The 144,179-nt window shown below is 39.5% G+C and overlaps 2 protein-coding genes across 2 annotated transcripts; both read right to left on the reverse strand.

Annotated features, from left to right (window-relative positions):
* Positions 1–19,732: 19,732 nt before the first annotated feature.
* TNIP3 (TNFAIP3 interacting protein 3) lies at positions 19,733–77,287 on the reverse strand. The gene is made up of 13 exons (XM_061993823.1): positions 77,283–77,287; positions 67,454–67,539; positions 58,671–58,788; positions 51,664–51,750; positions 50,020–50,106; positions 48,918–48,983; positions 47,886–48,017; positions 43,707–43,835; positions 38,126–38,242; positions 35,073–35,198; positions 32,925–33,083; positions 29,513–29,573; positions 19,733–19,983 (listed from the first exon to the last, which is right to left on the reverse strand). Exons 2-13 carry the CDS (start codon positions 67,459–67,461, stop codon positions 19,952–19,954), a joined length of 1,122 nt encoding a protein of 373 aa, XP_061849807.1. The 5' UTR covers positions 67,462–67,539; positions 77,283–77,287; the 3' UTR covers positions 19,733–19,951.
* Positions 77,288–104,594: 27,307 nt separating this feature from the next.
* Positions 104,595–127,314, reverse strand: QRFPR (pyroglutamylated RFamide peptide receptor). The gene is made up of 6 exons (XM_061993822.1): positions 126,975–127,314; positions 110,671–110,829; positions 109,381–109,442; positions 108,408–108,643; positions 106,870–106,967; positions 104,595–104,998 (listed from the first exon to the last, which is right to left on the reverse strand). Exons 1-6 carry the CDS (start codon positions 127,312–127,314, stop codon positions 104,595–104,597), a joined length of 1,299 nt encoding a protein of 432 aa, XP_061849806.1.
* Positions 127,315–144,179: the final 16,865 nt, after the last annotated feature.

The raw sequence follows: 144,179 nt of genomic DNA on the forward strand, positions 1-144,179 counted from the left end.
TTTTTTCCCACCCAGTGGTGTGGCTCTCATTAGAATGCAGATCTGAAGATCTGTTATCAGTAATCCAACAATTAACATTTGTTTTTAGGGAAAGGGTATCGTTAGTTATTAACCCAAGAAATTGAGATGATAAACTGGATTTATCAATCAATTATGCCTCATAGGCCATGACTGCTTTTAGTTATGCAGCATCACACAGAGCTCACTCGCTCAGAAGAGGAATGGGCTGGGCAGTAAGGCCCTCGAGAGGCATCTAGGAAGCATCTGGCTCAGTAGCTCACTGCCTTCCCCAGTGGAGCAACACACGAATGCCCAGGTGGAGTCTGAGCAGCAGCAGTGTGCAGGTAAGCGATAAAGCTCTAACAATTTGCTGTAAACATAGAAATAATGCTCCTACTTTCTGTAGAAGTGCTGGTATTACTGAGTTTTGTTTGCCTCAGGCTACAGCTGAGTGAGGGATCAAGTTTTACTTCTGCCCGCTGGGCAGCAAGTGGATGCTGCCTGAAACAGTGGCCTACGTGAGAGGTGATGGCCTTTCAGGGCTGGGCAAAGCACGAGTCTGTGAGAACATCTTCCATCTGTGCACTGCTGCTTCACCAAGCACAGCTCGGGAGAGCAGGCAAGGAGCAGCAATCCTGCCCAGCACACTTCCACCAAAAACCTGGAGCTACGGAGCTGTTGTGGCCAGTGGCAGGGAGGTGTGAGCATCCTGCAGTGGCTCCCTTCTCGCCTCAGTTGGGGATTCTTGTTTCAATAAGAGACATTTTCTTTACCCTATCTTGAGAAAAATCAAAAGCACGTGAAGCAGTTGGTGTGCAGCTTGCGATTTAACTCCATGTTTCTCCTTCATCACTTCAAAGCACTGGTGGGAGAGGGATAAATCGAGACACCTCAACAGCAGAGTGTGGCTGATACAATTTCTGGACACCCTGTTCCATGCCCTCCGGGCTTTGCCCAGCTGCAGTGTAAACCCAGTGCGTTGCCGCTGACCCCAAGAAATTACACATTTGGGCTGCCCTTAACTCATTACTTGCCTATTTTATCCAATTATGTTTTATTTATTAAACTAATCTTTAAAATGTCTTGGTGTTGACTGTTTTACACCTGCAGCACATTCTTTTTAATCCTACTGTTTTATGAACTGATTAACAAGATTTTTTGCTCTGGCGGCGCAAAAATAAAGCACAAAACTAAAATATAGTTCCTAGTAGCTGGTGTTGGTGCTTCCCATATTGTCACTGGAAAACACCTGCTATTAGGCACCGCTGTAGCACTTGTTTTATTTTGTCAAATTGGGTATAATATTACAAAATCAGATTAATGATGAGCGGTTTCACTGCAAAACCCCAAATCTGCACATAAAAAATAATGACAAGTAGAGTTCTCACGCTCCAAGCCTGATTTCTTAATCTTTGTTCTACTGAGAAAAGAAAAATTATGCTATTTTGCATAATTTAAATAATCTAATTCACTTTCCAGATAAAATTGTTACCATATCATTGATTTAATCTCAAGTACCCAATAGGCCCCTTAAAATCTGATACAAAGTATCTCTTCCTCTAATTAAAACAAATGAATGTAATAAATGGTATGATAATTAGGCATAGTGTAAAGTATAGGCTACTTTGATCCCGAACATGCACCCTTTATTTCTTATGTGACTAGGTGTTCCCACAAACACAGCCCAGGCCCAAGTTCTTGTTATATTCCTGTCTTCAAAGAATAATTGTTCTAGACATGTCACCACAAAGTATTTAATTCAAGTCGCTCTTTTTGACCACAGTATTAAACACTCACACGATGGAGCAACAAATTCTTTCCTTGGCAACAAGAATCAGATGTTAAAAAATGATGCTTAAAACTAAACACTAACTAAATAATTATTATTATTTACTCTTTTGTGTGCCCCACCAGTTCAGCTGAACATGTGGCTTCTGCACAGATGTGGACAAATGAGACTACTCCTTGTAAAAGCTCAGTGCAAAAGTAATAATTGCAATTTTTAAGGCCAGTTTGTCACTGTAAGTACTTACCTGCACGATATAGAAGATTGCAACTTACACAGTAGAAAGCTAGAACCCATTCGAAGAAAGGATTTTGTGTTTATCTGATAACAACGACTTAGTGAGAAGGATTTGCCTTCACACAGGACAGACAAGGGAAGTCTGTAGTGTCCTAATTCCTTTCAGGTCACTGAAAAATCCATGGCATCCACCTCCTCCTCCTTCCTTTCTCAAGGTGAAGACCAGCCTTCGATATCCTCAGCTCCCATTTCAAGTCTGAGACTTCTTCCCTCCTGGTTAACCAAGGACAAGAAACACTCAAAATGCTCTCGTGACAACATTTTTCCCCTTTGGACTTCCTCAGAAGATCCCAAGCTGACTGTAATATGAAGGTGCTCAGAATTCTTAGCATGTTTGTACATCTATGGTATATAACATGGTTGTGTGCAGTAGTTACAGCTCTCTCTTGATCAAATAGCCCTGAATAAACATTAATTCATGTCACTGGGTATATTTAATCACCAGACACCATGATTCCTAGGAAATCAGAACATGCAAGTTACTTCCTAGGCAGAAAACACTGAGAAAGAAGGATCAAAAGGGAAACTGTCAGTCATTGACCAAATGACACCATTGCTGGGAGAATCTGAAATATATCAGAGCTAAGATTTGCTTCTCTGTAATCACTGGTAAGGACCAATGAGGAAATTAACTCTTACCCTTTCTTCTCTGGGGACCCCCAGGTTTTAACTTGATCCATTTTCAAAGTCTGTGCTATGGGCTGTAACAACACAAAAAGAGGTTTAGTTAAGTATGGTGCAATGTCTGGCTACAGTAAAACTACAGCTGTGCCACCACACAGCACTTAAAGTGTACATCCAGATATGTTAAATCAAGCAGGTTCCTTTTTTCTTATCCAAGTGTACCCAGTAGCCCCTAGCAATTAGCAGTGATGTTCTATGTGCTGCCACTCACTTATGCAGAGCAGAGAACTCCAGGCAATGACAGAGTGGGAAGGAAAGCTGTAAAATGGTTCCTCTAAAGGCATTATTGCAGGGAAGAATATCCTACACAATTTAGAACAAAAGGTCATCTGACTGCTTTTTGTCTCACAAACCCAGAAATCCTGTGGTACAAAGCAGTACACCTGCTTCATGTTGTCTGAAACTCAAAGCTATGGACACATTTTTTGGTTGGTTGGCAGAGCTTAAAATAAATCCAATACCAAGTGAGTTAAATTCAGCTTTACGTTACGCCCAGGCAGTCCCCAGCATCATCAGGATGGCTGTCTTGCATATGGAGAGCAGAGGTGGGCTACAGTGACTTGACTATCTCATTAGAAGGTAAAATCAGTGATATCCATTCATTCTGCTTTCCTCAAAGAGCATGGCTTATTACTACCTCATACTGCATGGAACAAGCGAAAAAATCTCATCAGTGCACATACCATCCGTGTTGAGGATAAGCATAATGTCCTCATAGCTGGAATGTTTACTTTGCCCTCTGATGTACTAGTGTAGTAGTTTGCTTATGTAACAAACGTGTTTCTAAAAGTGTGTTTTTAAAAGCTTTTGAAGCACAAATCTGAGCAGTGACGTTCATACCAAACTACCATGGTCCTGATGGCAAGCTGGACCTCTGAATTCATAGATTCCAACTTTTCAAAAACTTTGCAGCATAAGTCATGCTTGATTTTCTTTCCTTTTACCATCCTCCAAAGTTTTAATTGCTGTCTTTTAGGTAACTAAGTGTAAAATGGAATACTTTTCCTTCTCACACCACGATCATACAGTGTTCTGTCACTAAACCATTAAGCAAGTTTTCCGGTGCTTTGATTTTATATGAGTTTTGTAGCTAAGGGGTGTAATTATCGTAATTAAATGTGGGAAGCATGTTAAGGGACAGAAAGATTTGAGGGAATGAGTGCTAAAACAGCTCTGCAAAACAAGTTGGCGAAGAGAAAATGAAAACATCAGTGAAAACTTCAAACTCTTTTAGCCGCAAAAAATTACATTTCCTTTTTCCGCATCTTTAGCGTCTAATGTTTCCCGTTAAAAGCCGGGGCTCGTGCAGGCAGCCAGGCTCGCCGGGTCCAAGCCCGCGGCAGCGAGCTCCGTGTGCCGCGCGCCGCTCCCGCCGCTGCCCGCCGCAGCTCCATCCCCCGGCCAAGCGCGCCATCTGCTGGGCTTGCCCCAAACCTCCGCGCGCCCCGACACTCCTCCCGGGGACCCGGGCAGCTGCCCCAACCACACACGGCAATCTCCGTCATTACTTCCTTCAGGGCATCGAAGTTGGTCCTCAAGGTCAATCCCAGAGTTACAATCCACCCCCCCCCGAATTGAAACTTGACAGGACCTTCACCCCAGCGCCAGATCTTTGCCACAGAGTTGGTCTTGCTTACTCTGATAGCGTATTTGAAAGGACACGAACCAAAAGCTCACCGTGCCTGGCTGTGCAGCTCTCACAGAGGAAAGTCATAATCAGATTTGTGTCAGAGCGAGCCTCGGACTTCCTACCTTCTGAAAATAACCTATGGAGTTGTCTTAAATGCATTTTCTGAACTCAAGCCTTACAACATCCCTGTGCAATCTGTATCACAGTCTTTGCTGACAGAGGAAACAAGACACAGAGAAACTAAAGGTACTTTAGTTTCCTGACAAGAGGCATCTAACATCTTCTGAGACCTCTCTGGGGATCTTATTTGGCCACAGCTACCGATACTGAAAGGCATAAGCCTCCAATTGCCCAGTACCATGTCTGCAGATGTTTCAGATACTCACTGGCATCTGGTAACATGGGACTGTCTTCAGACATCCAACTGAGACAGCAAATCACTGACAGAAGCCCTGATCTCTCACAGCACCTTCCTCTGACACCTGGCCACGTCAGAAGGAGATGGCACAGCTCAGGAACTACAAAGTTCCCAAGTCTGCACTTCAGGATGTTACCATAGTTCTTAATCCTCTCTTATTAAACAATGGATCCTGTTATCTGTCAGATATTTTGCTGAGTCTAAGTAGGACATCTATCTCAAAGATCTATAATTGCTTTCTGTCTCAAGTGAATAGATGATAAAGACCAATGCAGAAGATTAGAAGTTAATTGTCATAAACTCCATTGGCCAGGAATAAAACATGCAAGATCAAAATGATTTAGAACACAATTATGGGAAACTTAAAAACCAACATCTTATATAATAGAAGAAATTTGTCTCTGTCTAAAGAATACACCATGTGGGAACACACATAACTACTTCGCCTTCAGAAGCACTCACTGTGCTGTCTCTGGTAGGAGCCTCCACAAATTAGCCAGGGTAGCAGGATCCATATGGCTATGTGAATGGCTTGCACAGAGCCTCAGATGTGCGTGTGTTGTCAACAAGCCCAACTGGTTTGTCTGTTTATTCATAGCATTCAAACGCTGTGAGGAGCAAAAGGCACAACAGAGAAGCTTTCTATTTACAATTCCCTTGTACCTAAGCACATCACAGCTATTCAGAAAAAGTTCTTTTTGACTCCTGATAAACTGCAAGGCCTGCTTTTTAGAAGGTGGGCAATTAACAGGAAAATGCATGTCTGTGTGTGGTCCTCACAAAAGCCCATGAGAGAGCTTGCTTCAAGACATTAAGAAATCTTTGCAGATGAGCTGACTACCCAATAGCCAAGGAGGAATTGACAGGATATATTTATTTACTCTTTCATTTTTAGAACACCAGCTGGAGGAACATGGGGAGTCAACTAAATCAGAGAGAGTGGAAAGAGCATCCCTGAACTAAGTGGCTTAAGAGTATTACTATTCCAAAAGGAAATATTTGCTTAAACATAATTATTTTTCTCAGCACCAGCTTTAAGATTTTTTTGTACAAGCTAATGATATATTTCCAAACTCTGTTTCTTCTCCCATCCCTCCACACAAAACTGGCATTTATGGTCTGTAAACACCATAGCCTGCTGTGCTGGAAGGCTCTGAGGAATGTTACTAAGTTCACTGCTTAAAAATCTCTTACACTGAACATAGGCAGAATGAGCAAAGTCAAGCAATGCTTTCACATATGACTGACAGCTGATGCTCCCAGTTGTCCCAGGGACGAGTCCCAAAAGGTAAGAACACTCCCTTCCCATCAATATTCCCAGTGTTGCTAAAGAGAAAGGAAACCACATTGTAAAATCAAGCAAAAGCCAAATAGGAAACATACAGCTTAGAAGTCACTCATTTTCCCATCACCATCACAAGCTTTGAAAGTGGGATAAGATTCGGAATATTTGTTTGCAAATGATATTTTACTTCTGTGAAGAAAGAAGTGGGTTATGCAGAACTAAAGAGGGAGACAGCAGTGGCAGCAGCTATAGTTTAGCCAAAGGAACACAATGTTGCTTCAGCAAAGGTCTGACACTATGCAGACAAGGCAGCATCTTTTGGTGCTGCTTATTACATCTCATTTTTCCAGAGAAGATACTGTCATTTCTTGGTAAAAACCATCAAGATGATGACCATCATGTCCACAAAAATCCCATTGCCTAATCAAGGGAAGACCATCATGAAAGGGAAGACCATCATGAAAGCATTTCAACTGCACTAACTTCAGTCTGGCATCAATAACAACATTTAAATTCATTGTCTAGATAAGATGTCAGGCCATCAACTCATTTATCATGCATTCATTTATAAAGTTCTTCTGCTTTATTGATAATGTTATAGATTTCCTCTGAATTGGCCTGAATCTGGATTACAAATGTTCTACGTTCTGTGTGCTCATTGTCTCTAGAGTCAATAAAGCTCCTTCTCAATATAGTCACATATGCAGTTGTGTGAAGAATTTTGTGACCTCCAAAGCAGAGATGAATTTGTACAGTGGTGGCTATATTTTATTCAGAAAAAGTTCCCACTGATAGAAGCAGACAGGTTAGACTCCATCTTCCTAACACGTCCTTGAATTTTATGTAGACGTACATGAACGTGCACATGTACTTCTGATATTTTGTGTTCTTATTTAACTGTTCTGCTAACACACAATTTCATTAACAAATGACTACCAAAAATACAAAATACAAAAGTCTCAGTTCCCTAAATGAGGAATGTACCAGGCTTCATTGTACATACAAGGTTACGCTATTTAAGTGTGCACTCCTCTTGTGATACATCTTCAGAGGCCTGAATAGAGATCACAGAACCACGGAATCACAGGGGCTGGAAGGGACTTTAAGATATTATCTAGGTCGACGCCCCTGCCAGAGCAGGACCACCTACAGTAGGTCACACAGGAACTCGTCCAGGTGGTTCTTGAATGTCTCCAGAGAAGGAGACTCAAAAACCCATCTGGGCAGCCTGTGCCAGTGCTCCATCACCCTCACAGTGAAATAGTTTCTCCTTATGTTTTTTTGGAACCTCTTATGTTCAAGCTTGTACCCGTTGCCCCTTGTCCTATCATTGGACATCACTGAGAACAGCCTGGCTCCATCCTCCTGACACTCATCCTTTACATATTTGTAAACATTAATGAGGTCACCCCTCAGTCTCCTCGAAGCTAAAGAGCTCCAGCTCTCTCAGCCTTTCACTAGAAGGGAGGTGCTCCACTCTCTTCATCATCTTTGTGGCCCTGCACTGAACTCTTTCCAGCAGCTCCCCGTCCTTCTTGAACTGAGGGACCCAGAACTGGACACAAGATTCCAGATGTGATCTCACGAGGGCAGAGTAGAGGAGGAGGAGAACCTCTCTTGACCTACTGCCCACACCCCTTCTAATAAACCCCAGGATGCCATTGGCCTTCTTAGCCACAAGGGCATATTGCTGGCTCATGCTCTTCTTGCTGCCGACCAAGACCCCCAGGTCCCTTTCCCCTACACTACTCTCTTAGGGTTCATTCCCCAACCTGTACTGGTACATGGGGTTATTCTTTCCCAGATGCAAGACTCTACGCTTGCCCTTGTTCAATTTTATTAGATGTCTCCCTGTCCAACTCTCCAGCCTGTCCAGGTCTCGTTGAATGGCAGTACAGCCTTCTGGTGTGTCAGTCAACCCTGCCCCCCCCCCCCCCCCCCCACCCCCAGTTTAGTATCGTCAGCAAACTTGCTGGCAGTGCCCTCTGTTCCTTCAAAAGGTCATTAATGAATACATTGAACAGTACCAGTCCAAGCATCGATCCCTGAGGGACACCACTATATATAGGGCTCCAACTAGACCCTGCCCCATTGATCACAACTCTCTGCCTTCTGCCCTTCAACCAGTTAACAAGCCACCTCACTACCTCATCATCCAGCCCGCACTTTCTCAGTTTTGTCACAAGAATGCTGTGGGAAATGGTGTCAAATCTTTACTGAAATCGAGAGAAACCACATCCACTGCACTACCACTATCTATCTACCTGGTTACATCTTCATAAAAGGCTCTCAGGTTAGTCCAACACGACTTACCTTTGGTAAAACCATGTTGACTGCTCCTAAGGTCTGTCCCTCTTGTCATTTAAATGCCTGGAGACAGTACCCAGTTGTTCCATCACCTTTCCAGGGATGGAGGTGAGGCTGACTGGTCTGTAGTTACCTAGCTCCTCTTTCGTGCCCTTTTTGAAGGCTGGAGTGTCATTTGCTCTCCTCCAGTCCTCAGGCACCTCTCCTGTTCTCCATGACTTACTGAAGATGATGGAGAGTGGTTTACCAATGACTTCCTCCAGCTCCCTCAGCACCAGCGGGTGCATCCCATCAGGGCCCATGGATTTATGTACATCCAGGTTGCTCAACCAATTCTTAACCCAGTCCTCATCAACCAAAGAAAATTCCTCCTTTAAGCTGACTTCCTCTGGAGTCTGGGGCTCCTGAGGACAGTCTCCAGCAGCATAGACAGAGGCAAAGAAGGCATTCAGTAACTCTCCCTTCTCTGTATCCTCTGTCACCAGGGCACCTGCCTCATTCAACACTGAACCTACATTGTCTCTAGGGTTAGTTTTATCTGCAATGAATTTGAAGAAGCCCTCTTGTTGTCTTTGACCTCTCTTACAAGTTACAACTCCAATGAGGCTTTAGCCTTCCTAGTTGCCTCCCTGTATCCTCTGACAACAGCCTTCTATTCATCCCAAGTGGTCATCCCTTCCTTCCATGACTCTCTTCTTCCACTTGAATTTACCCAACAGTTTTCTATTTAACCATGTGGGTCTTCCGTCTCCCTTTCTTGATTTCTTACCTGCTGGGATGCTCTGATTCTGAGCCTGGAAAATGTGACCTTTGAATATAGACCAACTATCTTGAGCCTCTTTACCTTCTAGTGCTCTGTCCCATGGTTGTCCCCTAGTAATTTCTTGAAAAAGCCAAAGTTGGCCCTGCTGAAGTCCAGGGTTGTGATCTTGCTTGATATTCTGTTCCTACCACAGAAGATACTGAACTCCACCATCTTGTGGTTGCTGCAACCAAGTCTGCCCTCAATCTTAACTGTTTCAACCAGACCCTCCTCACACATGAGTACAGAATCTAGTAGTGCTCCTCTCCTAGTTGGCACATCCACCATTTGCATCAAGAAGTTATCATTGATGAACTGAAGGAACCTCCTGGACTCTGTGTAGGCCTTCCAGCAGATGTCTGGGTAGTTAAAATCGCGTATGAATGGCCTGTAACAGACACCCGCAGCAATGTCACACATGCTAGCCTGCCCCTTAATTCTAACCCACAAACTCTCAACTTGCCTCTCATCCTCACCTGGACAGAATTCAGTACGTTGCAATTACTCTTTCACATAAACTCCACCACCACGCTTTATTGGCCTATCTTTCCTAAAAAAAATTCAAGAAGGAAGCTGATCATGTAGGATTCACCTCTGACAGTGGCTTGCCACTCTTAGGCTCAACTCTAGTGGGCCTGGCTTTATCCCCTTCCCCCTTCAAAACTAGTTTAAGGCCTTTCTATGAGCCCTGCTAACTTGTTTGCAAGGATCCTTCTCCCCCTTTGAACTCCCCCTGTCACCAGACCTGGCATCATGAACATTTCACCATGTTCAAAAAGCCCAAAGTTGTGTTGGTGGCACCGGTTGCTGAGCCACCTGCTAATCAGATGAGTTTTCCTTATTTGTTCAGTAATTCTCCCTGCCATGAGAGAAATGGAGGAGAACACTACTTGTGCTCCCAAGCCATCTAGCGTTCTCCCCAGTGTCCTGAAATCCTTTTTAATAGCTTTTGAACTTCTCTCATCGGTATCAACCTGCATTACTAACAGTGGGTAGTAGTCAGTTGGCTGCACCAGACCAGGAAGGTTCCTGGGCACATCTCTAACCTGGGCCCCAGGGAGGCAGCAGACCTCTCTGTGGGATGGGTCTGGTCAACATATGAAGCCTTCAACTCCCTTCAGAAGGGAATCGCCTACTACTATAACCCTCCTTTTCTTTTTAATTGAGGCAGTCCCAAGGCATGACAGTGACTGACTCACTGTGAGTGCCTTCTCAAGTGGCCCCACATCTTCATATTCCCCAGCCTGGCCCTCAACTTCCAAAGCCCCATACCTCTTGTGCAAGGGCAACCGGGGAGGCAGGGGTGGCCAGGAAGGGAATCACTGGCCTCTCTGAGAAGGGATCTATATCAAAGATGGTAGGGGTGCTGTACTTCCTGTGAAGTCTCAACTTGTTGCTTACACCTCAGGGATCATAGATGCTTGGTCCACCAATCTATCTCTCTCTCGCTCTCCCTGACATTCCCGAGTCTTTCTTTCCCTGAAATACTCATCAACTGAGAATACTAAAAACCAATCTGTCGTGTTACAAGTATAACCTCATGTAACCCTGCTTGCTGTTAAATAAGCATAATGGAAACATAGACTGATCACTCTTACCCACCTTTTATGGCTTTATCAGATATTCTTTGGAAAGACATTTTGCCTTGTTTCTGTACAAAATGAAGAGCATGAAACAAAATATTCAATAAATATATCAGAAAAATACCTGTATGGTCTGTAGAAGCACTCAGCCAGAAGTTGACAACATGCCTAACTCTCAGACCATGCAGACTGTAATATCAAGAAATGTATCAACTAATGCCATTATTATCGAAGTGTTCATAGTGCATAACATACACATTCCACGTTTATTCTTTATGGCCTGACTCTCTCACTCAGAAAAATCTCTAGCACTGCAACCTGTGGGACCAGGGATGGAGCTGAAACAGGCAGCATAGCCCTGGGTAGCTGAAGCTGTGTCTCCTAGGGACAGGTCTCACCTGGCTTAGGTCCTGTGTGGATTCTCTGATGCTTAATAAGCCCAGAATCCATGCTGAGATTTCCTTGAGCTAAGAGGTTCTCCTGTTTTCTAACCTACCCACTTACAGGAAGCTGACATCCTTGAGACCTGTTGGCCTTGTATCAAATTTGACTGAAGCTGGCAAATATGACATTTTATAGACATTACGAAAGAAAGGTGTTTAAATTGCCAGGAGTGGTTTTTCAGGCTTGTATGAAACTGTAATTTCCAAACAAATCCAGTCTTCCCGTTGGCTGTGAGCCTGGCTCTGCTCACCAACCTTCTCCCTGCTGCTGAAACAGTTCACACTGCTGGGTGAAAGAGGCTAAGGAGAGGGCAAGGTGTTTGCTGCCCATTACCACTCCAGCAGTGCTCATGGAGGTGCACCATGAGCCTTTCCACAGCCTGTGGACAGAGAAGAGACAGTAGAGCTTTGGCTCTGGGGGCCTCTCATTCCAAAAGGGAAAACAGAAGTAGAACAACAGTACACTTCTGTTGGAGTCCAGTTAAACTATTCTGGTAAACTCAAAGTATGCTTATAATAAAAGAGTAAATAAAAATCAATGGAAATGAACTTTTCCCTCAGCAGTGTATAAACAGAAACCTGGCATTGAGAAAACAAGCATGGTGGCAGGGAGTGGACTTAGCTAGCCCTAAATACAGTATGTTGTCAACACAGGCAAAGCTTCTCATCCTGAGAAGACTTAGAGTCTGGTGAAGGCTGAACTCCAGGTTAAAAAGAAATCTTAATTTTCTCTTACTACAATGCTCTCCCCTGGGGACACAGCATACCGATCCTTCTTATATGGACAGGTTAAAAGTTTTAGCAACCCTGCTAGATTTTTTTCTGCAGAAAAGGACATTTATATTTATATATTTAGCTCTTACACTCAAACCTTCATAACTGAACACTTATTTTCTATGTGCATAATATAAACATGCAAGTACACGCATGAGCTCAAACCAGGATGTGTTCAAGTGTTTGTGAACATCACCATCTGCATGGAGTCTTTACACCATCTGGAAGAATCTGAGTCATCTACATGTATTTTTCTTACATAGCAAAGAAAATCCATGCAGTTTAGCAAAGCCAGAATCAGCTTGGCTCTGCAGAGCCCCACCGGGTTTTTGCAGATGGATTTGAGAGGCAGAAAATCTGCAGAATTTTAGAGATTAATTCATAGAAGTTTAAAGTAGTCTGAAGAATTTAATGGAGATTTAGATATCTGGAACAGAAATATAATGTTTTTTACAATTGACCCAGATGGATGGCATCTGCTTAGTACTCATGAAGCACTGCATCAATGTTACACCCTACTAGCATACCTAAGTCAGGGTGCAATGCCTATATCACTTTCTTCTCAAAGAAAAGCTTACAGTCTTTGTAAGATGAAGCTGTTCTAAAACAAAATGAAGAATTGCTTGTAAATAGCAGTGATATTTACATATAGAAACCAAAAAAAAATGGGTGGAATAGGCTGAATGAATCAGAACAAGAAACTCATATAGGATGTTCCTTCCTTATTAACATTCTCCCCCTTCCTGGTTCTAGTCAGAGATTTCTTTTATTTGACTTTCCCACATCTCTTATCTGTGCCTTCAGATACAGAGAAGCCTCACAACATGCTAGAGCTTGAGTGTTTGCATTCAAACTGAAAACTTCTAATAATAAGAATTCAATTATTCAGAAAAGTTTCCTGGCAGTACAGGACCACTTTTCCAAGTTTACTTCCAGTGGGAATTTTACTTTCCATAAAACTCATTAGACTCATAAAATACAACTAGATGGTTTGTCATGCCTCCAAAGTAAAGGACTTCAGAGGAACGAGCATGAAAAGTAGAGCCTGTCACAAGCATCTGTGGAACAGTAGGAAGTTATGGCAAGCTTGTGAATAGTAGCACTGTCTAAGGCTCCCCATGGGAATACTAATAAATTAACAGCACATTCAGAATAATTGCTTTTTTTTCTTCTTCTTTTTTTTTTCATTCTGGGGATATTTTTTGCAGTTGCCCAACAGGTATCTTGTGATGCAGAATTGTAGTTCACAGAGGTCACCCTCTAACGCAGGGGGTTTGATTTGGCGGTGAGGTTTTCTGGTTTTGCAGCTTTTTCTTAGCTGTTTCAAAGTCCTGAGTTATTAATTTATCAGATAGAAATAGAAAAGTAGCTACAGCACTTTGAGCCAACCACACCCAGGTCCTCAGGGAGGTCAGATGTCCCTTCAGAAGTCATGAACATAACAACATCACACACACGCTTTGAATTTTAATTGCCACTATTCAGTCTTAGGAACAATTCCTGTGAGCAACCAATTTAGTTGGCATTACTAAGCTAGACTTATGCCTGCTTTTAGCTGACTGCAATGAAATGTTCATGCCTCAAACTTGATTTTAGCGAGTTCCCTTCCCTTCTTGAGCAAGCTATCACTGGAGGCCTTGAGTTCCCTGTTTGGTATCCCCACATTTACTAACTCTTGACCGCAGATCAATTTTAATAGGGAATAAACTAATTCCTCCCTTGCTACTGTCAATGTAAGAAAACATTGTTATATCAGTTCGTGTGTGATCAGCTTTGCTCCTGTATGGTCATAATGATCTTTCCTAAAAGAAAGATGAAAATATGAGGACACTGGTTGCCCCTCCAAAGCTGCTTTGGTGTCTGAACAGGTCATTTATGTAGAAAAGCTTTCGTTTGAAATATCCTACTCTTTGGTGTCAATGATCATGTTTTTGTGGTACTATTACTAGTGCTTCCATTCAGTACATCTTTTGACATTTTATTTCTACACATTCTATACTGGATCACGACTAGAAAGGACAGGGTGCAAATTTGGCATTACACAGAAAGAGGGAAAAATAATTGAATTGCAAGAAGTTCAGTTCCTATTTCAGTCTTCAGAAAAATGCATCTCTTTCCCGAATTTTAGTGTAGAGAAATATTCTGGCTGGTGCTTTATGCCTAGCCTCTAGTAATGGTTTTAAGTGACTGCTATATTTAGTCAAAGAGATAGCTAGTTTTGTGAATAACTTGCTAAGGAACCACCTGTGTGCCAGCCCTGCAGGGTAATGCCACTGACTTAAATGGATTAACTTAGAATTTACAGAACTAAGAACTGAGACATAGGATGCCTGAACACAGAGAAGCACAAAATGAAAACTTCCTCCAAGAAAACTAAAACATCTCCCTCTCGCTTCTCAACTAAACTAAATAATTGAGTGGAAGAAACCAACCTGATGATGAAAATGTCAACAAAGGAGCTTTACCCTTCATGAAAGCCATCACCTTTCTCTTAAGCAGGTCATGCAATACAAAACAAACATTATCAGCACACATCCTGCATTTGCTCCATGAGAACTCCCTTCTCCAAATCCCTTCCCCTGGCCGTAGGAAGAGTCCCAGACCCCCCTTGGTTTGATACCTCCCGTTAGACAAAAAAAGTTGCAATCTATGGTCTCAGTCTTGCAAGATCTTGACTCCTACAGTGATCAACACATTGTATGAGGAGTTGTACCCTATCATGTACCCTACCTGCCTGCCCTCAGCCCTGCTCTCACCACTGCCAGCCCACTTCACGGTTGGTGGCCAGTGTGGACCCTTTGCTCTTCCATAAGCAGCCCTTGCACAGGAAGCACCTGGGTGTTCCCTGTTTATAGGGCAGGTGGAAGCAAGGCTGTTGCTGCTGTAAGTGAAAACACAGCATTAGCCAGCATCCTGGCTCCTGGTGGGAAGGCGTTCTATTAATCAAAAAAATACTTTCCACCCCATGGTGTCTTGCAGACCTTTAAACTGGAATCTGCAAAACCCAGATAAATTCTTTTGTCATTCTTACAACAAAGTTAAAATACAGAAATCATTTTTAAAATGTCAAGATTTATGCTTTTAAATGAGAGAACCTCAACTTGACTAGAAATATCCTCTAAACACAGCACAGGGTGGTATGGACAAGGCTGAATTTCCAGCTCATTAAAGTAAGGCTGTGTCCCCAGTCTGTTATAGGGAGAAAAAGGAGAGCTGGAGCAGATGAGTTTACTTGACCAAAAGTTATCATCACAGAACACCAGCTTTTTCCCATTCTATTCTTGACTGCAGAAAAGGACAGGGGGATGAAAATCAGAAACGTTAGACATCTCATCATCCTATTTCACCCAAAACATGGAAAGTGAAATGCTGGTGGAGCAATGACTGGCAGGAAGCTGGAAGTATGAGGTGGAGCTAAAGGGCAATTCTCTGGGTGTGGGGAACCAGAGCCAGTGTGTTCTTTCATCCACAACATTCACCATGCATTTCTAGTTCTACTATTTATATCATTCATTTCATCTCAGAAGAAAATATATTTGTTGATGATGTGTTCTTACTATAACTCACAAGTCTATTTATAACAATACTTTGCATTGCAGTGGATAACTCATTAATCTCCCTTGCTGGACTGTAGAATGGCAGTCCTTGACAGCAGATCTAGAAAACAAAGCCCTGACCTTCCCGTAGACATTAATAAAGACAAGAATGGTATACCAGAATTTGAAAGGCCATTGCAAATAAAAAAAGTTTAGAAACCAGTTATACAGAGTTGAACTTGGAAATTGTAGTTACAGGAGAGATTTAAAGACAGTCAGAAGCTGAAGACTGCAATAGCAACATCATCTCATTTAGGATGCAGAAAGCAATGCTAGAAAGCAAGAGGAAAGACAGGAAAAACTGGAAGAGCCTGAAAGAGTGAAATATTATGTGGGAGGTTATTATTTGGCTTATTATTTGGACAAGAAATCTAATAGTCATGATTTGAAAGATAAAAAAAATAGTGAATGGATTCAAGGAAAAAAGTAAGGTTATCCAGGATTTTGCTTGTAATCTATGAAATCATCCACACCTGTGATGTTGAATTTTCCTATTATAGGATAGTGTAGGTGTGTATTTGGGGCATCCCATGTGCTTTCCCTAAGCATTATCATGAATCCACTTCCTCTTGTATCCAGAGTTTCTGAGGTAATTAAAACAGCTCCCAGATTTTACCAGCAATTTCAAAGCAGCAATTTCTCCTTCTTAAAACAAATGACAGCCTGAGACTAAGGAAGGATGCTATTTAGTGACATCTTACTTGTCACTCATGAAATCTTCATGTCATGCCACAAGTTAGCTGTATGTAAGAGCAGAAAGAACTATCTCTACAAATAGAATCAAATAAACACTGGCACAACTGTCACCAATAGCACTTCAGGCCATCAGAAGAAAAAGGCAACTTTAAACCATAAAGTTTTGACTCGGCACAGAGCTTAAAACACTTGTGAACTAAAATATTGGTGAATCAAAACAAAAAAGTTCAAGTTAGCTAAATGCTAGCGTCACATCTGCTAGCTCCACAACTGAAAGCAAAAGAGAAACAAAAAGGATGGGACAAAATTCCCTGAGGACCCTAAGCTTGTAAGTATCTCGTTTGCATCAATGACTCCATGAGTTTAAACGTGCTTCTAATTTTTATGTTGGATTATGACTGTTATGGTAATCAAAATATCATTTAGCTAATAAAGCATATAATGCCAAAAATAATGTAAAATAATGTTGTAGACAGATAACTTGACATACAAAGACTTGCTGTCATTCATAGAAATGAAAATTTCTCCATGACATCTTTAGTATATAACACTGCAAACAAACACATGCACTCCTACCAGATGCAACAAGGCTTTCCATGGGCTGATCACAAACCAGTTCTGGACAACCATCTCTCCTCTCCCCATTCATCATTTTAACAGGCTGAGTTAGCTTCATTATAGGTCACTTCCTTACAATATTTCTAGAAGTTCATTACCTTGTAAGCATTTTTAATATGGCAGTCAAGTCCTTATACCACAGCTGCACAGGGGTACGAGTCAAGTGTTCTCAATATATCTCCTCTGATGGTCAGACTGGCCAGCATTGATGCAGGATACACATGCCTTTCTGTTAGACAAGTGAAAACAGTCCCTTAAACTGCTGAAAAGTTGTGACAGAAAATGGCTTGATGCTTACCTTGTTTCCCTAAGCCACCATGACAGAGAAAATCGGTGGGCAAAATCCATGGGTTGTAGCTCATTACTGTTGTTACAGCTTTGGGTATTCAGTAACTGCCTGATCCAGTGTGAGAAGTTACTCTGTATGTGAATTGCTCCTCTTGCTACGTGCACAGTAATTCCAATAATTTCAAAATCCTGAGCAGCTCCTATAAGAAAAGGAAAGAAAAAAGAAAAGGCCTTCCACAAACATATTTGCAGCCCTTATCATGAAACTGGTCCACTCACCACTGATACAAAAAAATATCAGACAATGCTAATTAGGAAGAATCAGATGGCAAATTTGTGTCAGGCGTCTGCTAAATAAAATATGTAACAAAGTCTGGGAAGTGACAGAAGGTTTTTTAAAAAGCCAAGAGGTAGATCTGCAAATGCTGATATCTAGTTTCAGCCAAGCCTGAGGAAGGCAAAATGCCTGTTACGAGTACTGTGGTTGACTTTAACTAAAATAACTCACTCCCTCAAACTTTTCTGGGTCACTGCAGGAAGCATATCCATTAGGGGCAGCTGAGTCTGATAATTCAAAACTATGACAGCACCTGCATTTGGGAAAAATACATAATTACAAGAAAATTAAGAGAAAAATCAACTGTACAGGCATTTTACATGCATTTTAAAAGATACAAATTCTGTATCATAAGGAACACCCCACACTTATCACGATTAGGATTTGTGTGAGTCAAAGTTTCTGGTCTTGTGCCCAAGCCAGACAAACATTAAGAGCCTGTGTCTAAACAGAGAAAAAAAATAAATAAAGATAGCCCTGCAAACTCTGTTCTTTTAGTGTGAATGGCCCACGTTGAATCAGCCTGGGCTGGATAATGCTTGCACAAGTTGTCAGATAATGAGTTAAGCACTGCAAATGGAAGGCACAAACCTTCACAGTTAGTTAGGGAAAACAGTGGCAATGTATGAAGTGGGGGCTTGTTTCCTCCCCCATCAAGCACACAGAAGCTTGTCTGTTTTGAGAATTCACTGACATCTTTGAGTGTGGGATGCTCTGCCCACAGCACTGGTCACCTGCTGAGATCTCGCATTCAATTAGGTTAGATTATAATTGGATTTTCCAATGGCACTGCATTAGCATTTTCCATGATCTCACCCTTATTAGCCAAATCTCTAATCAGGAGGAGCGTGGTTATGCTGTTTGCTGGTTAAACTATCTCCTGCTATAGCATCTGTAAGCCAGCTTCAAATTCATGCAGACATAAAATCTCCTATCTCTCTGTCAGCGACTCGGGAGTTTGTTCCGAAGCTAACGTTGCAGTCAAACTCTAAGTTCCAATAGTTGATGAAAAAGCAGTTTCTGTGCAGTGGCTGGTTCACTTGGTGCTTTGCTCATGTTCTTCCAGAGTCTGTATTATAAATTCGGAGTGTTGTTTCTTTGATCAATGTAGGAAAAAGCAGTGTCGCTGTAAACTGCAACAGCAGAAAAATTCTTTCCCATGGGCTGTTCCCTATTGTGTCCAAAATCAAATGCTGAACATGTCTAGTCCTGTGAGGTTATTATTTTAATGCATAGGCCTTTGTATATCCATGGGAATGGAAATACTTGTTCTAAAAGCAGAAATGACACATGCAGGTGATCTTGTAACTGATGACTCTGCCTTTGCATAGCTCAAAAGATGTTTGTCTGGGAACTTGAATTCATACTAACTGCTTCTGAGCTATAAGGAAAGCACACAGAATATCTTGTGGCACTATGGTGCAAAAATCTCTCTTTTTTTTCTTTCAGGTGGGATCCCAGCAGGTTCAGGTACCTGTCTCCCAACCACTGCCCTCAGAAAAGCCTAAAGGGAAGAGACAATGTCGAAAGTAGATTATATAGTAATGTTTGCTGAACATATATTCACCACAACTTTCCAAGAAAATTTCATGATCCAGATACAATTTCATTGAAAAAGCCAGATTTTATTCTCAGGTTTGATGTTACACAATGTTGTTCCAATTCAGTACAAGAATCATTAGGAAATTGAAAGGCATTTTCACTGTGAAGTTAAACCCATTCAATATTTCTACTAAAATTATTCTGATACAAGTAAGTATACACAGAAAAGAAACCCCCTGTGATCACAGTTTTCATATCATTCTGGAGCCAAAACAAAAGGGAGCTGGCCTTGGCTCAAGAAGGGGAGTAGGCACCTTCTACGTGGCCTGGCATTGGTGGTACCCTGCTTGCAATCACACAAATATGTTAAAATGGTGAAGCAGATTTCCTTTTTACTAAACAATCTAGAAAAAGAGTACAGAATTCAAGATGTTATATCAACAAATTATTCCCTGGAATCAAATAAAAAAGACTATAATTCTCAAACAACAAAAAAAATATCACAAGGCTATTGGCCTTATAAGCTCTTGAATTCAAACCAGATGTGACTCTCTCTGAAACCCCAGCAATAGCTGCATCTTTTCTCCTAAGGCTTTTTAACAGATTCTCATAGGCAGCACAAACAGCATCTTCAGAACAAAGGGCAATAATGCTTCCCAGCAGAGCCTAACTGGATTTTGAGGATCACTAGCCTGTATGATCTGCTTTTCTATTGTCCTCACAGGAATTTCACCAGGCACAAATAACATGCATTGAAGAGATAAGGAGCTAGGGGCAAAAAATCCAAACCCAGAACAAAACAGAATAATGAAGTTGCAAGACTAGCTTGCAGCCTTTGGTCTACACTTCTCCAGGTCATAGGCTGTCAGCGATGCGCTCTCTTCTCCAAGGATGAATCTGCAAAAGTATATCAATATAAATTATTTTGACATTGGGAAATATAACTTACTTATGATTAATTTCTCTATTTTGTAACACATACACACACACCTCCCGAGCCAATTCTTGACATCATTACAAACCTGAAAGCAATTCGACACAAATGACAGTAAGTGTGAAGAAGCAAAAGAGGGTAGGGATATCATCCAGTGCACTTGTAAGCACTCACTCTCTCAACATTCACCTCATCCTGATTGTTGATACAAGGCAAACAATACTGTCGAGTAACCTAAAGCCTGCACATAAAATCTCTCTAGACCTCTAAAAAGAACAGCTGACATTGAGCAGGGCTCATAGGTGTACACTAGCATTAGATGTACCCGAGAGAGTAGATTAGTATGACAGATGGAAGAATTAGGTAGTAATACCTACTGCTAAGTAAGTGTCTGTGGTTCAAAGACATGTTTGATAGTAACTCAATTGAGCTAGGAAAACAAAATCAAATCAAAGTAGGGAAATACATGATTGCTGGTCTAACAAATACTTCCTTCCTGAAGTTTCAAAATATTATGGAAATGCTGTAACACATCTCTAGTAGCACACAAGCAAGTGCACATGGTATTTAGCTTACAAGGGAAACATTTGAGTGAAATATTTTCAGCAGGGTTTTGAATTTGCCTAGGAAAATTGCACAGTAATCCCATCATTCACTTCTGTGATGGGTTTGTGTGGAGCCACTTGTGCTTGGTAACAAGGGGAAGGGGATGTAGTGCTGTGCCTTGGTAAACAGCTCTTGAAACTTCACCTGGCTCCGAGGTGGGTCCACCTCCAGTCTGGCCAGGCCAGACTGGCACCTCTGCCATCACTATTTTAAGAATGGAAATTTGTAGTATGTGGGAGGAGGTGGAAGGATGTGACAAGGTGGAGTTAACTACATGGACCCCACAGTCAGCAAGGGAAGAAGGGAGGAGATATGCTGGATTTGAGACCCCTCTGCAACCCATGGCAAGAACGCAGGCTGTGTGTTTGCAACCCATGGAGGGCAATGGCAGGACTGAGAGCCACAAGCAGCTCCAGGTGAGTGAGCCCAGACGAGCGAGAGACTGTATGAGGAGGTGCCCATGGCGCAGATCGTGCTGGAGAGCCTGTGGGCCACAGAGCAGACCCACACGAGAGGTGGAGAGGACCTGAACCCTCCGGATGAACGCACATCAGAGTGGCCTGTGCAGGGCTGCCCAGACTGTGAGGGACCCTGTGCTGGAGCAGGAAGGACCAGTGAGGAGCCCACCTGCCCTAAGGAGAGACAAGAGGCAGGAGCCATTGGAACAGGACTGACTTCACTCCTCCCTCCCTTCCCATCTGTGCTGTTCAGAGGGGGAAGATACCAGGATGAAGTGCCTGAGCCTGGGAAGAGGGAAGGGGTGGGGGGAAGGGGACTTCAAGGGCTGGTCATACCCTTCTTCATTGTCCTGCTCTGTATTGTTTTCAGCTGGGTAAGTCTTCTGTTTGTAATGTTTCTGGTTGGTGGCGGATTAAATTAAGTTTCCACAGTGCCGATGTTATCCAAATGTACGTGAAAGAAAACTTAATCCAAAAGATCTACATTTGCAGCATGCGGCAGTACCATGAATCATCTAGTTTCAGAGACACTGTGGTCACACTCTTGGTGACATAATTTTGGTAATACTCCTTGCAGGTAATAGCAGAGATAAAGTTATTTGTTCACAAAGGCCAGGAAGAGCAACAATTAGCAGACTAGTTCTTTGCGCAAAAACGATAAATTTGTGTGTTCATTTAATGTAAATAGTGTCCTAAAACAACCAAGAGGGTGAAACAAAACTTTTCTAACAAGAATTGTGCTTTCCAGCTTCACATCAAATGTTGGTGTTCATATGACAATATCATTCAGAGAAAAAAAAAAACCAAAAAACACATAGAGGACTTGGCTGTTCAGACACCTCAGGCAGCTATGCTGTGGCAATGCCCTTCAATTATTTTTATTCTTTCCCAGTCTTGAGTCCTGCTCGGACACACTGAGGTCATCCTGCTTATGACAAAATGCTTTTGGCATTTAAAAGTTCTTGCCCACCTGGTGCAAACCCGAGATACCATGGCATTCCAGGCACAGTTTGCCAGAGAAGAAAGCCAAATATGATATAACATGTGGATCCCAAAAAAAGAGAGTCTCTTTCTCTCCCCTAGGACAGCATTAACTATTCAGAAAACCTCCTGGATACTCTGCAGTACTTCAGAGCCCAGCACACAGTAATTTTACATTTAAAACACATGCAACAGGCAAAGGAAGGCGGATTCCATATAATAAAGGTTGGTAGGTAGCACGTGGCTGCTACTTTAACAAGCAAATGTCACGTAATGCGTCTGTACATCACTCTTAGATGATCAACAGGGAACTAAGGGTATTTCCACATAGCAGATGGATGCTCCATCAAGTCACCAGGAAAGAGGATGATTTAATCAAAACAGCCATCACATCACCTATCACCAGACCACGACTGGCATTCCTTTTCAGGTAAGTTCCCTTAAATGCTTCGATTCTTCCTATGTTTCATTCTCAAAAGAAAAACAAGTCAGTATATGTGAAGCCATTTAAAATCTAAACAAGTACTTAATGATAAATCCTGATAGACTGTTTCATAGGAATAAATGATCAAATCATGCAGCTTACATATACTATTCCTCTTCACATGGGACTTTTCTGCCTGGCACTCAGAAAAAAAAAAATACAACATGTTCTGTGATCTTTATCTCAAGTTGACTTTTAAAAGCAATACCTTTCTAAAAAAGCAACTTCTTATGTTCTGGAGTTAGAAATTAAAAACGTGCTAATGGCCCTTTTGTTACATTGCAGTAGCAGAAATCAAGTTATATCAGTAAAAGTCCCGAAAATAATCACATTTTCATTCCCATTGGGGATGGCGAGAGCTGCTAATTAAATCTGCCTTGACTAGTTGGGAGCACTGAAAATTTCTAACACAATGTATGCACTGAGGACAGGCTGATACCAAAAAACATTTGGGGGCTGGGATTTTTTCCAGGAAAATTAAGATATTAATTAATTGGCTTTTTTTTCCCTATCTGGTTTCCATTGAACATCTCCAGAAAACCATTTTTCAGTTTTTCCTTTTTCCCCCCTCTCCCTACAGATGTCATTGCTTTCAGTGGAAACCCCCACACTTCTCCCTCCTCTTCCAATTAGCTGTAATTATAACAACATTAGCAGCAAAGTAGGTACCTTGAGGGCAAGAATCTGGAAAGCAGCAATGTGGAAGGGAGCAAGAGATGATATTATAATGAAAGTACGCAGACACATCATGCTTCTTAATATGTTCAATCTGGACATCTTTAAAGCTTTGAAGGTTGATTTCTGTTTTCCCTAGGCATGCCAAGGTGGTGACCAGCTGCTCTTGCCTCTCCCACAAGCCTCCAGAACTACCCCTTGAACTGAGAGGTAAGTGAAGGACTATGTTTTGGTTTCTCCCTGTGCTGGGCATAACTGTACGCAAAATAAATAAAAATGTACACTTTAGGTCAAAGAAATCCAATAGTTTGACCTGATATTCTGGGGACATAACTGTGGTTCTTAAATATATGTACTTCTGCTAAGTAAACAAAGTAAGATGAATCTTGGAAGTGAAAAAATAAATACATGCCAGCAGTTGTGACATGCAAAAGGGTTCTTGCTTTGAGTAGGCTTTGAGCAATAAACCTCTTTTCCAGATATTTTTTCATTAAAAAACTGGGTTCAGGGAAAACCTCCGAAATTAAACCTTTTTTCCACCTGTCTTTTCAATTTTGAACAGTTGGATAAACAAGGAATTCAACACTGCTTGCTACATAAGGTGACATTAAGTACACTTGCTGGAAATCTTTCTGCCATGCTTCTTAAAAAGAAAGAAAAAAAACAAGCAAAAAACCAAAACAACAAAACAACAAAAACCCAAACCCAAACAACAACATCCCCAAAACACCACAGTCAAGAATGAAAAGATCTGAAACCAGTTCCAGGAGCGCTGAGTGATAGAGCACAAAGAGACTTAGAAGCTAATGCCCCTCCGAAGGCAGTGTTGCTAGTCAAACAAGGCTAAGCTGGAAGAATTTAAGCTCAAGACCAAGCTTTCTGCACAGCAAAGTACCTGGGGAGGAACCAGTCCAGAAGCAGATGGGAAATTATTCTCTTGGAAATACACTGCCAGTGCAGTGAGACATCATCTCATTATCTTCCTTCACCTCTACCGGCCTCCCATCGCTTACCTTTCGACATTGCCCTGCTCTCTTTATTGTGACCTTCAATGAAGCATCTTTGCATTTCCACATATCCTGCTTTGCAAACAGGGAGTTGCCCTATAAGGACCACCAGAGTGATGTTCCTATCTATCTCTTTGTCCCTCCTGCTTTCAGCTAGAGTATTTCATGTTTGTGAAGATCTGGAAAAGAAATACTTACATTCATAGACAAGTTGTGCCCTGGCTGAGTTATCCAAGTTTTTAAGCAATTTAACAAGGGGTGCAACATGAAACTTTCTAACTACAAATTGAGAAGAAAATGCTAATAAAATCAGACCAATAAACCTGGATACAGCTCACACCCTCCTGTTTGCAAACCTCTTGTTGAATATTACTGAATTCAGTTTGGATCCCAGTGGTAGTGGAAAAAAGTTGTATCCATGCTTACCAAAGGAGAGGCCGTGTTTTTTAACCTATGAAGCCTACTAAAACCATTTCTAGTGTCCCAAAACCAAAGGGCCTGAATGGTTCTTTATTAACTTTTAAGTTAACTCCCTAAAGCCAGAGACATGTTTTTAGAAACAAATTGAGTGGCTTTAGGCCATCAGGTGGGATCATCAACTTCTGGTTAAAGAAGGTAATTCAACAAGAACTGTGGGCAACTGGACCAAAAAAAAAACCCCTCAAATTATAAAATAATTTAAATCTTCGTTTCTGAATATAAAGAAAGGTCAAATCTTATTCACAGAACAGCTTTGTGGATGCCATAAAGCCAGTAGTTTTTATTTTACTTATTTAGGCATAGAGAGAAGCAAAAATGTTAAATAAATGTAACCAGACATACTGGGATTGCTGGTTGTGTTTAATCACCTCCAAACGCTCCTATTATCATATTTCCATGTCCCACATGAACCAAGACAGGGATAAGGCACTTGAGTATCCAGTTATGTCACGCTCTGAACTCTGTGTTCTAAGGCACACTGATGTGATTTTAAAGCTGAGGACTGCTCCCTCATGCTTCAGTCAGCCTGTGGCAACTCTGGGAATAACTAACTCTAGAGAGCAACTTCAATCCTATGTACCACAAGGGCTAACAAGACCCTTCTCTTCATCCACATTCTTAACTGGTCTATAGATACTTAGCTGTAAAACAGAGAGGTGGATCATTAAAACCAACTCTGTATGCTTTTTTTCCAGTAGGATTAAATCCTTAAATGGTCCCTAGATACTCTAGTTGCAAAATGTAGAAACACACAGATTACCAACAAGAGGCGTAGGGTAGCTTTGAGGTGATTTAGTAAAAGATCTAAGGACTGTTCAGCATACCACTGAACCTCACTTAACTGACAAATTATTTGGGAGAGAACTGATGTAGTCCTGATTGTGTAGCAACTGGTGTTCACTACTTCAAACTCTGGACAGTTTTTTTACAGAAAGACATATTTCATGGCTACAGTCTCAGCAGTTCCCTTTAGATTCACTCTCTTCATAAAAATAAATTGGATTTCACTTAGATAATTGCCATTGTCTTTGGAACATCTCTTGTTTATTCTCATTTTGTAAAGAAAGGCATAATGTAAAAAAGAACAAGGAGGGATGTTATTTTTTTTTCTCCTCATTTCCCCCCTCTATTCCTCTCTGTATTCTGATGAAGTTATTTCCAGCCTAATCAGACAGAGCTCAGACCAAAAAGTGTCAGATCCAAAACATCCCACTATCATAAATGTTCAGTGCTGGAGGCAACATTGCTCCTCAGACTTGTGCATAAGCAATCCTCTGCCAACGACCAAAACATAGAACATTCATGGGAAGAATAACAGAATGGAGTAGAAACTGTGAAAAACAAGATCCAGTGGGATTGGTCAAATTTCTGTAGCCGACTTTAAAGAAAAAAAAAAGGTATTTATTACCCTATTTCCAAAGATACAGGCAAAGTAGTATTTCTTACAGGAAACAGAAAGACAAACCATGCTTCATAGAAGCAGTTGTCCTTTAAGTTAGACACTTTGAAGACAGGTGCAGCTCAGAAAAGTGGTGCCAGTCAGAAAAAAAAGTACAAATACGGTTACACAAGAAGCAGAAAACATGATTATAGCTGGCTACAAAAGGACCTAGAGAAACCAAATGCCAGAGCACCTGGGTGCAAATAACTTCCTCCCTCACAAAGGAGAGAATAGGGAAGAAAATCCAGTCTAGGTACATCTATACAAAACTCCAGAAAAAAAAAGTAATTCCTCCTACAAGACTGTATGTCCTTGCAATTCCAATGACATTGTAGCAAAGTAGTCAGAACCGATGCGGAGATTCTCATAGATTTCTTCAAGCTTCTAGCTTTTTTTGTGATTTATCAGAAAAATAAAGTCAGTTTCCCAATTCGTTTCACTTGTGTTCAGCTCTAAAGTTACAACCTATCATAAACATCTTGCTGTTATTCCTTAAGAAAAAAAATGTCCAGTGTCAAAGGAAAATTTGTTCAGTTAAGGAAAACTTACAGATTTTCCCTAGAAACATCAATCTACTGAAATAGCATTCCTAAAGGAAACTGCCTCATGCCTAAAAGTTGTTACACTGCTAGTTTCAGGTTTTTTTAATAATGAGGCCCTATCTCAGAAGAGGTAAGATTTGTTGGTCAGTTTATAATCTAATGAGGAAATGAAAGATGAGAAATGAGAGTCGGAATGCTGTTGCATATACTAGGTCATTTAAACTTATCATTGTAATTCACACTCGTATAAAACACAACAAGGCAATTGGAACATCAAGAATGCTTTCATCATGTATTCTTGAGATTTTTATCTTTGAAACCTTTCACAAAACACTTAAATGCAGACTTAATATAGGTGACTACATATAATATATAGATCCAGGTTAGTGTCTTTCAGTTGACAGATGTAATTTGACTTCTCTCATCAATGGCTAATAAAATAATCTGTTTTATCAGTAAAGACAAAAAGAATGAGTCCTGAGAATCTTAAATCAGACATTCTATACAGTGCTATTATGGGACTTGTTGAGAATTCCTATTTGGGCAGAGAGGAACCTCATTAGTTTCAACAAAGACAAGTGCAAACTCCTCCACTTCAGCAGGAACAACCTCATGCACCAGTACAGGCCTGGGATTGACCTGCTGGAGAGCAGCTCTGCAGAGAGAGACCTGGGAGTCTGGGCTGATAATAAACTAAACACGAGGGCAATGTGCTCTCATGTCCAAAAAGGCCAATTGCGTCCTGGGGTGCATCAAGAAGAGTATGGCCAGCAGGTTGAGAGAGGTTCTGTTCTCCCTCTACTCTTCCCTGATGAGGCCTCATCTGGAGTCCTGTGTCCAGTTCTGGGCTCCCCAGCTCAAGAGAACTTCTAGAGTCCAGCACAGGGACACCAAGGTGATCAGGGGACTGGAGCATCTTACTTACAAGGAAAGGCTGCAGTAACTGGGACTGTTCAGCCTGGAGAAGGGGAGATTGAGGGTAGATCTCATTAATATTTACAAGTATATAAATGGTGTATGTCCAGAGGATGGGGCAATACTTTTTTCTGTAGTGTTCAGTGATTGGACTAGGGGTAATGGGATGAAGCTGAAACACAAAAAACTTCCACTAGAACTTAAGGAAAAGCTTCTTTACTGTGAGGGTGAGGGAGTCCTGGCACAGGCTGCCCAGGGAGGGTATGGAGTCTCCTTCTCTGGAGGTTTTCAAAACCCACCTGGATGCATTCCTGAGTGACCTGATCTAGGTGGAGCTCCTTGAGCAGGGGATTGGACTAAATGATCTCTAAGAGGTCCCTCCCAACCCCTACCATTCTGTGATTCTGTGATTTATGAGTACTGAAGAAAAAGAGGGAAGGGAAAAGTCTCCAAGTGTCTAACTCACTGTCCAGTTGAGAAGGAGGTATCTAGCTGTTCTGGACAAGGAACACTAATAGAAAGACAGAACATGGATTTTTAATCAAACAGGGTAAAAGAAGAACTCTCTTTCTTCAGATCCTCTAAGTGTACTGCCCTAGACCACAGCTGCAGTTGGTGGCCAAACTTGTTTTATTCACTGTTACAAACATCCTCTCTGTATTCTCTGGGTGCAGTAAATCACTTTGAATTTAAGTGGGAGGAACTACAAAATTAATCTCCTATCCTCTCTTGCAGTCACAGCACTACTCTCCTTACAACCACATCAGAACCCTTCAAACAGTCACCATGTAATTATGGTAAGCTCATCCTCCACTTCAGCAAGCTACATTCCCACCCTACCCTCTATTCTGTGCAAATGTGGACAACAATAAATAAGCAAATAGTTCCTCTGTAGCCATCTTCTCCTTCTAGATGTCACAAAACATCTTTTGGTGATGAGCCCCTGTCACTCCATATGGTATCCACTCACATAATGAAATGGCAGACACATGAAGCGCATACACTGCTGCAGTGCACATCAGCAAACTTTGCTGGTTCTCCTGCAGCACAGGATGATTTATCTGAGATGGCACTTCTACAGAAGGGCCGAGACATGAGAACACAGCAAACCACAAAATTTTAGGTGCCATAACTCTCAGCTACTTTTGAGAGAAAAGGCGTGGGTTAGGAGAGTTTCTGAAGATCTGGAGGGGCGGATCCCCACTCAGAACAACATCCCCTCTTCATTGTGCTCTCTGACATGCATCTTTTGAGTCATCTGAAATAAGTACTTCAAAACACCCAGGAACTTGGTCTCATTTCAAATCCAGGTACCAATCTTAAATATTCCTCCTGATTTCCAAAAGATAGTTCACACCAACAACTCAGCAACTACTTAACTTTATCCATTTGAATGGTTTTATTTTCATACCTGGCAGTTTGAACTATCAGAGCAGATCAACAATAGCAATGAGCATTTTGTCTTGAAGGTGAAACAACACCCTAAAGCCTGTACTTTGTTGCCAAGGGCTTCTAAAATCTCCCCAATCCTGGCCCCCAGGTTTGGCACATCATTAAATTTAGTCCTAGCTGGAGCAACAGAAGCTCTAAGGACAACTCTGAGCATATCTTTTTGTTAGGACTATTCCTAGGTGTTTAATGAGGCAAATATGTGATCTCACAACACATAATAGAGAAATTTTACAAATTGCAACGAAGCTGAAAGCCATAATGTAGATGGTATTACATTAGAAACCTCACCTGTGCTGCACATAAACCAACCTCAGCCCTCTGAGGCAAAGCTGTCACTTAAGCACTCAAGAGATATATAAGAAAGTTTACTCTACATCCCTCAAAGGCCCTCATTTGAAAAAAAAAAAAAAACACAACGTCTAAAATGTGCTCTGTACAGCTGTTGTCTTACCATTTGCCTTGTGCTGCACATCTGGCGGAAACTGGTCAGGAACATACCACTGATAGTCTGGCTGCACAGAACAATAAAACATTATTACAGCAATATGGGCTTCATAGACACTTCAAACAAAAGAATAGTGACATGATAAAAATATAATTGCGCCGTTAAGTTTTTTATTAGTCATACAAAAGTAGTTTACAAAAAAATCTTACATTTAGCTTTATATTGTCACTGGTCGAGTCTTTCAACTTGCGTCCTTTTCTATGGCATGTGGTTTAGATGCTTCATTCATTAGAAACATTGGTGTTAACCTTTCTAGATCCCACAAATCAAAAGAAACATTAGCAGAAACAAAACAGATTTTCAAAGGGCTAAGGAACAAAGTGCTCCAAAAGATATCAGCAGGCATCACACTCTCTGTACTAAAGAACCCCAGATAAACCTGGTACACATCGACCTGACAGGTGAAGCTGTTCCAGTTTGAATACATGTAACATCTGTAATGTGTTTTGATGTGACAGGAATTATGCATTTAATAAAGTTCCCTTCTCTCATCTTTTCCCCACAGTTTAGCTGTAGTGTTACTATTGTATTAGCTGTTATCAAATAAATTCTAGAAAATACTGTGGGATGAGAAAAATTCCCATCTTTCTTAAAAGAGGAAGTATTAGGATAGTTACGGCCATGCAAACATAGTTTTGTCCAGGGAAACCCTGGAAGAAAGAAACCCCGCATTATAGTTTATACCACACACTGTGGTAAATGAGTAGCAAATAACCACTAGACAAAGCAATTTTAGGACCACGCATTTCGGTTGAAGCTGTCTATCTGGTTTAAGTAGTACATGCAGGATTGTCAAATTCCAGGTAGTCACTGCTTCAAATGAGTTACATTGGAAAAATAATTCTTGTGTTGCAGAAATTACTCTGAGAAAATCCTGAGTATTCCCAAGGATATTCTTACAGATTTCAACTTGTAGGGAAGAAATTTCACAGCCTTCTAAAGAAGTATTGCCTAAATTAAGATGGCAGGATGAAGCTTTCAGTACAGAAAACAGATTTAACTTCTGTGTATGCTGTCATTCATAACTACATAGCAGTAATCACGCTCATACACTGTCAGGAAAAAAGGAACTATCCTATTTTCACTTATGTTACACCATCCACAGCAACAATTAAGTACTTCTGTACTTGTGCACAAACAAAATAGGCTTTGATACAAAGCAAGACTCTGCTTTGCTCTAAGCACAGGTGTTTTTTCAAACCTATAGCTCAAATATACTTATTTGCACTGCTTGTTTGAATGAATTTTCTGTTCTCTCATCTACTTTTCTCTTGTACATGTACTTACACTATGTAAACTTGAATGAATTTCAGAAACAAGAGGTGTATTTCATGTCAGACTAAACAAAATGTTTCTAATAATGTAAAAAGAAACTAAAAGGTGCAAGATACAAAAAGAATGAAAAAGCAAAAGCACAGACTAAACACACAGGATTATATACTTTAACTCAGGACACATTCTATTCTAACACCTTTCTTCATAGCTAAACAAATTGCTCAGGGAGGTATCAAAAGCTCAGAGCAACAATGCTGCACTCACACAGACAAAGCATTTCAAAGAAACTCAGAATGAAAGTGGGAGTTACAATGCAACCAGTTAAACTGACCCCAGCACTCCAGCAGGAACAGCAAAGTTGTAAACCCAGCAATCCCTCACAGAATTAGAAACCCAGATGATGAAAATTTAGGGAGAAAAGCCAAAATAACCTGGGACAGTGTCCAAATTGCAGTGAAAAACATTCTGCAATACTTCCAACTCTGATAAATGGGCAGATAAGCATGTTCCTGAAGCTTAGAAATTACTTGTTTTACCATAGATTTTCCATTAGATTTCTACAGTCCGAAAGCCTTAGATGCTTCTTGAAAAAACTCAGCTATAATTTCTCAAATAATGAGCATCTTTCCTTATGCCATAGCTTTATAGCCAGAAACAGATATTATGTATTTAAAATTACATTCACCATATTTAAATGTGTTCTCACTGCACTGGAACAAGCACAGTCCACTAAGATAACCCAAAGCACTTCAAAAAGATCATTCTTTCAAGTAGTTTTTCCCTTGAAATAGGTAACTCCTTCTCCCAGAACCTGCAAAGCTATTCTTCATGATGAGGAAGACAAGACCCTGCTGTGTGTAAAAGGCAACTTTGCCATTGTGTTAGCCATGCTTAGATACAACTTTCACTTCTGGTGATTTTTTATGTTTTTTGCAATACACATGCTTGCCTGGGAAAATTACATTCCTAAAACATTCACAGCCAACATGCCTCATCCCCAGTAGAAACCTGCTCCTCATGTAAAGCCATTTCACAGCAGTGTACCAGAGAGAAGATACTACTGCACACAAGCAACAGCATTTGGGATTTCGCCCTTACAGTTTAATAGTAATGTGAATCCTGCCAATAGCTTGTCTGTCGCCCTCAGAAGGCATACAGGGAACCTGGAATTATGCAATCTGGATACAGTGGCTTTCCCTGATGTCATGACAACTACATTACCTATGCATATAGAACCCATGAGTGAAGAAGGAAAGTCATTTCCCAAAGACAGGATCACAGAAAGAAAAACTCAGTGTAAGACGTGGAAATCAGACATATTAGTTGACAAGCTTTCTTAGACTGAATAGAGACAAGAATAATGCTGACGACAGTTACATTCTCATTTTTGTCACTATCATTTATATTGAAGGCCCCAGATAGGACTCCACAGAGCAAATCCAAGTTTATAATTTTAAGTAACTAGAGATCTAGAAAGAGCTCTAAATGTGGGTCATCTAAGTAAATTAATCTAAGAAATCAGCAAGAGTTCAATCAAGCAACCTTATTTTTTCAATTAAGGAATGACCACCAGTATCATTGAAAACAAATGTATAATCATCTCCTTTTTCCCCTCTTAGTGGTATAATAGACAAATAGTATTTGCCAAAGTAAATTTAAAACATATAAGAATATGTACTTCAAGTATAACTCATCAACCATAGATTTAAATTACTGCAAATTTTCCTGTCAGTGCACAGATTTCTGTTGGCTATGCTTTGATTTTCACATGGTAGCACTCTGTTCAATTCAGTACTGAAGACACTGGAACAGCAAGGAAGAAAAGAACACAACTACAAAGAGAAAAATCAGCATTTTCAGGCAGATAGTAAGGAAAAAGAGAATGTACAGAGACTATTGAGGCGATCCAGACCTACAGCTAATTTTCAAATCAATACAAAATCTTGATCTGTGACCAAAAACAAACTAGGAAACAAAAGATTTGGTTACTGCTGAGGATGGCATTGTGATCTGTTTCTCCTGTGATCACCATGCCACGAGAAAATCTGTGCTCTTGTGAAATGAGAGACAGTGAGAAACTTACTGAGTGGTGTTGCTGCTCACATGCCCTGCGAGTCGCTGGAGGTATTCGGGGATCTTGATAGTGAAGAACCAATCCACAGCCCCCATAATTAACACATGGTGAGAGCAAGAGTGGAGGTGGGTAGCTGGGCCTCTCAGACTGTACTGGGATCTCTTTTGTCTATCAAAAAATAAGAAAAGCAAGACAAAATGCATTAGCAGCAGGATACAATGACCAACAGAATATTCCTATACAAACTCTTCAGTAAAACACAACAGAGAAGAAACTTTCCTCTCTCAGCATGAGTTGCAATGTTGCTCATTTAGCCCCTTCAGATTGTTCATGATTTTTAAGATTATTGAAGAAAAGTGACTTGTGTCACGCCAGAGTCTTGGCACTTTTTATGTGAGAAAATACTGGTTTCAAGATATAACACATTTGAGTGTTTTCTATATTCAAGAAATATTTCCATTATGCACAGCAGCTTTGAATAGTTTGAAGCAGAACTATGTGGACAGGCACTTGAATAACAAGAAAAATAAATAGTTCTGGTAAAGGACCAAAGATGATGGCCTTGAGATTTGGGTCTGCTTTTTCTTACGCCCTTTGTGTCACAGCAGAGCCAACATGAATTTACCTAAGAACAGAGCAAGAAAGGAAAAATAAATAATTTGACTTAAGGAAAGAAAAAAGTATTTTATGTGGTACCTCTTATGTTTAAAATCCTTCATGAGTTCTATTTAATGAAATCCCAAGGCAGGAAGAGACAAACAAGAACTGTAGTGGAAACCGTTGATGAAATGCAAGGACAGTCAAGCTGTATATACACATTACACAGCACTTGTACAGCCCTTTCAGGTATGTTCTACATGTGCAGTACCGTTGGCATCTTTCTGGGTCCAGAGTGGCTAGGGAGGAGTAAGAAAGGCCTTTTTTGCCCCATTTGTAGTTCCTCTCTTCACTGCCACTGCTGTGAGAGGTTCTCACAGAAGCCATCGAGCAGCAAGGGTTGTGCAAGTAATCACCTTTTACAGTCTCTAGACAATGCAAAAAATATACAGAAAGGTGTCTTTGAGTTTTGTGTATTTTACCAAAAAAATTCCTTTACCTTATTGAACCACTCAGGACCAGGCTGGTGAGTGGGGGAAATATATCTGAGAGTTACCACATGCAATGCTAACAGATTTGTCCAAGGTATTTCTGTATGCCTGGGATACCCTCAGTGGTAAATCATGGCATTCCCACTGGCATTACTATTATTACACTTGTATAAAATGCTTCCTAGTACCCATAAAAGCACTGACAAGTCTGGGACCTTACTGCAGCAGTGCCCAGGATGTCCATTCTGCTGTTCAACCTCACTGAAGCCGATGGGAGTGAGGGGCACTTGACACATCTTGCCTCTGATGATATTTCAAGACCCTACCAGTAATGATGCCTGGGCTGGTTGAGAATAAGCCAATGCTGAAGTTTCTATTTCACAACAATGTTGGAGAGGACAATAAATCATCACAGAACATTTTGGCAATCATCCATCCTTTTAAACATTGCACAATTTTGTCAAGACAGGAAACCTCGGGGTTTCATCATTTTTAAATGGGGATTGAGAAAGCTCAGAATTTTGCATGCCATGATTTTACTATGGCTTCCTGAAATTCTGTGAACAGAATACTGACAGTACTCTGAAGAGATAAAAAGGATGTTGCAACAAAAAAATCATTGCGGCGGCTGCTCAGCTAATTTGAATGGAGACAATTTTTTTCCCCTTCAGTAATATTAACACGAATTTCACTGCAGAGGTCAAGATTTATTACAGAAACTTTTTATTTCAGAAGTTGGTTTGATGTTACAACTCTTATATCAAGTGCCAGTGAAACAATCAACAATCCCTTGGATTTGTTTTTGCCCTCCACTCTGCCCTCCATTTTAAGATATGTTTGAAGAGTTTCGCAATAAATACTCCCTTTATCTAATTAATTTGGAAGTAATCTCTAACCATTTCTCATCTTCTTACTGCATTACTTTAGAATGATTTCATGCCAGGTGGTGACCTCATATAAAATCCAATGTCATTTAATGGAAGCCAGAAAGCCTTGGGTTGTGCAGAAAGTGAGAAAATAAGAATAAAATACACATGTGCTAGCAACATTAATTTATTTTAACTCCTACCTGAGAGTTTAGTTTACTCAGTTGAGACTGTAATCTCTCATTAATTTTCTGCAATGCTTCTTTCTCTTCATTAAGCCTTTCTCTGTCAGATCTCTCCTTTCTGAAGTCTTCTTCATATATTTGTACCTGCAATCATTATGACAAAGCATGTGATGTTGCTTTTTAAACACCAGTCAAGGGGTGGGATGCATTTCAACAGGAACCTTCTTCTTCATAATCCTACAACTAAAAGTTTTCCCCATCTTTTTTTATGGCCAAGTAATGGCTATTCTCCAATGGCACCCATCAGTCAAAACAGTTCATAGCTTCAGCATTCACAGACCCGTGTAAATTTAGAAGGCTGGCTGGCAGATACCAGTTTTGAATATTATAAATAAATAGTAAATACTAAATACATTAATCTTTTCAAGTGAGAAACAATAGCTGGACATTTTACCAACAGTTTTTCTAATTTTGTCTTCAATTTTGAGCACTTTTGATTTCCTCCTGTGTCTCAGATGCAAGCAGCTAGCATCCAGGTAGAGATGGGAGGTGTTGGCACAGCACAAAAAACTGACGCAGTCTGACAGAACATTATCATCTTATCCAAGTTAACCATGAGCTGCTATCATCAAATAACATCCTGCTTTTTTACAGCCCATTGAATACTGTTGGCCTTGAGCTTGCTTTGCTTTATGCCTTTTGTAGTAGTCTGCAGCTTTACCTGACCCACTACACTTGCTGTCTAATCAAGATGTGACCCAAAGGACTAATCTGTGAAGAATAAATTACAATATTTAGAGCCCCTGTCACATATCAATGACCAGAAGACTTGGACTAGTCAGGACTGTCAAGGAATTTAGACCTTGGCTAGAGCACTGGGGATAAAAAAAATGTAAAAGAATATTATGCCCCAGATGTTAGAAACTGTATGTGGAAAAAATAACTGCCCATGTACCTTTTGTCTGCAGTATAGGACTCCTAATTCTCTCAAACTGCAGCCCAAAGAACAGCCACTTCAGTGCAGAAGCAGAGGGGAATGTTATGTCCACAATTCAAAATGTAAATACAGAGGTTAGACCCTGTTCATAGGAGATAAGCTGCCTTTCAGATACTGAAGAATGCAATGACTTAGCTCTTTTTTCTCTCACTAGGAATCATAGCACTTCATTCCACTAAAATATATCTGACCAGTCCAGGCACAAGCAGTGAGTGCACGGATTCAGAAGGAAAATACAAATTCATAAATTACTTGGTGTTAAACTGGATGGCTTAATTCTGCAGCTAAGGGGCAGGTATTCACTTGGTAAGAAGCTGCAGGTTGGTGGCACTGACAAATAACAGCGAAAGCAAGTTGGAGTTGGAACCACCATCAAAACTTTCAGAAGTCGCTTTATGTCCTCTTGGTAGGTCACTAAAGATCACTGACAGTCTGTTCCCAAAGAACTCGCTTGTCATGGCTCATGCCCTGCCTGTCATACAGATCTAGTTTTCTTTTTGCCAGCACCAGCACTATGAGTTCACAAAAGGACTAAAAAAATGTTAATACCTCAGAGGATGTAAAAAAAGTTAACACAGGCCTCCATAAATTATTTTCACATCTCGTCTGTTGCACCTAATTTTGGCAAGGTTTTTTTTGGACCTGATACTCCCCCACTAGATATAACTCCCTCCTCAATAACACTGTGTGAAAGAAACAAAGGCTTTCTATGTGGCCACCTGAGGCCTCAGCCCCGGAGTCTGTGCCTGGAGGAGCCATGCACACCCCTGACCCAACGAAGCAGAAGCAACGCTATAACTTACAGGAATCTAGGTCTCTTATATTCCCGTCAATCTGCACACATCTCTCCCTCAGTATTTCCTTATTTCTTGCCTCCTATTTCCCTCTCTCTTACCTCACCTCCCTGCTGCTCCCCAGCTGTACAGTCTGCTGAAGCTGCACTGGAACCGCTTGGTCACAGTTTTGCTGTGTATTCTGCTGCCCTGAGAGAGGGGGACACCTCCTAAGGAATGAATGCCTTCATCTCTTCTGTCGTGGCCAGGGATGGGCTGATGACAGCCAAGATCTGGTGAGATTGTGTCACGTTGCTGTTTGTCCCAAGAGTCTCTCTATCATACAGTTAGAGTCTTCTGCTCCATTTCATGCAGAAGGAAGTCTAGGCTCACAGTATAAATCCCAGACTAGATTTATACAACTAGAAAAATACATTCATAAAATTGATACCCCAGGAGAATTCTGAAAAAAAAATGGTTTACTCTATTTTATTGTGTAGAATGAAATAACTCATTACTGCACAATCAAGTGCAGGGTTTTATTCTCTAGCATGTGGCAAGCATTATATTGGAGAGCAAAATCTGGCTCTGCTGTCAAACGTGACAGAAACAAGTATTTTATTCCCATTGAATAAAATTCCCATTCTGATCACATCCATTTGTGTGTCAATAATGTTAACCCTAACACTATCCAGGATGACAGAACTGAAATGTAAACTTATCTGAAAAGTATCAAGTTTTTAAAAAGATTCTTTCACATGGAAAGAAAAATAGTGCATCAAGCACTTGACTGCTCAGAACAAAGATTTTACAAAATAAACCTCTTTAGTGGTTGGTATGCAGGTTAGCAATGCAAATATTTTGCCTCACGCTATGAAAAATTGCAGTGCCAACACTTTAGTTTTCTGAGACTAGGATTCTTAAACAAGTCACTAAGATTTCGACGTCTGAGAAAAAAAGGAGAAGACAAAATCAGTAACTCGTGAAGTTTAGCATCCCCTCTGTATAAAATTCAGCCCCTAGCAGAGATCTAGCAGGGCGCCTTCAAGAGTCAGGAAAGCCATTCTGCTGCTTCAAGTCCTACACCAGTCCTTGCCCCAGTCCTTTGCAAGGACTATTTCATTTCATGGACACTGCTGTGATGACAGTATCTTAGGAAACACCATTTGAATGAGCTACGGCTAAACTGGTTCTTCCTTTCAAAAGTTCAACATAGCTTGTCTACCGGGCACAGTCCGTGGGAGAGAGGGCAAAATTATTCTTTATGAAATCCATCCAAGCTTACTTCCAGCTGTTCTCACCTGCTGTCTGAGAACTTCAAGTTGGGTTCTCATATCTTCGAGGTTGTTCCTGTCACACTTCTCCGAAGGATTCTCAAGAACAGGTGAGTGTTGCTTTTTCAACACATCCAGAAGGGCCTGCAATGTCAAACAACAAAATTACTAATCAGAGATTCGTCACATTTAAAAATCCTTTGAAATTCTTGGAATGTTTACTCTCTAAACAAACAGATGAAATGACAGCATCATTTAGGGGACTATGCTTTTTACTTACAACTATAATCAATATTTACTTATGGAAATCACAGCTGAATATTTCATTCAGAAACACCGTTTCCCTGTGCAATTCAGAATTTGAGAAAAAGATGTCTAAACTCAGTTGAGACTAAAAACAGGCTAACAAAAAAATACCCAGAACACAAAAGCAATATTGAAAGATGGCCTAAAAGTGTGACTACAGTAAAGTCTGACTGAAACATTTTTTGTGCTAAGAGTACAAATTTCTTCAACTGGAACCAAAGTAAATTGTGTTTGAGAAGAAGTTATGTAGTCTCCAAAGCTTGTCACTAGAGGGAGTTCCACACTACACTAGTAACACTCTAAGTAAAATTCTACCATAGGTTTTGTTTATTTTTAACAGTATTATATATACAGTTTGTCCTTGGACTGGAATACCTTTTAAAGAATGTTTATCCCTTCAATCTATAAATAGATACCACAGTTAAATGTATATATATTATTATTGCTCTAGCACAAATACTTCCCATTCAGTACTTTTCAATGTCTCTCACATGATATGCACCCAGCTAACTTCATTCATTTTAGAAAGTTCAATTCCTGCCAACAATCCCCAACTCTCTCTGCTGGCCACACTCCACTCATACCATAAGCAGAGAAGGGTAGATAATTTGGAGGCAGAAGAGGCATAGGGAGAAAGCCAGGCAGAAGAACCACAGAATCACAGAATCATTACGATTGGAAAAGACTTTTAAGACCATCAAGTCCAACCACTAACCTCACACTGCCAGGTCCATCACTAAACTAAATCATATCCCTCAGCACCTCATCTATGTGTCTTTCGAATATCTCTAGAGATGGTGACTCCACCACCTCCCTGGGCAGCCTGTTCCAATGTTTAATAACCCTCTCGGTGAAAAAGTTCTTCCTAATGTCCAATCTAAACCTCTCCTGGCACAACTTGAGGCCATTTCCTTGTGTCCTATTATTCATTACTAGAGAGAAGAGATCAATGTCTCACTTCACTACAGCTCCCCTTCAGGTAGTTGAAGAGAGTGATCACACCTCCTCTCAGTCTCCTCTAAGCTAAACATCCTCAGCTGCTCCTCATAAGACTTGTTCTCTAGACCCTTCACCAGCTTTGTTGTCTGTCTCTGGACACGCTCCAGCACCTCAATGTCGTTCTTGTAGTGAGGGGCCCAGAACTGAACACAATATTCAAGGTGTGGTCTTGCCAGTACCGAGTACAGGGGGCACAATCACTTCCTTGGTCCTGATGGTCACACTGTTTCTGATACAAGCCAGGATGCCATTGGCCTTTTTGGCCACCTGGGCACATTGCTGGCTCATATTCAGGTAGCCAACACCTCCAGGCCCTTTTCTGTTGGACAGTTTTCCAGACACTCTGCCACAAGCCTGTTTCGTTGCCTGGGGTTATTGTGGCCCAAGCGCCAGACCCGGCCTTGATGTACCTCATGTGATTGGCCTCAGCCCATCACTCCAGCCTGTCCAAGTCCCTCTGAAGAGTCTTCCTGCCTTCAAGGAAATCTACACATACACCCGGCTTGGTGTAATCAGCAAATTTATTGAGGGTACACTTGATTCCCTCATCCAGGTCATCGATAAAGTTGTTAAACAAAACAGTTCAGAGAACTCCATTCACTATAACTTTCTGGGCTCAACCATCCACCCAGTTTTCCATCCAGCTCAGAGTAGGTCAATCTAAGCCGTAGGCAGCCAGTTTCTCTGGAAGGACGCTATGGGAGACTGTGTCAAAGGCCTTACTAAAGTAACTCAAGGATCGGTATTATCAAAAGGCCAACAAAATAAACAAAAAAACCCCCTCACTTTCTGTGGAAAGCATAGAAGAGAAAAGGTAGGTTTATCTGATGAGCTACTGTCCCTAAGAACTGTGCAGAACTGACGTTAGTATAATAGTGGCAAAGTGCCATGTCAATACATAAGTAAAGTTGAACATAAACATGGGAGGATGAAGATACAGATAGCTTACTGATGAATCCTCATTTCACCCCTTTGAGCCGCTGCTGAGTGCCTTGAACAAATAGTAAAACAAATAATAAAAACCAACTTTGACAGATAAAAAAACAAGTTTAGATTGGGCATAGATTACCAGCAGCAGTAAGAGGCAGTGGAGTCTGACAGTATCGCAGTATATATGATATGTCCTCTGGCTGACTGCAACCCATATATATCCTTTCTCAGGCATGTGGTTGGTTAAGCATACTGCTGAGGACAGAGACAAGGGAAATATTTTCCTTTCAAAATTCCCATCATTATGAACTGACAAAATGTGGGGCTGTTTTAGAGTCATTTATGGAAGAAATTAAGATATTAATGTTGCAATGGTTTAAAAAACTAGTATGAATAAAATGATCACAAGACACTCAAACTTTAAAGTAAATAATCTATTTTAAACGTGAAACTAAGATTTGTAATTTCAAATTAGTAAATCTGAGAAATGACAAAGAATTTCCAGGCACTTTCAGTAATTGATTCTGTATGCAATTTTTTTCAGGTAATTTTTACTTCATTACGAGTCAAAGTGTAAAAAAAAAACCCCAACCAAATCACTCCCCTACCCTCCCAGAAAATCCACTCTCAAGGAAGCTGGGAAAAAACAAACAAACAACACTCCAAGAGATACCTAGATGAATAATTTCAAGAAAAGTTAAAATTCCTTTAGGAACTGGAGAACAGATTTCACTTCAACAAATCATAGAATCATAGAATGGTAGATGTTGGAAGGGACCTTTAGAGATCATCTAGTCGAACCCCCATGCAGAAGCAGGTTCATCTAGATCAAGTCGCATAGGAATACGTCCAGGCAAGTCTTGAAGACCTCCAAAGAAGGAGACTCCGCAACCAATGCTACTACTTTTGGTAGTTTTCAGATTACAGAGTAGGGTAAGAGAGACAGTCATACTAAGTTGTATGTTAGAAAACATACATTTCTTAGAAAAGAAATTAAACTATAAAATACATACATATAATTATATTTCTTTTTCAACAAAAAAATGAGTACAAGGAGAAAGGCATTACACAGATAAGCAAGACTAAAAGACAATATTTCCAATAAGGAGAATAATGTAGGGTATCATGGCAGTATCAGGATGGCTAACAGCAAGAAAGTTGAACCAGTGTGAAGAAGCTCACAGAGTTGAACTGAGCTTTAAGTTACTGTGGTTTTCAATAACATTCATTCATAAATAGTGAGAAATGGAACTTGAATTTGCAAGACAAGCAGCATAGAGGTTTTCTGAATTTTTCAATACCAAAAATGGAACTGAAAAATAACTACCTTGGTTGCCAAAACTATGAAAAGAATAAGTGATCCATGACCTAGAAACCTCTTAACCTAATCTCAACAGTATATTAGGCTTGGGAGGAACTGTTGAAAAGAATTACCTTATAGTAGTGGTGAATGGGATTTAGTAAAACACTCTTTAGTCTAATGTCTTTCATACAAACCAGATTTTATCAGGGGAAAAAACAACAAATATTATTAACCTGTGTTTAAATAACAAATGATTTTTCATAACTTTGCTGTAAATCAGAAATTTGGCTTATACTTGAACTACATGCTGAATAAGGAAACAGCCACAGGAAAGCCAATAATCTTGGGATATAGCATTACAAACCACTATGGCATTGCAGCATTGCTTTCAAGCTGCTGACATCAAAGCAAGATCAGATCAGACTCTATACTTGGGCATGCTGGATGATTGGTTCAAAGCTGAATGAAGCCAAAAGTAAAAAGGTCAATGTACTCAAAGTAAAATGGTAATGTACTTTGAAACAAGCAGTAGTGTCTTTCAGAAACTGAGAACTAAGCAGTTTAAAATGACAGATGAAAAAACATGCTTATTAGTAGGCATAATTTTATTTTAAAGGACCAAAACAGCTGGGTCAGCTTAGCTAAACCGTCCTGTAATGAAAGCAAAAGTGCTTTCTATAGCTATAGGAAAAGAGCAAGTGGCCCTGAAAGCAATTGTATTTTCACTGGAGGACAGTTCTGCTTCAGGAACAGGACAGATCTACTTCACACAAGTAGCAAAGCAGATCTGCTTGACACTTACTATCAGAAGAAAAATGAATATCATGTGGTCAGAATAAACTCAGCCCAATTGAAACAGATGAAAGCATCTAATGAAAAAAGGGTTGTAGTTCCAGAAAAACCTTCCAACAGAAGCACCATAGAAAGAGTTTATACGTTTTTAAGGAAAAAGACATTTTATTTCAGAGAATTTGTAAGAACTTCAAGTCACTGAACCTGCAATAACAAGGAACTAGACTTAAAAGGAAACAGAGCACCCTTCTAGTCTTACATGATTCATGATGTGAGATTTGAAGGAAGCAAATACACAGAAAAATCAGTAAATTACTCGTGGGCAAGTGTGTTATACGAAATTGATGTTTCCTTTAAAAGAATAGTCTACTTACCCATCTTAGTTCTGATTCCATCATAAGACAGTAAAATAAAACATTGATTAAGTTGTTTTACAAACAAGACCTTGAATGAAAGTTACACTGGGGCTTTGAGCAAGTCCTGGCAATGCATTTCAAAAGGAGATAGATATCATATATCGTCTCAGATTTTGTAATATGGAAACATTATTTTTTGCCTTGACTTTCGCATATTGTGGCCTTTTAGTTTGTGTATCACTTATATTTACACAGCAATGGTTATTGCAGAGCACTTCCTCAGGAAATGTTTGTGGTTCACCATGAAATACAAAATTGTTAGAAAACATCCCTTGCTTAATGTGACCTTTTGATTAAATAAAGTTAAATTTATTACTTTCCCACAGTTAGAAAAAATTCAAACCCATTTAGATATTTTACATCAATTTCATCAATGAGACATATATAGACATAATACTTGGATGTACAAATATATATATATATGTATATGTATATAAAAAGTAAGACAAGAGCATGTCTCAAACACAGAATATATGTAAAACCACAGGTTTTAATCTGTCTGAATATGTTTCTCTGGAAGCATAAAAGTTCATCTTTATGCCATTTCTCGTTTGTTCTAAGGAGGGAGAATGAAGAAGGAGCTTAGATATGACATGTAGAGAGGTTTGACAAGAAAAGTCACAGATTCTCTTAACTTTCCTCTTTACAATGCAACTTTACTACCTGCCAAGAACAGAACGTACAAGTATTAGCTACAGTTCTTGTTTCCGCAGTTCCTGAATGGTGATCATGAGTTTGCCACCACAAACAGGTTGTTCACCCAGGAATGAAAAGATAGGCATCTGGTAGCATGACTGCTTGATAACAGAAGACTTAGAATTAAAGGAAGATGTCGTGGTCAGTGGCTCACTCTTGTTCATACCTTATTGAGACGACTTATTTCACACTCATAGTGTTCTTTCTTTCTGATCATTGAGGCATTCTTCTGCTTCAGGAGTTTGTTCTCTTCCTTCATTTCATGGAGAGCTTCACTAAGGACCTTTGCTTCTTTCTGGGATGTAAAAATACAGAAACGCTGCTGAAATGCAGCTGGAATCATTTTCCAGAACAATTTTTAGAATATCTGCTGTCTGGCAGATGTGCTGCATTTTTGTTGTCCCAAACACAGCTGGGAAGGGAGGCAACAGGAAGGCAGATGGTTAGTAAAACCCATATATGATAAAGTCTGTTGGAATTGTTTTGACCACTCACCATATGATGAGACAGAGACAATATACCAGACTAAATCCCAGGTCTCTACAGTCTACAGTTTCACAAAGGCGTGAAAAAGCTGGCAGTCCAAGCAGAGGAGTACAGTACAGATTTCCAAAGCTACGTAACTCTTATACACAGGTATAGCCAGGCCTAAATGCTGGTGAAGTGATAGTTATTCCCAGTGTCATACAACATACAACATTGAAGACAAAGCCAGGTCTTAGTATCACAGTCTGAGGACTTATTCCACTTCATGAGAGACTGAGGCGGGTCTCAGTTTGCTCAAGAATTATGAAGCTACCAACCAAGGCTTAAAAATCTCCGTTCTCTGACTCCATCACAGCTGTTCACTTGAGCTTGACCCTGCCTACTATGTGTGTCTACACTGTTGCCACCCCAGCAAACTACCAGGAAAATGTCTCCACTTGCAGCAGGATTTACACACTAGTCTTTCAAGATGGTATATAGGAATTCTTAGGACAAATTTGTCAAAGTTTAAGTTTGATTCTCTTCTATCACTTTCAGCTTGGCTATTTTCAAGTTACAGTGAGGGGAGCTAAGATCTGAATCAGACTCTGATGCAAATGGTATTGGTTGAGCTTCTCCTGCAGGGCAATAAACCCCTCACTAGCCCGCTTTAGCCAAAGTGTCTTAGACCAAAGCTGTTTAGCCCTATGAAACAGAATGGCCTGTTCTACAGGGAAAAAAAGAAAAAGAAAGTATTTCTGTTTTTCTTCTGAATCTGCTTTATGTGATCAATAATTAGATTCAACAACCACACATACAGGACTCCACTTCTGTTTCTGTGCAACGGTCATATCTCTGTGAACTCAGCTACTAGGCATTTGTGATTTGGGCTCACGAGAAGTGTGTTGCCACCGAAGAACATTCTCGAGAAACAGTTGCTTACACATGCAGTACCTTTATTTTCTTTTGTTCCAAGTTCGTTGGAACATTTTGTTTTCTCAAAACAACTGAGCAAGATTAGCACAGTATCTCTGCATTAAGTATAGAAACTCAACCAGGAGCTAGTCGAAGCTAAGATGTGCAGGTATGTATGTAAGATATTAGAGAGAAGCAAATCACTTAAATCCATATAGACTTTTACTATAGTCTTTTCCTAGCTCCTAGCACACATATCAAAGGCTGATACCTTCAGGAACGTCACCATTTATAACTGAAGATTTCCAGGTTGTTCAGGTATTTGAAACATCTGAATTCTTACATCTTAGTACTTCTTATTGAACATGGAATCTTAGGTGTTATGGCACCTAGACTTTCAAGTGAGTAGGCTGGTCTTTGATTCTTGTCTATGAGTTTGTAGTCATGCCCAGAAAGAAAAACAACAAAAAAATAACTATCTCCCAGTCAGTCAGTTTCCCTCTGTGGGCCAGGGAGGGCATGGGGACAGATAGAGCTCACAGTATTGCTCTGTGAGAACCACACTTCCAGGTTCTTTTAAATAAATAAATAAATAAAATCTCTGTAAAATAGCAGTGGCATGTGATCTGTCTCAGGGTTGTTTGTTGCTGCTGGTTCTGCTAAATAGCTCAGCAGAGCACCTAGAGAACTGCCACTTTGAGTAAACAAATTTAAAAGGTACTGTCAGGCTGCTGGACTAGACAAGCAAGTAGAGAACCAATATCTTATCGCTTTGCTCTGGCAATTGCTTTGTACAAACCATCCCAGCTCTGTGGCTACAGAAGGTAAATAAAAAATATAAAAGAAAGGGTTGTTACTTTGAGGGAAAAAAAAAAAAAAGAAAAAAGACATACACACACATATATATATACATACACATGTAAAATCAAATGCAAGTATGAGGAAGGTTAGTTGCTGCAGGAAATAAAACAAAATAAACAGCATAAAGCCAATATCAGGAGGTTGGGACATCTCTTTTTTCAACAGTAGCTGGCAACAGGACAAGGGGTAATGGGATGAAGCGGAAACACAAAAAGTTCCACTTAAATATAAGAAAAAACTATTTCACTGTGAAGGTGAGGGATTCCTGGCACAGGCTGCCCAGAGGGGTTGTGGAGTCTCCTTCTCTGGAGTCTTCAAGACCCACCTGGACGCATTCCTGTGTGACCTGATCTAGGTAAACCTGCTTCTGCAGGGGGGTTGGACTAGATGACCTCTAAATGTCCCTTCCAATCCCTACCATTCTATGATTTTATGAATCTATGAAAATCTAATCACAACAGATCTGTCAGCTTGGGCCTATACTACATCTTCTCACGTGATTTCAAGCTGAACTCGTCTTTATTCATTTTCTGAATCATTCCCTGGTTTCTTCTTCACCCTGCCCCATGGACAGCATAGGACAATTTTAGTTGGCAGAGCTGTTATGAGTGTCGCAATCCACATTGCTCATTCAAAAATCTCTACTTTAGTAGCTACAACTGAAAAGATATAGATCTCCTGCACCCCTATATGACATCCAAAATTCAGAGTAAATACAGGCACTTATTGGCTGAGTATAACATTTGTAAAGAAATTGATGATCTAAGGCTGAATTTCCATGCAGATTAACCTGCTCCCCTGTAAGAGACTCTTTGATGATACTGTCAATTAGTTCATTACACATGTTTGTAGTAAAAAACCTGTGAGAGTGTACTGCTTAACTTTTCAAAAAGGTAGCTAGGGCTATCACAGCTATCCTATCTTATGGGCAGGTAGTAAAAATGTTAGTAACATGAACAGGAAGATGGACTTCCTCCTACTGAATCCACACTCAGAGCAAACACAGGTAGTGATTCAGATAGTACATAACAACAAAGTTTGCTTTAAAACATTTAAATGATCCTACTGGCTGGAAATTAAGTATGTGCTAAAGACCATACTTTAATTGACAAGTAAGATGAATGTTCTGCTTATGAAGATAAAAGCTTAGGCTTTACATTTCTTTCCCTGCAGCAGCTCCCTTATATCTTACCTGAGCCTGGAAGTGATGTGACTGCCATTTGTTTCCAGGTTTGTTTCATGTTACCAAGAAAATGAAAAAGTCCAACTTCAGGCATCAGAGCAGCATCCAGAAACTCTTACAAGAGATTATGAAGTGTATGATACCAAGAAGCAGAATGAGAATAGAAGTCACCACTCTGTGGTACTTGTAAAATGGGTCACAAAGCTTTGTGTATATGTTGAACATATTTAGGCCAATCACTCAGGTTGGAGATTTTACCATGGTGAGAGTTCAGCTTCGGAATCTAACTTTAGATGAGAATACCTACACATAGCCAGTGCATATGAAGCCCTGAGAGAGATGCCCAGCCACCCACAGGGTGAGGTAAACTTTGCCCTAGAGTGACTGACTAATCAGCTCAGGCACTTTCAGCCCTAATAACAGTACTGATTTCATCACAAAAATTTTTGGGGAGCTGAGATAGCCAGCACATATATGAAAGTCTATATTGTCAATACAAAAATGTGAGTGTCTGGAGATGAATTAATTCCTTCAAGCATTTATTGCCAAGCAGTTTGTGTAACATCTGCAATGATCCTATTCCATTTGAAATCACTATAGCATTTTCAAAGAAATTCACCCTGAAATGAACAACAAGAAATCTCTGCAGTATTCATATCAATCTGCTCTTTACTCCCCCATGCACACTAATACTGAGCTCTCTGACAGTTACTATTGAAATGAGTCTCTCTATATATAGTTTCTGATCAGACAATGATCACCCACTGCCTTGTGTGCAATATTGAAAAGCACCCAAAGCTACAATCTCATCTCACAGCTGTATGACAACCTACACCCTGCCACTTGTAAGCAGAGCAAGAGGAAAGGCAAGACAGAGTTCAACGCTGATCATCAATAGGGTAACAGAGTGCACCCTCCTACCGTTTCCTGCAACAGCCTCTCTCCACCCAGGGCTCGCAACCTCTCATCTTCTGGATGCTGTTGATGTCTTTTCTCCTCCAGCTCACCGAGTCTCCTCTCTGCTACATCCAGTTTTGCTTTCATTTCTGCCAGCTGAAAAGCAAGTAATAGACCATGGTGGGCTGTCTGGGGATCCTGAAAGGCACAGCATCTTGAGGTTGACTTCAAACACTTTCAGCTCTCAGCAGATTGGTGTAAAGGGGTGGATCTGATTGCGTGTGAAGTCTCCAGCCACTGACTCTCCTATCCCCATCTCCAAGCTCTGCTATTCTGTCTGTAGTGAAGACTTTTAACAATCCAGAGAGGATTCTCTGTGTTGACCCAGTTGGGTCTTGGGCTATTTTTCTGCCAAAGGAGAGTTAACACGGGTCTGTCCATCCAAAGGAATTTTCCATTTTAGTGGGGTTTTTTTTATCTTTGGCAATTTGGATTCCCTCAGCAATGCTGCACACCCAAAAGATCCAGTCAGAGGCATAAAACAGTCCCATATTAAATGAGGAAGATCCATTGAAATTCCTCTTCTCTTTGTGTGTGGGGAAATCTAAGAATTTATCCAGATCTCAGTAAATCTTTCAGGAAATATTAGACAGAAAACTTTCCTGATAAACACATGAGGTCATTCCACAACCTTCCTTTTCACAGAGGGAAACAGGAGATGAGATGTGTCAGTCATTGAAATCAACTTGGTTTTTGGAATACCAGGCAAAATTGTAAGCAGTCTGCTTCATTAGGCAGCTGAGTATAATGTCTGCAGCAAAGATGTCAGCCACAAGCAAAGAATGAAAGCTATGCCAATGGGATCTTGGAAAAAAAAATAAATTACAAGTATTTATTTACAATTCTTTTTTTAATGAAGAGTTTGTACAGAGCAGTTTCTCAAAAACAAAAAAGTCTCTCTGCTTATAGAAGTTAGCATTCAAAGAAATTATAAGCACCGGCTTAACTATCACCAGGTGGCACACATATTCCAACAGAAGCAGTCAGTATCGTTACCTGTTTTTCATAAAGCTGTTTCATATTTCTAAAATGATGATCCCATTGTTTGTTCACCTCCAGAAGCTGTAAATAGCAGGAAGTCATGGTAAATAACTCCTATTTCAACACTGCTAATAAATGAAAAATAGACTGTCATTCTAATCCTCCAGCTATGACTGTTCACATCCTCATTATCTTACAGTTCAGTTCAGAATAAAAGCAAGTTTAAGGTTTGACAAGTTCTATAGTCCATCTGCCAGTGCTTTAGTATTTCAGTTAAAGTATATGAACATTCAGGAAACAACATTCAAGAAACATGAAAATATTGAATAAAGTACAGGTGAATCATTTGCAACACTATACAAATCTCAAGCTGCAACTCCTAATGGCCAAAGGACTCTCTTGTTAGTTTCTAGAGGGTCTCTGACTTCCAACAAGGGCAGACTTCTATTGACTGCAATTACTACTGGGTGCAAACCCTATTTGCCCTTCTCGCTACCACACATCTGAAGTCAGTGTGCATGAATTTTTAATGGAGATGGCCAATTATGTGCCTTTGAAGCACTCTGCTTTGTAGGATATAGGATTACTCTTTAGGATGCTCAGCAAAAGAAGGCTTCCAGTTTACTGCTACCTGTGATGAAGACACCACTGGTTACTACTCATGGCAGTTCCCTGACCTTTACATTAGTAATCATTATGAAAATTTGCCATTTGTATCATATAAATCTCCGGTCTCCTAGATTCACAGCCATGTTACCATAAGTCACCACTTGTTTTTAGGAACACTTCTCCAAATATAACTCTGCTTAGCTTGGTAGAGAGAAGTAGTATTATAGGAAGTAGTTTAAACATAATTTTAAGAGCTTGCACACTTTGGGTTGTGAAGAAATGCAAAGCAGTAAGTCTCCACATAGAAACTGTCTCAAAAGAGCACAGGATGAGATTCCAACAGGAAAAATAATGGCCTTGCTGGATTAGTGGGTAAAATCAACTGCACCATAAACAGAGTAACAGTGATAATACATTAAGTGATTTCCTCTCCCAAGCATAATACTGATACTGTGATGCCTAACTTAGAGGTTATATCTGTAAAGGTTAAGGGTAAGCTTAAGATCACCTCTCGTCTCTGTCTTTCCAGTGAGAGGATCTGTTGTTGCAGAGAATTGGCCGATACGGTCTTTTTGGTCAGTAATCCATGCCTTGACTGCAAAAAACACATATTCAAAAATGAATGTTTTCAGTATCCTCTCTTCAAATCAAGATTGTGGTATAAAACTCTCATCTACCTTCTCATGTAAACAAACTGAAACAGTAACATTTTCTTATATTGTGCACTTTTATTTCAGCACCTATACACCAGCTGACAACAGATTTCGAAATGTACATCTGCTTTAACCCTGCTTAGCCTGTGTTTTAATTGAAGCATTATACACATGAAATAAAATTATGTCTATTTGTACCATCTGAGACACAGAACACAAAATGGGATTTTAATTGTCCTGCAGATGGTAGTACAAACAAGTATGACAAGCCACAAAAGTTGAGCACAAGTTGAAGTGGGCATAAGAAAATAATTTACAAGAACTAGAATAATTAGTAGTATTGCCCCTGGTAAGTGCTTGTAGGCCCAAGGTAATAAACTTTAGCACAATGGGTTCAAAATAAGCAATACAGAAAACAAATAGGCCATTTGGAGAAATTAGGAAATTTGTATTCAGCTGTTCCATTTTTTGAAGTGTGGAGTTTTGCCCATGCAGGACAACAGCAGCTAAATCCTCATTGTTATAATGGCAATGTTGTATATCATAATTTCCAAGAAGTTTCTACAGACTGTCATGAAAACAACGTGTGATCTATTAGTGAAATATATATAGTTGTCTCTATATCTCAAGGGAACTGTACTAGAAAAAAAAAATACATGTTCATAAAAATAAAATGTATTATGTTCAGGGATTTTTTTTTTAATTCTCAAGTAATATATGAGAAACCAGAATAAACCTATGAGCACTTCTGAGGGTCTTAAATCTCCTGAAAGAAATTAATATTCTTTAGTTAGAGAATATAATGCCAAATACCAATGAAGAAGATGAAAGAATCAAAATCAAAGAACAGTTTTGTTATGTCCTTTCACAAGCAAAAACCCTGACCACATATTTGCCCCATGGCCAGTCCTGCTGAGCTCTTATGTGGAACAGTTAACTTCCACGCCAGAGAATGATAAATCTCTCTTCTTGTAGAATAGTTCATCTAACAAAGTATCTGAAGCAATTACCAGGCAGTCAATGGATTTACTCACCTGTTGAATGATTTTCAGTATCTGGGTCTTAGGGATGTCTTTCAGTGCGTATTTAAGAGTCTTATCGAAATGAGTAAGACAACTCACAAACCCAACAGCTATATATACACTTGGCACAGATGACCCAAATACTGTTCACAGAAGCTGTAGGGTCTCAAAAATAAATTTATTTCTGCCCTTTGTATAACAACAAATTAAAATGACCATATTCTTTTAGGGACAAAAAAATCAAAACTAGAGAAAGTCTTCTTTCCAAGAATGCTGTATCCAAAACGAGTTCTAACATGTCCTTCCACCCTTCAACAGTGTAAATCATTCAGATGGAATCTACATCAAATCTTTTCGAACAAAAAAAAGAGCCTGTAACTGTCAATCTACAAAGTGACATGCATGATACCTGCACCAGCTCAAGCTGTTGCTGTTAATCAGACAGCATTTCAGAAGACGGTCAAAGAAATCACTTACTTCTGGTGGGTCTGCGGTGGCTTCCATGTCACTCACACCTGCCCATGTGCATTCAAGATGGCCTCGAGCCTTTGTTTCCCTACAAGTCTTTGGAAGAAGAGCAAAGAAACAGATATATGTTGGCTAAAAGAACAGGAGTGTTGCATTAAGACCCAGAAGATTTGCAAGTGCTGCCTGTGGAAGCAGTTGAGGTTCAGAAATAAGCAGTGGAATGTTGATTTTAACCTTTTCCTCCTTCCTGGCTGGGGCTTCCCAGAAAGACTGAAGCACACTGCCTATGAGTAATAAGTCAGGCAAGGAAGTACTCTGCTTAGTGTGCATATAAATCATAATCAACTGGACAGTTCACCCTGAGAGAGGAAGTTGCATGTATAAGGGAAGGAAGGGTACTTTTTTTCGGTAAATAAGAGGCCAGGGTTTTCTATCCCTGCTTCCAACTGTAAAAAGGATTTACGTAAGTATGACAAGTATTAGATGACACTAAGACAGTGTGAACTATCATGATAGAAAAACTAGTAAGTCATGCTTATAAAGGGGTAATAGTGGAATCTGTTAACAGCTATAGGGAAGAGCATACCCATACAAACCCCAAGATGTTTAGGGGTAAAGCATAATTGGAAAATTGATTTACTTTCCCTGAAGAAAGGCTGCACAAAGAGGAAAAAAGACAGGTGTTGTTATTCTTCTCCTAAAGACATGATACTTGTAGTTTAATACTTACCTTACCTAAGCATGAATGCAGCTTCAAGCTACTCAAGTTTTTCCTAGAGTACCCAAGGTATTCAACACTTTAAAGTTGTCTGTTAGTCTCCCATTTGGAAAAAGAGGTTAATCTTACCAAGTTAAATTCACAGGAAAGTGTAACAAAGTGTAACAAAGAAAAAGGTTCCATAGACCTCATATACAAAATCAGGGTGAAACAGAAAAGTACACAGTGTTGTCATTTTTAATCTTGGAATTCTGGATAATGATGGATTTGTGAAATGAAAGAAAAATAACTTTCCTTACTGTGGAAAGATCTCTGGGTCTGAGCTTTAGAAAAGGAATAGGATGAAAAAAAAATCACAAGAAAACAGGGAAGTTTCTCTGAGTAGAGAGATACAAACTTGGTAACCTCTTGCAGTGTAACTGCCTTTGACTTCTCCATAAACACATGTAAAACCACATCATAATCTGCAGTGGATGGAGCTGTGTTACTCTTTATAGGCTCCTTGAAATATAAAGGTATACATGCCTCTATCCATCTGAGGCCCATCATATTTTAGACAATGAGGGTAAGTAACTTAACATTCTCTTTTCATCTATTTCTCATCTCTTATGACTTCCACTCTTTCTCCAAAAGTCACTTCCTTTGCACGTTCCTTCTATCCATGACAAATGAGGAGATAAAATAACATTACTCCTGCTGCTGGGCTGTGACATTTAATGGTAGCATCAACCACAATGAATACAAGTAAACTTTTCTTTATATTTGAATATAGTTCAAGTAAACATGGAAAATAAGGAGAGAAACGGAGCAGTTTGCTCTCCAGATGAGCAGGTGAAGTTTAGTCGCTTAAGAAAATTAAGTAACTACAACAAGAATGATTACTTTTTGTCTTTGGAGAGCTGATCAAGTTTTGGATCTTCCTAGAAGAGCAGCTGATAATTTCTATGTGTATTATAAAAATACTTCTTTTATGTCTGTGTAAGTCCTTTGTTCCTCTATTATAGTAACTGATCAAAACGTGATTAAGTGTATTAAGAAAAATTACTTGCACCTGCAAGTTTGACTGACAATCTGAAAACTTCCATAATGTCTTGAATAATAATTTAAAACATTTACATTCTCTTAATCAACACTGACTCTTAGTAAGACCTTTACCCAACTTTCTCCCACTCTTTACCCTTCTTTTTTTCTTCCCAATCATACTCACATGCTTGGCCTACAAAGCATCATCCTCAGCATTTATGGTTTTTATCCATGCTACAGGCAACAGTGACAGTAGAAAATTGGCCATGCACTTTTCAAAATATTCATCAGGCAGCTCTGATCATTATGATGGAAAGTACCTGCTTTACCTTTCATTTTTGTTTGCAGCTGTCTTGTATTACTTTAAAGATTGGGATGAAGGGGGAAAGATCCTCTTTTACAGCAATCACTTTGAGCACACTCAAAAAAAAAGCTTCAGATACTTTGGAGCACAGCTGCCAGGAATGCCTGGCAGGGAGTGAGAAGACAGAAGTTCCTGTAGAGAGGCTGATGTGAGGAGAAGGAATAAGCCAGTCAGCTACCAGGTAAGAAAAAAACTTCCTAGGAAGTGAGACCAAGCAGGATTTGCTGCCCCTCAGAAACTCACCAAGGTCATAGAATCATAGAATAGTAGGGGTTGGAAGGGACCTTTAGAGATCATCTAGTCCAGCTCCCTTGCAGAAGCAGGTCCACCTAGATCAGGTCACATAGGAACATGTCCAGGAGGGTCTTGAAGACCTCCAAGGAAGGAGACTCCACAACCCCTCTGGGCAGCCTGTGCCAGGACTCCATCATCCTCACAGTGAAATAGTTTTTTCTTATATTTAAATGGAATTTTTTGTGTTCCAGCTTCATCCCATTACCCCTTGTCCTGTTGCTAGCTACTATAGAAAAAAGGGATGTCCCAACCTCCTGACACCCACCCTTTAGATATTTGTAAATGTTAATAAGATCTCCCCTCAGTCTCCTTTTTTCTAGACTAAACAGCCACAGTTCCCGCAGCCTTTCCTCATATGAAAGATGTTCCATTCCCCTGATCATCTTGGCAGCCCTGTGCTGGAGTCTCTCCAGAAGTTCTCTGTCCCACTTGAGCTGAGGAGCCCAGAACTGGACACAGGACTCCAGATGAGGCCTCACCACGGCAGAGTAGAGGGGGAGAAGAACCTCCCTTGATCTGCTGGCTACACTCTTCTTGATGCATCCCAGGATGGGATTGGCCTTCTTGGCCATGAGGGCACATTGCTGGCTCATGATTAGTTTATTATCAACCAAGATTCCCAGGTCTCTCTTTGCAGAGCTGCTCTCCAGCAGGTCAATCCCAGGCCTGTCCTGGTGCATGAGGTTGTTCCTGCTGAAGTGCAGGACTTTGCACTTGTCCTTGTTGAACCTCATGAGGTTCTTCTCTGCCCAACTCTCAAGCCAGTTGAGATCCCGCTGAATGGCAGCACAGCCTTCTGGTGAAGCAGCCAGTCCTCCCAGTTTGGTGTCATCAGCGAACCTGATGACCACCCTCTGGGCTCTGTCATTCAGCCAGCTCTTGATCCACCTCACTGTCCACTCATCCAACCCACACTGCTTGAGCTTTCTGATGAGGGTGTCATGGGAGATAGTGTCACAAATGGCAGCACACAATCCTGCCTGCAAGTGCAATGCAGGACGAATGTTTTAAAAGCCTTCTATTAGTTTCTATTTATTTGATTTTCTGTAATTTCTATTAGTAGCAGCTTTGAGATTGGGTGGGGGTTTTTCTGTTTAAAAATTAGAGTTATGTTAGGTTGTATACTAGGAAGATCTGACCTTTCGGAGTCTAAGAGACTTTTAGTCATCTTTGGTTACCTTGTAATGGGAGAAAAATTAAAGCCTTGGATCTGTGGCCAACACCAAATCCTCTCACAAGCAACAGTATCACAAAAAGATAAAAATTCTCATTTCCAGAGTACTGGATTTTTATTCTGGGAAAGACTTTTGTTACAGTATTACAAAATAGGCACTTCATTAAGATAATGAAAGGTACTTGTCACTTCTGGAAATTTCATCTCTTCCATGATAAATCCAAGAACCACTAAAATGCTTGGTTCAAATAAAAGTGAATCTTGCCTTGATAATGACAAAATGGTAAAATGACCTCTTTATTTTTTTTTTCCTTCCTGGCCAGTCAGGTATCTGCTATGAAGTTTGTCAGAGGCTTTTGTTTAGTTGTTTTTTTATTAACGTACTGTTCAGTTGCAGAATTGTAGATGCTAGATTTAATCCAAGATTATTTGGGTTAAAATCTAGTGGCTTACAGTGAGTCTTCTGTTTGCTAACATTTGGGTTGAGCTTTGCTTTTGGCTTTATTCCTGAAGATTTTATTATGCCAGCAGTGCTTGCTACAATATCCATTGAAAACTCTTTTTCCATTCTGGTGTATGTGGTGAAACAGTGGAAAAAAAACCCAGAGATTTTAGCTGAAGAATAAAATTAGCTCTTAAACTAGAAGAAGAATCCACCTCTTACTGTCTAAACCTGGTCCACCTGTTTCACCCAGAGAAGTGTGCTAGAAAGGCATTTTCCATCAAATATGTCAGCCTCAACTCTTGTGCTGTTCAGTTAGGTACACATGCTGACAGAAAAATAAATGCAGATGCAACTGTTCGCCTTAATATGTGGGAACTAAATTAGAGCAAGACATGGTTTCAGAGTAAGTAAAATATAGCACAGGCTTCTGTTTCAGGATTTCCTTATCCACTCTTTTCCATCATTGCCAATGGACTAACCATAGGGCATAGCTACTCAAGTACTTATTCATTTGTAAACTCAGGCCTGATGACACAAATACCAGTTTCATGGAAAAATAACTGGATGATAATTTGTAATGGCAGCAAACAGGCTATTTTGAGTTTTATAGCATAACTTTTGCAAGTACAGATGACTCTTAAATGAATTTTTTTTCTTTCTCACTTTGCACCCAAAACTGTTGAGGGGCTTGAAAGTTTTGTTTTGGGGCTTTTTACCAGTTGATCCCATAAAATACATCTCTATCAACTTGATGTTGACATCGCACTAGATTATTTTAGTTGCTGTTCTTCCTTTCCTATTTGATACTATTATCCATCCTTACCTCTCCCAGAAAACATCCTTATTGTGTGTAAAATCCTGATGAAGCCCTAAACATACGTAAAACACTCTGCATGAGTATTTTTTGGTAATATTTGTATTTTGATGCATAATATTTAGTCTAGCTTATTCTAGTTGAATGTGAGTTTGCTCACCTGGGCAAACTACATACAGGGACATAGGTACTCAAGTCCCTTTTATAAAACCAATGGATCATATGTGGGTGTCAGGGATCTGAGAACACTATAGGCTGATTGCAGTCACCTGCCTGTAATGATGTTTCTCTATAATCTCCTCCCTTTTTTCCTTGTGGAGCAGGGAACATAGCACTGTGAAAACCTGCAATTTAAGTACTACAGATAAAGGAATTATAGGCTGAAGGATGTGGTGAGAATTAGTTCATTCTGCAGAACTATGTGTTCACTCTCTGAAATATTTGTCTTAAAAAACACAATAACATTTTATATATATTTATGGAAAAAATACTGTGAAGGAGAAATTGTTTACAGACATTTCAAGATAACAGTCTTGAAAGCAATTTAAGCTCAGAAGGAAATGTCATTTTGCAGTATGCAATTTGTACTCACTGCATTAAAAAAAAAGTTACAGAATAAATATAACTTGCTGTGTCTCTCAAATAACTTCTTTATGATTGATCAACATTGTAGGGAAGGGCATACTTACGTTTAATTGTTAACTTTTTCCTAATTCCTAAATATATAATTTTTCCTTCATCTTAAGTCTAAACCAGCATCTAAATTCACAAACTGGCATTTTAGGTTTTGGTTTTTTAAATACTGTTTTATGACCTTCATAATTGAAAGTATACTAGGCACTAAAAATACCACGTCCCTTTCCAAAACACACAATCCAAGATATGTACTCCTAGCATCTTATACTGAGGTTGTTGGAGCTTATCACAACTGTCAAGCTCTTAATAACCAGCCAAGTGAAAAGCTGTTGAATTTCAAAGCATAAGTAAAAAATAAACAAGCGCTATAAATCCAAAAAGCATAAAAGCACTACAGATTAAATATTGTCACGGTATGCTGTGTGAAGCACTAAGCACATCACAAAAACAGCTGAAGTGAGCATATCCTTTCTTTTTCCACCCCACCTCCTCTAAATCCTTTCCTACATCTCTTTCTGTTGGAGCTGCTCTGACTTCTGTTTTACCATGTTTGTTCCTCCCCTGGGGTCAGGAATTTCCATTCTTCCCCATGGCTTCTCTCTCACCATTTCTAATCCCCCTAGTCTGATCCTGGGGCATCTCCTTATGTGCAGCTTAGATTCATGTCCCGAGGTATTGAGTCATTTTGGACATAGTGGTTTACATGTGAAAGGAGTTATGTGTCATTTCAGATTTCATAGAAGAGAATCATCCTTCCTTCAGCTCTTCACCAAGTTCCTGCATCATGCCTCAGGGTACAGCCTTCAGAGGTTTCCTTCCCCTCCACGCTGTAGTGGAGTCAGATAGGCAGGTAAGTGTGTCACCCCTTGCAGGTGGATGGCATTCATGACTTGCTCCTCTCCTCCACACTTCTCACTCCTTTTCCTGGTTTGCAGAAAATGAGAATTTCCTTCTCCTGTGGCACAATACAAAGCAGCTTGTTGTTTCAGGGGAGAGGAGGGAAACTGAGAAGGAAACCTAGAACAAGTTTGTCATGCTTGTTAACCATGGTGCACTGCAAGCAGAGACAACCATCTTAGCAGGTGGCTTACAAGTTTCTGTTTGTAATGCCACAGAAGAGTGGGTTTGAATCATCATTTTTTTCTTTCTTCCTATTTATCTAAAAGGCTTTCTGACACTTCCAAAGATCTTTGTCCCCTATACCTCTGTTCATCCTGTTAAATAACAACTACCAAATTTGACAACCTAGAGTAACGTCAGTGCTCTCAGGTATGTGGTTCTGTGTTATCCAGGTCTGGCTACCAGGAGTGGCACTTTGGATAATCAGCAGTTTAGCTGACCTTTTAAAGCACTATGAAACATATCTTCCCACTCAGTCTTCCTCATAACAGAAAGCAGCTGTATCAGAAAAAAAAAAAAAAACCTGTAGCAAGTTCATTGCTTCATTTCAGAAATCAAAAAGTTTACTGCATAATCAAGTCACCCAGGGAACATCCTCTGAATGTTCTTTCCTGGCAGATGAACATTGCAAAAGCATTCTGCATTTACCTTAAGGGAACACAAAGTTCTCTGAGGGTTTGGACTCTCTTGGGCAATAGGTTTGGGGTTCTCAGAGGTCTTCTCTATCAGATTCCTTATTTCAACATCAAGCTCTTCACTTTCACACCTGCTCAGAAAAAAAATGGCAATGTTAAACTTTACACAAAATCTCGACACGCAGAGAAGGTAAATTTGTACTCTGTTTTCGGAACACAACAAGGCAAACAGCAAAGCTAGTCCTGCACTGAACTCCTTCTACCTTCTTTCCTGGTACGTGAGCAGAGAGCACAAAAGCAGTGCCACTCAGTACTTTGGGGCAGAAATTAATTTAACATATATAAAGCAGTCTTTATGAATTTTACTACCTTGTGTCTACCAAATCCAAGTCAACTCATCTGAGGACGAAATGGCCAATGTCACATGCCTGCAACCTCACCCAATGTAATCAAAATAGTTAAACTAATTTTCAACTCCAATCTAAGTGCTCAGTTGACAAAGGTTTCTGAAGTTTGGGGTTTTATTTTTGTTGTACATAACATTTCATAATAGATACCTGACTTGCATGTTCGGATTTATTTACTGAAAGTTCCTTTTAAAGACATCCATATCTTGTAAAAGTTGCTGTGTTATGAACACTAAAATGATATTTGTTTGATGGGGAAAACTTTTCTTTCAGTCTCTCTGCTAAGGGTAAACAAGACTTATGTCCACTACAGCCTTGTTCCAAATTTGCAGAATGACCCATTAGGGCTGATTCACTTAATACACTGTAATGGTGGAATGTGACTTTCAGTGAATGGACTGAGGCATAACTCAAACAAACCTCAAAAAGCCATAGACTCACCCAAGTTCTCAAGAAATACTCATGTGTTTTGCAAGCTCAGATCTTATTTCCCAATCAGCTTCAATCAACTCTAAATGTAAGTAATGCAAGACCAGAAAGAAAACTGCAAAGCTCAAAAGTATTACCAACCTGTTATAGAAGGAATACTACTCAATTTAGGCAGAAAATACTAATTTTTTTCATTTGACTTACCAGATAAACCAAGAGCAGTAAGAATTTATCAGTTACACTGATTTCAGTTTAGACCAGCAACTCACAGGGATCACACTGCAGGTTCTGAGGAAACTCCTGAAGGGCAATTGATAATTTTATCCAATAAACAAGCTCATCTATCCTAATTATAAGAGTAAAGAAGTGTGGAGAATTTTGTCCCAGTAGCATAAAATGATTTGCTTTATTTTCTATATTTACAACACAGAGACTATAATGAAAATATATTTTCATCAAGCATGAATGCAAGATCATTTGCAGAAGTACTACAATAAAATCCCAATAGTGGCAAGTAAGGACAAGTAAAAGTCCAAGAGCTTTTTTTTTTTCTGGCTTGCCACCTTGTATTTGGACAAGCTGGAATTTCATGGCCATTTCACAGCTGCCATGAAGCCTGCCTGCATTTAAAAAAAAAGTTTCACAGCAGAAACAAGCTATTTGGATATTTTGAGAGCTAAATTTATGGCACAGGAAGAGGACTTCTACACAAGGTACCAAGACTAGGATTTTTTAGCACTGGGATTCTGAAGTACTACAAGAGCTCACAGGACTCATCTCCACAGAATGTTATTTCTTCATACTAAATTTTTCCTTTTTGTTTTTTTAAAACTAATATAGAAACTACTGAGAGTTCAAAAAAAACCTAGCACCCAACTGAAAAGAGTGTTGTCTTTTGTTAGACCACTTTAACTGGCCCTAAGACCCCTGCAAAGCCACAACTAGAAGGAAGACCTTTTTGACGCACATGTTCACGAACCTCATGGCAGCACAACTGAGCTGAACACTTGTGGCAGGTTTCACAGCCGCAGCTGTGTGTGGGTGGCAGGTAAGCCCTAGCAGCATGGGTGCTGCATGGCACCTCAGGAAGAAAACTACGGAAGGAAAACAATGAACCTTGTGAAAGAAATCCAGCTCTTTTCTGCCTCTCTAAATATTGCAAAACCCTGGATAGACCACCATGAGTGGCACTTTTCCCTTTTAAAGCAATTCTGTGCTAAGGTTCCCTGACAATAAATTCTCAGGCATCAGCATGACTAAGTACTCTGCTTATAGCCTTCACTTTTTAATCAGCTACATAGTGCAAATTTTGCACAAGTACAAATACCTCTTTTCTCTCAAGTTTTTTCACTGGAAAACAGCATCTTTGGCTCATTTGCCAGATCCAGCCTAAGACTGCTTTGCTTGACAGAACTGGACACAAGCTGCACAGAGAACTTGGTGCTTTTGAGGATCCTATAAAGAACTGAAAAGCCATAGCACAGAAGTAGTTGCTCATGATGCAGCTTTAGGAAAAGTACACGAAATTATATTTATGTAGCAAGTGAGAAATTATTGCTACAACCTCCTTAGAGCCCCTAGAAATGTGGCAAAAGTAAGAGAGAGCTTAAGTAAAGCAAGGTGAAACGTTACTGAGCAGTACTGAGGCATTTCAGATAGAGCTGCTAAAACCACAGGACAATATTTTCAGACTGAGCTTTCAAAATTTCTTTCTTTAATCTGTGCTTAGGCAACCAAGAGTAGGCTAGATGCTCTCTTCTTTCCTTGCTCCACATGCCTCTTATCCAAGATCAGTAGAACAATCAGATTACCACTTGGCTAAAAGAAATAAAAACTGGCCTAGAAGTGGCTTCTAGTAAGGGGATATTTTGATCATTGCTCAGGGTTGCAGTCAAACATCTTGCTCCAGCTGCAACAAAGATAGCCGGAGTTTAACTCCTCTGCAACCTCAGCCACCTTCCACATTCAGTACCTTTCTACTGCACATTACCATCCCCGAATACGAGCATAACCCACTCACCCAGCTTGGTCAGTCAGGGTTTCATAAACTCTTTTAAGTCAAATAAAGCAGCTTAAACTAAAAGAAATGTTCAAAATAAAGGAGCAATACCTAGGTGCAGTCCTGAGTACAGCAAAAGATAAGCAATCTTCTAGAACGAGTGCAGCAGCAAGTATTTAAGCAGGCTGCACTCATGTCTGCTGCTGGTTCAGCCACAACAAGAGACGTGTGAACACAGCTTCCTGAGATGAGAGTATGAATCAAGCTGGGAAATACCCTATAACGATAGTGGGTTTGCTTTAAACGTTTCTTTTCAGTCAGGAAATGTTAATTCCTCTGCTCCACACAGTTCGTCCAATGCTGTGGCTGTAAATGATATTCACTTCTGGCTGCTCCCCTGTCTCTGCATTCTCCTTTCTGGGCTTAGGAGTATCCGAGCAAGAGCAGGAACCAGCTGCACTCAGGTAAAAGAAAGGGAACCACAAAAGACTCAAATCCCTAAAAATTGGCTGCTGCTCTGTAATACTCACATGCTTTAACATCATCACAAAAGTCAGAAGATTACTTAATTATCTGCATTTGTCAGTGCATCTAGTTTTCCCTCCCTTTTTAGAATAAGATCTTCTGACCAGAAATTCTTATATCATTTCTTTGTATTTTAATACCAGCCACTTTGATATCTGGAAGGATATACTTATTGTGATGTAAAATGTTAATCATGTCTGGTGTACAGATCTACTTCACAGCTTGGACTTTCAGAGCACATAGATGACATGGGTGCTCGGAATCCTGGTGATTAGGAGCTACCCCAGAACAAGACAGGTCTTGATGATTACCTGAGCATCCCCTGGTGAATTCTAGAGGGCACATAGCACTTAGCTTCTGCAGAAAGCAATTTTTTTAAGTCCTCTTCTGGTTTTGTGAAGTTCACAGATATGTTTTTGCACCATTAATTCCCTCTTCTATGCTGCTGCAAACATTTTATAAAATTAAGTATTTAGGTTCTCGTAATTAAATTATAATAAGCTATCTGTTAAGGAAAAAAATCAGAAAAATTAAGTCCTCTCAAGATATAGTTTTATATGTTTTGTAAAATTAATCATCATTAAATATTAAAAGCATTTTCATGTAGTCATATGGAACAAAGTATATCCCTTTTATGTATAAAAGCTTTCTAAAATATATGAAGATATAAAAAGAGTTACATAACTCATTCTACTTCCTTAGCATACTATGATTACCACAAAAGCCAATAAAAGGTTGGAATATTAACTCCTCTTTGTAAACTTTGAGTTACTTGCTCAACTAAGTTAGCTGAGCTGAGTTAGTTGTTAAATCTCCTTTTTGGTGAAAACTAAGACATTTCACATCAAAGCAGAACCAACACACGTAGTGAATTAAATTGGTCTCCCAGCATAAGTTTTAGCTGCTTGCAAGAAAAGCAGAGACCCCAAACTTACTCATAATTTCTACATTGTATCTGCAAAGTCATAGCCAGCTAGATCAGATTGCTCAGAGTCCCATCCAACACTAATCTTCTAGCCGTCAGCCGTCCTACAAACAGCCTATTTTGCACTCACAGGTGAAACATCTGACAGATCTCAATGTATCTTGCCAATGGCATCCTGGGTTGAGGGTTCTCTGTCCATCTTGACCTGGGGAGCACAGAACTGGACACAGGACTCCAGATGAGACGTCACCAAGGCAGAGTAAACGGGGAGCAGAACCTCTCTTGACCTCCTGGCTACACTCCTCTTGATGCATCCCAGGATGCCATTGGCCTTCTTGGCCACAAGGGCACATTGCTGGTTCACGTTGAATTTATTATCAACCGGGACTCCCAGGTTCCTCTCTGCAGAGCTGCTTCCCAGCAGGTCAGTCCCCAACCTGTACTGGTGCATGAGGTTGTTCCTCCTGAGGTACAGGAGTGTGCATTTGTCCTTGTCGAACCTCTATGCCAAACTCTTCTCTGTGCCCAATTCTCACACCGGTCGAGATCCCGCTGAATGGCAGCACAGCCTCTGGGGAATCAGACAGTCCTCCCAGTTTGGTGTCATCAGGGAACTTGCTGAGGGTACACTCTGTCCCCTCATCCAGGTCATTGTCTCCATTACATTATTCAGAGGCATTACTTCAGTCACTAAGTGACCAGGCCTGGGTCAGCACCGGGTCCATCTTAGAATTGACTGGCACTGGCCCTGACAGCTATAGGGGAAGCTTCTGGTAGCTTTTTGTTCAAACAAGCCACCCCTGTAGCCCTCTGCTACCAAAACCTGGTCACAGAAACCCACTACAGCACTCCTTACAGTCCATTTTTTCCTGATCAGATGAAACAGAATATAGAACAACTCCCACTAATACACACTTTAATAATGGAACAGTTCAGCTCCTGATGACTTGCCCCATGCTGTTTTGATAAGCCACATACTTTGGGCTTGTAGCAGCATAGATTTCTGGCCAAGAATTAAATGCTTATCAAATAGCCAAGTACAAGCCCCATGCAGAGTCCCAGCTCTGCATCCGATACCATTTGTGAGCTCTTGGTCTTCCCTGGTTTTCACTCATTATTATTTACTAATAGCAATTATGTGGGAACAATGGCCATACCTGCAACACTTCCCAAAGCATTTATTGGACAATATTAATACCAAAGGCATTAACTCTGTTTGAAATTATTTCAAGGCTGGTGTGTTGAGGTCATTCTCCCATGACTGGTGAAAGCACCAATACACACAATAAACAATTGTGAAAAGGAGTTTTAAGCCAGGATTTACAGCCAGACGCCAACACCACAGAGTCATATTTTGACGGGAAATGAATTCCAGAGTCTAGGGATTAAACATATGCTTCATCCCCTTGGGTGGGCATTAGGGACATAGGATTCTTGCTTGGTTAAGCCTAAGGAGCAAATCCATGTAAAGAAATCAATTTCTGTATTTAAATTGTAGAAGATGAATTGGTTCAGGTAAACTAAAAAGTGTGGCAAATTTCAAGGTGAATAGTTTCAGCTAATATTTCACCTACTTATGATAATGCACTTAATTTCAGAACAAGGCCTCTAGAATACAGGAGAGAATGAGATCCGGATTATAGAATATTTAATCGTACTAGCAATAGACTTAAAATAGGAATAAAATTAGGTATGTAATTCTTAAAAGTGACAGTTTATCTGGAGAGCTAGCTTATTCTTTTATGTTCCATATGATTTTCCAGGATTTTTCCTCTCTTTTAAATCAGTTTTATAGAATTCTTAGATTTTTTTTTTCCTATAAGTACTTTGGGAGTTTTATATTAAAATTTTATCCAGTTAAGACTAAATGACAAAGAACTTCTGGTCCAACATGCAATTTTGCCAAGGAAACAAAAGCACTTTTGTTACAGAATAAAATGTTTTTCAGCCTCATGAACTCTTATAAGTTTAGAAGATTCTGAGCTGATACAGAATAGTTACAATGTGGTGTAGTTCCCAAAGGATCACTGGTGCTATTCCAGTACTCAACACCCAGCGAGAGGACCTCCACCCACAGTTTAGGCTTGGGAATTTGAGCTAGATCTCTTCAAACTGAGCTCCACTAGTTCTACATTCCCCTTCACATGTACCACTATAAAAAACAGTTTATTGGGCATAAAGTGTACTGCACAAAAAGAGCACCTGCCTTTCATGATTATGAGGATATACTTAAAAGGGAAGGTTGGTGTTGATTTTTTTTAACACAACATATTAACCCAAACTATTTCATTTTTTAACTCAGGTTTCACCAAAAAAAAAAAAAATCACACAATATTTCAAAATCATAGGTGGAAAGCTAGCCACTAGCAGCCACTGAGACCCACCTAGCAGAACTGCACTGTCTCTAGAGTGAGACCTTCCAAAAGTTGCAAAAAAAAGCACTGGCACTGTTGCTTGGGAGGTGTGAGTTTAGAAATAATCTCACTCCAGTCCCAAGAAGAGAGCTCCATAAGGCAAGGTGTATGACAGGGGTTAAAACTTGCATATACTGTGACTATAGCAGAGAAACCACTTAAACTTTCACTCAAATGTTATGTAGCCAAAACATCTGCCTATCACCCCATAAACGTCCCTACACTTCTGTTCCCTTTACGACAAAGGAATGGAGCTTTTAAGGCACATTTAATAGCCAGCAGCTGTTTGGCTGTCAAATGCCACATCTGGAGGAGCTGTGTGCTATTAATGTGAACAGAAACAATTATTCTTTAATAGTTTTGCTTAATTTTAAGAATTACACAAATCAGAACAACAAAAGAGGTGCATATTCTTAATGGAAACACATCTGGTTTCTCTGAAAAGAAGTGGAAAAAAAGGCCTCAGTGATTAAGTGAAGCTGCCCCTATAATTTGTTCTGCTTCGATGAAGAGAGAAGAAAAGCTACTGACATACAGGCACTTAATGTCTCCTAGTCTGACTATTCTCCTCAACAAATCTGCAGCATACAAGATGACAACAACTAACTGGTTTGCATTAAATGACACATTACTCATCACATGTTGCTGCTGCTCTCCATGCCTGGAGGTTCCTGTCCTTTGGGACTGGATTTCAGTGCTGCCACCTCACTTCTGTACCCTACACTACTTGTTTCTTTCTTTTACCAAATTAGACATCACAAAAAAACAGAACAAAACTTGCACACTGCCCATTTTGCTTCCTAGTTCACCCTTTGCAAAGATGCAGATGCATCACTGATGCATCACTGACCTGGGCTCCCAGCTGATCTGCACTCTTGGAGAAAAACAAGTCCATGAATGAATTTGGATATATGCCTCTCACATGGACCTGTGGCATTTTCAGTGATCTACTTACAGCACAAGCAGAACAAGGAGAACACCACCATTTGGAAATGCAGTCAGGAAATGTAACATACAGTAGCTGACAGCAGACACACAGCTCTGTTCAGTCAAGCCAACTTCTGGCCTGTGGTAGCTGTTAGGCAACCAAAGTGAAAGGCAAGGGAAGCTCACTGCATGGCTATCTGCATCACAGGCCCAGGCCTTGATTTGCCAGCATCTGGCATCAGGATTCACCAGGGATACCATCTCCAGACAGGAACCTAGTGCCTCTCTCCCTTCAGAGACAGGTTGGAGTCAAACTGCACCGGCAGCAGCTCACAATGTCTTAAGTAAATGGGAAATCCTAGTTCACAAGGGATTTCAAATCCAGTTATTTCACAATAAGCTAACCTCAAAATAAAATGCTTCTTACAGGAAGAAAGAAGGGTAGGGCATAATTTCTTCAGCTTCCCCAAACCATCTACAGATACCTTTAAACATTTTTTTGCTCTCTCTCAATTCCACACTATACCTAATACTTTTTAAAGTTTCCTTTTAATCACTCAACTACCTGATTTTTTTTTGTCTTACTGAAATCAGTAGTATTGACTCAAATACTCAGCACAGTTAATTTTCTTAAAACTCCTTATTAGTCACCAACAGTTTTAGAAAGGCATTGCCATCATCATAGCCTCATTAGAGACTGTAGCCATGTGAGTTCTTTATCAATATTGTTCAACAGTGCAATCTCTTTTGCCATTCTTAGAAGAACTAATATTAGTTCATGAAGAAACAGGTGCCCAAAGAAACTGAAATCTCCATGCTTGGAGATATTTAAAACTCACTTAGACAGGCCCTAAGTAACCTGACCTAACCAGCCCTGCTTTGAGCAGGTGGTTGGTCCAGATAACCTACAGAGGTCCTTTCCAATCTACATTATTCTCTGTGATTTTGCTTTTCTCAGTACAGTATATTTCCATATTACACTTATTTAAACAGAACTGATACAGATCTCTACAGGGTAAATTAAAGCAGAAGAGAAAAGTATTAATCTAGGTCTCTGGCAGATAAAGTGATTGGCACATGCAGAAAACACAACTGTTTATTTCCAATATTGTAATAGAAATCACTTTTAAAAAAATAAAAATAAATGAAGTTTCTTATGACAGTTAATACCTTTCCATCTCAACACACTGATGGGGATCCAATTCTGGATGATCTTCTGCATCCTTATTTGTCCTTTTGAGCTGCTCACAGAGAATCTATTCGAAAGGAGAAAAAAGAATACTTAAAGAGGAAATAAAAATATTAACACTCTATAAAGAAAAATTTAAGTACATGATTACAATGAGAAGATATAACCACATCTTCACTACATTTCTGTTCTCTTCTTCGTACACCATAAATGGCTGACAAGTAAGCAAGGAATCTACTTCCTCCTTCCCAGCATCATTCTTGTTTAAGTCCACCACTCTATCAGGGATCGTTCTATAAAGATTAGAGAAAAAACAGTCTCTGGTTTTGGTGGCGAGAGTCTTTCCAAGAAGCAAAGCTGTCAGCAGTCACAGGAATATTGAAAGTGTCACAAAAAGGGCTTTTATTATTCATCCTAAAGGAATCAACTATCTTAAACACTCTAGAGGTCAAGCATGCTTTAATCAGAAAAAAATCCTATGCTTCATGGAAGGGTCCAGTAAAACTACTGCTCCAAATTTAAGAAAATTTGAGCAATGAGTTCGATCTAGAACACTTGGAGAGGAACAGAAAAGAGCAGCATGCAAGTTATTGTACACAAATGCATTATTCAAGAACTATACAAGCTCCTAACAAGCTTCCCTCTGGTCAGGGCCAGCTACTGTCCAGCACTGCATTCCCAAAGAGAGAGAGAAAAAAAATCCCACATCCTTCCCAGAGAAAAGGACACTCATTGGAGTAACAGCGATCAGTCTCCATTTAGATATTTTCATTTGGATGAAAATTCCAAAGAGGAAACGTGTAAGCTCTTTAAATTTTAAGAGTTACCACAACCTCTCCATTTTGAGTGGGAAAACGGGTAGTACAAAGAGTGAGCCAATGCCACCTCATCTAGAGGAGTACATCTGCTCCTGTTCTACGGGCTGGTAACAGACCTGGGTACATTTCTTCAGGCTACGTGGGACATCTCTAGTTCATCAGAAAGCAAGTCCAGAAGTCTTAATCTCTTTAGATCAAAATGACAAACAATAGCATTACAAAAGTTGCTGGAATTAGAAAATTGGTAGGTTAGACCTATCTCAAGTCTTTCATAAGACCTGTTGTAAGGATAGCAAATTGACCACTGAAATCAAGTGGGACGTCATCAAGAGCAAAACCTGCTATTTATGACCAAACAAGTTTTCAATTACAAGTCATTCTCTTTATTGATAAGGTCAACTTAATGTGAAACCACAGCTAAGCATTTTATAGAAACCACACTACTTCATCTATGTTCAGAGCAGAAATTTAAAATGAAAGGTTGCCAGGAGAAGATCTGAGGTGTTTAGCATCTCTACCTCCCTTAATTCCCATTCCTGCAGTCATTTCACACATTTTAAATGCATCTGGTAATCACTAATTAAAAGGATCCTATTAAGAAAAAAATGCCAGTTCAGTTCTATGTGAAACTTGATTCCAGTTTGTCTGAATTTTATGTGTCTAATCATAACAAAACCATGTTGAAATATGGAAAGCTGATTTCATTTGATTTCAATGGGAGCTGCAGTCCCTGGATACTAATGAGAATTGTTATTTTGGAGTGCATAAACTTGGCTTTTAGGTGTCTAACTTAAAAACAGAATATGTGAAAAATGTTGACCTAGAATGAACACTCCCTACCTCCACTGAAGCAACAGAAAATAAACCAAAATTACTAAATTCAATTTGACCATAGTTCTCTAAATTAAATGCAAACCACACAGAACTCAGACTGCTACTTTATCTCTAATAAATTCCACTGGGCTTAGACATTTCAGCAGTCTGATGCCTTTGCCAAGTTACACACAATATTGCAGCCTGTGTGCTGAAAAATAAGCCACACTTAAGGAAAATAGGTTTGATATTACCGAAATAGAGATACCTGTCTTGGTAAAACTCATGCAAGAAGCAAAGAAAGTTCTGAAAAACCGAAAAGAAAAATGCAGTGAAGAACATTGGAAAAGATATTAATTTATCAGATGTGTCACTTTCTGATTGTACAGTGACAGGATGGTGAGCCAGATTTGGGAGCACACAGGGAGAGAGGGCTGCACACTCCTTGTTGGAGGTTGCTCTGGGATTTCACAGTGGATGCTCTGAAGTTCTCCATGGCCCTACTAAACTAAAAACACACAGAAAGGAGCTGCCAAAGCTGGCAATTCCCAAATCACTGTGTGGCCCAGCTGCACAGTCAGTCAGCGTAAACAAGCAGTTCTCCAGAAGTCCTACTGGCAACATCTGCTGGGGTGGGGCGGTCCCCCTGCCTGTGGCTTGACAAGGTCTGTTGTACGTATCTCTTGACTTAGTAATTTGCAGATTTTACAGCCTGGTCCTCAGTGCTGAGTACCTTGATTTAATGCATGTCAATACAAGCCAGCCCAGCTACAAGAGGTCACTTTGTTTTCTCAGCATGGGAATACATCTATTCTCTTCTATGAAGTCCAAAATATGGGAATAAGTAGTAAGCGGTAAAAAATTACCTGCAGTGATAGCTGAAATGGATCTACCCAGCTGTGAGTGATCAGGCCAGTGCCAGACAAGCAGCATTGCCACCTGCTCTGATTTTCCTCCACCATTTCTCAAACTATTGATGCACAAGAGACTCCTGATGCAGAGTTGACAGCTTTGTCTTTCATTTCTTATGTTTTTTTGGGTAAAACACATAATTTTTTAAAGTCTTTTTTTGGTTTGGCTTTTTATTTGTTTTTGTTTATTATTGACAAGAAAAAAATGATTGCAATGAAGTCTGACTTGTATTGGAAGTACAAGTTGCACAATCTAAATCTACAGTTAAGAAATCTGAAAAAGATTCAACTAGGTTATTGTACCACGTGCAAGTGTTTGTTATTAAAACAACCATAAGTTTTAACAATGTGCAATTTAATGCTGTAGGTTTTTACTAGATCATACAAATTGAAGCCCAGATGGATGAAATTCAGCTACTGGAAACAATTAAGGTCCTATAGAAGATAGAGGGTTGTAACGGTCATGTAAAGGACTGCTCAGAATTACATACATTTTCAGGTTTTACGTCAAAGCTTTTAAGAATAAGAATACCCTGAAGTAAAACAGGATCAGTTTTGCTCACAGTTTCATGGACTTTTGCAATAATGGAAAACGTTGGTAAAAAGCATGCAAAATTTCCTTGGTGTTCGCCCACCAAATTTATCAGTGCTCAAAGCCCCAAGTACTTCCTAGATACATTCAAATAGGCCAAAAGCAACATTTTTCGGTTGGAGTACTAATTTCCATTAAAAACAAATAAGTATTCCACATATTTTTTTAAAAGTATTATTCAGGGATGACAACAAGATTAAGTAATTTCAGCAATGTCTAAATTAGTAAAATTATTATTATTATATATTATTTATTATTATTAAATCTATTATTCTATGGGATAAAAAGAAAAAAATCACAATCAGACAGGTATTCATCATGCTGAAGTTTCAAACTGTTATCCAAAATGCATTTCACAAACCTCTGCATTGTAAACGTTAAATCCTGCACCACTCTTGCCCCATTCTCTTTTCCTTCTCCAAGTCTAGTTCTAGCTTAGGAACATCCTATTTTCCCAAACTTTCGCTCATTTTCCCCAAACCTGCTCTGTAACACCCTTGTTCTTCAGTTGTACCTAAGCAGTATTTTGTGGGAATGCAACGTAAAGTGAATGCCAGAAATCAGCCAGCCTAAGAGAGGAAGAAAAGGGAAAGAGATTTTTGTTTTGTTTTGTTTTGCTTTTCTGGCCCAGATCAGCTCAACAACTGAATTTTACAGACCACCACCACCACCTTACGGTGGTGACAGACAAATTGTCACAGTTGAGGGGGTAGAAAACAGACAGTATGTCAAATAAATGGAAGCATATGCTAACAAATTATACATAAGGAGAAAACCCACCAACAAATTACGTCTTCAGTGACACCCATTTTTGTATTGCAAAAGATACAGGGCCTGTCACAGCCATGTTAAGTAAACTTATCTCATTTAAGTATTACCCATATTGCAAAACAGCTCCAAAACAAAGTGGAACATATATAATGATAAATGCTGTTGATAAACAAGCCAGCAGCTTATACATTATCTGTGTGTGGCTGCAGTGTGGGAGGAGTGGGAGGAAGAAATGGATTATTACTGTAAATGTGATCAAAGTGGAAGAGAAGAACAACCAAAGAAATAAAAAAGTGTTTGATAAAAGAGATCTTAATGCTCACAGAAACTGACCTGAAACAGGACTAAAGCCTTCAAGGTTCTTTCACTCTGAAGAAGTCAAACAAATAACATTTCTGTGGTCTTCTCCTACCTAGATATTGCCAGGTGTGGTACTTGTGATACCACTAGCTTGCAGTACAACTGCCTTGAACCAGCCATTGTGTTACATGTCTTCTGCTTTTGCAGCCCACTTTTGCTGATTTGAAAATGCAGCTTCAGTCATGTAAATGCAGTATGAGAAAAAGCCACAGACAATACAGTAAGACCCGATAGTTCTCTCCTCCCCCCATTGTTTCCTGGTAAAGTGGTGAAACTTGAATGTTAGACAGTTTCTAACCAAAATTTAAGATTAGAAGCTTGATTTTTGCCAAAAAATAAATTAAGAGCAGTTAGGTGCCTCAGTTCTGTCTTGCCCAATTTGTTTAAAATTAAATGAAACTGGTACCTGACCCGTGTGGTACAAGAAGATTTAATGTTGAATACTTAAAACTAATCTCACCCTTAAGTACAATTCTACCTGCTTAAGGTAATGGTAGATTCAGAACAGCAATGACCCGAAAGAATTTGATTCACAGACACTCTTCCATGAAGCTGTGATATCCACATCTTGATAAGCAATCTATTTACATTTCTTTCTTAAACTATGCAGCAACTGAAGTAAATTCAACCCCAAAACAACAGAAACCCTTTGAAGTGGGCCAGACTCAGAAATGAGCCAATTAAAGGCTGAACATGCTAGTTCTACCCAGAACTGAATGCCTGACTTTTGGCAGAGAGCAGATGGGACTCCAGAGAGGTTCTGCACTGCCGGTTCTTTGGCTTTGCTCCAGGAAAGGAAAATGCGCAGCGTAATCTCTGCATTTGCTTTGTTGTACTGGATGTAGCAGTGCCTGCTGTATAGCTCTTCAGTCCTACAAGTGCTAGTCCTCCACCTCTGGGTGTGTGAAAATGCCTCCATTGAGGCACACATGCTGGTTTAAGCAGCGGGTGCAAAATACCATTTTAAACTACATGACTGTGTTAAAAATACGTCACTTCTTTGTTAAAACAGAAAGAAAACCAATGGTCCATTTAACAACTTCTAAACATCTTTGGATTGAAGATCTTGATAACTACATCTCAATAAATTTATTTTCTGAGAATAATTATTCCCTGATGAGTATCGTTTCCTTCAAGCAGAAAGCAGTGGAACCAATGTTACCAAAAAAAACCCACAGATGTGCCCAGGGCTCAGGTGATATAGGCTTCTGCATTCCTCACTCCACATAGGCAGAGGGGAGTTTAAAGCATACAAACTAATTTGGAGGGCTATGAAACACAACTTGTGTCAAAAATATGATGACTATACTTCCAAAATGCAACAGAGTTGCATAAGAAGTGACCAGAGGAAGTTATAAATGTCATCAAGCCAAAGCCACACAGAGCATACCTCAAAATACCCCCAGGACTTTTCTAAATTCTTGTAATCACCCTCTCTCTCCCACTGTCGAGGAGAGGAGAGGAGAGGAGAGGAGAGGAGAGGAGAGGAGAGGAGAGGAGAGGAGAGGAGAGGAGAGGAGAGGAGAGGAGAGGAGAGGAGAGGAGAGGAGAGGAGAGGAGAGGAGAGGAGAGAAGAGAAGAGAAGAGAAGAGAAGAGAAGAGAAGAGAAGAGAAGAGAAGAGAAGAGAAGAGAAGAGAAGAGAAGAGAAGAGAAGAGAAGAGAAGAGAAGAGAAGAGAAGAGAAGAGAAGAGAAGAGAAGAGAAGAGAAGAGAAGAGAAGAGAAGAATCTAACTATTAAAAGGTCACGAGTTTGAGAGCTGAGAGGATTTAAGCTTTTCTGTTTTGTGGAAGTTTACAACATTAAGAAGTTGCTAGAAGATGTATGATGACAGTCAAAGACATCACCTAAAGAAAGTCAGAGTGTTTTTCCTGGGTTTTGAAATAAATTTTAACTTTCAAGTTATTTGAGCCCCTCTGATATTTAAATGCAGCCTGACATTGATTTTCAGGTACTGCATGTAGATGTCTCATTTTTAATATGTTTAGGAAATAATTTTCTCTTCACTGGAAAATGTTAAGTTCCACTGAAGCCAATTAGTATATACAGGTCAGGAGACAAAATCAATGATATGTGTACATGATTTCTATGAAAGCAAACTTTTGTTAATAGAATGTAACAGGAAAAGTATTAAATATGTTGATAAAATAAAACCCTTAATAAATATTTTTTAACTTTTAAAAATAATTTACCAAGCAATCACAAATTTGTTAAATATACAGAAATCTGCCAGGTATACAGATCTTTAGAAAAACACTTACAAGCTAGGCACATTTCATGGAATAGCATTGAAAGAGCCTTTCCAATTATATTCTCTCATGCTCAGTATCCAAATTTAATTAACACAACAAATTATTTGGAGGTGGGCAAGATAGGAAGGAAGCATTTAGTTATGTGTTAAATATGAACTTTACATTAGGCAGTAAAACAAACGGTTACCGTTACTCCTTGCCAAAGTACGGTCAGAAAAGTTTCCAAAAGATAAAATACAGAAGTGAAAATGAAAAATGCTGCAGACTAAAAGCAAGATTCATAACTACAATGTACATTGATAATGCCCATGATGTTTTTATTGAACAATTTTTAATGGAGATCTGACTACAGTGATGTCATGATAGCAAAGAGAAATGGTGGAACTTTCTTGTGCAATCCAAGACAAAGGAGAAAAGATTTAGGATTTATTGACTCAAATGACTTTGGTGTCTGTTTCTGCAGTATAAACAGCACAGCAACAGAAAGAAGGTTGCTCCAAGTACAAGGCTTGCAAGGCTGGAAAGTTAGAAAAGAATTCAAGATCTAGGCAGACCTACCTACAAAAAATTGTGCAACTACAAAAACAGAAGTTTAACAGTGAGAAGGTAACAAGGATCTGATTTAGATGAGGAAGATAGTTCTGTTCTATTTCAATTGCATGTTCTTCAGCCAAGCTTCAAAATCCCAGGACAAAAAAAAGAGAACCCATAGAAAGGTATGAACAATCTAACAAGACAGTTGCAAAAAGTCCAAAACCTTAGCATTGCTTGGCTGGCAGAAACACCAATCCTAAGCAACTCAGAAATGCATGTTGCCTTCCGTATGTTCTAGTGTGTCCACACCTGGAAACGCAGTACCGCTACTGTTAGAAATTCAGACTTTGCCAGCAGCATATCATGGTGTACTAAGGATCCAGAAGCAAGTCAAAGGAAGATGAGCCTTTAAGGAGCTCTCTCCAGGCTCCTAAATGTTTTGCTGTTAAGCACTTAATAATCCTCAGAGGTATACTGACATGTGCTCCTTCATTTTGAGACAGCAGAAGTAGAGCAGTTTGGAATTCCTATAGCTTCCCTAGTACAGTATGTGTGCCCTCTAACAGCAAACAGCACTGGTTCTGAAAACAGAAGGGTTGCTTCTTAGTACAATGGATAGAAGTACTGTGGCTTTACATTTTTACCAAAGAAGTAATTAAACAAGGAGGGTAAAAAAAAGCATACGTTTGTTTTCTTCTTCCTCTACACAACTCTCATCTTGCTAGTCCTTGTAGTTCACCTCATTTATACTTACTAATCTAAAACATACCACTTCAAATTCATAATACTATGGCTCCAAGTATTTCTTACTCAAGAGTTGGACTACATTAAAACTTTTGCTGAGACACAGCATTAATGACAATTGATATCAAAAAGCCAAGCAAAACACCACCTAGCCCAGAGTCTTTGACTACTCTCAAATGCTATGTGGATTACAGAAAATTTCTAGCAGTCATGGGTAAAGGGCCCATGTCCTAAAGACAGACCCATCTAAGGGAATCTTGTGTTTGCTCGAGTCAATCAGTAGCACAGGGAACATCCTAAACAGGTAAAGCTGCCCGAGGTCTCAGCCGAAGCATTACCCAAGAAATGAATCTGAGTCAAACCCAGTACAGCTGCACTGAAACTTTGTATTAGTAGAGTTGTCTCCCCATAATTGACACAGCCTTAATGCTCTATATGGCAATAATTCTTCACTATTCCTGTACTTTTCATTGTCCAGTTTTCTGCAAGAAATATAGCTACTCTATACAAAAATATGAAGAAATCAAAAAGTCACTTAGGAAAAAAAATCCCCACTTGTAAACTGTCAGATTTTGGATTCAAGATGTCTCTAGTAGATGACAAGGCAAAAGAGGCACTTGGCTTCATTCTGAGGCTAGAAAGAGATCCACTGATACAAGCTTCAAATTAATGCAGAAGTTACTCACCATATTTAGGTAAGGTGTTCGTCTCTGTGCTGCTAAGTTAGGGTGTATTAGTCTCAATAAAGGCTCTCTGAATCAAACTGGAACTAAGTGATTTGGAGGCAAATGTATATATATCTCAAGGTTTAACCTACACCCCAGGCTTAGGGAAATCCCTTTCTTAAAGTCATTCTAACATTGAAAGCATATTCATATCTCAAACAAACACAACCCACACAGATATGCTTGAAAGAGCTGCTTTTAAGAGACCACAGAGGATTCCCTCTTGTTCTTCAGATTACCATGGAACAGTGACACAACGGTATGCCCACACATCAGTAAAGCAGCTCTGTGGGAAAAGCGGCTGTCTAGCACCATGGAAAAGTTGCATCAACTCAAAAGGTTTAGAACACAAATATTAATCTAGAAGTAGATTTACTGTAAGGGGCAGATAGGTCAAGGTCTCATTTCTAGGAATGTGTTTTAATTAGAATTTATTCTAAAGATTTCCCTGCAGAATCAGTGCTCAGTTCAACAGGCTACAGGCTCTTCATCAGAAACAACATTCAGCTCTGCCTCCAAATAGAAAGATTATGTTACTATATCTGATTTTGTCTCTAAGGAAGAGGGTGTATAGAGGTGGAGACTGCAGAAACGTCTTCCCTTCACACAGACAAAAAGTGATGCAGCACTATCAAGAGTATACTATTCCTTTCAGGTTACAGTCCACTGCACACAGAAGTTGATTAATCACGTTTCACAGAGCACAAAAATCAACCTTGTCATGTCATTATCTAGAAGTGAGAGACTCATGATAGGGACATTCAGAAAAAGGTTCATCTTTAAGCCTGATTGTTTTATCAGTTTCAGTTTTGATGACAACAAAAGCTGTGCAGTTTTGCACCAAGTAGTAGGAACCATTCTGGCATTTTTAGGAGACTCCTGTTGTCTCCTGGGTTGGAAATCTAGGCACCTAACTGCCCTGGGACTCTTTTCATCTTCCTAGCAGAGATATCAAAGCTGCTCAGGAGAGCAGGGTAGATTTTTTTTTTCTGTCAAACCATTCACACTCTTCACTTGCACACAGACAGCAGTCGTTTGCTAAGTCATGTTTAATTCACTGCAGTTGTGTTGAAAAAAAACCTGTTCCAGAGGCATTTGCAATTATAGCAGAGGAAACAACAGGCCAGGGTCAGAATGTGAGAGACCAAGGTTCAACTCTTTCCCCTGCCTTTACCTGAGGGAGTTTAACTATGTTTGTACTTCCTAGACAAATGTTTTAACTGCTGGAGTTGCAGGGTAATTTCTCCAGTCTTTTGAAATAATAGTCTTCTACTACATGTAAAATACTTACTGTTGTTTTGTTGGAGAAAAGGTTAAGGACTTTAGTTTGATGGTTCAGACATTTACCAGGAGAGTTCAGATTTACTGTCTGCCTGTTTAAAATAAAATAAATAAGTAAATAAATAAAAACCCCAATGGCACCAGCATCTCCTGTTTCTCTCAGCTTCACCATCACTCACTTTTTCTTACTCTGATCTCTAGTTTAGTTTTATATAAACATTTACAAAAAGTAAGATTAGCCTCCACAAGGGAAGTTTGAAAGCAACCTGCCAGCAAAAGCTCAGTAGCAAAGTGCTAGAGGACTGTCTCAGGAAGCAGGTGGCATGTACAGAAATCCTTCCAAGCAGCAAAAGAAGTTGAAGACACCTCTGAGGGTAAATGGGTTTTTTCCACTGGATGACTGAGCAACAAGGGAACAGCATTACTTCTTCCTCAGCTATGTGTTCACACAGAGGACAGTGAATTTAGCCTTCTGGTTTTGGCATTCACTGCACTCAAATACAGCTTTCAACTTTGGACTGATCAACATGCTTAAAGTCTATGGGACTGGAAATAGTTTGAGGGGTGATTGTTGTTATTTTGTCATCATCTATCTGCTCAGCAACAATGATGAGGCTAAATTAAAACTTTCCACATGTGCTGTTCCTGGGTTTAGTATCCATCACCTGTTCAGCTGCAACACTGCAGTTTCTGCCAGGAAAGCCAGAAATAATTTGGTATCTCCTCATCCAGGACCAGGCAAAGCCAAGACTGTTAAGCCTTTAAGGACAGGTGCCTTCTCTAAAAGGCTGAATGTCATCCCATGAGACAAGAGTATTAAGTAAAAATACCAATTTATTCTGGGAGGTATTCTCTGAATAACATGTAAAATGCTTATAAACATTTTAATTGGAGTCACTTCGAGCTATACACATTTAATGTTGTGGTGGGCTAATTCTAGCACCTCTCAACAGCTTTGCCCAGAGCATACATGGGGAGGGATGCAACTGATCTGTCCTCCTGCAGATACTAACAGACAACAGTATCCTTAATGTGGGAAAAGGTGGGGTCTTTCTTTCCTGTTAAGACCTGATTAACAGCCATCTTCACTCAAACAATTACATTGTTTCACTTTTAAGTCCTGTAAATGTTAGTGATGTGAAAGTAACATTTTCATGACATTTCATTGTAGCAAAGCAGGAACAACAAAATGTTTTGTGGGGGCAGAGAAAAGTAGTCAATGGAAAAATTGAAGGGAGAACCCTTTCTCTTAACCTCCAGTGGAAACCTGTGGGGGTTCAGTAGAAATCATATATGCATCTTTTTACCTGACCTCCCCACAGCCACCATTCAGAAAAGGAAAATCCCTCTAGCTACACCATACATAACTGAATAATAAAAATTTCATTGCTTCTTATGCATACTCAAGCCACTTACCTAAAGAAAGTCCAGACTGGATGGTTGCCATTCAAATCGTTTTATTGTCCACTGAAGAACTATTTGTTTAGGGGCTTTCCATAGGGGAAAAATAAGGAAACAAGTTAGAGAAAATTTAATATAACAGAAAGACAGCAGCTTAAAGTATCAGATCCTAGGTGACTTGTAAAAGGCTTAATTCCCATGTAAATATTATTCAGGAGAAAAGAGACCACTATATGGAAGAAAGGAGACTGGAGACAGGGGAGGGAAAAAAGCAATTTCAAAGGTGTTCAAAATAGTTTAGCACCCCAGTATTCTGGAGAGAAAGCTGAACACAGATTTGCTGTCCAGAAATTTTCTGATAATTAGTTTTAAGTTAATACTTTGATATAACACTTAGGGCTTCAGGAATTCATTCTGCTGAAACAAAGCAGCCTGCTGCTTTTTACATGAGCAGCACTCACTGTCTACAGCTGTCCTACTCTTTTTGGTGCATGAATGAGTACTGCCTCCCACGCACTTATATTTTTATCAAGCTAAAACACTATCCTCCTTTTCATTCATATATTTCTTAAACAGGTTCACATGAAAAGTAGCAGTATGAGACAGGCAGTCCCAACTGTCACATTTCTGAGGTAAGTAGTTAAAGGTGAGAGTATCTCTTATCCACACTTCAACAGAGAAGTGGAATCCATTTTTGTGCTCACAGGAGTGACTTTCCCAGTCAAGAAGATACTGCTGCCCAGTTCTACCCTCAGTTCTAATCAACCACTTTGATTTTAGTTTGGACTCAAACGGTTTTTGCCTGAGATGCACTAACAGTCAAAACACTTGCCACTCATTTTGCTTCTGGCTCAGCCATGAATGAAAGACCACCCACAGCAAATTCTTCCTTCCTTACAGAGAAATTGAAAATAATCACAGCTCCTTTATGAGGTCTTAGACAGCAATTCAAACAATTCTTTAGCATAAGAATATCTGTGAGTAATAATATTTCACTAGATTTTCTTTAAGATGTCAATGAAGTTGATAGGATAGCAAGTACAAAAACGGGCTTTACAGCAGGTTCCAGCAAAACATCCTTTCAATCACATTTGCCAATGCCACAAACTTTAAGCAAGCAGTTTCATGTCAGGAAGTTTGATTATAAACCTTTTTTCTGGCCAATAAGGCCACCTTGTTTTCCAGCTGATTGTCCATCCATTGATTTCTATCACTCCAGTTTTTACTGAAATATTGCAGTTTTCAAATTCAACTTCATTGAAATTAAATTGAATTTATGCAATGTCTGAATGCTCTGTGAAAGGGGTCTCTCTACATAAGCTTCAGAAATATTTATTTCCTATCCATACATAGTTGAAACTGCTTGCCAATTAGCAGGAGAAAAATGTCAACCCTGAAGCCCTACTAAGTTTCCTTTTCTATATGTCAGTGAAATTTTAAAGCAACAGAAATGTGACCTTTACCTCATGGACACAGAGGGGCTTTTGGATGGGCCAAAGCATTTTTACCCAGATTCAGGGAGTGATGAAAACTGCAAGTTGGGGACACTTTACTACCTTTGCTGTTTCTTAAGATCAGAGCCTGGATGACTTACATAACTTATCCTACTACAAAATAGACAAACAGCTGTCTCAACAATATGATCTACAACAAAACTAAGCTCCTAATCTCTAGTTTTCTTCTCAGAAGCAAAGGAGTTACTAGGTTCACCTGAAACAGCAGACACTTCCACAGACAGGGCCAAGGATAGACTGCAAGATGTTTAAAGCTAAGTTCAAAATCATAGAAAGAATGAAGAATGATCACAAACTCCACTGTTGCCCACCCTTAGTGTAAACATACACTCTCAACACTAATCTAAGATAGATATACAAAAATACGTGTTTCAAAGTATGGCAAAAAAAGCATTACAAAAACTACCCACTCTCTTCACAATGTTTGCATGTTCGTCTGAGTAAGAGGTCCAAGGTATTTAAGCACAGCAGAGGTTTTGGTCATGTTCACTAAAGCACTGTTGGAGGTTGGTGATCATTATAAGGAAACACTAGAATGATACTGAATATGACAGTGCACAACATAAAACAGTATTGTAGCAAAAAGTTGCTCCCTTGATCAACAAAAGCTTAGCCTGCCTCTGTCAGCTACCACCACTATTATAGGTTGTAGATTTTCAACTGAGCATAGAAGTTGTAGGAGTCTGCATTAAAAATGACATGAAAAAGAAAGTAAGACCTGATGTGTCCAGTGAGAGCTCCTTTGCCATCAGTACAAGTGGTAGAATAAAGGAAGATGCCTCCGGCCATGCTTGCAGCTGACCAAGGGCAAAGAGGGGAAGTGTAGCTATCTCATATGAGGTATCCTGGTTATTGCTGGACAATAAGAAAGGTGCTTTGAAGCAGAGGAAGGCTAATAATAGGTGACATGTCTGCTATATTTCAGGCGAGAATTGTACTCTTTCTCAGCTTCTCTGAAGGATCTGACAATCTTTGCACAACCATTAATAACCATGGTGACACTGAAGCAGAAGTTCTCCCTCAAGGCATATTAATCTAATTTTCCCTTTTTGCGAAATCAGGAATAGTATGTGCTTACAGCCTTCCTATATAGTTGTGCAAGACATACAAATGTGTGGCAAAGCTTTGTGCAAGATATACAAGTGTGTGGCAAAGCTAATAATGACATAAGAGATAGCTCTTATTGTTAGATGCCAGGTCCAAATATTTCTAATGCAGCTCTACAACACATAAGCACACAGACACACGCACTAAATAATCTATAAAGGCAAACATTCTCATAGATCCTACAAGAAAACTGCATTAAAGTTGTTTCCTGTTACCAAAATGACTGACTATAAAAACAAAGGAACTTCTAATCTTAGGCCGCTGTTTGCACCTCATATGACCTTAATTTTATGAAAACTGTACCCTTGGTGTTATTCAGATTTCACTAATAAAATATAGACAGAAGCAGTATATTGGCATTCGGGAACAATCAAAAAAAAAGTAAAAATTCTTCAAATTGTAAAGAAAAATGTTGTTATAGAGATAAATTTTCATAAATGATGTAGGGAAAAAATATTTGCTGCAGTGGAGACAAGGTCCATTATTTATTTCCTTTTTTTTTTTTTTTCCTAAGGTAAAAAAGAAAAGGCAAATGCTTGGAGTACTGTACCAAACATACAATTTTATTTCCCTTAGGTACTTTCCCAGCAATTACAACTCAGAGAAAAAGACTAAGTACTGAAGATAATTTTATAAAGTAGGGATATATATCTGACTACTAATTATAACCTTACTCTAAACTTTTGCAGTACTGCAACCTACTTTTAAGGAAGGCTTAAACTGCAGCAGAGAGCCAGAGGGTCTGGTAAATATCACATTTATACCACATTTATAGTCTTCCAAATGTTTGCAAGCATTCAAGTTTAGTTCAACCTAATTTCCTAAAAAAGCATTTTCAGCATTTGCAAACTGATGATGGATGTTAAAAAACGATTGACTATATTTGAGACAAATATTCAGATGAGACATTCTATCACAGGAGAAAAATTGCAATGGTTATAGAAATGAAAATATTTTACTATTAGCAGTTCACAGCCTTATCAATTAAGGTCAACTAGGTCCTTTCTCTATGCAGGGATCTTAAAACATAAATGGGGTGTTATTTTCAAAATTTCTACAGGATGTGTGGAATCTTTTTGCTTTTCAGAAGTGATAAAAGCACCCAGTTCCAAATTGCCTAGTCAGTTAGACTCTATACTATGCATCTAAATACCATATGGAACTGTCAAGAGTGCACTCAACTCAACCAGTCAACTCCCTGTAGCCATATTTTATTCAGTCTTGACTCTAAGACAGATCATACACACAGATTCCCAATCTAACTTCTTGATGCATCATGCTGCCAGTTCACACAAATATCTCAGTTCTGCAGCAAGGCCTCTGGACCCAAGAGACTCAGAAAAATCACTTCTCTCAAACCTGCATTTGAATCCCTAGACTCATGTGAGTGTTGCATCGTGATGGAGCTTAACAGTTTCTGCTCAGACACTCTGGTTCACAGCATTTACAGAGAAGCTCAACTCCTTCAGTCCTATTACCCTGAAAGGATGGCAGCTAAGCAAATTAGACAGTTTAGAGTAAAGGTAAAAGATCCTCAGTCTTTAGCAGTTACACACTTCTGAAAAGAGGCAAATTCAAAAGCATTTTGGGTGTCAATGGACAGAGTTGTCTATCAGCACAGACATTGCTCATCCTGTTAGCAAAAGACTGCCTCCTGAGGTCACTAGTTCAGAGTAAGGCAGGTTAAAAGCATTCTTCCTAAAGAAATCCCCTCTTCTTCAGTAAAGAGTACTTTTCTTAAATGTCCTTTCTCTTAAAGCATTAGTCAAAGGCCATAGGAAATTGTACATCTTTGTGGCTTTTATTAACTTATTTCCTTTACAGTAATATGCTGTAAAACCAGTAGTGAGACTCTCCTTAAACTCAAGTGTTCCTGTGGGGCCTTCAGCAACCTGATGATCCTTTTCAATGATCAGCAACCATCATGTTTCAATATATAACCACCACATTCCAAATCTCACCATTGAAGACATCAAGACAATTTGCTTTTAAATGATGTCTTCTGTGAAGTCTTTTTTTACATTCTTAGACAGTCCAAAGTAAACTAGAATTGCTAACTGTGACAGATAAAATGAGAAAGAGAAACAGAAAATTTACCAGCAGGATTTTCAGAGCCCAAAAGCAGCAGAAAAACTGTTTCACCTGCTACTGAGTGCAGAGGGAGGTAGCTGTCACTAGCAGAATGGGAGAGTCTGGATTACAACCTGTAGAAGTTCTTGGGTAAACTCTGAAAATAAAACAGGAAATCCAGAACTGAAAGGGAACACAAAGTGTTCAGAGAATATACCTGTATTATTTGCATATCTCTGCAGACATGAGAAGGCAAGACTAAAGGCTGCACACTGAAATGTCCATCTCCTGTGTGCACATACAGATATTTGAAATGTGATAAATACTCCAGTATGACAGAGAATTGCAGCAGTTACTCCAGATAAAAGAAGGCAATAGGCCATGGCTTCAGAACACTGTGGCTTAAAGCAACAGAGGCTAAACCAACAGTAATATAGATACGAGGATAGTTGGATTTGTCACAAAAGAGAGAAATTCAAAGCAACCTTCCATGCCTTAACAATTCCATTTTTAATCCATAATGAACACACACACACATACACAAAAAAATGCCAAAGCAAATAGTGCTTCTTGTTGAATAAATCTTAATGTTAATTACCTGGAACACATGAAGGTTTATGATTTGGGAGGTTTATGATTTTTTTTGTATGGAACTTCAGATACACATAACTGATGAATATTTTCAGTCTGAGACTGGTTTTATCTATTAAGCTTCTAAGCTGTTTACTTCTCACTGGAATCATCATTAATCTCCAGTTTAACAAACAAAACTAGTAGTAATATTTGGTGCTCACCCAAACTTTTCTCTGTGTTAAACTACAACCTACGCAATGGAACAGGATTGTATTTTAGCAATAATACAATTTTATAATTGGAATCCCCTTCTGAAGCAAACAGCAGCAGTGACTCATCACAAGGCATTTAAAACAGGGGATTTCCCAGTGAAGTAAAACACCCAGTGAACCCTACTGAAAACAAAAATCAGCTAAGATGACAGTGAAGAGAGAGCCCAAGGATCCACCACAATCGCAGAATAAAAGTAATGGTTTTTGTTTCAGCTGGAGGTGTATAATCCAAAGCAGATTTGTTATTCTAAAACCAAAACTAGAAAACGTGCCCAAAATACAAGCCTTCACTTTGAAACCCAGCTGTGTTCACCTCTCAGCAGTGGTTTTGTAGTTTTTGCTTCATCCCAGATTCTGGTAGAGACAGAACCGTTGTACGCATCACCTATAACATTTTATCTGACACAAAACTAGGCTTCGCTTTAACTATTGCACAAGACAACAGAGAAACATGTTATCAGACAACAAGCCATTACCCAATACCTGGGCTCATTCCATGAGTCAGAGTGGAGCAGTCTACTGCTTTCAGTAAGTATGAAGGTCATTTTTGCAATTACTGTTTCTAGTTAAGATAAACTCCCACACACAGTGAAAGTGGGAGGACGGTTACAAACTGCGTGGGATGTTTCATACGTAGGCTGTACAAACAGGGGACGCCTTCTGCCTTGAATGCAAATGCCAATAATTAGGATTTTTAGTAACTGCATGAGGTTCTCACAGAGCAGTGGCCCACGAGTACATTGGCAGTGCTGTCACATTACTGGGGGTGAAGATCAGCAGGCAGAGAATAAACCCAGAGGGTTGTTCTGCCTCTGAACTACAGTATTATCTCATCTAGTCACATCATCTACTTCTGTCCAGGAGGTTTAAATTTCCCAGTGTAATATTACTGCTCCACTCAGTCTTCCCAACAAAAGATATTCCTGCTGACTGAGTTTAGCTACATAAGTTCTACTTCTTCAGTATAGAGAGATGGTATAGAAAGCAAGAGGTAAGAAGGCAGTGCAAACATGATTAAAAGCAGTATCACAGAGCTTCATTTCTCCACAGCAGCTGCTGTAGGAGAACTCGCCAACACTTTCACCAACTTGTTTGTGAAATCATGATGATTATGTAAATTAGAAGAGGTCAAACTCATCCCTTTGTAAAACTGTTATTCTTTTATAGGAGACTTTTGTGGAAGCCTTAAAAGAATGGGTTCTCTCAATTGATTTCTAGACTCAAGCATTTGAAACCTCTTTTTACTTCTCTCAGGCTCAGAGGACTCAATGCTTGCATCTACAGAAAAGACATGGAAACAAAGAAAACTGCTAAAGGACTAATCAAAAACCCCATAGAGGCAAAGAGACCTGAGGTGGCTAAAGAAGCAAGGAGGAGAATGCTACAAGCATGAAGCATGCAGGGGAAGGAAAGGTTGTGTGTTTAGACAAAGGAAAAAAATGATCAGTACAGCTGTGTTATGCTTGAAGAATCCACAGCATTTTCTTGACGTTTCTGATTCTTCCCTCTCAGGCAGTAAAGGACCAAGCTAAATTTACATTCATTGTATTTATACACAGGCAGACAAAACATTCTGCTAGGCAATAAAGAAATAGTAAATCTTTTTCAAATCTCTTTTCAGTTTTCTTTTCCAATATTTCTTCTTCAAGCAATTTACCTTGCTACACCTCTTCCACTAGTGTGTTTGAAAATGATAACTAATTAAAAGCACAACTCGAGTGGGATTCACGTTCTTCTTATCTCTATATTTCTATAAACAAAAATCTAAATTTAAATTTAATCTCTATATAGAGATTAAATAGAGACAGGCTAACCTCTATTCCTAACATGTTTCTGGGAAATAATAAATTCCCATTTATGCCATTTATCAAGCTTTCTCAGAAAAATCTTATAATCAAAGCAGCAAATGGAATTGACCGGATAACACATATACATTCACTAGAAGGTGTCTGAGTATTTAACATCTGAACAGGAAATCCACCATTCACTACAAAAATCAATATAATTTTGCCTCTTGCACTTTTATTTCAGTTACACTGATTACCCCAATGATGTCACAGATCCATTCCAATGTTAAAAATGATTTCTAGTATTCCTCAGTTTCCTTACTGTACTATTTCACTCATGCCCTAACTTAGCAACATCAGCAGGAATTTAAAAAATGTTTTTAGTGTACTTAGCATGTAAAACATAACTGGAAGAATCAACCCTTTAACAGTTTGATGCCCTCATGGCCAAGAAGGCCAATGGCGTCCTGAGGTAGATTAAAAAGGCTGTGGGGCAGTAAGTCAAGAGAGGTTCTCCTCCCCCTCTACTTTGCCCTTGTGAGATTGCATCTGGAATCTTGTGTCAAGTTCTGGGCCCCTCAGTTCAAGGACAGGGAACTGCTGCAGAAATGATGAAGTGAGTGGAGTATCTTCTTTATGATGAAAGGCTGAGGAAACTGGGGCTCTTCAGCTTGGAGGAGACTGATGGATGATCTCATTAACATTTACAAATACATAAAGGGTGGGTGTCAGGAGGATGGAGCCAGGCTGTTCTCAGTAATGTCCAGTGATAGGACAAGGGGCAATGGGTATAAGCTGGAACATAAGAGGTTCCAAAGAAATACAAGGAAGAATTTCTTCATTGTGAGGGTGATAGAGCACTGGAACAGGCTGCCCAGATGGGTTGTGGAGTCTCTTTTCTCTGAGGACCTTCAAAACCCACCCGGATGAGTTCCTGTGTGTCCTACTCTAGGTGGTCCTGCTCTGGCAGGGGAGTTGGACTAGATGATTTCTCAAGGTCCCTTTCAACCCTTAAGATTCTGTGATTTTGTGATTCTGTGTTCATGTTTTTAGGGTTTGCCACAGTGTTCATGGCAAGACCAATGTTATCCTCAGAGCACTGCAAGGGAAGAAAATTCACTATGAAAAAAGCTATTTCCTTTGCATAAAATGTTAGCATATATTGAGGAGGTAATACATAAAAATTATCTCAATGAGATCATTTCATGAAGACTTTGAAGGAATTACATCAGTATGTTTTTTCCTCGTGTTAACTATGAGGTAGATATTGAGTTTTACCTCAGCCAGCTCAAATGCATTTTATATAATGAAGCTAACTCTTGTTATACCAAATGAAAGGCCAACACACTGTGAACAAAAAAACAAAACAAGACACAAAATTTAGTACCAAATTACCCAGAAATAACAGCAGAGCACAGAGAAATGCACTCTATAGGGAAAAAAAAAGCAAACAAAAAAGAAATTTGGAAAACATATTCAGAGAAATGAGAGTATTTCCCTTATTATTTAATACCACAATTATTCTTACTATTTACTAAGTTATTTTTTTATTTTTAAGAAGGGCTTATAATACACACTTTTTTCTGTGGGCAGGTATGTCACACATCCACAGGACTGCTATTTCTGGGGTGTAACTGATTTGGCTCAGAAAAGCATTTATTTTCTCAAATATTAGCCTGCAAAAGAAATAACAACTCATTTTTACCACTCACCTTGTTCTCTCCACTTCTCAGGTTTGCTTCATCAGCTCTGCACACTTGTATTTTGACAGCCTTAGAGAATGGTCATCTCCAGCTCTTTTCTCCTACCTTGAATCTATCCTGTATCTACAGCCTGGTCCTGAAACCCCTGAACTAAGAGATAAAGTTCACCGTTACCCTCACTGGACCAGAAACAAGCATGGAATTTATTTTTCATATCACTCCCATGCTCTGGCAGAGGAAAAGGGCAACTTTCAACATACAACCACCTTGTGGATTTCAGACTACTGCTAATCCTCAAAATCTAGGAAGAACTTTGATGGCACATAGCCAGTGAAGCCAAAGCTGTTGTAGTTGTTGTTTTTAAAGACACTGAGTTACTAGATGAAAAGGAAGTTAGTCTTCCTTAGTGCAACTGAAAAGAAGGAAATAAAATCAAAGCAGCATGCCAAAGTGCTTCTAATAGTCAGATATGTCATCTTTTACTATGTGCCAGCCTGTATTGTGTTTAATGTTGCAAAGAAAAAAAATAAGCTTCCATGGCAGCTATAAGTCCTCAGGACTCAGTTATTTCAGATGCATTCCTTCTATCGCTCTTCACTGATAATATGTTATTAGAATACACGTCTAATTTAAAGCCTTGTTGAAGTCTTGCAGCTGGGTCTGAATTACAAAGTTGATTCAAATGACTTTACTCTTTCCCTTTACTGGGAGTCGGGGGGAAAGTCTATGTCAAAAAACAAAAGCTAGGAAGCTGTTTACAGAGTTTCCATTTTAACTGCTGTTTGTGAAAAATTAGTTAAATGCTTTGGGATTTTTTTATGTTCCAGGGAGCAGGACTGAGGATCTGATTGTGTAACCAAAGAATTCAGCCAAAATAGCAATTATTTTTAGCTGTTCTACAACAGTATTTGCTATCAATCTAAAATCCAGAGAAACGGTTAATCTAAATAAAATCTTGACACTTTAGCTAAATCACAAATTATTAGTCTACTTAACACTTTCATTTAATAATACAGTTAAAGTTTATCCATACAAGCTTGTATGCCTAACACCAGCACATATCCCATGGGAGTATTTGGGCAACTTTTTGCCCCATGAGCCTTTCAATTTCTTTCTGAAAAGTCAGTTATAGTCTATTCAGTGAAACATCCCACAAGGTGTCACTAGAGATGCATCAGCCACAATCCTCCTAAGAAAGCCAGCCCTATTATTGCATCTTCTTCCTATGAGGCATCTCAGAGACAGTTTTGAAAACATGAAAAAGAGAATTAATGTCTGAACAGAAGTGTGCTTGTGCAGAGTTATCCTTTAAGCTGTGGCCTATTAGGCAGCTAGGAAATAAATATCAACAAACCAATGGGAAATGCAAGTCAAAATTAACAAACAACTGTTAACGAATTATCTCAAATTTGCAATGGGTTTTGTGTTTTACATCATGGTAATCAGTAGAAGATGCTCTGTCCCCCTTATTAGACTACTCCTCCAGAAAGAGGAACAAAATCATCAGCTGGGCCTCAGTTCCATACTAATACTGGGAAAGATGTTTTGTCTCATTTTATTTTCATCATTCACAGTTTCGTACTCCATCTCTCACCATATTTTTGCAAATATCTGTTACCCTCAGATATGCTGGATGCCAGTATCCTTGTTTACAGTCATCACTTAAGGCCCTTTCTATTGAACACTGTACAAAGAACATATGAATTCAAAAATACACTGTTCTATGAAAAATTATTCCCCCTTCTACCACTCCTATTTCCCTTTCTTGAAGAAAATTGGGTATCTTTTGACATAACGGTTAATTAACATTTGAAGACCACCTTTGACACATTTCTCAAGTAGAAGTTACACTTCAGTGCCTAATTTTTCCTACTCTTTAAAAAATCACCATGATTTACAGCCTTAGTAGATGACATATTTCCTCACAGGTGATAAGTGCAGATGCATACCACTGACCTAGCATTCATCTGCTCCAAAAACCACTCAAGTACACCAGGTGCAATGATTATCACAGTTTATTGTCTAGCAGCCAGCACTGTAATTAATTGCTGCAGAAATTAGTGAACTCACCCTGTGCTACGTGTCAGCTTCCAAAGGATGTGCCACTCAATTCAAGCAGCCAAATCCTACTTGCCCATGCCATGATCCGTAGGACTGCCTTAAGTTGAATCATTCTCATCTTTTAGGAATTGATCCTTATTTCTTTGATAGAATCCTTTAAAAGATCACTTCCCCCTTTTTTCATTTTTCAGAAGCAGCAAGGACAAAGAGAGTTTTGTGCATTTTTTCATCACAAAACTACACTAAATTGCACACTTAAAATAAGAACTAGGGATGGGAATTAATGCTTCAGGCTCCAGTGTACTGCAAAAAACTCTGTCCTTATAGATCCTGGAATAAAAGATTGTGCCAGGAAAACATCTCTAAAAGGTCATATCTGAACAGTCACTTTTCTTATGGCAGTGGTTGAGCAAGTATTTTTTACAAGGAAAAGCTTGAAAAGAAACCAGCATAAAGTTATGTCCTTGCAGCATGTCCAACATGTTTCTAATACAAAATTTATCAAAGCTTCCCAAAAACATTATGCTCAGCCATAGCAGCTGAGGAGAACGTGGCAGGAGGAAGTGATCAACTGACTGTGAGTGCCTAGATGCTGGCCACTCACAAAAGGCTTACAATCATATGATAGAACTGGAACATTTAGGCACTGCTTTTATCCTTAGGACAAGAACTGAATGAAAGACCGGGGGGGGGGGGGGGAAAGCTAGAAAGAGGACACTTCCCATACACTACTTTTGAGATGGAAGAGACTTTGCAGATAAGAGCAGAGTTCAGAGCAGCTGAGAAAAAACTTCTGAGCACTCCTTCAGGGAGGCTGCTACACTGCAAGAAGCAGTTGTGCTAGGTAAGTCCCATACATACAATCAAAGGGAAAAAAAGGAAAAGAAAAAAAAATCTGTATTTATGCATTGCCTTCAAAAGTAAAAAAAAAAAAAGGCTATTAGAAGTTTTATCTATAAATGACTTCTGCTAACTAAAGTACAAAAAAAATACAATGCAAAATGTCTCCACACAAATTTGGAATATAGCTGTAAATTAGCTTACATATTGTGTGCATCTTCCTTACAGGCCATTTAAATTAAAAACTATTTAATAAAAATTATAGCACATATATCATATTGGGTCTATTTACCCAGTATGCAGTTAATACAAAATATGACAGTGGTCTCGGATAGAATTCAAGTGTTCTACCTGTTTAATGTGTTCATTATAACCATGATAGTAGCAGTAACAGGCTACATAACATGCCCAAATACAGTCCCTAAGAGACAATCACTTGATTACATTTCCTAAAATATGCAACCAAGTTATTCTGCATGGATGAGTAAAAATAAGACTATTTAGCATAGGCTTCATGTATTTTATGCAGAGGTGATTTCTCAATAGCTCAGGTACATCTGTCAGACAGAAATGAACCAGATACCAATAACAGTAGCACAGTTTCTAGGAAAAAAAGCTCCAGGAGCACTTATAATCTCTAAAATATATTAAAAATTAGGAAGTAGTAAAATGGCTATGGCAAAAGCAGTGGAAGCAAGACAGCCCTGCCCATAACTGTTAAATGGAACAAACAACTGTGACAGATTGAAATGGCATTGCTTTCCAGGAACATCCAACACAAATTTGTACTAAGACAAACTAATAGCTCTAAAGTTTCCTTTAGTGCTGGCTGTGCTTCGGATCTCCTTTATAGCCAATTAATGAATTAATGGCTTTCTAAAGATTTTTTCACTTTATTCTCAGAACTGCATAAGTTTACTTCAGAGAGGAAAATATCATATGCTAAGAAAAGTAACATTTCCTTTGTATTCTCCTTCAAAAAAAACCACAAATACACAAACAGTGTTTGCCTTGTTTTTCTTGTAAGTATCAACAAATTCCCTTGAAAATAACTGATTGCTGTAAACCCAGCAAACAAACAAATGCACTTTTGTGGCTCTGTCCTTGGATGCTCCCTACCTCTTCAGTAAAGTGGTTTTATCCCACTTCAGACTTCATAAACATACATCAACAACTCTTTGAAGAACTTTATCATTTCACAGAATCACAGAATCTTAAGGGCTGGAAGAGACCTCAAAAGATAATCCAGTCCAACCCTCTGCCAGAGCAGGACCACCTAGAGTAGGTCACATAGGAATTCAGCCAGGCGGGTTTTGAATGTCTCCAGAGAAGGAGAGTCCACAACTCATCTGGGCAGCCTGTTCCAGTGCTCCCTCACCTGAACAGTGAAGAAATTCTCCCTTGTTTTTCTTTGTAACCTCTTATGTTCCAGCCTGTACCTGTTGCCCCTTGTCCTATCATTGGACATCACTGAGAACAGCCTGGCTCCAGCCTCCTGACACCTGCCCTTTACATATTTGTAAATATTAACGAGGTGACTCCTCAGTCTCCTCTTCTCCAAGCTAAAGAGCCCCAGCTCCCTCAGCCTTTCATCATAAGAAAGATGCTCCATTCTCTTCATCATCTTTGCGGCCCTGCACTGAACTCTGTCCAGCAGCTCCCTGTCCTTCTTGAACTGAGAGGCCCAGAACTGGACACAAGATTCCAAATGTGGTCTCACAAGGGCAGAGTAGAGGGGGGGAAAACCTCTCTTGACCTACTGTCCACACCCCTTCTACTACATCCAAGGATACTATTGGCCTTCTCGGCCACAAGGGCACATTGCTGGCTCATGCTCATCCTGCTGTCCTCCGTGACTCCCAGGTCCCTTTCCCCTACACTACTCTCTAAGAACTCATTTCCAACCTGTACAATCACATTGCTAGTTAGGACAAAGTCTTCTCACCTTTTTTCAAGTTTATATTAACTTGAATAGTTAGGATTCTTACCCTTCATTTACATTCTCAACAGGTTCAAACAATATTTGGTTCATTCGCAATAGTATTTGTGGAGTTTTAACTTACTACAGCAAGACTTGTATTTTACAGCTGATCTTGACAAGCTGCTAAATTTGTTTCCCTGTATAAGGGTATTTTTTACTTTTTAAACTGTAATCGCAACGTTCCCCACTGCCTTTGAGATTTTCAAGGCTTTTTGGGGACGTAACATGTTTTAATGAATATCTGTAGAAACTGTAATAAAAACAGATCACTCTGAGACCCTTTACATCTGCATGTTCACCATTTCAGAATTAAGATTTCTCCTGATTGCTAATAAATAACTCTTTATTTCCTCCCCTCCATTTCCCTGTTGGCTTTCCCCCACTATATCACCAGACTTGGGAAGCAGGATATCTACAGCTATGAACATTTTAGTACACTCCAGGGAATCTGTAAATAAGTTGTCCAGGGGATTTCAGAGAACCTTGATCTGTGTTTTTCATAGGTCCATTCACTAGTTTATGTTTCAAGTGCTCAATTTCGAAACAAGACAGACAGACCCAAGTGTGCTATTTATTTGTTTCGGAAAACAGTTTTCCAAAGCAAAGGGAATGACTTTCAGATATTCCTCTCAGAAAGGAAAATTTAAAAGATCTCAGGTAAGACTTAAAAAAACCCCACAACAACTCAATAAATCCAATTTCTTTTGAATTGTTTATACCATTGATCCTTGATCACTCATTAGATCTAACTGCTCAGCTCAGGTTTTCATCCTCCCACAGTTTTAGGCCATTGCCAAGCCCAAAGAACCTCATATTACACCTTCCCTCCTATCAGAGCACACTCATTCCCTTTCCTGACAGTGACATCTCTTTCTACAGAGAAAAACATCATTCTAAAGTTCCAAGAGTGGAATTAGATGTTTAAGCTGACAAAATCAGAGAAGTGTACATTTTCAGCTCCAGTATCCTCCAAAATACATTATGGCTATTGCTAGCAGTATCACAGAAAGTATTACAGAAACTCTAAAGAAGAAAATCCTTTAAGAAAGTGCTGTCACCTGCAGCTTTCACTGTGAAGCACAATAGAAGACTCTGTCTTTATTAACACTATCAGTGATAATGAGATATGTAAACCATTATGTTTCCAAGTACCATATCACAAAGGAAAAAAAAACCCCAAATCAAACAAAAACCTAATATCTCTCCATGTTACTTTCTACTACTAATTCTATGGAGCAGAGAGCTCTGTCAAATCCTTACCAAATCCCATCATCAAATACACGCTTCCAAAAACCTGTAGGGTAGCAATTCTCTGAGGAGTGATTAGAAAAGGAAGATCAAAATGGCTTTTCGTGTGCGGCAACGGTGCCATCTACAGCCCAAACGAGGCCACGGCACTACCCTGCAGAGTTGCACTAAGCAAACAGATTCTCTCACATGGTTTTGCCACAAATCTGCTCCTCAAAATTCAAGTCTGCCTGAGGATGCAGCTTTAATAGGATACTTGGTAGCATATGGTTTTATACCTTACCAATGGGGATGGCTATATATTTTCTAGCTATTTATTCTCAGATCGTATGGTGTCCAGCTGTGAACCAAACCCAGTAATAGCTAAATCAGTTGCTTACCATACACATCTGTAGAAACCATATGTTAGAGGCAAGAAGCAGAAGAAGATAATAATTTCATTGTCACACACACACAAGACACTACACAGAGTATATTTTACAGACTCCCAGAAGAAAGTTACTGGACTTTTTTATAAGCCATAGTCCAGTTGTCATTGGTACAATCAAGATGGACATCCACACTTGTTATTTGAAAGAAGGAAAATCATCTCTCCCAGTGCAGCTGGCACATTGAGAAGCCTTACTTCCTAAGAATTATAAATATGTAAAGGCAAAGAAATAGAACACATAAATAGAAATATGTCAATAAGTAGCACTAGAAAGTCAATAGAAATATAGAAAGTCAAGTTCAGAAATAAGTATACATAATACATGCAAGCTACCAGGAAGAGAGGCAAGTTACATTCTCTTCATGTGCTCGGTGGGCCAGCTAGAAAGGCAGAAAATATCTCTTGGTTATGCCAACGATGTCAAGTGGAGGTAATCTCTTTTACCACAGGGTCCACATCATGCATCACTGCATCTCTCTCCACCCTGCCCCAGCTCGCCACCTTCACCGCCAGTACAGCTGCACCCAGGTCTGATGCCAAGTGTCTGCCCAACAGCTGCATGCACTCCTCTTGCTGAGTTTCCAGCTCCCTTAACAGATGAGACCTTTTGTTCGATAAGTGCAGGTGTCTCAATAATTGCAAGTTTTCTTACCATATGCAAGCCAAATGTAAGCAGTTGAGAGAGCAAAGTCTTCCCAAGGGTAAAGGCAGTCTGAAATAAGGACTGGAAACATTGTTCATGTGTCTGATAGTCAGCCTTGATGGATTGCGAGTTTTAAAACACAGGACTGCTTTAGTTTATCATCTATACAAAAGAGATAAAGGAGTTGCAGAAAATTCAAGGAAGTGCTTCAGGTAGAACAATAGGGGGGAAAAAGAAGGACTGAGATTAAGTGAAAAATTAAAACAGATGAGGCAAGTAAAAGGAGAAAGGCACAAGTAAAAAAAAAAAATCTATTGGCCTTTTTTCTTTTATAAATATATTTATTTTTCCTTAAGTAGTTGTATTGTAACTATACACTGTGAATGGTGATCACTCTTCACAAATTATTACTATTGTAACTTCATCAACAAATATGTGTCTAGAAAGATCAGCTTCCACAACATGAGAAAAAAAAAACATTTTCAAAAACACCCTTTTCAACCTCTTTTCCCCCTCCAGTCGGACAGAAGTCAGTGCACTTCTGCTGTATTTATTTAGTCAAGAACTTAGTCTTCATCGTTGAAGAATTTTTGCTTGGATGATTTGTTGAAGTAGAAAGCTAAAAGAGTTCATCTGTGATACTGCTGAAAAACTATGTACGATCCTGTAACAGTTATATGTACATGCACTGAATATTTTCAAGGTGGCATAAGTAAAACTAGCAAGAACATCTATTTCAGATGGGAAAAATAAATGGATTTACAAATCAGATACAAGTGCACCAAAAAAAACCTGAAATCCTTCTCTTGTATTTCAAAGACATAACAAGAGAATTCTGGATGCTTTGTTTTAAATTTCAAATTATTTCATTAAGGAGGAATGATGATCTAAATAAGAAGTTGAATTTGATTAAAACTGTAAGTTTAAAATCTAAGAAAAATCATCTCAAGTCTGAAAACCAGAATTTCCAGTTTATAGAGAGGCATGAAAGTGAACACACTCACATATTGTGAATTCTGTACAAGAAGAAAGTTAAGCATCCAAAAGCATTTGTATCCTGGCAATCAGAACAAAGAAAGATACAGCTGTCAGGAAAGACTAACCTATATTCCATGAGAGGCTGTAAAAACCTCAGCTAAAATGTTGCATACAATTTCATCATTAATGTTTGGAAAAGATTAGAGACAGAAAAGGACCATGAGGAAGGGAGAAGTAAATTTACCTGATTGATGAGATCCCCAAGAAACCTTATTGTGATGTTTTTTAAAAAACAAGTGCTGCCATCAGAAAGAGCAAACAAAAAGCTAGAGATTTCTATCAGAAACCTAAAAAAAATAATTTTCCTATAAGAAAGGAGTGCTAATATAAAAAAGTCTCTCAATGTAAGCAAAATATTACTATCATTTTAGGATACAGTCCTTTTCATAAACTGACAGTATTCCACACAGCGACTGAAGCCAGTGAGCTACACTGTGTACATCTATTCCCAAGCAAACCTCTAAAAGGCACCATACATGATTGTATCACAAAACTGTGACAATATTTTATGATTGCTTCATGATAACTTTGTATATAATTTTCACTGTTAGCATCATACAAAGAAATATATATATACACTTACAACATTAAAAAAATTCCAAGACATCCTTTTTGAAATCTTGTAGTAATTTCCTAGTAACAACTGGGAAAAAAGAAAAACATAAGAACTGCTTGAACAGTGATAGTACATAGATTTATACATGTAAAAGAAAGAGAAATCATGAACAGAAATAAATATCAAAGTAAATTCTTAGGAGACTAATTTGGATTATGCCAAACAAAACGAAAAATCAACGATAACACAGTAAGGCCACAGTATAATGAACTTGAAAGGTTGAAGGCCAGTGTGATATGCAGCTGCAGGAATTTATCTTGGATGACAAGGGAAAAGTTGTGGTCACTGTGTAAACAAAATAGGTTAAGGCTTTCTAAATGTGAACAAAATTTTTGAGATCAGGACTTAGTCTTCAGCAGTTGATCTTAACTGCATGTTTCTATCCAGGTGTTTAATACAGGGACATCTGTAAATAAAAAAAATCTGGCTGTGCTCCACGAGACAAGGTGTCTTCCATTAACAGCAGATGAAATGGATGGACTGACGCTGTGCTGACATGAAATTGAAGCCTGAAAGTGCCAACTCTACAGATCAGCGATTATGTATGGAATGAATACACAAGGATTGAAACAAATACAGAAGAAGATGAATGATTTCTCTCTTCTGAAGGAAGGAAAGGACTTAAACTGGCACCTAGGGGTTTTAAAATCTTATCTGAACCCGAGTACTTTTGCAGATGAGAGTGGACTATAGAAAAGCAAAGAATTAAAGTTCTGCTGAGCATTTCCAAGCCTCCCCCTCCCCCCAAACACACACAGTGCTTCTGTTGTCCAGCTACATGGGGCTGCTTTAAAAAACACATGTACATTTGTACGTTACTAAAGGTTTTTACATTACTGAATTGTTTATTTTCATATGGCTTGAAATACCCCTTTTAATTTTAATGGGAACATTTCAAATTTAATTTTCCACTCATAAATGGATGATGTTTGGGGCAAAGGTTCTAAAGATTATTTTTTCAAAGACTTGGAAATGAATGGAAGTTTCTGCTTTGAGGGGAAAAAATAAAAGGGAAAAGGGAAATAAGAACTTTTCATAGAAAGCTCCTGATTACTCAGGAGGCTGATTTAGCAACAAAATTTATGTAACACTTTTCAGATGGTGAACATCTTTCACGTCTTGTTTTGAACTTTAAACATCCTACAGGGCACAGATACAATATCTATAAGTTTGGTTTTGTCTCAAGTAAATTTCTAGAAGTCTTCCATGAACGTATATGTTGAACCCAACTATCTTTAAACCTTCTCAAGTACAATGTTGGCTTCTAGGACAGCTCTCAGGCAACAAAACAAGTTGTATCTCAGCTTGACTTGCAGGACTGTTAGTCTCTATTTCTAGGAATGAAAGGAACCAGGTTTTACTGCTTTTGATTGACTGTGTTTTGTTGTACTGATGCCATTGCAAGGTTTGGAAGGGTTAAACTGTCACAATAAATCAGTATGGGACACTAGAGCAGAGCAAACAGTATACTACACTCTTAATTTATTCCTCTAGATGTTGCTATTACAGGGTTAAAGATAAGCTGCTGAGTCTGAGCTAAGCATCTATTTCACCATTAATTCTGCACAACCTGAGAAAATGCATCAAGCTTCACAAGCAGTTGCATGAGGTGAAGGAGTGCCTTAAACACTACCAACTTAATGCAGAGAGATTTTTTTTTTTAATGAAATCATCTTAAAAAATGATGTTTAAATATTTATAACAGACATATTCATGCTTCTATATAACCATATCTGGATGAGGCAGCTCTAACCACTGCAGCTGTTTGCAGACAAATCAATAAGACAAGAATTGCCACTTCTGGCAAGACAAAGCAAAATCCAGAAATCCCAGAACAGGAAACAATACCCATGCAAGCAGCAGTAAAGATAGTATTAGATTCTAATAGCAGCATTGGAGATAGTAACTGAAATCAGAATCTATTACAGGATCCAAGAAAACCTGCACAACATTTGAGCAGGACTTCACATCTTGACAATTTTGAGGAACTAGAGCCTTCAATAAATTATTAAACATTAATAGCACAGATTAATCATCTCAAATCACCAGCAATATTTAAAATAACTTCATAATCCATCAACTTCTCTGGAACTTCAACAGAGGATGCTAATGATGGCTTGAATTTCCAGTAAGACTCCTGGAAGACAGTTTTGAGTTGTCAAAGCAGGACTTGCAGTATAGACCATCTACTGTGTTTCTGCATTAAGTCAGAAAGATACAAGCTTTGGAACACTGCTGTTGATTGGAATTAATCTACAACATAATGGAGAGTCTGCTTTGAAGACTTTAAAAATAAATTGTCATCTGCTAATTAGGAAATTATTCTAATCTTCTGCTCTTCAGGAAAATCTCCTCACTTCCTTGTTCTCACCAGGGAAGTCTTGACACAACTGGACTGCACTCCCAATGCTCTGTCTCCTCCTCACCCTTGCAGAGCTCCTGCTACATTCCAACATTTCCACTTGGAGGAGAAATAAAAGGGCAACTTTTGCTCTTCTCAGCCTTTTGCCCTGGGCATTTAGATGCTATCCTATTCCCAAAACTGCTCTCTAAGTAGTTTCTAAACTTCTTCATCTTTTATAACAGTCAGATCACCCCTAATGTAGCTTGCCATGATTATCTTCCTATACCACCTCTCTATGTCATCAGTTCTACTAAATCTTTTTACCTACTTACTCCTTTTCTAGGCAACAATCTAGTCCTCATCTTCACACTCTTGGCTTCTCACCTTTCAAGTGGCTCTTCCCTCCCCTCTACTGGATCTGGGCATATTCAAAACCCATCTGGACAACTTCCTGTGTGACCTACTCTAGGTGGTCCTGCTCTGGCAGGGGAGTCGGACTAGATAATCTTTAAAGGTCCCTTCCAACCCTTGAGATTCTATGATTCTGCAATAGCTTCAACCATACTCAATAACTCCACAAGCAGCATATACAGCCATTATATATTAACTAATCATATAACCAGAATATAGTCAGGACCAATGCATTGCCAAGTTGAAAATGTATCTAATTACTCCCCTGATGTAGGCACATTTCACTTCTCTGCTGGGTTGCCAATTGGGAGACACATGGAATAATGCTGTCTCCCATTATACCTTGGAGCAGGCTGATATTCAACATTAAATTGCTATCTCCTAACTCAAAAAAAACAAAAAACAACCTTTTTCCCCTCATGCCTCAGTTTGAATGTATCTCTGTGAGTTGCAATTATCATCTTTGGAAAAAAATCCAAAAACTTAAAAAAACTTAATTGTTTTATTACACGGCTTTACAACACATACTTTCAGCAAACCTAAGCAAAGGATTTACATTTGTGCTTCACAACCAAGCTTTGCACAGCCAAATCCTGGACAAGGGTCTATGTGCTTCTCAACTGTCCATCTTTGTTTTGCTCCTCATCACCTTTCAAGCATTTGTCCACCTTTCCCCTCCAACATTTCCCTTACCATTAGGACATACTTACCCTTACTACTGCTATATTGCTTTAGCCAATAACAGCATCAGGTCTCCTCAGTAAGAGTATAGTTCTCTGGCTATTCATTATCAAGTATTATAACCCAGTACACATTTCTAAAGCTTATGTGTTGGTTTAGTCCTGGCTGGGTGTCAGATGTCATAATATCACTACCTCTCCTAAACTTGACAGGAGAGAGAGAAATATGAGAGGTTCTTGAGTTAAGGACAGTGAGATCACTCAGCAATTAGCGTCACGGGCAAAACAGACTCAACTTGGCAAGAAAAAAGTTTGATTTTTTAATGAACAATCAAAAGAAAACAGGGAGATGAGAAATAAAATTGAATCTTAAAACATCTCCCCCCATCCCTCTCTCTTCCCAGGACTCTTCTTCCTTACCCCCAGCAGTGCAGGGGATGGGGGGTGGTGGTTGCGATCAGTTCATTACAGATGGGACTTTGCCACTGCATCTTCTCAGGGAGAGGCCTCATCACACTTCCCACTGGTACAGTGTGGGGTCCCTCCCACCGGAAATAGTCCCTCATGAACTTCACCAGCATGGATCCTTCCCAGGGGCTAAAATTCTCCACAGAGTGCACCAGCATGGGGCCTCGCATGGGGGCAGCTCCTCACACTCTCATCCAACATGGGTCACCCACCAGGAGAACCGTCCTTCGGGTACGAACTGCTCTAGCCTGAGTCCCTCACAGGACCACAAGTTCTGACAGCAAACCTGCTCTGGTGTGGGCTTCTCTCTTCCCACGCACTCCCAAGTCCTGACAGGAACTTGGTCCAGTGTGGAAGCAAGTTCTTCTCACTGAGTCAGAGCCTTCTTCGGGCATCCACCTGCTCTGGTGTGGGGTCCTGCGCAGGCTGTGAGTGTATCTCTGCTCCACCATGGACCTCCATGGGCTGCAGGGGCACAGCTGCCTCACCATGGCCTTCACCATAGTTCACAACGGAATCTTTCCTCCAGTGCCTAAGCATCTCCACCTCTTTCTTCTCCACTAACCTTGGTGTCTGTACAGACGTGTTCACATTCTCATTCCCTTCTGTTTCTGCAGCCATTTAGCAACTGTGCAGCAACTTCTTCCCCTTCTCAAATATGTTATTGACAGAGGTGTTACCTCAACCACTAATTGGCCAGGCCCGGGTCAGCTGTGGGTTCATCTTAGAATTGACTTGCATTTGCCCTGTCAGCTACAGGGGAAGCTTCTGGTAGCTCTTACAGCTTAAAACCATAGCCACAAATTAATCTGTCTGATGTCCTCTAAAACAAATCCCTCCAAAGATAATAAAATAATTCTATGAGGAAGAAATCTCTCTCAGTATTTGTCTTTCTTTTTTTTTACCTCCAAAAAAATGTGAAATCTGTAACAGATGCACCACTACAGCCAGTTACTGAGAGGGTTTACTCCCTTCTACTCACTGTTTTCTATTCTCTTTGATTTCAGTTGAGGAAGACCATACATCTGACACAGTTTCCTGGTCCATTCAAATTTCCAGAGTCACTGTTGAGTTGAGTGTGTCCCGACTCTCATCATCATCCACATACCAGTTCCTGGCATCATCTCCTCATTACTTTAAAGGCTTAGAACCTTGCAGCTGAGAATAAAATAACTTTCTCTTTATGTTGATCAAAGTTAAAAAAAAAAAAGTGATTCATAACTAAGATACTAGAAAAAAAAATTTTTGAGGAAATATTTTTCCTCAAAGTGCACAACAGTTTTGATAAGTAGTGTCAGTTTAGTGAAATGAGCATGGTTATCTTTTCTGTTCTCCCATAAATTCATTAGCCAGAAATTTTTCTGATCAGATTCAGCATACAATTCTGCTGATAGAAAATGGGAATAAGCAGGCAAGCTGGCAGGATAGCAGGGCTGTTCTAGCCACAGCAGATCTAGCTTTCACTGGTTTGAAGTACTCAGTTACAGTCAATATGCTTAGAGCCATTGCAAGAGACAGGTTACTAGCCTGGATCAACAATTGACCCATTCAATAAAACAATTTGTTTTGTTAGTTAAATCAAGGTTGAAGCTCTGATAGACTAAAAAAAAAAAAAAGGACAAAATCTTGGTTCTGCTTACCTTAATCAAGGTTTTTCTACTCCCTGCAGCTAGGACTTCTCACAAGATTATTTGGCTCTGAGAAAACTATCATGTCAAAAATGCACAAGTAATATATTTACTATTAAGGACAGCAGGAGAACTGTCTTTAGTAATTTGGTTTATATTTAATCTAACAATAGCCACATATATCTGTGCTGAAACATTTACCATTTCTCTTCTACCAAGAGACTGGAAGCTTCTCCCCCCACCATTATTCTGTAAAGTCCTTTAAAACAGCTGCCACCTGTCACAGGAGTGGCATTTAATCACTAAAAAAGTACATAAAAGCCTAATGAATCCCTCAATAAAAAGAGACTTAAATAATTAATTTTACAGCAGGTGTTCCCAGTGCAAAACAGCACCAACACCACCAAAAAGGAATTTTAATGAAAAAATGAATACACTTACACAGTTACACATTGACATAACGTTTCATGAGAGAACATGGTAAACAGATAAGACAAAACAAAAATGTAAAATACTGAGGTTTTGTTAAATACTTTTTAAAATTTGTCACTGAAATTAGCAGTGCTTTAAAAAAAGAACTTAAAAGGCTTAAAATAAATTTTCAGTTACAGGTGCTGTCAAAGCACATAATTCTCATCATCAGCCAGGAAAGCTTTACACCAAGTGAGGAAAAACTATAATAATAAACTACACTTCTCCAGGGCAGTAAGTTTTACTAAAAGATCCATCTAGAAAGATGAAAGACCAGGTAAGACAGAAATGGTCTTCAAAAGAAGTCACGGCTGTAATTGCAAGCAAAAGTTGTTGCTGCTACTTATAGCATTGTTCAAAGGTAATGCACAAGAACATGTCTGTATGACTGTCTAAAGCAGAGCCTTACCTCACTCATCTTCTTTTACCCAAATACAGCTCTTCAAAATAGATTTTTATCCAATATATGCTTCTGTAAATAAGAGTGCTCTTAACTCCTGGCTGTCAGTGCAAGTCAGGAGTCTTCCCCTGTCATTGTGTGCAAGTGTGTTGTACACAATATAAATAATATGTACATCAATAAGGAGTATGTCACAAACCTGCATGGGAATGCCTCATCCAATGGAAATTTGTAAACGTTACAGAAGGATCAGATTATATCAAATTTATATGAGGACAATTTAGACTAAGTTTTTGTTTACAATGAAGCATAAAGTAGCAACATAAAACAATCTTAAAATTGACTGCCAAGGGAGCACCAAAGTCCCTTAGGTGAGGCAAGGGATGACAGACGAGATCACTGACATTTCACAGCCTCTTAAAAGATCCAATCTAACCTTATCTGGAGTTGCAAATAACATATTTCAAAGCCACATTTATGGGATTAGAAAACACTTTACTATTCAAGATTACACTTCTTCCCTGGTCCTACACTTGTAAGTATCCTTTTAGAATTTTTCAGTTTGACCCACTGAGAGAAAAAAAGTAAAAATTTAAATGGATTTCAATCCCATAATTTACTGTGAAGCCTAAAGATAACAGAACACTGGCCTTGTTCTTAGACAGTAATAAATCCCCTCTGATGATGGAGAGAGAAAAAAAAATTGTGCATGTCTTCAGAGAAGCATCTGGTCAATAGACTGTGACATTCAACTCAACATCTTTTATGGAATCCCAACAGGCTCTGGATCTGGCCCTGACAGCAAATGGCAACAACAACTTTCAACCCCTAAGTCACATATCCAAGCATAATTGAAAGTTAAACTCAGTGTTTACTCTATAGGCCACACCTCCAGCATCTGCATACTCTTGTATAGCACTTTTCCAGCTTCTACATTTTTCAGCAGAACAATGCAGTTTACAGGGCAGTACAGTAGCATTTAGATTTGCACTCAAGAATTAACCTGTAAAAACAGCATATTAATTATGCATGCATTGTTAATTTCTAATATGCTTCCTCAAAAAAAATTCTGGACATGCATGTAATATTTAAATCTTAATCTCTTCAGAGTCAAATTCTATCTGGCTCTTTAATATCCCTTTTTTCCAAAACAGAAATGCATCTCTGTCTGCATTTTTAGTTAACTCGTATCTTAAGCTCCTGTCCTCAGAGCTGCAGAGAGCAGAGCTTACAATGGTAGGTTTTCAAGCTGTCCAAAGAAAGTGTGTGCTCTCTCCATAGTTCCTGTCTTCTGCCATTCAGCTGTGTAGAGTCCAGCATTGTGCCAGCATCCAGACACAGAATAAATAGTGCAAGCAAGAGTTGTTTGGTTTACCTAAAGCAGATGGCAAACAAACCCTCAAATAACTCATGAAGTTTCTTTTTTTTTCTTGGAAAACATACAATAATACTGTTTTTCAAAATTTTACTGCTCATCCTTATAAAACATATTACATCTTCTCAATCATTATCCCAACATTATAATCACTAAATATTTTCCCTTCATTTCAGCATGCAAAGTAGAAAACTATTTTAAATGGCTTATCAAAAGTTATGATATAAAGAGAATGCTTCTATTCTCAAAACCTTTGTGATGCTACTGTCCATTTCCTAATGCAGAGTGCACAGTAAGCTCTGAGCTGAGTAAGGCAAGGTGTCTTTTGAAATTCCTTTTTGAAGCTGGCTGATCACAGAACTTGACTTCAATGTTGCCATCACTGAACGCTTCCCTCCTGCCTTCATCTGAGTCAATGGGATCTCCCTGAGAAACACGTGCCTTTTGCCGCCTCATAGTTATCCCCGAGCTCCCAAGCTGCCTGCTTGGTGATGCATTTTCTTTGACAATGCAGAAGCAGATGGCAGACAAAAAATTTTTCTTGAAGTTTTCATTCATGAAAGCATACACAATAGGGTTGCAAATAGAATTGAAGAATCCTATGATCTGGACGATTGCAAAGATCATTTTGACTGTCACATCATCATACTCCTTTTCAAAATTACCTGGAAAAAGGAAAAACGATGTAAGCACAGAATAATAAATGCCTACTACTTATCCTATTTATATTCACTTTGGCATTAGAAGCTTTTGTTTAAAATCCACAAAGACCTTGCTGGACGTTCTTCATATTAGCAATAGGATTTCATCAGCAAGAAAAGGTCAAGTTATAATGCATAGCTCCGCTTGGTGTATATGTAAATAAGGACAACGTAATTAGGAAGAAGCAATTGATGAGCCAACACACTTGCCCAGAGGCCATGCAACACAAAGCTTTCAGTCTGCTAAGTACAGGTCTTGTTTAATCAAGTTTTATTTCAGGCTCTGAGCCCTTATCAAATGTGTAAGTCCATCGATCTCTGCCATGTTACAGACTACATGTGGCTTCTTTCCTTGTGTTGACACAAATCAGTTCATGGAGGTAAAAATGCACCTTCTTGGTTACATTTCTTACTTTTTAATCATTGATATCACAGATGACTCTGCATTCCTTGAATTTAAATACCCAGCAACAAAACTCTGGATAAACACTACAAAGATTTATATAGCAAGTAAAATAAAGGCCTTGCAGCACCTGAAATAATTCCTGAAATTAGCAGTGAAAAGGAAGGACAAGAGCTCTTGGAGTGGTATGGGCAACCTTAACAATGGACAATCCAGACAATTTTAAGTTACAGATTCTGCACTTCTGATTCTGTCTAAGGCATAAGCATCACTTGGTTGAACTAACTGGCTGCAGGACTACTGATTTATCTGCTACAATCTTAATCTTGACAGAAGAAAGAAACAGCTGTAGTCTTTGGCAAGTACAATTACTACAAACTTCTTCTTGTTCCCACACATAGCCTACTGCATAGTCCCATGTTATCCCAGTACCCACGTGAACCTCTGCGAGCAGAGCAAAAAAGCAAAGATAACAAGCACTGAGAGCATTTTCAAGCCACCATCCTTTCAAGATGAGTGAAAAAGTTCAAATGGATTCTTTGGGTGTTACCACTTTGATGTCCAGTATTTCTATTTTGATATGTCTACCTCATTAAAAGCAAAGCAAGGGAAGGGATAAATATTTCCTAACAGTTTCACTCAAAGTAGTGTGACAGCTTTAGTGGATGGAAATAGAAGTCTTCACATATTCAAATAAAAATAAATTTTAATCTAAAAAAATTACTTGTTCAAGAAGTTTTCTACTTGGAAATAACTTTACCTCTAGCCATGTCCACTTGACCTTTCAGCAAGTGAAGGTAATGTGACATTTAGAAAAAAAATCTACACAGATATGCTCACCATCCTCATAGTTAAATCTTGATTTTTCTTGAGTCTTGTAAGGTCTAGAAAACCTTCTTTTCAGGACTGGAGTATGTGCTGTACAAATTCAGAAGCAATGACAATCTCCTTTCTGAAGGGCTTACTTTTTAAAAGACCTAGAGTTCCATCCACTCTGCAATAAAGTTCAGTGGTGTTTACAGCAAGACACAAAGATTATCTTTTTGTTTGTTTGTGGGGTTTTTTTTAAATTCATACAGCAAAGAAGAGATGTGGTTGACATATAAGTTTCTCTCAGATACAAAGTATCTCCCAAACCCTACATTAAAGGTCTTGTTCAATCAAAATGATTTTATGCTAGTAGATTTTTTGGAAACATATTCATTTTCCGTAAGCACTGCAAATCTATCACTTGTAGACTTTAGAGTAATTAACCTATTGTTGGCTACATATCTCTATTACAAGACAGTGATACAAGATTTATTAGCAGAGTATTAACCTTTGCTAGCAAAACATATTCTGTGGCTGAATGCTCCAGCAGCACCAGCATTTCACAACCTGTATTAAAAAAACTAAGAAAGACTTTACTGTAGGACACATGGCAGATACTCACTGTATTCTATCATCATGTGAACCACGTGGAAAGGGGCCCAACAGACTGCAAAGAGAAACACCACTGTCACCATCATAATAATTGCTCGCTTCTTCTTCCTGAAATGGCATCAAGACATTTTATACTGAATCGCTAAGAACTGACCAGTAGTTAGATGCATCTCTTCAAGTTAAACCTCTAAATGTGTTCTGATGGCTGCTGGGAAGAACCCACACCAGAGAAGTTTGTTAAGGACTGTTTCCTGGGGGAGGGACCCTGTGTTGGAGCAGGGGAAGAATGCCAGCAGTCGTCCTCATCTGAGAAGAGAGAAGCAGCAGAGCCCATCTGTGAGAGACTGACCACATCCCCCATTCCCTGGCCCCTGAGCCATTGAGTGGGGAGGAGGTAGAGATATCAGTGAGCCATGAGGGAAGAAAGGAGGGATGGGGGAGGGAGATCTTAAAGTGTTGGTTGTAATTTTCTCATCATTCTACTCCCTTTTTGCTTTTATTCCATTCTGCTGCTTGTAGAATAAGCTTTCCTTACTTTCCTCTCTAAGTCAAGCACTGGAGTTTTGCCCAGAACCGTAATTGGCAGCAAGCCCTCCCTGCCCTTGTCTTAATCCACAACAACCTTGCTTATCTTTTTACTCCCATTTCATTGGGGCCTCTGCCATCCTAATGAGTGTGGGGGTGAATGGGGGCACTGAACGACAGACACTGTCATGGTGCTTCTGTGCTAGCTGGGCTAAACCACAACAACTTGCAAGGGTACACTTCCTTAGACATTTTGTTAGAGAAATATCTAAAGAATTCTTTATCTTTAAGCTGCTTGTCAGTATTCTCCTTACAGTCAATATTTAAGGTGATACTCTTCTCGACAAGCAGAACTGTTAGAGGTTTCTAGCACATCTGGCAACCAATCAACTTGCCAAATGAAACAAAAAAAGATGAAACAATTTAGGGATAGCCCATATTTAGTGAATGCAATTTGTCAAAGTTGATAATTATTGATTTTCATAACTTTTCAGATTGAGTATTACTATCTGAATATTCTCACAAAAACACTTCTGAAAACAATCAAAGGTCTTCAGAAACTCTAACAAGTTAAATATCACCAAAGTACTTTTTAAATGTATTTTTATTTTTTCCAGTATGCCAATTAACATACAAGAAGATCATAAAGCAGCGCTCACACTCTTGGGATTTTGTGAAGAACTTTATAGAACATATGGAAATAACATTAGCAGTATTTTCCCTGAATCATCTTCTAACTCATGGTCTACATCTCTTAAACACAAGCATTTCACAATGCATAATACGTGATTTATTGAAAGGGCTTGCCTTCCAAGGTGTGACTACCCTAGTCTTTGAAGAAATCAATCTGTTAAAGTTGCCTTACATCGAGTATCTAAGTGTTAAATAACTAGTCAGCTTTAAAAATATGGTCTATGCTTGTAGACTTACAAACTGATAAGGAAAGACAGATTTTGTTTTTTAAGGATTGTCAAGAAAAACCTTTTAGAAGTCTAAGTTCCAACCACATTTTAGTTTACAAACCTTGATATTTTAGACATTTCACTCCCATGAATGGTTTGAAGAACTGAAGCATCTCCCACTCGTTTCTTAATCCAGAGTTCATAGCCAATTTTAGTGTATAAAAAAAGCATCAACATCAGTGGAAGAAGGAAGAGTATAACAAGAATAAAGGTTGTATAGATCTTCTGATAAATTGGACTGGTCCATTCTTCCAAGCAACAAACATACACTTTTTCATATAGGAAGTCATATTTAACCTGTAACAAGTATAAAGGAGATGAGTCACTACAGTCTTTACTCCAAAGTGTAAAAACAAATATTCAAATATTCCTTGCTCTTAACACAATAATCAAAATTCAACAGAGGGAATTTTCAAAGTGAGAAAATTCTTCCAACCACTAACTTCACATCAAATATTGGGTTGATCTAAGTAAACAGAGAGGTCAGGAGATACTGATTTGAAATCCTCCTCAAAACCTTTTAAAAACACAGCGTTTCAAAGGAAACCTTGCAAGTAAAGATGAGTGTAGAGAAACCTCACATATTAGTCACTTTTTAAAAAAAGATTTGTTAATGTTTAGGCTCACCAACAGCAGATTGACAAGACTTTTTTTTTTCTTCTCCAAAATGGGCAGCTAATTACATTTTAAAGTAGGTACAGTTCTTCCAAGCCTCAGGGAGCACTACATCATCCTAAAAGCCCTACATTGCCATGTGTCAGTATCCCTATAAACTAAAAGGAGGCCACAGTGGAAGTCATCAGTTTAATTACTGGTCTTAGACAAATAGACATGTCTAGTCCATGCTGGTAGTCCTTCCAGTGCAAGCAAGTCCTAATCCTTAGCTTTCCTTATGCTGGCACAGAGAACAAAAGCTCCACTTGTTTTATCCTACTTGTATTGCTTAGGAGGGTGTTCCATTTAATTGCTAAAGGTACAAAAAGATCCAGCAAGGATCAAGTTTGAACTGGAAATTTCCATTTCACCTAACATACCTCAAGCCGTTGCACGTGCCACATAGGTGAACCAACAGTAAGTGCCAGCAGCCAGACTACGCCTGTAAACAAATACATTATTTAATAGTTTGTACAACAGGTAGCATAAGTTTTGGTATGAACAGTTTAACAATTTCATCATTAAAGTCAGGCAAAATAGATAATTTAAATAAAGAACAAAAGTTTTCTGTATGAGGCACACATCAGTCAATGTGCATAATCAATAACAACATGCTCTTTTGTTATCAATTTTCTTTCTCTCAAATTATCTTAATTTATTGCTATTCACAGAATCTTAAGGATTGGAAGGGATCTCAAGAGATCATCTAGTCCAATCCCCCTGCCAGAGCACAGTCATCTACAGTAGATCACTCAGGAACTTGTCCAGGTGGGTTTTGAATGTCTCTAGAGGAGACTCACCAACCCATCTGGGCAGCCCATTCCAGTGCTCCATCACCCTCACAGCGAAGAAGTTTTTCCTCATGTTTCTTTGGAACCTCTTACATTCCAGCTTATACCCATTCCCCCTTGTCCTATCGTTGGATATCATTGAGAAGATCCTGGCTCCATCCTCCTGACACCCATCCTTTATGTACTTGTAAACATTAATGTGATCACCTCTCAGTCTCCTCCAAGCTGAAGAGCCCCAGCTACTTCAGCCTTTCATCAGAAGGCAGATGCTCCACTCCATCATCTCCCCAGCAGCTCCCAGTCCTTCTTGAACTGAGGGGCCCAGAACTGGACACAAGATTCCAGATGTGGTCTCACAAGGGCAGAGTTAGAGGGGGAGGAGAATCTCTCTTGACCTACTGCCTGCACACCTTCTAGCACACCCCAGGATGCCATTGGCCTTCTCGGCCATGAGAGCACATTGCTGGGTCACGCTCATCCTGCTGTCCACCTATTCAAGTGTAAAGGCAATTTACTTTGCTTGAGGAGCATGACGTATATTCTCTTTGTTTACAATGGAAGGACCACTTACAGCTGTGACTGCTTTAGTAATGCTTGTACATTTTGAACTCTTTTTTTTTTTTAAAGGAAGATTGCCAAAGGTTTATCAAAGTCTTAAAGAAAGTCTCTAACTTCAGATTCTAAGTTTATTTTCAGGAATTACTATACACATAGGCACTATCCTTGAGATATTTATAAACATTACCAGACTTCTTGTTATTCTACCTTTGAATCACTCATCGTATCAGTGCCTTCTGTTCTGTCATGCCATCTACACCAGCTACATTGAATATTATTTCTCTCTATATATATAGCTACTGGAGATGCCTCAAATCTTACCAAGCATCGTGAAAGCTCTTTTATTGGTATACTGCCACTTCATTTTTAGTGGATGCACAATTCCTTGGTGTCTTTCCACAGCAATGCAGGTCATTGTAAGAATCTCCGTTACAATAGCAGTGGACTGAACAAATGGTACCATCTTGCAAGCGAAGGCACCTGCAATAGTCAGAAAGTAAGAGATGTAACTGTTTCAGTTCATGAAAAAGCTGTTAATACCAGACTTTACTAAAGTGCTACTGTGTAAAAAGAACAGACTAGTATTCTTTGATTTATTTTAACAGCTGAACTACTAAGTCATCTATTTAAGCTGTTTGTCAAACAGCTTTCAACAGTCACTCTTCCATCATGCAAACATCTGCAAAATCAAGACTTCTGAGGACACGTGTGTTTGCTCTGTATCAGCCTGACACTCCTATTTCACTTTTGAACAGTCTTCCATTGTCTGTTTTCAAATATATCACGTTACAGGGATATTTATTATCTTTTTATCTTTGCGGATTACTCTCCAGTTTTATGAAGGTCTTAATGTCATATTTAAACACTTACCTCTTCTGCTATGGCAAATATATTCCTTTGGGTCATTTAAATACCACTCTATTTGTACACTTTCACGCTTAATGCATCATTCTGCCAAGCAAGAGTCCTCCAAGAGGTGTAACCTAAGCAGAAAAATCCAACCTCATCATCTTTCCACTCTCCAAGTCTCACTTCTTTACTGCTTATGCTAATGGCACTGTGTAAATGATATGCAATGCCCTACCGCCATTTTTGTAGTTGTATAGGTTCCCACTTATGCACAGCAAGCCCAGATCTTCAGATTTCGTTGCTGCTATAGCTTCCCAAAAGTACCTATTCAATTCTTAATGAACTACTCATTCTCCATTACTCATCCTCAAATCCCAACCATCTTATTAAATGGTCATAAATTATTCTCTCAAAAATCTTCTGTCAGCCCCTCTCCCAACCTACTTCTCATTCACTCATTTCCTGATCATATTTCTCCTCCCAAGATCATTTCACATGTCTGCATTCTCATAATTTCTTACTTACTGTGATGGTTTTGTATGAAGCTGCTTGTGCTTGATAACAGGCAGGGGAGCTGCAGTGCTGCCCTTGTAAATAGTTCACAAAACTTTCCCCAGCTCTAAGTTGGACTCAATTCCAGCCTGACCAATCTGATGCCTCTACCATCACTATTTAAGAATAGAAATCTGTAGTGTTTAGGAGGAAGTAGAAGGGTGCAACAAGATGGAGGCAACCACATGGACCCTGCAGTTATCAAGGGAGGACAAAAGGAGGTGTGCCATACTGGAGAACCCCCTGCAGTCCATGGCAAGAGAGCAGCTGACTCCTGCGACCCACACAGGGCAATGGCAGGACTGGTAGTTGCCAGCACCTCTGGGAGGACCCCATGCCAGAGGGGGTGAATGTTGCAGACCCTGTGCAGAAGGCAGAAAGGAACTGCAGCCCCTGGGATGAACACAAGTTAGAGCAGTTGTGTACAGCTGCCCAACATGTGAGAGACTCTGCACTGGAGCAGGGGAGGGACTCTTCTCCCTGGAAATGAGACAAGCAGCAGGAGCGATTGGAAATGGACTGACTGCATCTTCCATTCCCTGCCCCCCTGCACTTGGGGACCAGGAGGTAAAGATACCAGGATCAGGTGCCTCAGCCCAGGAAGAGAGAAGGGGTAAGGGAAAGGGATCTTAAAGGATTGGTCATATCCTCCATCATCCTATACAATATTGCTTTTGGTTGGGTGGCAGATAAAATAGTCTCATTTTCTCCCCAAAGTTAGATAGTCTCACATTAGTGGTGAGCCCTCCCTGTCCTTAGGGAGTTCCAAAGGCCCTTGGTTACTTTTCTCTTTCCCATCCTGCCGGGAGAGGGAGGAGTGAGCAAGTTGCTGCTTGTGGTTCACCACAACATTTTCTAACAGTTCAATATTACCTATTAATTTCAGCAATATCTGTATTTATTTCCCTTACTTATTACCCAGATATAATCCATAAATTCAAAACAGCCAAAGGAATATCTGATCTAATTCTAAGTGAAGCTTTAAGATGCTACAGACACCTTAAGCAATAAACATGTAGAAAATGGAATGAAAACAAACAAGAAACTATCAAAACATAATCCTATCCTCCATGAAAGGAATAAGGAGCAGGGAAACTTCTGTCTGCTAGGTCAAGCTAAAAGCCACTGTAGCTTACAAGAAGAAACTGGTTTGCTACCAGTCTCATCAATTTTAGCTGCCCAAAAAAAAAAAAACTTCTGTCTCCAAAAAGGGAAGGAAGAACACAAGGAGCACAGCAAGGAAGTCAAGTTTCTTTCAAGTACATAATCACCACCAGTACCATGAATGTGCACAGAGATCTGGATTAGAATAAAAATATACTAAGCAGCCCCATTTCAAGGTATGTCAATGAAGCCGTAAGATCAGTAGGAACCATCTGGAAGATGATGCACTGGGCTGCATGTCTGTTTCTGACCTAGCATTTTTCCAAGGTATCAGAAAGAGTAAGACAAGATATCGTGTATCAATTGCAACTTATACAATAAAATTCCCACCACTTCTTCCTTGGCTTCAGTAAGAACAAAGTAAAACTATTATGAGACACAGCCAATATTTTACTAACTCAGCCTCCCATCAGTTTTTCAAGACACCCAGTACTGTAGGCACTACACACAAAAGCACCAGATCTACTGAGGCAAATTTATAGTCCTTCAAATTTCCATAGTGAGATGACAAGCAGCAAGCTCAAATTCTACCTTGCTTGTACATGGCAAACGGTGAATACAACCTAAGAGGCAGCTATGGTACACTATTTCTGTCCACTCCTGAAATACAGCTTACCATCACTGCCAATGAAATAAGGAATAAACTAATACCAATATAGCATTAAGAAGCAGACATTCCTTTATTGCACCGCTAGATGCGTGCGGGATCGCATCACCTAACATCCAGGCTGTACATTTCATCAGTTTAAGCTTATGTTACCCTCTTGCACATATACACTTCAAATTTCCCTGAACAGCTTACACATAGTCATGCTATTTCATAGGAATCTGCCTCTTTACACATTAGGTCAGTGGTCATAGTGGTCTCTCAAGACCCTTGATAGTTGCTTTTCAGTTGTCCTCTTGGTGAACTTCAAAGTTTAATGCCTTCAATGGTCCACCACTTGGCAGTTATACTCCAGTGTTTATCTTGTCACCTTGAAATCTGTTTTCCTGGCGCCTCCTGGGATGTGGTAATTTCTGTTGCTTTGTTCTCATTTAAGGTTACAAAACATTTTGTTCTGAAACATCATGAGTCTTAACCTTCACATAGTTAGTTTTGTCTTTACAATTGCAATAGCATAAACAATCTTCAGCCAAATCCAAAACCTACTCATTTGAGCCAAAAGGAGAATTTTCACTATTGACTTCAAGTTTTTTTTCTTTGGTGAGTTAGAAGTGATTCCTGGTACAGATAACATGAAAATAAAAGCAAAGTTTGTACATGAAAGAAACATTTAAGTTCCTGTTTCACAAAAGAAATGAGTTAAAGTTTAAGGGATGGAGCTATGGCAAAATAAACACTTCTTACTTTCTAACTTTCACCATAGGCTGTTTCTTACAGTTTGAAAAATGTCAGAGTTAAGTCCACTTAAACTATGTTCCATTATAGAGGTTTTCCTGTAATGTACTATTCCGTCACTGAAGTCACAGCATTCCAGGGTATTTCTAGGTAGCAAAGAAGCACCACTATTATTTAATTACCAAAATGACAGTGACTTTCACTGAAGTTACATGCATCTGGTGGAATTTCCAGCTTGTGCCTAACTATTCAAGGAGCAAACAATACCCGAGTAACTCCAAAACTCCAAGATGTTCATTGCCTTTCTTCTAATTTTCTTCCCAATAACTACAGTGTCAGAGCACAGACTACCACTATGACTTTACAGGAATCCCCAGGAGAAAGGTCTGTAGAAATTCCTCGTTTCATTTCATTGAAGATGAACAAAAAGTGACCACTGTCACTATTTAAAAGGTGGTAAAAGGAAGAGCCTACATAATGCCTACAGACTGATCTTAATGAGCTGAATGAGGAGTGATATCAAGCACTTCCAGAAATGTGAAGGATGTTTTTCATTAGACAGTCAGCTGAAACAGAAACACTCACTGTAAGGCACATGGCACACAGTTCCTTGGTAGATTTGATGACCAAAGCAAAAGTCATATGCATTTTTACAAGCAAGAAATAATATTAAATATTCAAAAGGAGAGCAGCTAAAAACTCCTCAAAAAGCCTCTATATCAACAGTAAAAACAGAACAGTGTTTCAGCCTCCCTGAAGTTTCTTATGCCAACCAGCCCAGAGACTCTATCAATTTGTATTAACATTACCATATCACTTTAGGGCTCTCTTGCTTGGCCTGAATTGTTGCTTGCTATACAAACCCTTCCTGTCTTCTGAAATCTTGAAATACTAGTGTTAAGAATGCAAAACTTCATTGAAGTTAAATGACTGTTTTGCAAGGAAGTAAACTCCCATTTGCACAAGTGTTTCAAATTAATACGTTTTTGGGGAAAAAAAAAATCTGGTGTTTAGAATGTCATGGCCAAATGAAAAGTTATCAACTTCAATGGAAATCTGAGGCAAGTAGATCTGAGATCCAGCACCATCATCCTTAACATTTTAACAGGATTCAGTCCTGAGACACCAAGGGTCATTGAACTTGACAGAATAGATAATGTTTTCCACGTGAATCACATTCTTAGTTTTCAAAACTTCCATCATTTAGAAATATATACCAGTTATTCCAGACTGCTTAGAAAATTACTAAAGACTTTCTCTAAGTCTTCTAACACTGTATATTATATATCCTATGCATTCAAACTACAGACACTATTACCAGCTTTTGTACATACAGAAAATGGGAATCATATTCACATCTTCAGAGGCGCTTTATAGAAGTCCAACTGTCATTTTATTCTTTGGGATTTAGCTGACTAATATCCAAAGTGGGGGTTCTATTGTCCTGTTCCTTAAGGTAGCTACAGGTTCTCAGCACTACCTTGACAAGTTGTCTTGGTCAATGTTGTCAGACACAGAAGATAATTTGAAAAATATAAAACACTGCTTGGAAACAAACCCCAGAGGTCTCTAATCTGACCTTGTGGCTCCCAGCAGGACCAGCAATCTAGCCAGATCAAAAGCCAGACACAGCCCAGATGATTCAGTTTTGTAACATTTCCAGCACAGCCTTCCATGGAACCGCTTCTTCCTCTGCTTGGCTGTCCTTACATGGAAAACGATTTTCCTCACATCCTCTCTGACTGTCTTGTTTCAGTTGAAGTCCTTTGCATTTTATCCTCCTGTCGCATACTGCTGTGAAGACCCTGGGTTTATCTCTTCAGTAACCTCCCTGCATGCACTGCAAAATGTTGCTAATCTCTCACAAAACTGTCCCTTCTCTAGACTCTACAAAGCTCCATTCTCTCAGGTTTTCCACCCATACAGGGCAGCTGCTTCCACCTCTGACATCTGAGTGGCCCCCTGCTGAACTCATACCAGATTATCAAAATCTTTCTTGTACTGTGGGCCCAAAATTGAATGCTGTATTCGGGACACTAAACACAATCTGGCTTATGAACTAGATTTAACAGGTGAAGTAAGTTTTACAAGATCTAAGCCTTCCCAAAACACAAATGGTGAGTCTCTTCCTCCATCCCTTTAATTGCTTGCATGCTGCTATCAATGAACAAGTGTCATGGTTTAGGAAGGAGCATCTTTTGCTTGGTAACAGGGGCGGGGGCTTGCAGTGAAGACCCAGTACAGAGTTTTTGGACTCTCCCCTGGCTCCCATGGCAGGACTGAGAGCCACCAGCAGCCCCGTGAGTGCACCCTGACTGGCAAGAGACTGTGTGAGGAGGCGGCCATGGTGCAGGCCGTGCTGGAGAGCCTGTGCCCTGCAGAGCAGACCCACATGAGAGGCAGGAGGAGGAGCTGCAGCCTTTGGGATAAATGCACATCAGAGCAGCCTGTGCAGGGCTGCCATGTGGGTGAGGTACCCCATGGGCTTGCAGGGAGGACTGATGGGGAGCCCACCTGCCCTGAGGAGAGACAAAGGGCAGAAGCCATCAGGAATAGACTGACTCAAACTCCCACTCCCTGCCCCCCTGGGCCATTTAGGGAGGGAGGAGGTAAAACCACCAGGATCAGGGCTAAAAGGGGAAGGGTGGGGAGAAGGTGGTCTTAAAGGGCTGGTCAGACTCTTCATCATTGTACCCGTCTGTGTTGTTTTATGTTTGTTATGTTTTGGGGTTTTATGGTTTTGCTTTAGTTGGTGTTGCATTAAATTCTTTTCTGTTTTCTTCCCCAAGCTGAGTAGCCTGGTCTGTTTTGTCCTGAACAGCAATTAAGCTCTCCCTGCCCTTTGGCAATCCTCAGATCTTTGGTACTTTTGTCTCTTGATGGGCCTAAACCAGGACAACAATGGGAGTGTAGAAAAAGAGTGCCTCAGATTTTGTCTCTTTAGCCTCAAGCAGAAAGTCTTACCATTAGGGCCTCATCTTCCGACCTCTCACTGGAATGGACCATCTCACAAAAATACTTATGGATTTTCACAGAGAGAGATTTTTTAAAAGCACAATACCTGCAAACTTGGATATTCACTATTAGGGAAACAGGTGCTGAGATCTAGCTAGTCCCTGATCCAGTAATGCATGCACGTTTCACTTCATATTTAAGCCATTTGTGTTAAACAAGCATCACCTGCGGCACAAGGAAACTGATGTAACCCCATTCCAAAGTGACTGTTAGTTGCAAGTTCCTTCTGGAAAAACTGAGAGAAAAGGCCAACTTTTACTATAAGCAACACATGTTAAGTTTTGGGGGGGAAAAAAAACCATCATAACAAAGTATGCTACTACATCATAGTTTAAACAGTGAAATTAAAATAAGACTGAGACAGCCAACAAACCATCTGTGTAACACACTGTGATACATCAAAACCACATAAAGCTAGTTTTCACATTTGTGTTCAGAGAGTAGCCACAGAGTAACAGAAGCTTTCAAAGGAAACTAGTATTAAGCCTTTTTTCTAATCAAGCTGACACAAGTGTTGCTGTTTAGAGCACAGCTTGTAGATAATATGGTTTAACAGCTAGTATTATTCAAATCTTCTTTCTATTCACTAACACGACTGCTAGATATTTTAGTTACTTGTATCAGGTATTATGCCCTTGTCATGATACATTCACCTGTAATAAATCAGCATTGTACTAGGAATACAAGTGAAGTTCTGTATCTCCCAATCAATATGAAAATCAGATTGTTTGTGCTTTCTACATTCATTATAAAGGCACTTGAAAGGCTTTATTATTTATTGTTAACAATATATCCTTTTAAATCCTAAAGAGGAAAATTTGTGAAAAAGTAATATATAGAATTAGAGAATTTAGACAAGATTGTTTAAATTTCACTCCTGATAGTGGTTTTGGAGTCATTACGCTAATCAACATTTGCATAAAGGAAGCATTTGTCAAAGACATCCCTTTATTTTAACAGAGGAAAGAAGAGAATGTGAAGTCTTTTCTGGATCTATATACTCTGAGAAATCAAAGAAGTTTTCAAAAAAAATTTTAGAAACAATGTTTAAAAGTTCTCTCAAGACAGACCAACCATCAATACAAACCTACAGATGTTATCAAGTAAACAACACTCCAAACTGTAATAAACAGATTAGAAGAGGCAAGCAGTTGGTGACATGGAAGAAAGCTATTAGAAATACCTTTCAAAAGTGAAAAACAGAATTAAAAAGCAGGGAAGAATGAACTCTTCTTCAAACCTATGAAGAAAAAAGAAGAAAGAAAAGACAAGATATACTTGCTTCACATCAATAATCTGACTGATACAACTTAGAAAAGTATATTCACTGCAGATAACTTCTGAAAACAATGCTGTCCTCCTGCACTTCAGCTACACTGCAGGTTCTATTCAATAACTTCACTAACTGTTAAAATACAATCCTTTTTCTAGAAAAATAGCTATGAAGGGCAGATTCCAAATAACATTAAAATTCATACAAACCTATGTTTCTTAGCTGCTGTTAAATGATTAATTGCTAAAGACAACTTCAGTGTCAAGTGAAAGAATTTAAGAGAGGCTTGATCGTTCACTTTTTCTCTAAGCTGTCCATCTCATTCTCATTACTAATTCTTTATCTTAAACCTCTATAGCCTTCAAATCATTGAAAATGAACCAAAAACATTATCCACCTCCTCTTCCAATGAAGGTAAGTACAATGAAAACAGGTGAAAAAAGGAGGTAGTATATACAGTTCAAGAGACATCTAACAGCTACAGCTGACCTGACTCATCCTTGCACTCCCAGTCACAGTCACACTCTTGCAGAATATAAGTCAGTCTACATGGACTACTCTGTTTCCCTATGTATCACTGTTAACAAAATAGAAATTTCAAAATAGAAATTCCTCTTCTAATGCCTGCTTATTTGCACCCCATCCTTGAGTTAACCACCTGCCTTCAGAACAAAATTAATTTCTCTTGACCCTAAATCAGAATTAGGACATCCAGGACTAATGAAATCACGGACTTACTAACTCTTGAAAACAACATTTAGTTTGATCCATAGAAAAAGGCTGGTTAGATCTTCACTTAAACTGAAGTTTAAATCCTTTAGCCTGACTCCACAATTTGTGTGGACACCAGCTACCTGAAGTCATTAATGAATATTAAACAAGTCAACTCTAGAGAGACAGAGTCTAGGCGTAAAGGCTGCTACCTTCTACTTACCAATGCAAAACACACAGCTAGACTTACTCCAGGTCTTGGAGACATGTGCAACATTTTTTTTTACTATACTGAACAAAATACATAACACCTACATAATGCCTCCAAATGCATATATAACACATCTCCAGTACTTTAAACATCGAGATAATCCCAGTGCTGAAGGCTTCTTGTGCTAAAACTAGGCACTGGGAAAACTTTAGTGTCTCTCAAATTCTGATTCAACTTTTTTTTTGCCTGAGGCTACCCGGAATCTCTCAGAACACTACTTTGCTGCTATCCTTTTCAAGTAGTTCAAGTCCTTTTTCAAGTAGTTTTAGGCTTCTAATATGCCTAGACAAATATTTTTCAAAGACTATTTGAAGGCTGCTTAAAAATATTTTTGCACTTGTAAACACTTGCTGAAAAAGTATCTCCTTTCTCGCTTGGTCATTTTTCACTTACATCCCCTCAGTACAGAAACATGTTACTTTTTTTTAGTATTTAAAGAATAACAATACTTAACTTCAATATGTGTCATAATGCTTCACTTTCTACAGGATAAGGCTTTCAGCAAATGCTTGGAATACATTGGTAATAAAGACCTGATTGCAGTATTTAATACTTACTATTTTCAATTTGGAAAGAAAATCATTTGCAGAGGAATACTGGGAATGAGAATAATGAATTATTTTTCTTTTTTGAGAAGCTGAGAGATTCCCAAAAGTATTTCCTATGCACTGCTAAGAGATGCATAGATTATTCTAGCAAATATTAGTTTTCCCCAAAGAGAACACATTCAGAAGGTTGTAAATATAAATGGTATTCCTCTAAACAATTCTTTATGCCTTCATTATCAAATATTGCGCCTATAACTATGATTTAGCTGTTTCATCACCCATTTAAAAGATCCGTTTTTCTGTCATTAGAATAACAAAGGCAAAATCCTGAAAACATTCTCTGAATTGTTCCTTCCTCTGTCAAAATAAGGTCGACCAAGCCCTTGCTCTAAAATCTCTATCTCCAGCTCACTTGATGCAAGCAAGGTTTAAGTTCTCATATTTTTTAACTTCAGCAGAGAAAACAAGCCAGTCATCGTAATCCAGATAATATCCTTATGGATCCTCCATTATTGGGCAATGTATTGTTTTCTATTGATTCTTGGATATATGGGCATTTTGCATTCTTAATAGTTTACCATCCCCACCACACAACTATCTCACGTTACCTATAGAGAATTATGCATACATCTGCCCAGAAAAGGCAACAATGCAGCACCTGATAGTAGACTGTGGCAGTGTAGGCCTGTTTATGATAAACTACAGCAGATGAAAAAATGGTACAGCATCAGTCCATGCAATTAGACCATGCACCTCAAACAGCTTCAGTTAGTAAACTGTAGGCAAAAAGAGTCCACACAATTTCCTCTGTCCTGCCATTTCTGAGTATGGACCATACACCTTGGGCTAGCTAACCAAGGCATCCCTCATTGTCCACTCTCCTTTCTCCTTCCCTTCAAGGCTCACATGCAGCTTCTCTGCCCATGGGTTTACAAAGCTGCTGAAATGGACAATGGACACCACAGCTTTCAAGTAAACTTGGATCAGCAACTTATTTCCAGATGCAGCAATTGGTGAGTAAAATCAAATTCAAACATTCAAAGATTACACACAGACGTGTAGCAAAGCTACTAATACACAAAATTACTGCAGTTAAGCTATCATCTGCACTTATAGTACAAACAAGTAGTAAAGGTTGGGGGTTTTTGCAAGGATATAGTTTAGAGATCCAAATCTCTTTTCAAGATAGAGATTCAGTAACAGAGAGCAAAACAGGACATGGCAAACACATTCCTGATTCACTCAGTGCAAGGCACAGAATGCCAGGTATTTCTACCAAGAAAAAAAATGCAATAACCACTTCATATGAAACACTAACCATCTATCTGCATCCTAAAACTCCCTTTATTTCTGTGCCCAATTAATGCAACAGCAAATATTTCATGTTTGTCATTGTGTTTAATATTTACACTAATTAATGATATGCACAACTTGGACTAAGAAATTCCCTGTGTTGAATACATGAGTAGAATAAGCCTTTTTTAGTCAGCATTGTTTTCCTGCTTTGAAACAAAACACCCTGCTAATATATTACATAGATAAAAACCCTAAGCTTAAATGAGATATTCACCCTTTCTCAAACCACCTTCATAGATAATTTTACTCCTGCCTCAACTCATAAGCAAATATCCCAAAAAATCACAACACCAAGGCACAGTAATGAAGGGTAAGGCAAAATTTTACCAAGACAGAGATACAAAATTACCCAGCTCTTAAGAGAAGCAGATCAATCCCAAGACATAACCTCTAACACTGATGGAGACAAAGAGTGACTTGTGACCCTGACCTGATTTACAACAAGTCTAGACAACTTGAAATTAGAATGTTAAGATAAAAAGCTTTAAAACACGAGATTCAAATAACTGGATCTCTCATGTTCAGCTTTACCTATATATTAACCCTAATAGTACATAAGCAGTTTGAAAGTATCTGGAAACTCTTCAGTATCAAAGAACATTTCAGAAGCAAGTCAGAGTGAAGAAGTTTCTAATGTCTCATTGAAGAGCTTAGAGGTATTCAAGAACATCAGACGTATAAGGTGGACTGATTTCCATTTTAATCCCTCAGAATTGAAAGTTTATGCATTCTCACATAGGAAAATTGTAAGTAAGGTAATACATTTCTCCTCTGTCCTGGTTTAGGCCCATCAGGAAACAAAAGATCAGGATTAGCCTCAAGTTCCAAAGATCTGAGGATTGCCAAAGGGCAAGGAGAGCTTAATTGCCACTTAAGGTACAGGACAAAACAGACCAGGCTGCTCAGCTTGTAGAAGAAAACAGAAAATAATTTAATACAACATCAACTAAAGCAAAACCACAAAACCCCAAAATAGAACCAACATAAAACAACACAGAGTGGTACAATGATGAAGAGTCCAACCAGCCCTTTAAGACCACCTTGTCCCCATCTCTCCCTTTTTCCTGGTCTCAGAGCCCTGATCCTGTTGTTTTTACCTTCTCCCCCCATGAACAGCCCAGAGTGGAAGGGAGTGGGAGTTTCAGTCAGTCTATTCCTGATGGCTTCTGCCCTTTGTCTCTCCTCAGGGCAGGTGGGCTCAGCACCAGTCCTCCCTGGCTTGCAGAGGGGTCTCTGGTCTGGTGCTCCTCCTTCCTTCCTCCTTCTCTGACTGTGGGGTCTGTGTGGTGGCCTCCATCTTGTATCACTCTTATACCTCCAGCAAGCACTCCAAATTCCTGTCCCTAAATAGTGATCACAGAGGCGCCAGATTGGCCCAGCTGGGCTGGAGGCGTGTCTCAACCCAGGAGCCGGGGGAGAGTCCAAAAACTCTGTACTGGGTCTTCACTGCAACCTGCTCCCCCTGTTACCAAGCAAAAACAGCTCCTTGCTAAACCATGATATCGTCAAAAAATGTTTGTTAAAGAAAGCACCCTAAACATTCACCTGGGTAGAAGATGCCACTTGGTTTTCAACCAAGCCTTTTGACATGGCAATTTTGTCTTCTTTAAGACCATCAGATACAACAGCAATGTACAGAAGAATCACCCCTCTCCTGAGTGGCAGCTGGAGGTCAGACAAGCTATGCAAGGGAATCTCAAATGCTGCTGTGTATTCATAAATGACTCAGATGACTCAGTGCTCTCCAAGTGACAGCAGAAGCCACCCTCAACACCTGTCTTAGGAATACATATCCTAACTGTTAAGATTCAAAATTCTTGAGAAAGATGTAGCACAGTGCTAAGTTTTTCATAATCTCATGTTTTGCCCTTATCTTTTGCCAAGGCTATTATATTTTGTGACAATAACACTGTTACTCAGCTAATCAAACAATGTCAAAAAATAAAGCAACTCTTTATGTGGCTCAGAAACAAAAGCCCAAATTTATCTTTAACAGTGCCGCCATCAGTAGGACAATGAGATCACTTCTGCTGCCTCCTACCTAAGATCACATGAATCCTCAGCTGCTTCAGTCTGCACCAAGACTACCTTCACTGTACACATCAATTATTCCTTTCTCAAGTTCCCATTTTATCTCTCTCTTAGCAATAAATACAACCCCAATGATCACTTCTGCCAAAACAACAATTCTAATTTTCTTCCATGGCGTTTTCCATATTACTGAGAGATCAGCATGCAGGATTTTTATTAAAAATTCCCTTCTAAATTACATCTTGGTTACAAAATAATTCATAAATTAAAGCCTGTACCATTACTATTACAGTCTCATACACGTTCTTAAGAGACCAGAGAATCAAAAGTAAGAGTAATTCATCCATTTTTGGTCAATATGGTGCTGCTCCCAGTTGCTTCCCGCGTAGAGCTAGCAGGTCTATACTAATGCTGCACAGTAACCAGGCAAAGCAAGGCATGCATGCAGTTTTTTGAAACTGCAGTTGTTAAATTGAAGTTAAGATGCATTAATTACCACATTGCAGAAAAAAAGTCATGCCAGTGCTTTAGTTTTTCCCATCTCTGTCAGAATCTCTGGTAAGTGTAATCCAGTGAACCCAAGAAATCTTAATTTTAAATAATTCTGACAAACACTATCTAATAGAAGAATCACTTTACCATCCCAAATTTGAATTGCTTTACATCACCACCTAACAACATTCTTTCTGAAGTCCTATTGTAAACTATGTACACCTGTAAACCTCTGGGGTAAGAGTATTTCACGTGATAAGGGCAAAATGGTAGTTCTTTCTGATAACATTCCACAATGTCTTAAAAAAATAGCAGCTACTCTGAAATCCTGTCTGTTCTGTTTCTGTGTTCTACCTCTACAATCTACAGAGTGTTTGTGGTTTTCCTCTCACCTTTTCCATTCTGTTGTGGGTTTCCAAAGGGGAAGGGAAGAGAAAGAAACACAAACATGCACATACAAGCATAAAAATACAGCATACAAGCAGTTCCAAATCAAAGTACAAAATACAAACCTCTCAGTTTACATTACCTAGTATAGATGTTTTAGTGACACAAGTACAAATAAATCAAGATACAAAGTGACGAAATGCTCAGAAACCCAAAGATACTTCTAGCATCAAATATTTTAGCATGCACCGCTTTTTTCAGCAGTGATGTATTTACATAGTCAAATTGCCTTTGTCCTTAACAGAGTTGGCACTTGCACTACTCAGAGATGTTGCATTAGGTGGATGAGAAAAAGCTTTTTCAAACTACAAAACTGAAGACAAAAGGCAAATTAAACCAGTAAAGCTACCAAAGAAAATAGTCCCCCCAGACTGGCAAGCTCACAGTATAACTGTAATCACTGTTCATGCTTCACAGTGTAAGCCTCAGAAATCAGGTATCTTTGGGATACCATGGACTTACATCTCATTTGTTTTTCTGAATTTTACTTCACATCCCCAACAGTGAAGGGTAACACTCATCAGTTATGTTACTTGCTATGTTCTCTCTAGACTGTGTTAGCTACTGCTAATTATCTTACCAGGACCATAAAGGCTGCTATCAAAGCCAATGAGACCTATGGATCCATTTATATCATTTACTCATCTTATTCATTTATTGAGGATGCTCTAGCATAGCAAAGAGGGTAAACAAAAAGTACAGTAAAACATACAGAACCTTAAAGTATCCTACTACTGAATACCTGAAGATATTTGTTGCAACTATGCTACAGCTTTTACACGCTACTTCTAGATTTTTGTCAAATGCCCTCAGTAACAGAAGGCAAATGGTAACATACATACTTTCTCCATACCGTTCCACATGCCTGTGACACATCTCCTACTATTCATCTCAAATGAAGGCTTTGTCTCACCCAACTTTTAGTTGATTCTGGCCAAATGTGTGGTCAACCTGACAGATAAGGTCTTCCTTAACAGTGAGGAGAATCAAACCTTTTTTTTCTTTTAAGGAAAACAACTCAATCCAGTCCTTCCCCCCTTTATGTGATATCTCTTGATACCATCAGTAACTTCCTGCTATATTCTTCTTTGAGGAAGAACTAGAACTACAGCAATCAAAATGAAGGTACAGCAGTTTTGCTATAAATTTATTCCATTATTTAATCTGCATTAGTTTTGGGCTTCAAGATCTGTTCTGTTTTAAAACAGTTTACCTTCCCCAAAGACAGCTCATGAGAAAACAAAATACTTTTCCTTACTATCAATAGGCCCTGGAGTTTTGTATTCATCACTTCTTCCACAAAGTACCTGTTCTTCAGACCAAAATAAAGCTCATTTCTCACGGGGTTAGGTATCTGTGTGCTTTTCAAGTCTCCTCTGACCTATCAGCTGCCATCTTGCATTCTAGTCTGTGGGATGTACTGAGACCAAATCTTCATTGGTAACTTTCCCTGTCTCCCAACAATAAAAGCAGAGGAAGCTTTGGAAATTGAAACATGACTCTGTCACTTTATAAACATCTTTTTTGTTTATTCTGAAATAGTCTGAAAAATACTTCAATTTGTGGTGGTATGAGATGCTGTCTGCTACTTGCTGCAAAACTATCCAGTTTATTTTTCCACTCCCAAACACTGTTTTAAGACCAAGAAAAGGAAGACAAATACCATTCTTCAGAATTACTTCACCTTTGTTACTTTACTCCTTTGGAACTGGGATACATGAAAAAAAAATAATTCTTTCAAAGCATCAGGCAGGCCTTGCCCAGAGGGCTGTCACATCAATGGGGATACAGCCTAAGATTTAAACATCTTGAAACTAATGCATCATTTCAATATAAATTGTCTCACTATTTCTCCAGGGACACGTTCTTTTTCCCCTCACAAAAGGTTTAAGGAGGTCTGTCTTCAAGCCAACAGCTGCCAGAGTAACTTAAGCTGAATAAAGACTGACATTTCACTTGCCAGACAGACTTCATTACATAAAGAGAAAAAAAAAATTAAGTACAAGACTACCTCATCAGCACCACACAATGTAGAGTTTCTCACACATACACTGTAACTTCTAACGAACACAGGCACGAAAGCACACCGCGTTTACGATAGCCTCAAGAAGTGATGTAGCCTTAACTCTGCAAAAAAGCAGCTGACGGCAGGCCGAGGTTACTGAACTACACACCTGGAGACAGCAACCCAGTCCTGCGGTAAAGAACTACAAGCACCTGAACGCGACCGGCGGCTCCGGGGAGAGCAGAGGTTTAAAGTTTCCACCGGATAGCTCAAACCCTGCGGTGGCAAGAGATGCTCCGCAGGGTGTGCGGAACAAAGGCTGCCTGCAGAGAGGGCAGTCGTCCTCTCACAGCGGGGCGGCAGCGCCCCTCCCCAGCAGAGGACTGGCCTTAACGGCCGAGGCTGCCCGGCTCCCACCCCCCGCCTTCGAGGTTCCCTCACAGAGGGTGAGAGCGAGGAGGGGTTCCGTCAGAGATCGGGAGAGGGGGAAATTGCGGGGACTTTCACTGTCCATCCCGCCTGCAGCGGCCGCTGAGCCCGTAACTGCCCGCCCCGGCCCTAGCACCCACCGCCGAGCCAATTTGAGGAGATGTTCTGCAACATGGTGAAAGGGACGCAGAAGAAGGCGATAAGGAGGTCGCTGAGTGCCAGGGAGCAGATGAAGATGTTGGTGACGGTCCTCATGGCTTTGCTGCGAGTCACCACGTAGAGTACCAAGCAGTTGCCGAAGAGCGCCAGGGCGAAGATGAGCACGCAGATGAGGACGAAAGCCACCTTGGTGCGCCCCGGCAGCTCCGGGATATACACCAGTGGCTGCAGCCCGTAGAGGGTGATGAACTGCTCCCGAGTCACATTGTTGTCCCGCAGGAGCTGAGTGAACTGCTCCGGTGTGATATTCAGGGACCGCATGGTGCCGTTCTCACCAAGTTCCCCTTCAGCAGCGGCACCACCCGCGCCCTGCCACAGCCGGACCGCCACCTCTCCAGAGGTCTGGCGAGAAAAGAGGCAGCCAGACCAAACCCGTCGCGGTGAAGAGGGCGGCGTAGCTGGGAACAGCCCACAGGAGGACGGAACGACCAACCCCACGAGACGGCGGCAGCGCCCGCAGCCCCCACTGGCTGCCGCGGACAGCGGGAGGGACGGCAGGCAGGCAGCGCGCAGCGCGGGCTCACCGCTGTGGAGCGGGACGGCCGTTAAACGGCTGTTCGCGCGGGCTGGGGGAGCGCTCGGCGCCCCTCGCAGCTCTGCCGTGCTCTGGGGGAGCTTACCGTCGTTTACAGAAAGTATCCCCCCAGCGCAGGCTCAAATGCTCGAGGTGTGAGCAGAAACTACCAAGCCAACCTCTCGTCACCTTTGCATGAACATGAGAGGGAAATAAACGCGATGGTGTAGTAGATACGGGCAACTCTGCGTGAGGAGAGACTTATGACCACCTCACAGCGGGTCACGTGGCTGCTGGTCCGTGCCCAGCCCCAGCGAGGGATGCCTGTCCCACCCCCAGTTGCACCACTGCTGCTGCAGGCGTTTGCATGGTAATGAGCCAAAGTTCAAACAGAAAAGTATTTTTCTCCAAGTTTTGGCCGTTGAGCTTACTGAGACCCCAGGAAGCTCCTGAAGATTCTTTTCCCAAGCAGACATTCACCAGCCATACAGACACTCTTGTCAGAAGATGCCTGACAGAATCCCATCCTACTCAACCTAGCTGGTGAGGCTACTTAGGTAAGGTTACAGGGGCTACTAAGATGCACTTGACTGATTTGCTGCAATAGTAGTCGAGAAAATGCTGCTACAGTTTAAACATAGACAATATGGGAGTTAAGGTTTGATGGAGAGGTCAGATTGAAAATATGCATTGATTTTTTTTCTTCCAACCTGTTTTAAATAGTCCAGTATGGCTTTCTCAATAACACTTTGTAAGGAATGATAATACATATAGTAACAACAGCTTACTTTTAATTGGTCACAAAACAAATTATCAAAAGAGAGCCAGAGAAAACAGCAACAACACAGAAAATTGTTCCAGCAACACTTCCCTTTCCCCACAATGATAGATGTTTCATACGGAAACAACATTATCTGGGAGAATTCTGCAAAATTCTCTTTTGTACAGCAAGGGGACTCCTTGCCCTGGGTCCATATCTTTACCTGTACCAGGGATGTATAAAGCAGGATGAAGAGAAGTCTAGAAAAAGCTGTCTATTTGTTAGGTATTACGTTGCTGGCTTGCCAAAGAACATTGAAGAGGAAGAGTTCACCACCAAATCATTCTCAGTAGAAGAATGTTCTCAACAAGAGTAAAGATGTTTTGTGCCATCTCTCAAAGAAAATATTTATGTGAAGTGGAAATCAATGGAGATAAGTTCCCGTGCCTGAGCTGTTATGTATTCCCACCTGCGCAAGTCAGCCTTCCAAATGCTAACAATCCTCTTTTACTGTACAACTCCATGGAAAAGAGTTAAGATTCGCTTTACTATCCCATCATGAAAGGGCCCTGCCACCCTTGCTTGGTCCAGTATGACCCTGCATTTTGCTCTTGAGACCAATGTAATCAGGCTCCTTCTCTGATAAGTTTTCTGGAAGGCTCATCAGGTCAACTTAGTTTCTGACATTCAAACACCCCTTTTTACCTTCTCCTAGACCTGCTGTGTATCTCGCTCTTTTAATCTTATAGTATTTCTATAATGCTGAGTTTATGTTCCATAGTTCAGGCTGATTTCTTTCAGGTTCAAATTTCCAAGTACTTTCCCTTGGACTCTACACTAACTACACCAGGTGTAGCCTAAAGCCACTTCATACTCTGTTCATAGGCGCTTTCCTATACCTCTTTTCCTCCCCAACCTCTCCCTCCCCCTTGTGTTAGTAACAGAAATCTCATTTAGAAGCTATTCTATTAACAAAAAAAGATATGCATTTTAGTAGATTTCATTCCTATTATAAATTTAAAAGGTTCAAACACTGAGAAGACCAGTCTTTGTCATTGTGAACTGCAGTGCTGTGTTATTGCAAAAGCATCTAAGTGTATCAGGAACTCAAACAGGAATAAGCTCTCACCTAAATACTTCAAATAATCATGGTTTATGGTTACCATGGACATTTGTCCTGCATCTATCCTTATTTTATCACTATGATTGCTCATTACAAGTAGTCAAACAACACTAAAAATGAAAAACATTTGAAACAGTCTATCTACATAATATAAACACATCTTTAAGCTACAGGCTGTGGCAGTGGGCCATTACATCAGCTGCAGATTTATCTGTTTTTTGAGAACAAAGCAAGGCATGGGGCAGGTAATTTTACAGGTAATATTTGTCTATAATATTTACCCTCACAGAGAAGACAAACATAGGATTTACAGAAACTTTTATTCCCTAGGAGCGATGTTGATCTCCTTGGCTGAAGCTGTAACAGCATGGAAATCATACAAGTGATATGGCAAACCACTAGCAATCATATTACACATCTCCTTGACCTAAATTATATTTGAAATAAAAATGATTGAGCTGCAAAAGGTGACCTCCTCTAAAACCTGCTGAAATTACTTCTCTGCTTCCCTGGGCTACACATGATTGGTAGGTAGAGAAAAGTGTTGCTCAATTTTCAGGGCAGGAAACTGCTTTTCTACCTTATTCTGCAACCCACAGCCGCTGCCGGCTCCTGCTGCTTCCTGCAGTACACAAAACAAAGCGATGCAACATAGGGCTGCTCTGACTCTCCCTGCTGTCATTCAGCTCTTCAGTAATGTGACCTGTAGTATAAACATGTTTTCTCTAGAACTAGAAAGAGAAGATATGCATGTGTAAGAAGACAGTCCTGCCTTGGTTCATAACAGGAGAGGTATAAAACAATCTTTGAAAAGAAATGGGTTTCTTTATCCTTAATTGATTTTCTTGCTTTGTAAATCTGAGCAACTTCACTGCTTCCTCGCATGCCAAAATATATTTACATACATCTCTTCTATTCTCCTGCACATCTTTTCAAAATTTTTTTAATGATGACTTTTCATATCTTTTATATTCTACTTCCAACTGAACTTCCATTTCCATTGAAGTAAATGAAGTTTTGATATTTGGATCAATGGGACATAGGTCATAACCTTTGCAATACTTCACCTTTGTTCTAAATTTGAGAATATATAGCATGCCATAAAATATTGTTATTAGTTTGTACACGCTTTTATAGGTAATAAATTACAAGACACTTTTTTGTTCCTCTGATTATTATTAGTGAAACAGATATGCTTGCAAATATTAAGCAGGATCTGAAAAAAAACCTCAAAATATTCTGACAAATAATTGATTATACAGAAGCAATGCTTTTTTGTTATTTATAACTGAAGAAAATCAAGTATCTTGCTAATTAAATGGCTAGAAATATTTTACTTTTGTATCTAGAATCCCAGAGAAACAACCTTACAACTTGAACACAAATCAAGTCTTGGGTTTGTCAGTAATCTTAATTTGACTTAAAAATATATATATATTATTTTGTCACAAACAGATTGATGAGCACAAGAACTGGTGAAATATTACTTATACCAGATTGCATGCTATCAAAACCACTCATTTCTTCATTCCACAGTATGATAATGTTTTTTTTGCCTAGGTGATTCATCATTATGACACTTTCTTCTCATTCAAAAAGAACAGTGAATTTTCTGCAGAATGAGAAGTAGTGCCAGTCAGTTTATGCACAAGTGGTAACTTATTCTCTTACAAAGCTAAAAGAAGCTATCATTGCATTGTTTTTTGCCCTTTTAATAGCAAGCAATGAGATCTGTGTAAGGCTGCTGTAAAAAAAAGCCAAGAACAAAGAATATATATGCATAGTTTTGCATGTTTTGTAAACTGAGCACAAAGTTTGTAAAAACCGTGACAGCACACATTTTGAACATTGAGAATGCAGATATTTCCTGTGTAATTTTAAAACAAACTTTAAAACTTTTTCCATCCAAATCTCTACTCACAAAAACTAGTTGAAGCAAAAGAAGGGACAGTAGAAGTAACAAAGTTACTAAGAGAAAGAATCTCTTTCCCCCTCCTCTTTCACTCCTGTGACATTTTGAAAGACTTTGGAAGATCAGATCTGTGTTACCACCTTTTCACTGCAACTAGTGACTAGTAAACCTTACTAGCCTTAGGTACGTTGGGGACGCACTCACCTCTGATACATATTAGTACCACAGCTTGTAAGATCATTCTTAAAGGAATGGACCAGCTTACCACCATTAGGTACTTTTAGGTTAAGTAAAAAAATAAAGTAGCTGTTAAAATTGGCAAAGCAGCCTCTTAAACATAAATTTAGTTAGAGCATTTTCTGTTTCTTGGAAATATATGTTTGGGGAGAGCACCAAGGCTAAATTGTCATCTTTAGAATTGTATATATTTAGACACACAAACAGTAAATTCTCTTAAATATGGGAAACTCAACACTAATGGGACTAGAATCTTAGTCATTAACTAAGGATACAGCTCAAGGCTGGTCTTATCAGTGTATACCAATTTCTAGCTATTGTCTCATCAGGTTTACTTTCCATGGCTTGTGATGATGGGCAGCTTCCACAAAACAGTATCTACAATAAAATTATGCATAATTGCAAAATATGTTGGAGTGGATGAACAGAAAATGAATTACGTTAACCTGGTGTGGGGGATGTTTTGTCTCTTACTCTGTGACTCTACCGATAAACACTGCTGGCCTCGTGTCCCCATGGTTGAGTTCATGCACACTTCTAGATTTAGTGATCCCCATTTAGTTTTACAACCCAGCCCCATCTGTCAGTGATACTAATGTACAGTGCTTACATGTGTGTGTAAAAGAGACAACCTTACTATCTCTTAGAGCTTGCTAGTCATATTTGATACAGTAATTAAACAAGAACTACCACATGCATAAGTCTCTGTTCAGGCTGGGGAAGCCTGACCTCACTAGTCCTGTCTTTGAAGAGGAACCGTAGATCCACCAGTGCCTGTCACAATAGCATGCTGCACAGCCCGTGTCTCCAGAATGCAGAGTGCTCAGGTGGATGGCTGCTGCATGCCTTGCACAACTCCCCTGCATACCCTGCTGGGAAATGCAGATTCACCAACAATTCACCATGGTACCATGCAACTGTAACACATATGCATCTTAAAGAATTAACATGGGGACTAACTTTATGCCTTATAGAAAAAGTAGCAGCCCACTCCAGTGCAGGTTCTTATTCAGCCAGATCAAGACTTTGTTGCTAAGGCTGTTTGGATATTATTTAATTTATAGTTTCTATCCTCTGCACTGCATCCCAACCACTCAACTGTACAGCTGGAACACAAAAATTTGTTCATTGAGCAAAAGCCTTTTAAAGTCACCTTGAGAAATCGATCATTTCCCTCCAAAGAACACATTTCTATGAGATCCCAATGCATGTGACACCTCCATTTACTTTTTGCTCCTCTTTTTGACCACCTTCCTTAGGTCTCCTTCCTGAGTTTTCTGCCTACCACAAATCAAGACTTTTTTTATTAAAGTCTGGACTAGACTAGGACTTATCTTTTTGCACACACTGACTTCTTCTGCCAGTTGTCATCCAGAAATGTTTAGTGAGGAACTTGTGTGATCAAAAATAACCCGAGGCGAGCAAAATGCTCAAAGGAAATAATTTCAATTTATTTGTTTTCTTCTACTCCCCTTCCTTTCCTCCCCTATTCTCTCCTATCATACAAATGAAGAGGGAAAAAGAAGACAGTCGATAGCTCCACAGCTTAAAAAACCAGATGGACTATTTAACTTGATGAATTTTTCTAGTCAAAGACTGGGTTTAATCTAAAAGATTAAGCAGTGATTATGTACATTTGAATATGCACAAGTATTGTTCATACATATGCCAAAATGCTCAGCTGAATACTGATTAGGTTTTGAAGTTCCTTCCACGTGCTTCTGCTGAGCAGCAGTTCATTCATCCTTGTTTCTCTAAATCTTTTCTTTCCAGTTACAAATTCCAATTGGTATTCTCTTTTATTCACATACACAAAAAACCAGCTCCTTTTTGGCCTTAGTTATCAGCTGCCACAGTTTCCCTCAATGTGAGATTAAATGTCCTTATTTTCTGATTCAATATCAGGTCTAAGCCTTGCCCCAATCTCATTCACATCCATCTTCACAAAACTCTGCTCACTCCAGAGATTATCCTTCCTTATTAGTCATACTGCTGCAGAAGAGCACTTCAGAAAAGTTTTAAACACATATTATTTTCTTGCCATATCTCAAGATCTCACTGAGTGCTCAACTGGAATTCTTTTCTATTTTAATATGGTTCTCTAGAAACACTGTTACAGACAATGGCTGAGAACCTGAAACATCCAGGACAACTGGATACTTAAGAAATGTTGCAGGAGAAAGTAATCCCTGTTTCACCTCCTCCTTGTCAGTGTGAGTTTCCCAGTTTGAACTACCTGCTCACCTTCTCAAGTGTTCTTTGGGTGTTTAGAAAGAACTATCAGTTTCTCTCTCAGCTATTGTTTTGTTGGCTTTTTGCAGGAAAAGATAGCTCTGTAGAGAACCTCAGGTCTGCCATTTGTCAGTTCTGTTCCTATTAAAAGGCTTAACTCATTTAACTGAGATATAAAACATAAATACTTAACTCATTTAACTGAGATATAAAACATAAATAAACAGGATATCAGACAGTAGGTGCTAGGGTGGCTGGGTCTCCCTCTTTGTCTTTTTCTTCCTGTCACTTAAATCACAGAAGTTTTGATTTCTTCTGATCACACTGTAGCTTTCAACTCTCTGGCAATGAGAAAGCCCTAAACATTTTCCAAAAGAATTATAGTCCTTTAGGAATCTGGCCTATGTAAGTAGTTGAAGAACAGTTATTTTTCCATTGCCCTTTTCCAGACCTGTCATAGGTAGGTAGCCCACAGAGTGCAAACTGCACCTCACCTGTGGCACGGGTTCCCCATGTGGGTGCTGGTGTAATGAATGCATGGGCAGTTAGTACTAGCAATTCTCTCTGTTATGAAACAAGATCGTTCACTTTTGGAACATAGGTCCATGTTGCACAGTTTGACCTAAAATCATGTGGTAAACAGAAATGCCATCATTTACTGATAAAACTGAGTTTTGTGGCAGTACAATTTTCATTATGCTGAATAAATATATACTTAGCCACTTTGACTCAGTTGGCATTTACATATGACTCTTGTTCAGAAAAACCTTGAAAAATAAATGGTAGGAAGACCAAATCAGCTTTGTTTTTTCTTGTCTTAATCTTATGTTCCAGGCCTGCCCTTGGAAAATAATTCTGTAGTTTGTTTTTAGCAAACTCACATAACTATGTGCCAAACTATGATTTTATTTGGTCAACCTAGATTATGTAACCAGGACTTTTCACTGATTTCTATGTGTAAAACTGATCATAGGTACACATACACAATACCCATCATCAGAAAATTTAAGGACATTATGCATTCTGAGCATATTTGAACTTGTTTAACTTGGAAAAAAACATTGCAATCAATAACATTTCATTGTGCTTCATATTCATATTGAATTCCAAACAGATGACCTTGACTAGAGGCACAAAGAATATCAACCTTTAATTTCAACACCTCTATCCTGCTTTGACACATATATTTAATAAGAGGTAATTGAAAGTATACCCTTGAAAACATCTTGCCCCTAGTTGCATTTTCATTCATACTTTCCAAGAAAGAATAAAAATATCAGTGTTGCATTGAATTAATCTATTAGACATTGAAAGAAATGCTATAAAAATTTCAAAAATATGGCCAAAATATCACAGAATCTTGCAAACAGAAGTTGGGTTTGTGTAATTCAGTAATACCATGGCATATGAAATGCTATTATTGATAGTGAAACTGTTAATTAGCTTCATAAAGGTTTAGTCATTGCCTATTAGAAGAGTTCACAGCCCAGTGAACTGTCAGTAGACTGCTGGCTACTGGGATATTGTGGTGGGAAAAATGTCCAACTATTTTCATTGCATTTAAGCAATGGCATACATTTTAGAGTAAATACAAGCCTTCTCTGAAAACAATGTGCAGTTTCAGGTAAAGAAACTAAAAAAACCCAGCAATTACAATTATCAACTAAGTTCCTAGTATTAGTTACTGCCTGCCTTAGGTTACCTGGATATTTACAACTCTGAAAATAGAATAATCAGATTAGTGCATAAATTCTATTTATCCAGGTATGACACCTTCATTTCATTCAGGGGGGTAAGCAGGGAAACTACAGCTTCCAAATAAATCCACAACGTCCAGACAGCATGTATCCAGCCTTTTGGATCCAGAAAATGTGCTTGAATTACTAAAAATGATGGCAAGACAAAATACAACAGCAGTTTACACTGCCAGAGATGCTCCTCAGAAACGGATAACATTGAACACATTTTTTAAGAACTGGCTGCTATCTGTCCAACACCAATGGCCAAAGTAGCCACAATGTACCAATTTACACAAGCTGAAATTAGGCTTTTCCTGGGAAAGAATCCATTCCAGTGCAGCTGAAAGGCCATGTGTTCTTTGCTGTACCAGCCATCTGCTTTCAAGTCTCATGGAGATTCTCAGTGCCTAGAAGGCTGGTGTATGTTGTAGGATTGATATGCTAATTTCTTTGAAATGTTTCTCATGAGAGTTTGGCACTGAGGGCCTGAGCCTGTTCAGGATCTGGCAACAGCAAAAATACAAGAGGAAATGATTGGCCACATTGAAGTCATTAACCTCACAGCCCAGAGAGGTGCAATCCCTGCTTTAAGGATGCTTAACAATTCTGCTGTCTTCACCTCAAAGCAGTGTCTTCTTGTACTGGAACATGAATGCAACAAACTTCTGCTGCAAAAGTCAACATACAAAAATTAATACACACAGACTTTGCCAGACAGAGACAGAACACTAAAGATAAGGTATCTTCATTGCTTTTGAGAATGCAAGAGGAATTATCACCGCTAGGAGAGACGAAGACTGAGAACACAGAATGGAAAGAGGACAGTACCATGAGTTACCATTATCATGAATTGTGGAAGCATTAACCCCTCACATTTTCACTTGTCAGTACAGTTTATCATGGCAGTAGCAGGAATGACCCTTACTGCATTATGTTTGCATAATTGTAGTAAAAGTTTCAAATCTTTTCCTGGTTTACTGGTTCAAATAAGTTCTGAACTATTAGGCAAAAATAAATGAATCTATTACAAAAGCAACAGAAGTTTTAAAAGGCTCTTTTATATCTTTAAAAAGACATCTTATTTCATGGCTCTAACAGCTAAAATAAGAAGAAGAAACCTGAAGACTAATACAAAACACCTTTTAAAGAAGTAGAATTTCATTAAAAGAGGTTCTTAGGTCATCTCATAGCAAAACCTAAAAAAAATCCAGAATACATTCAAAACAAGAATTTACTAGTTTTATGAAGTTGTGTCAGGGAAATTGCACTCTGAGAAACGGTTTTTCTCTGGGGGGAGAAGTTCAGTGAATCTTGAAAAAGGGCAACACCCACAGAATTGTTTCTATGACAGAGAGGAGTAAGACCCTGGGACTGAAACTTTCTACCACCTGTCTGGGCTGCTCTGTACTGCTGGTCAGAGGCAAAACATTTGTGGGAAAGAATAGCTCCTGAAATAAAACACAAAGTTTCTCAGAGCAGGCTGCTCCAGAAAAATCTTTGAAATTCTTGAAATAAATTGCTCTTTTTTTGTTCTTTTTTCACCACAGGGGAAACGAAAATTGCAATTATCGTCTCAAATGCAGAGGTAGCGTGAAGACTTAAAAGCAGTCTTCCCCAACTTTTGAGAATTTAATAACACATACTATTTTTTTATTTTCTTCAACAATATGAATAATCTTTTCTGAATCTTACATAACATGTATTTTATTTCTTCATGTATAGTTTATTTCTTCATGTATAATTAGCCTGCTATCTGTTCCACCAATGCCAATATTTTATCCATTACTGACTTAAGGATACAATAATCACAGAAATTATCTGTACCTTGTCTAACATACAAATTCACTCTGGCCCTGCCAATTTAATTTGATATCCACAATAACTTTATAATCTATTTTCTCCAAATTGTTTATACCAAAGAAAGTATATTTATTACATGGGAGGAAGCAGTAGCTGTCAAGAGAGTTTAATACTTTAGCAATGAAACTATTGAAGTATGAGTTATAAGAAAAGTTTAAAAGATTTTATCTGAGTAAACTGTTGGGTCTATCTAATATATTAGCAATAGAATAAGGTTCATTAGTGTTCTGGCAATATTATTGCATTTTCAGAAATGATGAGTGTATGCCAGGTGGAAGGATTGCACTGTAATTACCTTCTCTTTGACACAGAATACTTTGGGCTGTTTCGCCTCCTGAGCTTTGCACAGACTGAAAGCACATAAAAGCACAGAGGCGGGTTGTTCTGTAAAATGTCTGTGACTGGAAAGGGAAGAAAAAGTCTCAGGCAAAGATATTTCTCAGTTCATTCTGGTTTACATTCTTCTGTTACAGAGTTTTTGCCAGTGTTTCCTGTCTGATAATTGAATCTATCACTAGCTAAGGCTCAACAGCAGAGATCCAACTGCAGAGACTGTCACAGTCTGCACTGCAATCAGTCAAAGACATTCTTGTCTCACATTTTGAGAAATTTTCAAATATAAGACTGGTTTAGAGGCAAAAATTACTGGATCTCAACACCAAGTTGGAGAGAAACAGACAAGGTCCCAGTCTCCCCAGAGAGGCACACCTCACCCACAGACTACATAGGTGGTTTCCATGTGGCCACACAAATGTTATCCGTGCAAAGACTACGCAAACTTGAAATATCTGGAAAGACAGATCCCAAAGATTCAGAAAGCTTTCAGCCTTATCAAATTTATCAAATAACAACCTGTCTCACATCTCAAAAAAAATTTATTTCATACAAACAGAGAGAAAAACACAACACAGATGAAAACAAACTGGTAAAAAAACCCCAAAAACTAAAAAATAAGAAAGTTATACCAATGTCTCCATTAAGGTGCATTGTACGATCTATTGATCTATAACCAAACACATAGCTATAAATAAGTTTGAACTTCACACATTGCCAAAAACCTCCCCTAAAACAAACCAACTACAAACTATGTGGTTTCCTGTAAGGACTTCCAGTCTCCTTTTCCTTAGAATTTCTTTCGTTTCAAGAGCAGTTCCTTTACATTACTCCAGCAGAAGTATGTGACAGAAGATATCTGAGTATATCTGTACTTCATCAGGCCTATCTAGATGAATTTAAGTCATTTATCTTTCATATTTGTTCCTCAGAGAAACACCAACTCTCTAACAATGCACTAATACTTGGACGGGTGTTTTTTTCCTAGACCTGAAACGCCACAGAGCTTTTTTATAAAGTCAAGTTCATTTCTCTAGTATTGCTCTAGAATGGCTAGAAGTAATTCGCTTTCTGATTAATTTTCTTCTTTAACTCTGCACAGTGACAGATTACAAAGCCCTCTTCAAAGCTGTGGGTGAGATCATAGTGATCTAACTTGCCCACTGGTTCTGATGCTCCAGAAAGGTCGCTAAACTCAGGCATCTGCCCTCTGGGGTACCCATTAGTGAGGGAAGCTACTAGAGAGAAACGTGCCCATTCACGCTTTTAACAGCATTTATTTCTGATCCTGCACATGAAGAGGGCACTGCTCATATTTTAATGCTCTAAGCCAGTGAATGTGATCTAAAGGACAGCAGGGTAAACAGCATTCACTGTCACAGTAACATGACAAACTGTGTTAGTGACTCCCACAGTGACAGTCACCTACCTCAGTGAGCTCACCACTTTGCAGAAATTAACTGCAGAGTAAAAGGTGACTCCTGACCTTCCAAAGCCCAGCCTTGAGCACTTCTACCATTTAAAAAACTCAGAGACTACCATAGATTTGCTTCTTCAGCTGTCTAAAGAGCTTTCAGCAAAACTCCTATGTGCAGCAATTTTCTCCTGAAAAGGTGACTCTGACCATTCACTTTGATGCCTTTCCATCACTGCAACTTCTCCTGAGCCACTTTCTGTCATTGTCTGTTGTTCTATTAGGACTACAAATCCTTGTCCCATGGAATGAGAAAGAGGAAAGACCTGATATGCTTCATACAGAAGTCAAAAGAAAATTACTGTTAAGTAAAAGTTCTGTATTCAGACAATTTTAATTTTCTTGTGACACTAGTGAACACTCACTTCTACCATATCAACAATGATCTAGTGCATTTTGAAACAAGGGATTTATTACAAATTGTAGCACTTATTTGGCTGGTTTGTCTAGATTTCTGGGAGAAGAAAAAGTATTAAATCTCCTTTTAAAACTTTTACCTTCTTCAGCTGATATAAAACTTCAGATTTACAATTCAACTACGTGTACTGCTATCCAGTGCAGTATCCCTTGACCTCCATTTGGGCTACATCCCTGTCAGGTAAATGCCCTTTTTCTAGGTGAGCATGCTACTGTGTCCACTAGAGTACTAAAAGCACCTGACTGATCTTGTCATAGAGTTGGTACCTGCAATATCCTTAGAGAGCAAATAACAGAAACACATCAGAAATGAAAGTAAATGAAAAAGAAGGGTCATAAACAATGCATATTCATACAATTGCAAAAATAAACAATGTCCAGCTTGAACTGGACAATCTCTGGAACAATCTCTGGCATAGGTATAGAAGTGCCACAACTGTCCAGTCCTATTTTGTCCTGCAGAGCACCACATTGTTCAAGCCACTGATCACGTACCAGCATTGGTACCAACACCATTAATGGCTTCTCACCCTTAATCCCCTCCTCCTAGTCTGATATCTTACAGATCTCCTCTGGGTTTATCGTATAGATTCTTCTCAGTCTTTTTTGGTAACATTTCTGTAAGTAACCTGAGATACATTTAAAAGGCCTTAATCACACACAAATCTAATGATAGTGAGTGTTTCTCAACCATTATTGTAGCTCAAATCCATCTATATTTTTTCAGCTACCTTCTCAGTGCTTAAAAGTCTTCAGGAAAAAGAGGAGATAGTAGTTAGAATAGAAAACCACTATGGAGACCAAGAAAGGAAAGTGAGAACAAGATGAAAGATAACTGAAAGGGTTAAGAGCAGTAAAGAAATGGAAGTCATAGACTCATTTAGGTTGGAAAAGACCTTTAAGATCATCAAGTCCAACCGTTAACCCATGCCCACTACTAAACCATGTCCCTCAGCACCACATCTACATGGCTTTTGAATAACACCAGGTATGGTGATGGCACCACTGCCCTGGGCAGCCTGTTACAATGCTCAGCAACTCCTTCAGTGAATATATTTTCCCTAATACCTAATCTAAACCTTCCCTTGTCTAATTTGAGATCATTTCCTCTCACCCTATCACTTGTAACTTGAGAAAAGTGATCAGGCTTCACTTCACTCCCACCTCCTTTCAGGTAGTTGTGGAGAGCAAGATCTCCCTTCATCCTTCTTTTCTCCAGACTAAACACTCACAGCCCCCTCAGCTGTTCCTCATCAGACTTGTACTCCAGACCCTTCCACAGCATACTGCTCTTTGGATGCAGAGAAAAGGACCAAAAGCAAAGGAAATGGGAACAAAGAATTACTTAGTCATTCATCTCTGTTGTGCAGTTTTTTAGAAGTTTCCAGTAAATTAAAAAAGAGAGAATGGGAGTGGGGGGAAATCACTTTTTCCTTTAACTGAAGATCAATTAAGAATCTTTAAAACTTTTAAATGAATGTTAGTCTACTTCTGGATGCCAATCTTAAAGCTTAGAATTACATCCTTTTTTTGTTTTGTTTGTTCAATACAGACCACATGCTGTTTCAAGGTCTCAGTTCTTTCAAAAATTCAATTACAGTTATTCATTTTAGTCTCCATAAAGGATATGTAAAGTATTATCAAGGTATGAAAAAGAACAGCTGCTAAAAATAATTAGATCCAACATCAGATGCAACTTCAGAAAGACTCTTGGGAACACTCGTGTCTCATTACTTTCCTTCACTAATTGCCACCTGCATTGTACAGTTTGCACTCATCAGTAAGAGGCATTTCTTCTGCATCAGGGCACAGTATTGTACGAGCAACACAGCATCAAATCCCAAAAACTGTCAGTAGGTCTAAGTGAGGTGTGGACTGCTCCTCTCACAGGAATTAAAGTCAAAGGGCTTATAGCACTCAACCACAACACTGTGGCAGGGGATGGCTCTCGGGTGGCATGGCACTACCACCACCCTCCAGAGAAATCATAGTGAGGCAGAATTACAGAATCACAGAATCTTAAGGGCTAAAAGGGACCTTGAAAGATCATCTAGTCCAACCCCCTTGCCAGAGCAGGACCTCCTAGAGTAGATCACACAGGAATTTGTCCAGGTGGATTTTGAAGGTCTCCAGAGAAAGAAACTCAACAATGCATCTGGGCAGCCTGTTCCAGTGCTCCCTCACCTGAACAGTGAAGAATTTTTTCCTTATGTTTCTTTGGAACCTCTTGCTTTCCAGCTTGTACCTGTTGCCCCTTGTCCTATCATTGAACATCACTGAGAACAGCCTGGCTCCAGCCTCCTGACACTCATCCATTTTATATTTGTAAACATTAATGAGATCATACCTCAATCTCCTCTTCTCCAAGCTAAAGAGCCCCAGCTCCTTCAGCCTTTCATCAGAAAGGAGATGCTCCACTCCCTTCATCATCTTTGTGGCCCTGTGCTGAACTCTCTCCAGCAGCTCCCTGTCCTTGAACTGAGGGGCCAAGACCTGAGGCTGCATGGGAGGGCTCCAGGTTCTGGAAAAGTGCACCTGGTAAAAGATAAGTGTTCAGCACAAGTTCACTGGCTGCCTTTGAAAATGGGTTTTTTTCACTTTTTCCACTCCATTTTTCTGTTCTAGTCATGTCCTCTCACAAAGTCAAAAGGAAAAAGCTCAACTCCCCTTTCATTTCCCTCTGACTCTCCTTTAGAAAGCCCAAAGAATTTAGGCAGCCTTAATGAGCTACAGTTATCAGGAGACATCTGATTCACTGACTGAGAACAAGACAATTGTTCCTGAAAAGGTGGTGAGTGTGTCATAGTTTAGGCACAACCAGAAACAAAGGACCACAATCAGCCACTTGTTCACTCCTTCTCACTCACTGGACAGAGAAGAGAAAAGCATCAAGGTCTTTTGAAAACCCGCTAAGTACAGGGAGGGCTCACTCACCACTTATGGTCCCAGGCAAAACAGACAAGGTTACTCCACTTGGGAAAGAAAATGGAACTTAATTTAATCCACCACTAACCAAAACATCTCGAACAGAAGACCTACCCAACCAAAAGCAATACAGAGTAGGATAATGATGAGGGAATCAGCCCCTTTAAGATTCCCTTCTCTTACCCATCCCATCTTCCCAGGCTCAGTCACCTGATCCTGGCATCTTTACCTCCTTGTCCCCAAGTGCAGGGGGACAGGGAATGGAAGGTGCAGTCAGTCCATTTCCAATGGCTCTCACTTCCAGGGAGAAGGGCTCCTCAGCAGTACTCCCCTTCTCCAGTGTGGGATCTCTCACATGCTGGACAGCCCTGTACAGACCTTCCTGATGTGTGTTCATCCCAAAGGCTGCAGCTCCTCTCAAGCTCCTGTGGCACAGGGTCCACGACGTTCACCCCCTCTGGCACAGGGTCCTTCCCTGAGGTGCTGGCAACTATTAGTCCTGCCATTGCCCTCCGTGGGTCCCAGGAGTCAGCTGCTTTCTTGCCGCAGGCTGCAGGATGGTTTCTAGTCCAGCACACCTCCTCCCATTCATCCTCTCTTGCTGACTGTGGGATCTGCATGGTTGCCTCCATTTTGCCCTACTCTTCCATCTCCTCCTAAGCACTGCAAACTTCTGCTCTTTAGTGATGGCAGAGGCAGTAGATTGGCCCAGTGGGACCAGAGGTGGGTCCAGCCCAGAGCTGCAGGAGTTTCAGGAACTATTTATGAGGACAACACTGCAGCCCCCTTCCCCTGTTACCAAGCACAAGCAGCTCCATATAAACCCTTCACAGAGTGACATAAGCCCTGACAGCACCAGCAGGAGAGCTGCTTCTCAGACTTCAGAGAAAAGATGGAAACCTGAGAGACTCTTGCAGTGCAAATTCTTTTCCATCTCCAACTCAAAGATGCTCAAAGATAAGCATATGCTTGGAAGCAAAAACCTCAGGCAAAGACCAGAAAAAGGATCTTTTATGCAATTCTTAAATGACTGGCCATAGGAATCTTGAACTCCACTTCCATTTAAGATCAACCCCAATGTTCCAGAGGACAGCAGTAAAACAGATTTTGTACCACTCATGTCTGAGGAATGAAGCATTCCTAGCCATGACAGGAGAGCCATCACAATACTTGTCTTAATGCAGAACCAGTGATCAAAGCAAAGAGCAGAGAGGCAGTGAAAGTAACTCTGATAACAGATGGAATTACAACTTTAAATTACTGAACATAAGGACTTGATTCAAATCATGAATTCCACTCAGTTTTCACCTGTGCTTGTTAGCAATTTTCTATTTCGAATTTTGTCAGAAACCATTGGGATTTTCAAGTTAAACATGAGCATGGCCACTGTATTGAAACCACTGTAACTTTTCCCCAAAACAAAAGGGCAGCTTTAAGTACGCGTGTGTTAAAATAGTAGTCACGAAACTCAATATTTATTTGCTATATGACCGGTCATATTGTCTTTGTTTTAAAAAGTGAAGGTTATATAAATGCCAAAGCTGATTGAAATCATACTAACATACAGTTTAATATTTATAAATTTAGGCAGTGCTGCTTT

Source organism: Colius striatus, chromosome 3 (assembly GCF_028858725.1).
Source record: "Colius striatus isolate bColStr4 chromosome 3, bColStr4.1.hap1, whole genome shotgun sequence".
Lineage (NCBI taxonomy): Eukaryota > Metazoa > Chordata > Aves > Coliiformes > Coliidae > Colius > Colius striatus.

What these genes read in the sequence shown, in the direction of transcription:
- TNIP3 (XM_061993823.1), bottom strand. An exon ending in TTGAAGTTCTCAGACAGCAG is followed by an intron (nt 35,199 to 38,125) that starts GTGAGAACAGCT and finishes TAATGATTGCAG; the next exon opens with GTACAAATATATGAAGAAGA. An exon ending in TGTGCAGCACAAGGCAAATG is followed by an intron (nt 19,984 to 29,512) that starts GTAAGACAACAG and finishes ATACTTTTGCAG; the next exon opens with ATTCATCCTTGGAGAAGAGA.
- QRFPR (XM_061993822.1), bottom strand. Translation starts at nt 127,314, where the DNA reads ATGCGGTCCCTGAATATCACACCGGAGCAGTTCACTCAGCTCCTGCGG. An exon ending in CTCCTCAAATTGGCTCGGCG is followed by an intron (nt 110,830 to 126,974) that starts GTGGGTGCTAGG and finishes TGACTATTGCAG; the next exon opens with GTGCCTTCGCTTGCAAGATG. An exon ending in GGCACGTGCAACGGCTTGAG is followed by an intron (nt 108,644 to 109,380) that starts GTATGTTAGGTG and finishes TACTTGTTACAG; the next exon opens with GTTAAATATGACTTCCTATA.